Genomic DNA, 144,179 nt, shown 5'->3' with positions numbered 1-144,179 from the left:
ATCATATGTAATGAGGGCTGTCAGGAATATTTAGCTGAGAAATAGCTACTTGATATGCTAATGGTGCTCCCTTAGTGAATTCCTTTGGTTCTGCTGCCTGACATTAATGGTTTTCATAATCTAATGAATGATGTGTGTAATAGAGGTAAGGCCACAGGGAATGACATTTTGAAACTAAGGGAAGTAGTATATATTTATTTTATAAATATGTGCATTTTTTATATATACACAAATATACAGACGTACATACACTCAGAGGGAGAACACCAAATTGCTTTTCCAAGCTAGATAAAATAAACACTGGGGAGAAACTACATAGATGGAGCAAATCTTTGGTACTGACACTTTAAATTCTAAAATATCTCTATTCCCAGGACTTCATGAAATATCCAGGAATATAATAAGCAGGAAGACTTCACTTCCACTGCTCTTCCTGACTTCTTTCAGACACTGAGACCTTGTCCTGCAGCTCTTGCCAAGGACAGCAGATCCTCTCTCCCAGCAGGATCCAGGTGGGTGGGAAGAACCAAAAACCCCCAACAAACACCTGCCCATGGGAATCAGAGTCGGATCCTCAGCCTGGGGTGCTGAACTCACCGTGCTGATCAATACTCACCATGTCCTGCTGAAGTCTGTATTTGTATCTCCCCTTGTCTCTTATCTCTGGAGGAGATGGGAAATGGTTGCTAGTGCAACATCTGACGTTCCAGAGCCGAAAATTCCCATGTGGGAGTTTTGTCAGCTGTTTTTAACCACAAATTTTTGTGGCCATCTCTACCTGGCTGAAAAGACAGGGAAAGTAGGTTCTAAGATTGCTCGGAAAATCTGCTGGAAACCAATTTGCTCTTGAGCCAATTTCCTCAGGTGGTGATATTCCAAATGCCTGACAACCTCAGCTTTTAGATGCAATGGAGCTTTTGCTGTCCCTCCGTGTCACAGGTGCAGATGTTTGCAGGATTGATCCTGAGATTTGCTCAACACTCAATACCCATTTCTCTGTTTTCTTGGCTGAACTTCCTGCTGTCTTTGTCTTCAGAGCACCTGATTCTGGTCCTGATCTCACAACAGCTCTAAATTTCAATAGTCATGGTGGATTAGGCATTCCACAGTGAATTTCTACAGGGCAGTGATTAAATGATGATCTAGAGACATAAACAAGAAGTGATTTGGGTTCACAGAAGATTGCTACTCCAACTCCAGTGCTGTCCTTGCAAACATAACAGCATTAGGCACTGGGGAGAGCATGATGGGTGTATATGAATTACACTAATTCTTCATGGATCTAAAAATGTGCACCCACAGCAATTGCTTTGTGTGTGGACATGTAATATACATTAGAATCCTGAAGAAGGATGAATCACTGAGTGATAAAGTAGTGGTGTACAGGCTGCCACAAGAATTTTTCTTGTGTTTAATTTTATTTTAGAGGATACTTGTGTCATTTTTTAAAACTTTTAAAAAGAGCAGAAAAATAAAATTAATGACAAAAAGATAAAATTAATGAAATCCATAGATGACATTAACTTGTGACGGGTTGCAAATATCAGAGACCCAAACCAAATTAAAAAGAACTTAAAGTATAGACCAAAAATAACAGGCAAGCCTCAGAAGCCTTAGAGCCATTGAAAATTAAAGTATATCTAAAGGAAATTAACAGAAGAGAAATTCAGTAGGAGGGAGAGATCTAGGACAGCACAGCACTACCAGTGTTCAGGGAGATAATAGATCAGAAATTAGACATGATTTTGCAAAGTTAGGGAAGCATGCAGAGTCATTATGCCATGGAGCAAAAAAAATAAGGTTCTTTTCTGTGGCTTTTTAGATGTAGGGATATCTTCATTGGAGATAAATGTCTGGGTAAATTAAGTGAAGTTCAAAGATGAGCCATCGAGTCATTATTATAGTTGGAGGGATTTACTTAAGATGAAAATTAAAAGATGGAAACATGGTTTATTTGAGAGACAAGAAGAGATGCTAGAAACTAGTAAAGCTGAATGTGCATGAAAAAAACGGGAACAGCTCTTTTATAAAGGAATAAGAATAATTGTGATTAAGAAAAAGTTGTTGGGAAAGTCTTCAGTACATTAAGATGTATCAGCTAGGCAGTAAAGTAATCGATGGAAAGCTCATGTTAATGACAATGCAGAAAATGTCACATTAGGTTTTTCCTCACTGGATATTTTACACTGCTTTTTAGAGCCTTGCTGAGGCAGAAAAGGGCCTGGGTTGGAAAAGGTCTGGTTGGTGATTCTATCTTACCTTCTGCAGGTGCTTGTAAATGATTTTTGCTGCTTTCTTCCCACAACTCTTTTCAGGGAGCTTGTGCAGCCTGACTGCCTTGTTCAGGTTCTCTGAGGATTCCTTTACAAAGTGAGGGCACTTTCTATTTTTAGCTGTAGTGAACAGACCTGATTTTTAGGAAGGTTTTGTACAGCAAGATCCTGCTTGCTTCCAAGTGTTCTGTGAGTCCTGAGAACCAGCAAAGTGCAGTCCTCGTGGCATACAGGACTCACAACCTCCCTCCTCCCTTTGCCTTTAGAACTTTTGAGTTGAGAAAAATCACCTGCGAGGATTCCAGATCCTAAATTGTACTTGGGCTCCTATTTCCCCTTTAGGTCCAAGTTAAGAGAGTGAGGAACTTGGATAGCTTGTTCCCAGGCTTATAAATTTTCTACATAATAGGGAAGATTTCATAAAATACTGTAATATTATTTAAGTTAATTAGGTGATGTATTCCCCATTAAGTCTGTATCTCACACATAAATAATGGCAACAGTATGTTCCTGTTTAAAAAATGTAATGATCTCTGTAATCTAATATGCTGAAAATATTTAACTATACCCAGAAAGATTATTAATGATCTTACTTGATTTTTATTTGTCCTTCTACCTGACATATGGCACTATACAGATGGTTCTGCATCGTAGCATCTTTTTTTTTTTTGCTAAATTTAAATGAATGCATTAATTTATACATAATTTCTACATTATACTTTGTCCCAGTTGAATTAATACTCAGGTTTATTCCTTAATATACTGTGCAACAGAAGGAAGCTGCAACAAGTGGGATATCTATGCTTTTCTTCTTTCTGACAAAGCCAGTGTCATAGTTAATTTCTTAAGGAAGGGTCCTGACATTAATTTTCCCTGGGTGCAAAGACAGCTGCCTATCTTGCTGATTAAAATATTACTGTGGAGTTCTCATGTTCTCCTCCCAATCATTAATCCTCTTTTATGTAACTATTAGAGAAAGTGTTTGTCTCTCTCTGATTTGTGTTTGCACCAAGTCAGCACAATGAGGTAACAGTGCAGATCACTGTCCCTTGCTGCTGTGAGAAATATTTGTGTTTACTTCAAACACAAATGTGATGTAAAAAGGATGGCTGTCATTTGACTCAATGTGAAGTTGTGACAATTTTCCTTTTTCTACACTGGATGCCTCTAAGCTTTGTCTTCTAATAATTTACAATATTTGCTTGCTAATACTTCCTGGTATTTCAATTGTTAGGTACAATCTAAGCAAAATTACCCCCCCGTTCCATTATTTATTCTACAATGTTGTTAACTGTTCAAGTCCTTTTTCCCCAAACATGCATAAAGCAGACTAACTTATGGTGAAATTTAGCTGCAGTCTAAAAAGATACAGCTGGTGCATGCTGTGACATATTTTATGTCTCAAGAGAGGAAAATGTTAAGTTGTGTCTTTTGCTTTAAATTCAGATGATTGCATAAAATACACAATTAATCCCAGATGGGTTACATGGGAAAACAGCCTCCATTGTCATATATACTTTACATTTCCAGAGCCAAAATGTCACTTGTAAACAGTTTAAACAGCAAGTCCCATATGCTGAAGTCTTGAAATCATTCCCTAATGGAAGTTAAATGGAAAACCTCATTAATACCCAGTAAGGCAGAGGTGCATATGAGAGATTCCCACTGGCTGATTTACTGTGGCACCTGCCACGAGTATGGAAATAAAGGAGAGAGTTATTTTCAAGTACACGAGTAGAGAAAAGGTAAAAATTAGAGTACTCTGCTATCTAGGGAAATTCATACCATACATGTTTTGAGCTGTTGGGGGAAGACTCCCAGGCACTGGGCTGGAAATCTCATTCGTGACATCTGGATAATTTTTTTTTGTTATTTGGTTCACATAATAATAATCATAATTTGAGAAAATCCTTGATATTCTTTATTCTTTCAAGCACAGTAGGACAAAAAGAGCTGTTTCAGTGACTTTAAATATGAGAATGCATTCTAACTTGGGCCCTTCCTAAGACTACACATGGTGACCACCTGCTGTGGAGCAAACACTTTTTTCTTAAGAAGTCATTTGAAGTTATTCAGCCTCTCCTTGTGCTCACTTGAGGTTAAATGCATACATCTGAAAACTTACCCCAGTGTGATCCTCAGAGAGGCAGCCAAGTGATGCTCACCAACAGTAGGTGAACTGCCTATAAACCCATTGATCTAAATTACACCCTTGGAGTAAGGGAAGCAGTGATATTTAGTTAAAAGGAGTTTTTAACACTCTGCTGGCTTTTAAAACCACTGCTAGGTGTACTCAGAGTACTGCATTCATTTATTAAATAGGTAGAATACATTTGACTGGGCCAAAATCCTAAATTGACACAAATCAGTGTAGCTACTCAATAACTTCTACAAAGGTTTGTTACTTTGTATTGGTTATGGATTTGGCTTGACTTCAGGGAACCCATTCACCTTAATGGTTGTCCTGGATGTAACCCTCCTAAAAGCAGTAGAGGAGTGTTCTTGTTCAGTATGTTCATCTCTATCCATGTTTACTTTTCCTTCTGATGTTTATCACACTGGAAAATTTCAATAAAAGCAAGTGGCCAATGTGTATCCAGTCAGTTTTCTACATCCCAAAGTGCTAGAAAACTCCAGCAAGGATGCTGCAGTGCCAGCCCTCCCCTCCTCCCTCAGCAGCTGAAATGTAAAGCTCCACTGAGGAGGTGAAGAATATGAGCTGTACCTGATCCTAATGAGAATGAGAGCGAGTCCAGACATGAACAAATGTTGACACATTTAGTATGAAGAAAATATACTGTTACGAAAGAAGTGTCATATATGGTTTCAGAAAGCAAACAAGCAAACAAAACTAACAGGCCAGGATATGAATTTGTTATTGCATTCACAGCATTATTGTATGGCTTCCTAAACTAATTTGCTGTTACATGATGAAGAGAGAGAGGAAAAACTTCCTGTCTCCGGCATGTCACCTTTCATTAAAATTGTGTTTGTCTGAGATTTTGTTATTTGCAGTTGCTCATCTGTTAAATTAGAAGTTTTAATTCTTCACAGTTTGTCACCTTTTTAATTCTGGTCTGTTGACACATACTTCTCGGCAATGCAGAAAGGCTTGAAAATGAAATTTAAAAGAAAATTAGGTGAGAAGAGGATAACAAAGTGAAGCATTGGTTCTTTGCTCTTTCTCACTAAACATGAACTGGGTCTGAGAGTCTCAGATGGATGGATAACAGGAGAAGTTGCCACCATGACACTGCACATGCTTCTGCATTTCCGATTTAGGAAACCACACTGTCATATTTCTGGCCAGCAGAGTATGGTAGACTTTACTTAATTACGTTGAGGAATAGGTAATTCCTTTAAATCTCTATTTTTCTAAAGGAATGAAGTGATCCTGAAGCACACATGGACAGGCACAGTCAGTGCTGTTTGTCTCCTGAGGGCACAGGATAACCCTGAGTACAAGCTGAGTGGAATTGTGCCTCAGCTGCTTTTCTGCCTGCTGAGCATTCCCTGGAGCTGGTGCCAGCCAGCTGGGAGGAAAGCCCAGCTGCTTTACAGAGCCTGCTGATTCCTTACCACCCTTCAGCAGCACCAAACTTGGGCTGGACTTAATTTAATTTAATTTAGTTTAATTCAGGAGTGCTCAATAATCTCTTGCTTTCTGTGAAGGAAATAATCTCCTCTCTCTGAAAGTGCAAACACCTCCAGCTGCTGGAGTCTATGTACTCCACTACTGTGCTTGGTCCAGTGGCAGGTGAAGATTCAAAAGGATTCAGATTTCACCCTGGAGTGTCACAATATTTGAGTCATTAACATCTGGTAAGGGAGATGGAGCTTTTGCATCACCAAACCCCAAAACTGAACCTGTGGCTCCTATCCAGTGTGTAGCACTCACAAAGGGCACCATCCTCCTTACTGGGATTTGGGCATAAGCAGCTCTAAAATAAACCTCCTCAAGATTATAGCCAGCTTTCTCCAAACAGAGGAATTGATTAGCTCGTGACTGATATTTTGGTTGTTTCTGTTTTCATCTCCTGAGGGAATCAATGCAAATGTACCTGAATGATACAAACCCCTCCAATTCAAAGTACTACATATCTGCTGAAAATCACTCCAGACCAGACCCCCCCACCACCTTCTCCCTTGACATGTGCCATCTGGCTGCTTTGTAGCATCTCATATTCTTCAAACTTCAGCAGCCTTGTTGGCAAAATTTTGCAGAACACTAATTCCTGATAAGACAGAGTCATTTCTGAAAGTCAGTCTAAAGCTGCTCCCTTGCATCTTTCCATTAAGGCCAAAGAAAGAAAAATAATCCCAATCAGAACTGGGTTTCAGCTGGCTAGATGACATTGAACAGCTAGATGTTTTCTACCCACATTAAAATAAAATTATAGCAACTAGAAACCAGTAATTTTCTCTCCACAAATATATGGTTAGAAAACATGGAAAAATGTAAACCTCAAGCTGGATTTATTTTTCTAGATTAGCTGCTAATTATTTCTTTCTACTACACTTTAAAAGCTGATATGTAGTAGTTTGAAGGAGGCAATGTAGTGCTTAAAATGTGTAAATAAAATAAGAAGGACATTAATGGTTTTGATACACATAACTGGTTTGCTGTACAAATATGAGTCAGCATCTTGTAATCAAGGGAAAGTGGTAGTGGCATTTCTACATGGTGTCCTGAATCCCTTCTTTACTCCCATATTAAACTAGTAGAGTGGTAACACTCACTTTGGTGATCAGCTTCATCATCTTGATGTTTTCCTTAGTGCTTCAGTGAAATCAGTTTTGATATGTGTAGGTTCTTAAATGGGAAGAATATATAAAATATTTGAATTTTATTATGACTGTGATTATGCCACAATATGGATAAGACTAAGAAAGAAGCTTCTCCTGTGATTCTTGTATTTATTTACTTATTCAGATTAAAAATAATAAATTATGCTTATCCAGGACCTTAGGCACCGTAACACATCATTAATATTACAATAAAATCTCAGCAGTATTAAACTAATCACTCAGTTCGACACACTCCTACACAGATTCCTTCTCAGTCTTTCCTTGTGGGAAAAAAAAAACCCTACAACACTGCCCCAAAAAATTATCTAACTCAAACAAATTAGAGGTAAGTCAAAGTGTGTGAAGGAAGCAATTCTAGAAACCTGAACTTTTATAAAAATGACTTGGTACAGATTCCCCCGTTCTTTATGGTGAGGAATAGGATGTTCTGGGATCCCAGCTGTTCACTCTTTAATATTTGCTGGTGGCATGGTTTTTTTTCAGGACAGTTTGCTGAGCTGGCTGGGACAATGATGCAATTTGCCATGGCTGTGATTGTCTGATCATTTTTGAGTGTCAGCTGTACATGTTTTGTTGGAGTTCACCTGAAGTGTTCTTTTTATGTTTCAGTGAACCAAAGTGGAGGTGGTAACAACACCATGTACTACATGCATCCTACAACTCACTATGTATTTTAAACAAATATATTATTTGTATTTCATTACATAATCCAGTCAAAATGAAAGAATCAATCATTTAGGGGATGTTAAATATAAGTTATTAGTTACAGAAATGTCACTTTTTGATTTTCTGAAAAGGTAGGGAAATACAATTTCATACAGAAATAAGTCAAATCCTTGAAAGACTTGTAAATGAAAGAAGAAAATGAAAGAACATTTGAAAATACTTTAGGGACCTATATATACAGGGACTTTTCCTCTTTATTAACAAAAATGTCCAGTATGGAAGCTCAGTCTGTATTTTGTTGATTATTTTAACTAATCAGCTGTATAGGGGGAGGCACAGATAGCCTCACATCTGTTGATGCCTCATAAATATCTTCTTGAATGGCATTTATTGTTTTCAGATGAGTCCATTAATTTAGCTGAAATTCCATCAGTAGTTGCTGTATCATAGAAAATGACACCATAAGGATATGTGTACAACTAGTGTAATCCTTTTCTTAATTTGATACCTTAATGAAGACTCTGCTAAAATAAGGATAGCATTTGTGTACTACTTTGCACAACCAAACCACTCTAATTATGACAGGACTTGTTGCATATGTTGAATTTCACAGAGGAGGTTTCCTTCCACTCTTACATTCATTTTTTCAGTTAATTATCTGAATCTGAGATTACAAGAACATAACCTGTAAAAGCTACGACAGAACCATGATTAAATTTCAGTTGTGTTTCCATAAGCTTTCCATCAGACTGCAATGCTCTGTGGGAAGAATCTAGAGAGCTGTAGACATGAAGAAGACTGGACAGAATGTTAGGTGCAGACAAGGATGTTATAGAATATCAGAATATTATGGGCTGGAAGGGACCTATAAAGATCATGGGAGTTCAGCTCTTAAGTGAATGGCCCATTCTGGGATCAAACCCACAGCCTTGGCATTATGAACATATTCATTATCACCTCAAGTCCCACAAAACTTCCTGTCTTTTCTGAATATATTTTTGGACATCTTTCATGTCATAAGGGCAGAAAGGTAAGTTTTTAGTATCAGCCATATGAAACAGGAGAGGGCCAAAATCCAGAAGGAAACAAAGCTCTTCCTTTGGAGCTTGCCTGGCCTCACCCTTTCCCTTTTGACCCAGACAAGGAGGAAACAGAACAAGGGAGCCACAGGGTGGTGCTGATAGTTCATTCCTGATACTTGAAGTGTTTGATTCCTTTGGAGCCTGTCTTCCCAGCATTGGCTAAGTCAAAGCTATTTTGTTAATCATAACATCACTAATTTCCTTTCCTGCTGATAGCTGCATGGCAGTGCTGCTGCTGTCACTCCACAGTAATGAAATGTCATTGCAGGTGGTACAAAATGTGGCAAAGTTAAACAGTTGGGAACAAACAGCCTGCTCAGTTACTGCAGTTCGATGGCATGGATTAATTTGAGGGGAGATTCCTTCATATTCTCTGCAAGGTTCATCTCTGCTCTTATGCAGAGGGTGTTGCATAAACGGTCTGTGAATTCCCACTGCTTGGGCTTTCTGTGGAGTGTGACAGATGTAGCTCCATGCTTGGCCTATCCTTTCTCACTAACTTGTTCTTTCCTAGCCACTGAAACCCTCTTCAAAGCAGGGCAAAGCAACCCAGTGCGCAGCCTGGGCCAGCTGCGTGCTGAGAATGGGTGAGAGAACACTCTGCATCCCACCTCTTCCTGAGCTCATGTGAGTGAAGGGAAAACAGCAGGAACTGCAGCCTGAGTCCCAGGTACTTCCCACATTATCTCCCTGTGTGCCACACCCCATATCTGTGTTGAGTCCAACAGCTCTTTTCAATGATTGGAGGGTAATTTCACTTAACAGATGAATTCAAGGCCACCACAATATGCTCCTGGAAAACCGGAGCCCAGAAAGCAAGAAAGACAAATAAAAAGAATGGGAGAAAAAGGGAAAAAAACCCCCTGGTGTGTAATGAAACAGAAACCCAACAATTATAACTGTAATGCTAATTCTCTCATCTCAAGCTATTTCCCAAGATATTTAATTTCTAAAGCAGTCATACATATGGCAAGGAATGTTTTAGAGGAGAAATTCACTACATTCCTATGTTAGTCACCACATCCCAGAATTATCTCAGGTGAATTTAAAGTGCTTGTTCATCATGGCAGCTGTAGGAATAATATTCCAGGGGACCTCATTTCCTCAAAAGTATTTCTCAGCAGCTTTTGAGAAGAGACAAGGCACTTCTAATGGTGCTGCAGAAGCCTCCTGGGCAGTTTTACAGAGCCATTGCACTCAATCTGTGCATGGAAAAATATTGCTCTCTTGTAAAGCAAATAAAACCAGGAAAAAGCTTAGAGTGAGACAATATATCTTTTTCCCCCCAATCTTCTATGCAGATCAATACAAACAGTTCAAGTTGATTGAATGTAATTCTTTGCCCAGATCAGATCAAAACCATAAAAACTAATGCACTGAGGTAGTCACCCAGTCTTGCTTTAAACATAAAACTTTTTTCCCTTGTAATGCACTAATTAATCAGGCAATCTGGTTGGTATATAGGAACCATCATTTACATTCCCATTTGCAAAATGTGTGAGAGCTTGTTACATAAATTCATATGTGATAACTTTTTGGAAGTTTCATTTTGATGGCAGTAGAGTTTCATAGTTCATTTTCTATATACTTAGGTCAGAAATTACAGCCTCTTGAGAAATGCATTCTGCACAGCAGCTGAGTCTATGTTATTGTAGAAGCACATGTCCCACATAACTCAGTAAACACAGAACTTTGTCTTTAAAATATTGGTAAAAAGAGAAACAAAAATAGACATAGGCCCACTTGAAAAGTGTCCTTCTTTCTCAGAACAGGTCCCATTAAAATCTTAGTTAAAAGCCTCTATTAAAAGCTTTCAGGAACAAAAGTGCCTTGTGTGGCCCCCTGAAGCCTGATGAAGCACCCACCAGAGTGATTTGTAGCTCAGGGAGGCACAAGCACCACAGTGGATGTTAATTGCCATCATGGCAAAGCCTCTGTCTCCTTTTTTCCCCCATGGTTAACATTTTATGGGCAATGAACCACAGGAAATAACTGCTACTGATTATAATGAAAATGCTGAAACCTCTTAAATTATGGCATCAGGCAGGAGCAGCACTGATGTAATTACTATGTTAATGATCATGTAATATTTAAGTACTCCTGTGTGCTTTCCTAGTATTTTTTAGTACCCATCTCTAATGTCCTGTGGAGGGTTGAAGAGCTGTTGCCATTCCCCTGCTGGGTTCCCATGCAGAGACTCTGATAGCTGTGCTCAGGTCTCACAGCAGGGACCAGGGCTCCTTCTGCTGCTCTGCTCCCCCCATCACCTCTAAGAGCCCCTTCGATCCTGCTGCAGGGGTCCAAGGAGGCACCAGCACTGTGATTAGGTCAGGATTTTTATAGGAGACTGAAAGCTTTTCTCTCACCATTCCCTTCTCTGAGACCTTTTGTACCAAAGGCAGAACCAGGACACAAAAGTCGAGGAATCAAAAAGGCCACATTGGTAAAGGAAGTGTGGAACACACAACCCCAGAATTCTGAATTTTCACTATGCTACAGGCTATGTTTGACACATTTCTTACAAACCAGCATCTGGTAGATTTTGAAGTACAGCATTTGTGTATCTAGATACTTTTGGGAGGAAGAAAATAGAATGCAACTGTGGTTCTAGTCTGACAGCTGGCTCCCAAGCACACCTGCCATGGAGCTGCCTTAACACCAAATGCTCTTCCCTTGACAACCTTGAGCAGAAGGCTAATAATTATTTACTAGGAAAGCAAGTGTTATAATGATATCACTAAAAAACTTTGTTCTGGTTTTCTTTGTTTTTTTTTTTTCCTCTGCTTTTTGTTTTTTATTCAAAGAAGCCTTCTCCAGGCCAAGTGACACAGCTATAGGTTTGGAAAGCATATAAATCTATAAATTAGATCACAAATTAAGGAAATTTACTTTAAATTGATATGATAAAATCTTAGAATCCAGAATGTCTGTGCTAAAGCCACCAAGTCCTTTGGGCCACAGCGAATTTCAGAGCCTCCTGCACTGGTCACCACTTTTGCATTGGCTCTCCTGGACAGAAAAGGATCTGTATTTCTGCTCTGCTCTTATTTTACTAAAAAAATTAACCCTGAAGTTTTCATATGTGATATTTAATCCTTTATGTCTTTGTACTGTGACCATTCTACCCGGGGAAACAAAGACCAAAATGTGATGAGTGTGTAGCTGAGCATTGTGCCTATCACTTGAGAGGGGGCTTGCTCCAGAGATGGCGACCCAGCTAAAGTACCAGATGAGTGCTGTGACACATCATTGCTTTTCTCTTTAGAAGGAGCAACCCACAGCCCCACTAATGAACTTGTCAGAGCCTGATGCCCTCATTCTGGTGGAGCAATGCAAGCACAGAGCAAAATGCAGTCCTGCTAGAGTAGGGAAAAATAAACAGATGCAAAAATGGAGGATCGAGCAAAGTGAATCAAGGAGACAGTTTGTGAAAGAGACAGCAATCTCAGAGCTTCTGCAGTTTAGTCATTACTTACACAAAGCTGACAGCATGACAAGAGATCTTAAAGAACAAGCCAATAGCCTGTCCCCAGGCTGAGCAGCCCAGGGAGGTTTATGGCTAATTAACTCTAACTGAGAGCACTCCAGCCACCCTGCAGCTTTGCTGCTCTCCTTCCTTGTCTGCAACTTCCCTGTCTGCATTTGGAGCAACCAGGCTATGTACTGACCTTGGAGGCACACAGCTACACAGCCTCAGCCCTGGACAAGAGATCTCCCCAGGAGAAATAAGGAGCAGAAGGCAGAGAAAAAAAAAAGTGACAGGATTACTGTGTGAGTCAGAAGGAACAACAAAATTAACACCAAGGGGGGAGGAAGGAGAAAAGGAAGCAAGGAAAAAAGGAAAAAAAAAGGAAGCAAGGAAAGTAGACTTTTGACATATTACATTACTCACCAAACATAACTTCAGTGTTCCTTTCATACTTGTCAGGTGTACAGAGCTTGGCAGGGATTCCTGAGCACGGCTTATCTGTCATCCTTACACTGCTGGAAACACGTGATGAAGGAACAAGTATCCCTAAAAAAACAAGCAAGTGACTAAAACTCAAGTAAACCATCAAGATAATTTTGATATTTTCTTATAAGCAAGCATGAGTAGTTTGAGGACAAATATTTGAAGATGCTAAATGGCAAGAATTAGTTTTTCTGCAGCTAAATGTCTTTATTTAATTGCAGAGAACTGACTGGCAGACTTCTTTTATTATTAATAGATGCTTTCCCCATAAATGCCAATTCAGCAAAGGAATTCTTCATGTGCAAATGTGCATCACTGATTTTGATTTTCAGTTGGTAATCTCAGCCTGAGCAGAGACATATACATTCTGCACACACAGAAATTCTTTCATCTTGTTCTGTTTTACAGGAAACAGTTCAATCCTGTACATTAAGCAGATTTTGTACGAAATTGGTAAGTAGTGAAAGGAAGCCTATTGTAAGTAATAATCAGAAACCAGAATTTTGCTTTTTAACAACACTACAGGAGGTCCAGAAGCATATTTCAAATGATATTTTAATAACTGATGCTTAAATACTTTTAAAGCAGTACTGTAATTAGATGTGCCTCTTTGAAACTTTCAGTTAAATAATTGCACACTAATGTAAAGAAAAACAGCTTTTCACTAAATCATTTTGCTTTCATCAGCTGAGATTAATACACTAAATAAGCAGTTGTTATTAAACTAAACATTCAATAATGAGTCATTACAGCTATATTAAATTCTTAGGGCCAAGTGCTGCAGCTTGTACTCCTGCAAGTGGGCAAAGTTCCCATTGCCTGAATGGGAGCTTTAACTGTATGTGAATTGTAGGACTTGTCTCAAAACTAGCTTGGAAAACCAATAAGGAAAAATTAAACTGTGCTGAAGCGGAGTTTGAAAACAGACATTTCAGTTCTTACCCATTGCTCCTGCCTTAAGTCATATACTTGCATTACATCTGCATGTATTTCTTGCACCATTCATCATTATATAACAATTAAAAGGGAGATGCCTAGTTCTAACTTAATGAAATTTCAATTTAACATAACCACTCTAAAAGTCACCATAGGAACTAAGATATCTCTGGAGATCTTGCTCAGTTTTTGTTTCTTGAATATGATCTAGTTTTTGAGTCAGAATGCCATTCAGATCTAAAAAACGGATTTTAAAATCACTTTTGAATCAATAAAAATTCTGCTAAAACCAACAAAATTATGAACTCAGTTGACTTAAAAGAGAGACTTTTGTAAAATTTGTCATCTTAGAGGCCACAGGATACATTATAAAGGATGTATTTTTCTTCAAAGAAGAAAAAAGTAGCATCTTGCCTTTTTCTGTGACCTAAAAATCTTCAAAACTGATGGTGATCAGGTGAAATACCTGAATGTCTAACAGGAAGTTAAATGGTCTTATGGATAAATATTTTTGTTCAAAGTGAAAAGTTCTGTGAACATTAGCAAATATTCTTTCACATTACTAAAAACCAATGCGTTTTCAACAATGATAAACTTTTTAAATGTGAAAGAGGTGTCCAAACCAGCTGCAAACACTTCCACTGAAGTTTAACTATGGCATTTTAAAAGATCTGAGAAAGTTATAATGATAGAACAAATATATAGCACTTGGTGGGGCATTCCAGTTAGCAAAGATCTGAACCAAAGGACTTCATTAGCCTGATATATATTTTTATTTAATGATTTATGTAGCACTTTTTGCCCATGAAATTTGAGTATTAACTCTGCAAAATATTTTTACTAGAGCAGTATTGGATATAGGAGTTTTAGGTTTTGTTCTTGTCTATAATTTCTGAGCCATCAAGACATCTCCATCACTTGTTAGCAAGAATTAACTTTCCAGCTTTAAAGCACAAATATTGTACTTTCTGCTAAAGTGACAATATGCATAGATTTATTATCCTTGTGGGACATGAAGCTAATAATTTGAATTTGAAAACGGTATTCTGTTCCTTTTAAAGTTTAATACTTGTAGTTAAGAACACTTTAGTATAGCAATAGTCCTTGAAAAGTTCAAATGCTTTTGAGATTTGATCCCTGAATTATCACTATGAAAAAGGAATTACTCCTCTTTTTTTCTTCAAATAATGTTGTTTGGGAGTCCAGGCTGCACAATGCACAAATGCCTCAGTGTGGATCCCAAGTGGAGATTGTCATGCTATTTAAATGAGCTGGTTTTGAGCTTGTTAAGTAGAGTGGCATTTGAGCTCTCTCAGCCTAGAGCTCTACAAGGTGAATGACTTGCACAAGGACTCCTTGGCACTCCTTTTCAATTTACCTTCAAACTCCCTCAAGCCTTAAAAAAAATCAGTTTCACTATAACAAGAGTTTAGCCTTTAACATGCAAAGCTCACAAGCCCTTAGTCTTCAAAAGGCCAATTTAACAGGAACAAGAAGAAAATCCACAACACAAACTTGTTTTGTTAACTCTGCCGGTGAACTGCATAGTTAGTGGAAATTCTAGATTCTGCCCAAGTCTGATATTGGAAGTTTGAACCTTAGAGAAGGAAAGGTTGGAGGGTTTTTAGCATCAGTGAATATACAGATATATGAATTGAGTCTCACTCATTACCATATAGGTTTAAAGCAGATTCAATGAATGACTAATTAAAATCACTGAAATATAATTAATGGAGTACACCATTGATTCCCCAAGGGCAGTAGTGGCAAAACATGCCACTGTCTTTCTTTGGGCAGAAGAACTGGTCTGTGGGTTTAGGGGAAAAGACAGACCTAATTTCTCTATGTCCTAGTAATGGAACTGATCCATCTCATGAGATTGTGTGGTTTAAGCTGAAGAACATCACAAGGATGGTAAGGAAGGCAAGACTCTGGCTAATGGGAAGCTAATGATAAGATGTAAACACTGGGAATAATGAGGCTGCAGAGGACTTATTAGAGAAAAGGTTGACCTGGCATTAGATATCAGTCAATATTTTTGTCAATTATGTGACAGAAAATGAGAGCATGCTATTGAAATGGCTTGTGATGTGAAGCTGGACATCTTCATCAATATGGGAAGTACACATTAAGAGCATAAAGAATGCCCTTATGAGATTCTCTATTATGAGAAGCTTTTTCATCCATCCTAGAGAAAGTTTAGCAAAATGATTGTCTCATTTAGGACTGCTCAGTTTGGAGTTGCATTTGCATTGCAAAAAGGTTCCAGAATCATAAACACCTACAAGGGCTTTGGCTCTAGTATTTAGAAGCACAAGGTTATTTTAAAAGATGGTGATTATGATGTTCCCTGTGGATCTGTAAGCACATGCTACCACTGTAAGCATCAGCACACCCTGGCTGGGAGGCAGGTACACAGAGCCCTAGCTGAACCAGCAGAGCCCCTTTCAATAAGAACAGAGAGCCAGCCCTCTGCTCTCATTTTTAGGACACAGCCTAATTACCTTCAGGTCCAGCTCATTGCATTCCTGTAGGAAATCTCAGCTGGAAATCTAAAACATCTTCCATTTCTCTCATAGCTGCACCAACCTGCAAAACAATACAGGCTGTGCAATAATTAATTTATAAAAATAAGCATAAATTGTAATTATACCAGCACATGAGAAAATCATTACAGGTTGTGTGACTAACCTGATGGAGATCAACCATCCCTCTCTGTCACCTGCAGCTGTGAGTACTTGGGCTCAATGTGACCCATGCAAAGTCACAGACACAAATACCTGCACAAATATTAGGGTGGAATTGCAAGCTCACTCTCAAGAATTACTGTATTTTGGTGTGTTGTTGAAGTCTGAGCTTAAGGCCAGAGTTCATTAAAGTATTGTCACACTGCTGCAAGAAAAGAAAAGAAAAGCACAGCTATGTGGACTTTCCCGCTCAAACCCATGCTTTGAACATTTTCTGCATTGTTCCTGACAAATTTTAAGTTACAATATCATGTCTAATATGTTAAAAGGTTGGTAAGGGAACTAATAGAAGCTCGCTATTGATCAGGCATGTCCCTTATTAAAAAGTATGCAATAGTTTAAGTAGTAATGATGGTTTCCTAAGAGAATCGCCACATACATAATGCCAGTGATTTCTAGTATTTTCTGCTACTTGTGGGAGGATGGACATATATTACTGGAATTTGCTGTATAATGATGCACAAGAAAGGCAGTTTATAGTCCCAAATTAATTCTTATCTGTCTTTTTAGGATCAAGACTACCTGTGATTAAACTTCAAAGTAGATACAAGTGCATGCTACTCCCACTCTAAAGAAATATTTCAAAAATTCTTTAATGATACCTGTTGATTACTTCTCCTTTATATTCCCCTTCATATTTATTCTTTCCTCTTTATGTTTAACATAGGTTTTATTAAGTCAACTGAATTTAAGAGTAGCTTTCTTAAAGAGAAATGGATGCACCTTACTTTACTGAGAAGCTGAGTGCAGCTACACCAAATTACAGGGTAATGGCTGGTCTTACAGTGGGATAAATCTGGAGTAAACTGGCTTAGATTGGTAATGTTAATATCTTTCTGCACTGGGATAACAAAGCAGGATATTGGATCCAATAAATTGTCATAGCAAATGAAATGGGGAGGGCAATGTGCATTTGTTCAGCAGTGCACAAGTGACAGGTACTTGAACTAAATGCAGCTCACAGCTGCCACTCATTCCCAAGGAAACCTCCATCCATCCCACACTCTGTGGTCTGCATCTCTCAGAAAAGTCTTCTCTTGAACTGCTTTACCTTTCCATGTGGTCCTGTAAGCTGGCAAATGGTGAAGAAATAAAACAAAACCAGATGAGTTTAGTGAACTTTACTATTGGAGTGACTAGGCTTGCTGATAAAAAGCCTGTATCCAAAATGAAACCATTATATTAAATTAATGATCCAGCTCCCATACAGCAGCAGCAACATATTTTAGTTACAGTATTTTTGGTTGGCTGAATAAGATAGCTTATTTACTTGTAAATACTTAAATAGAAGCAAAAACATCCTAAGTGACTTACATAATGATCCTTCTTAAGAAATGATGAGATATTCACTTCTGAATCTATTTATGAAGAAAAATTAATACAACTACAACAAGAATGGGTACATTTACCAGCCAGATGACAGAGGAAGGTTCTAATAAAATAAGCAATACTCCTAATAATGTCAATTTTCTTATTCAGAAATATTCCTGAAATGAATTGTTAGATGAGTTTTTCCTATTAAGGATGCTTTTGTGGATGATGCCTAGAAAATATAAATTAACTTAACCTCCCTTTGTGACATTGTTCCAACTGATATCCTAACCTTGACCCATCCTTTCCCTCCTGTATTATATACACTTGTTTATTGTAGATTTGGCTCACCTGTACAGTATTTCCCCATGCCACATGATATCTTGTAAAGTAGCAATCATGTTTCGACAACTCTGGTAAAACTAGCATGTAGAATCATATGCTGATACATATATATATTCTCAAAAAGGATGTTAAATAAAAAGTTTAACGGAGAAATTCAGATAGTTATTTACTAGACAAAACTCTGACCCTCAAATGACAGTTCCTTCAGCATAAAGAACTAAAGAAATACATTAGAGTGCTCAATTTTTATTGTTTTGCACAGTGCTCAGCACAGTTGCAGTCTCCTCCTCCCCAAAACTTGAGAGTGAGGTGATGTGCACAAACTCCCTGATTTTCACTGAAAGCAGGATAATTCTATTTAAGCACAGTCCATAAGGAAGGAGCTCATGAACTGCCCCAGCGAGTCCAGAGTGACCTGAAAAGGCATTTTCAAATCTGGATTTCCTGGTCCACAGGGGTTACAAACCTAAATCTGGATTTGCTGTGGGGTGAAGGACCTTGCAATTGCTCCTGCAAGATGACTTGGGTGCACTGGGGTCCTGTCTTTAGATTAGGGGACACTTGGAAATTCTTTTCGTTCTTTGACAAGCACCAGGAGATGGAGCTCCAGACTGCACAGCACAATTTCTTGGTGCCAGAACAATGAAACCTGTGATTTCAGCACTGTTAAATGCTTCTTTCTTTTCAGCTCATCATTTACAGGATTTCTTGAAATCATCTCTCTACTTAGGGGAATTAAATGCTCCTTCTTTGAAGCACTGTATTAACCCCAGGGAGCAATTGCTAATGTTTTTCTTCATGGATCTACAGCCTGAAGTAAAAGAAAAAAAAAATCTGACTGGGGGGAGAAATCAGAACAGACATTGATTTAAAATAGGTTTTGGGGATTATTCTGGTAGTATGCAGTAACTTCATCATCTTCTCACTTTTGCAATTATATGGCAATGCTCAAAAAATGAAATCCCTTGGAAAATATGATCCAGTTCTTCCCTACTACCTCCCTTTAGAAATGGAAAGCACAAAATTCTTTATGTAAAAGCATAATAGTTAGAAAGGGGAGAAGAAAACACCATGAAAGCTCACCATGATGAAGCCTGTGTATTCCCTCAGTGGCATTTCAAAAACGCCACATTTTTGGGGTTCTAATAATTTTAGGTCACATTTAATCACTTTTGTGAAAAAAAAAGTCATTGTTTTGTTCAAAGCAGTGAATTTTGGAGCTGTCTGAGAGACCATCACCTGCTATGGAAGCCTAACCAGAAAACTGTTCTCACATGTAACCTGAGACTGTCATTCTATTAAATCCCCTGAAAAGTGAACCCTTCATGAAACTAAATTAGTTCAATTCTGGTTAGCTTCCCACCTCATGAGAAGCCTGATACAGCAATTAACCTTGTTTTTAAGTGATATTTAAAGTGTATACACATGCTTTGATCTCTAGTTAGATTTTTGATACCAATCAGGGAGATTGTATCCAACATCCCAGAGCTGCAGGTTTCTCTGAGCATATTGCTATTAACATTTTCCCAGTAAAACAGTTACATGTTGAGAATAAAACTTTAAAAAGCAATAAAGAGGCTTAAGAACATAATTCATGCTGACTTTTACTTTCTGCGTACCTGTCAATATCTTTTCATTAAATCACAGTAATTTAAACTGATTTTTCCCCCCTCTCTGTGCTATGTAAGATTAGAATATACAGTGAAAAAACAGATCTTGTTTTTTATGCTATAGTGCTTCAAAAGTGTGATATTAATTCTGGAAAAAATAGTCTACAAAAGAGCTTTATGCCAGTTATAAATGTTTGACATAGGAAATATGTGAAAGACCAATTATGGGCTGATCAGAAATATCTCTTGACATTTTTAGAGTGCAGTGTAAGAAGGGTTCACGTATTTAATTATGACTTTTTCAAATAGGGCTCTCCAAGTCAATGGGAGCCGCCACACTTACCGTTTTAAGGAAAGAGAATATACGATTTTTATGATGGGAGGAGGGAAAAAGAACATGTCTTCAGGCTGAAATGGTTATCAGTTTTTAGATCAATCACCCTTATGTAAGTTTTTCCATTGCTAGCAAGATATTAAGATATTTACAGCCAACATATATCAGACTGAATGGATTGTATGAAGGAAGATGGAAAAATGAGAATATACTCAACATGCAGACTATAGAGCTTTCATTAAGAGTCTAAATAAGATAGCTGTTAAATAACTTACCTCAGACTGTCTTGCCAAAGATTAGAGAATGAAGTCCTGCTGTAAGCTTAATATTTCTTTTTCATATTTTTAAAATGGGACTTACCAGTATACCATCAAAAATTCATTTTCCTAAATTACTCTTCCGTGTTCATACTCAAAATACTCAGAAATGCAAATCAAGAGCATACAAAATATTTTTTTCCTGATTTGTGAAATTCCTTGAATGAACTGGCTATTTGGGGCCCTAGAATTATGAAAAAAGTTATATTTTCTGAAGGCCACAGCACACCTGAATGTGATGATAGCAGTGTATCCTGAGTGAATGTACAAATTCTGCTTGGACCAGCTGCCCAAAGCTGCAAAGAAAAAGAGGAAAACTCACTCTAGACAGGTAATTCAGAGCCCTGCCTATGGTCTGACACCAACACAGGTACCACCTCTGTGTGCTGGTATTCTTGTTCTGCTGCTGGGTCCTTGTGCTTATGTAGAACACAGCTTCCTCTTCATTTCAAAACGTGAAATTGGGCTCAAGAAATGCCCCCAAAGTCAGAAAAATATTAGTTTGAATGTGTGCAGCTTCCCAAACCTTGGTCTGTTGTGGATAAGTGGTGAAGAAAGATAACTAGTTCCAGTTTTGGCTATTAAGAGGTGGTCAAATGAATAAAACATTGCTATATTTACACTACTTCAGATATGTTATGCAGTCGTGAAAAGAAAAAGCCTCCTCTGGTCTGTTGAATTGTAAATGCTCCCTATGTGAGACAAATTTCTGTATCAAAATACAGTTAACAATGCAAAAGGATGAGAATTCCTGTTTCAGTATGATAACAGGATCACAGAAAGTGCTCTTGTTACTTCTAGGAAAGAGGGTGGGTATATATAGAATATGCCTGGTAGCAGCTTCTATAATTAACATCGAAAAGTAGTTAGCATTGTAATTCCCTGTTTTCAATCACTTATAGCTTTATGAAACATCTCCCTTTTGTGCTGCAGTTTCCATCCTGGATTTATGCCAATGTCAGCATTCTAAAGCATGAAGGAAGAGTATCTTCTGTATTCCTGAGAAGACTGAAAACACACACTCACGGGGGTGACTGCAATCACTGTGCCCCAAAGTTCTGTTTGGATGTTGCCTTTTGCCAAGGATTGGACGCTGCCAAGGCCTTGACTTTGTCCCAGGAGTCAGTGTTAGTGGCTTGTTCCTATGGAAAAAGAATAGCATGTATTGAATAACTTTATGCTCAGGGAATTTGTAGTAATTACGTTAAGACAGACATGACTGGCACCATCACCAGCCCTTTATTAAAAATTTTGTGCCTTCTCTCAGGCAGCTCCACACAGCACTGACTCCTTCTCTCCCCTCTGCAAGTTTCCTTCTTCATGACTGGGTAACCCCGAGCTGTCCCTTACCTGGCCACCTAACCCTGTCTGTCCCTCACACAGCCTTGTGTGTCCCTTGCACAACCACACGTCCCTTCCTCCTCACAGCACAGCCAGCAGACTCCATCCCAAACCACAGCAAACCCTGACTATCTGACCCACTCTTTTATAACCCCATCCTCATTGGGCAGGCAAGGCTGTTTCCACTCCTCAGCAATCAGTACAGCTGTAATCCACTGGGAAAGATTGCCCTCTGCACTATCCTTACAAACTGTTCTCCTACAGGGATTGACACGGGATTTTTCCCCCCTACTTTCCCCACAGGAAAGTTTGTTGGCTAAGAAGATTAGAAAAATCTGTTCAAGCTCCCACCTTTCTCTTTCAGCTAGCACCAACAGCTGCCCTATGTACTGCTAGTCTTAGTTGCTCATGTTTTAGTAGCAGGATACATTGACACTTGAGAAGAAACCAGGCAAAGTTTTCATCTCTCTGCAATACTCACATACTTAAGCATTGTCCCAATTTAGAGCAGAAAGAAAGAAAAGATTTTTGGTGTGATCACAGTTTTCATAAAAACCTGCAAAGTGTAGAATTTTTGTTGTGTCTGCAGTCATAAATATGTCTGTTAAGCATGCAGTTTTAAAGGTCAAGTTGGACTCTAAATTTTTTGCAATTACAATCTTTATTCTGCAAGGGTAGTAATGCGTGTTTACTCTTAAACTGTTTGTGAAATATAGCAAAATAGAAAGAATTCCCTAGGTATACACAGTTTAATCCGTGACAAAAGGAAAAACGTTTTGCCTAGCAAGCTGGTAGAACACAGGGTGCTCTTTTTATTAACTGATGTAAACATTAAAAATAAATTATCTCACCTCTACATGTATCCACTTTCTTGTGGAAGTGCACACAAAGAATCTGTGATGTTTCCTCCTTCCATGTTCAATCACGTCTTTGCCTTTTAAACACTCAGCAGAATAAAGACCACAGTTTCATGGACAGTTAAAGGGATCTGCTAAGGTTTTCTCTTCCTCTTCACCTCCAGCATCTCTGCCACTCAGGGAGATCCAGAAAATGTTCTTGTTTAGAAAAGAAAATAAAAACTTCCATACGGGCTGCTCTCCCCAGCTTGATCTGCTGCTTTTAGGCCCTTGGCTCTCTGATCCATAACTTATTGCTCTGAGCCCAGTTTCTCTCCAATGAATTCGCTTCAATTCATATTAGAAATGGAAGAGAGAAGTGATGTAACTCCAAAACCATTATCTTCTCCCCTGTGGATTGGTACACGAAGATGAAATTGGTACAATGTACACGAAAATGTACCAACAAACCAGCAGTGTCTACAGATTCCCTGCTATGCCAGCAGCTGTACAAATAAAAGCACATATATAAACGAGTCATAATCTTGGCTAAGTAGAAGATACAACACTTTAAAAAAGCATTTTGACTAGCAGTAATTTTAGCTTGATTTTGGACAGAGACCCTATGGATGTAGTGCCCACACTACAAAGGCAAATCCATCAGTACTTTGTGTTCAGCAACAGGAAAGTAAAACTTTGCTCACTCAAGGATGCTTAATGTTTTCGGAGCTGGCTTCCATTTCCAAAAGTTTTAGCCATTTCAGAGTCAAAGAGTGGCCAGAGACATAAATATGTGGTGTTTTGGAAAAGGGGCTTTAGGAAGGCCCCCACAGGTCAGGTGCAGACTCCAATAGATGTGGGTGAGTCAATCACTCTTGCCCAGCTCTGTGTGTGGTGCTCACAGTTCCTGCATCAATGCTGAACAGACACCTTTGCACATCTGATCCTGGCAATTTCTACAGGGTTTACCTGGCATTCTTGTCTTAAATAAAGAGATAAGAAGCAGATTGTGTATTTTAGCTCCCTTATTTTCCACCCTATTTTTATTTTTATTTTTTTTTAAATATCTTTTACCTAATCTTTTAAATAATTTTCTGCTGACCAGCTCGGTTGCTTAAGTTGTGTATTAAAGGTACCTGATTCCCTGTGCATCTGCCTGTACTTGTGCATCTCCTAGACCATCCTGGCAGTTCAAACACTGGTACACTTCATCTGAGTTTGAGGCTTGCCATTGCAAGCCTGATCTCTTTTACTTTACAACAACAATAAATTCTGCAAACAGACTAAAATTTTTCCCTGATTTTGTCTCATTGATATTGAATTACGGTTTCTGATATTTTTTTTCTTCTTTGGCTTCACAGGTATCTCCTAATGGATTTTCCCAATTAGGGTTGGTACATTTAGCCCAACAGAACTGGACAGGAGTCCATTTGTGCCCATAGTACAAATTTTCACTTGGATAAACCAATTTTCAAGTGAAGGAAAATCCAGTTCCTTATCCTAATAAATGGTATAAATGGCCAAATTTTCAGAGCTAAATAGTGGATCCAAAAGACCTCTTGTTTGATAACCTATTGTCAGCCTCCAGGCAAAGAAAGGCTTCTTTAGCCACATTAGAAAACTCCTAATGTTAGAGCAACAGAGATTCATCAAGTGATTCTTCCTGTAAATTATACAGCATATCCCTAAGGATAGGAAATACAAATCTATGGAATTAAATTACAGCTTTCACATTGGTTTTAGCCAAAGGTTAAGCCAAAGGCTAAACTTGTCCTTACTGAGCAGGAGGCCACAGGCATGAGGCTCACAGCTCAAGTGTCTAATTACTGTGGTTAGATCAGGTTGAGCACTGCCCTTGGTGTGTGTTGGCTTTCTCTGCCAGCTCTGAGACAGTGCCAGTGTTAAGTTATCTCTTTTAAAATCCTTTTCTGGCTATTGATCAGCATTTGTCCCAGAACCTTTCAGGCTGCACTCAAGGGGTTACATAAATGATTGGCAAAAAAACCACAAAAAAGAACTTGGTGAGGGTGAGCATCAAGCATTCAGTGGTCGAAATTCAGATTTGAGTTTTCAATTCGGATAACAGTTCAATTTGGATAACAGTTCATTACAGTACTGAAAGCAGTGGCCATTGGAATAAGGAGCTTCTGAAATGACCAAGGGTCAAACCTATAACTCTGCTTTCACACATCTTCAACTCAATTTAAAGGTGTTAGCTAATACACACACACTTGTAAACCCTTCTGTTTCTGGAGACAAAGGTAGTGCTATTGTTTGATGTATCACTAAGTAATTGTCTGATGGTTCTGCTTAAGTAGAAAATTTGACCTTTTTCTATTTTTTTTTTTTTTTTTGCTACTATCAGTAAATTATACCCAGCTGAACTCTAAAAGCTTCAAGCTTTTATTCTTCTCTAATGAATAAGCTATTTATTTCATTAGAATGATGGTAGGCTTACAGAAGTAGAGTTTTCACATGGCAGTAAAATGGCATGTGAGTGGTTATAACAGCACTTCAAGATATCCTTCTTATATTCAGTAATTTATTATTATTATTCCTTCAATTATATGCTCAAGATAGGTTAAATATTGTCAGATTGTCATCACCTTTATATATAAGTGTATATATAAATTGGAGAGACCCTTTTAATGGTGACATTTGCTTGCAGATAGTGCTGATGGTTTGCTGGTGACATGGCCATTGTGCTGGATGAGCTTTTTTCAGGAACCAACTCATGCTTGCAACACTGTGCTCTGGTGACATATTTTAGCAACCTCAGTGGAGGGGACCAGACTTTGATGACAAAAAATTGCAGGTCTGAGGCTTCCCGAGACCTCACGGAGTTTTATCTTTCTGACTAGATCCAATTCCTTCATACTGAGTTAGAAATTTTGTACAAAGGGTAGTGATGCCACCTGTCAAACAAAATTCCTCATTCTAATAATCCTCAGAAATCAGCCTCACTTTTTAAAGAGCAGTGAGGTTTCTCTTCTGCAGCTCCATGCTCTCTGGAGGCTATTTCTTGACAGGCTGAGTATGATGGCTTCCAGTTGTTCAAAAGTATGTCTCTTGCCATCATTGTACATGGCTAATTGCATTTTATAAAAATGGTTTGCAAGTGATTTGTGAGGGAGATTTGCATTATCGCTTGCACTTCATGTTCATTTCCAAATTCATTTATCTCACATAAGTGTTTTCTAAAAGTCAAGAACTAAAAAATATAACTAAGAGTAGTTTTCAGAAGTCTATTACTGCAAGTTCTTCTAGAGGGAAATGAACAAAATAAAGTTTAAATGCTTCTTCATTGCCAGTAGTTCCCCTTGATCCAATTATAACTTCTTTACCTAACGTTACACAAGACTGATTTAAAGATAACTGTCCAGATTGATCTGAGAAGAAATGCATTAAAACATTTATGTTATTACAATATACACAAAATGCATTAAAGTAATGAGACCAGCCTGACAGAAACTCACAAAATCAAAGACTTTCACAGGGGAGGTTGAAATGCCATTTTTAACACACCCAGCAGAGAGATTACAGCTTTTGTAGAAGATGAAATTACATGCTTTTTTGAGGCTCCCTAATAAAGAATCACTCAGGCATATTGTAATGGTTTCAAAATTATATGGTATTTTAATCCTCTGCATTTGTCTTTGTATTATGTAAGTTAGATTTCTATCAACATTTCAACACCCTGTCTTAGTCAAATTATTATCTTTTCATTACTTTTTCTTTTTCATAGGAGTAGCAGTAGTTATTATCAACTGTCTCAGTTCTAGAGACCCTTCTTGCTCTCTCTTTCAGGAAATTAGGGAGATTTTTGTTTCAGCTTTGGTTTTAGATCAGCAGTAAGGTATCTTTACATACATTATCAAAAAAACTTTGAAAATCAGCTCTTAAAACCTAAAGTCAGCTGAATGGCTGTCGGTAGCAGCAGGAAATCCTCAGATTCTTCTCTCAGAAGCAGTTTCTCCAGCTCCAAGCCCCAAGGTAAGTTAAGCAATTGCAGCATGAGTGCTATTCAATACTCAGCACAAAGTCATACCTCTCCATGAACGAGAAGTTTTTACTGTCAAAGCAATGGTGAGGGATAAGATGAAGGTCTAATAAATACACTGGAGGAATTGAGAGATATGAGCATTAAATATCAAGAAAAATCTGAGCATTAACATTTTTCTCTAATGCATTTTTTATGTTCATAACCCTTCTCATTGTACTATATTCTCTGAACTAAGAACTTCTGTGTGTCAATGTGAAGGATAAGTGAAAGTATAATAAATAAAGTAGATGAGCTGAAATATATGAGTGTTAAGCATCAAGGACAAAGGAAAGCATTTTACACTGAAGCCTTTTTATATTAATTCTATTTCACTTCTTTCTTATTCCATCTATTGCTAAAGTAACCAACTGGTCAATTGTCAATTCATGCCTGAAAGTTTAGCGAAAATATAAACCAAGTACAAACTATTTTTATAAATGAAGAGATGAGCTAAAAAATCTGTTTTGAGAGGAGATAGCTTCTAGGCTTATCTGCAGTGACTTTTCTGGGGTGGGCACAGGTGGGCCTCAGCTCTGATCTGGGGTGTGTCACTTTCACATTTTCTAGGCTGTATTTTAAGAGGTGCTAACCCCTTCCCATTTGCCCTGTTATTAAATAGCGGCCTCAATAAAAGATTAAATTTTTAAGATCGTCACTGTGCAATTTCCAGAAAGCACAAATAATCAGGACAAAGGAGAGTTTGGCTGACTCCTTTGACCATCACAGCCTGTGAGAGCTGGCCTGGGCCTTTTGCCATTGTCACTGGCAGTCAAACACACCATGTGGTGGCTGGCTGGAGATGGGCAGCCTTCACTCACCAGGAAAAACTGTTGTGAGAACACAAAAAAACTGTGTTCTGGCAATGCTCAGGTGCATCCAGGAGCACTTGCTAGGAGAAACAGCCTTAAGGACTTTAGGGGCTTCTGTGTTTCCATGCTACAGAGATTTCAAGTGCACTTCTGGTGTCACAGCCCATTCTTTGGCTGAGTTCTAGATGAGAGAGGCTCCAGGTAGAGAACCCTGAGGTCAGGATTTTATGCTCCCTCTGAGAGTGGATACAGCTGTCTGGCAAAACTGCCCCTGAAAACTCGAGCTCTGACTTGTGCATATTGCAGCGTGAATGAAGAAATGCCTGTGAAAAAAACCACACTCAGCATGAATTCAGGTGTGGTTCAGAATGATTAATTTTAAAAAGCTTAATGCTCATTAACTGCAGAGAGTTTGTTGTGTCTCCCCAAACCAAGACACGTTGCTGCTAAAAATTACTAAGTTCTTGAGGACTGGTTCAGCATAGAGTAGCATGGAGTATGAAGGGCTGTAGTTTAAAACAACTGCTGACGAAGAAACTTCTGTGGGAAACTTGCCAGGCTTATAAAAGGAAAAGATACCATAGCAGAATATAAAAACAGATAAATAATAAATTGCAACTTCGTCTGGAGCTGTGGAGTGTGCTAGTATTTACGGTTTTGAAAGGTTTTATGGAGAAAATATTTTATTTTTTATGTTGTGAAATATATAGCAACATAAAAATGTAATGGTTGGCTTAACCTATAAAGAGTTTTTTAATCAGTAAGTTCCTGACAGAAGGTGGAATTTGTATCTCAGTACAGAATTTTTTTTCCTTCTTTTAATTTTCGAAGTTCAGGATGCCTTGAAGTTGCCTGACGTTATAGGATAAATTTTCAAAGCTCCATGCAGGAGAGATGCCAACATGAAAAACATCAAGCAAACCCTGAGTTATGTTTGTGCATCTCCTGTGTTGTGTTTTGATAATTTCTCCCATATATCTGCATAAAGATAGGGTTTGTGAGCACAGTGAAATTATAGATTGAGCCAGTTATTTTCCTTTTTCCACGTTATGTGGAAATTAATAAAGTAATTAAATGTTACATTTACTGTTCATTGAATTACTTGGTTGTTTGGTAATTATTAGTGTGATTACAAAGTGACATAAACAACCGTGTGGCTCAAATGTGCAATTATGTACAATATATGCTGAGCTGACACACACAGAACATATTCCCCTGATTTTGCTGGCAATTAATAAGTGCTCATGCAAAGCAGCTTGTGCTAAGAGCTGTAAATACTGCAACAGAGTCCATTTCTTTTTCAGCTTGTGCTTGTGTTTGCACTGAAGCACACTGCCAGCGAAGTCAAACAGAGGCAATTTGACTAGTTCATTGCTAAATGTCATTTAAGTGGGTGACAAAGGCAGTTCTGCTCACTAGCAGCTTATTTGTCTCACTGCTGTGTCTCTCCTGCTGGGATACCTGTATATAGTGTCATACTGCTCTAAGAAAGTGGTAATATTGAATTACTGGAAATTTTGGGGATTTATATGATTTTGGCCTTGACTTCTCTAGTAATGTTGCACAACTCTAAAAAAGAGAAATTTTCTATGTTTGCACATGGCAATATTCATGTTATTCCTTCCTTTTTACTGTAAAATAAGACTACATGTGACTGCCACTACTGCCTGCTTTCTGATTGTAAGAGAGAGACAGTGTTCTTCCATTTCCTGAAAGAATTTTTGAAAAGACAGCAGTTGTTCATCAAAAATGAGTGAAGTCACAAGGCTGAGCCACAGCTACCCCATAAACCATAGCTGTGTAGTATTTTGTAAGGGAGGTCAGCCACAACTAAACACTTTTACACCACACATCTGGTGGGTTCCACCTTTGCTAGGAACAAATAAACACCTGTACACCCTCTTTAATGTATCTGACTGTGAATATGGAGGCAACCTCAACTCTGCTCCACTTTTTTAACTGCACTTGAGCCTTGTGCTTGATTTTGCTGGCTGGGCTGCATATTAAACCTAAAGAGCTAATGTAGGGAGCAAGGGTTACAGTAGGACACGTTGTCTTCTTCTGTAGTCACTCAAATTATGCAGAAGAGAATGAGCCATCCTGATACCTCGTTATTTCCCCTCCTTTTCCTTTTCCTTCTTACATCCATTCTACACCATGCTGTAATTTTATGCTTTTCATTGCAGTCAAGTGTTTGGCAGTTCAAGGCTGTGCATAATCCATTCCTATGTCTCGACACACTAGGCTGGTGGGGAGATAAAGAAGAGCAGCATGAAACTAGGACTGTACACTTATGTTACAGACATTTTCTTCTTCTTCTAAAACCTCTGGAATCATTTGACCTTGAAGAAAAATCTTCCACCGATGCCACAGCACAGTAAGTTTGCTTCACCCCGGGCTGATGACTTCAGCTGTGTTTTCTGCATTGGCTCAGTAATGTCTATAAATCTTGCACGTTTTGCTGCTAGTGCAGGTCCAGGTGTGGCTTTTGGTGTCACTAGTTGCTGCTGTTCCTTCATTCCCTTTGGCAATTTGAGTCATTTCCTGAAGAACTTGCACAGACTGATTTATGAGGGCATTTGCCTTCTGCAGAGAAGCAAAGCAAAAGGAAGAAGGGAGGAAGATTTTGGATCTGTGTCCCAGACAGCTCTGGATGTGAAAGAGCAGATGCAGTTCCAGTCTGTGGATGGCCAGTATTGCTGTGCTCTGCTGTGCTGCACACTCAGTGACCTTCAGCCTGTGCTGTGCTGCACAAACCTGCCATCCATGGGATAAACACACCAGCTCAGTGAGCAGAGGAGCCTGTGGCAGGTCCTGCTCTGTTCCACCACTGCCTCACCTCTGTGGCCTTGCCTTTAGCCAGGAGTGCAGCAAGGAGCTGTCATGTGAGCACCCGTGCTCTTTGACAGTGGAAGGGATGAACAGAGTGGTTTTGGTGGAGGAAAGTCACCCAAGAAGTTGGATGACAAAGGGTAGAATCTCTTTCATGGACATGGTGTGCTGCACACACAGCAGAGGCCCCATGGGTGTTTAACTGCTCATAGTGCCTACAATCCTGAAGGACACAAGATTTTCTGTGCTAATCTCTCCTTGTAATGCCAGCTCTAATAAATGGCATTAAGTTGTGCTCCACAAAGCCTCTGAGGCTTTCTGACTGCAAAACACCTGCACCCTGGGGGATCAAGAGCAAGAAAATAGTGCTCAAATGAGATAACCTGCATATCTTATATAGTCTTGGATGAACTACTGATGTGCACTGTGACTTGGCACAATAAGCCCCGGGTGAAGGCATTCCCTGTGTATTATCATCAGCTACAAGTGAACAAGTACAATGGACCAAGCCAGGATTTATTGAGTGCTGATTCATTAAGAGGCAGAGGCAGGTAGGCTGCAGCAATGAAGTAGGATAAGCCATGCAGGGGACAGCACTCAAATTTAATGCCAGGAAGCAGCTTCTGTGAAGATGAAAGGACAACATTCATCCTGACATTTCTTGTGCTTTCAGATTTTTTTTAATGTAGTGGCAACCTGTGCTATTGGAGGCAGAAAATGGATGGTCTGAGTGGAAAAGCTGTAAAAGAAAGAGCTTCTGCTATGGCCCTGATCTGCCCTGCTGGGTGCACACAATGTGGCATTGTATTAAACCCTTACAAAGTGCTGCTGCCCTCCTAGGTCCGTGGCTTTTTTTGCAGGCTTATAAAATGGTATGCACAGGGATAGTTTTTGAGCAATACAATTAAGCTATGTAAAATAGTTTGCAGTCAAGCAATTAGGCCAGGGCTCTGGACCAGATTTAAAGAATCAGATTTGTCTCTGAATGCTAAGGGGAACAGAGGAGAAACTCACAGAGAAAGAAATAGCTAATACTAACCCAGTTTCTGGGTTCATTTTCTAATTGCCATGTTCTTGTTGTAAAATGCTTAGAAAAGCAGAAACAAAATTCAGTGTTTGCTCTTCTTTCACCCCTTGCCTTGTTTTATTTTGTCAGCACTGTGGTGTGACAGAGACAGGGACGAAAAACCTCTGATTTAGCTGTTTCTCAAACACAGCAACCACATCCAGTGCTTGAGAGCTTGCAGGCTGATATAAATTCTGATATATGCATCAGGAAATGGAGCCATCATATTGGTTTTGCTCACAGGCAAACTCTTTCAGCCTTTCAGTGTGAATGCTTTCCTTAGCTCTTTTCTGCAGACCCCAACAAAGCAGCCCCTTGCACTCTTAGAAGTGAGTGAGAACCAGAAGATCAACCCTGTAGACCTTTACCTGCCATCCTGGGTAAGCTTTCCTTTCAAGAGATCTCTATGCCTTTTGCCATTAGGGAGTTACCCTTTTCCTCATTTTACTGCAGTAAATTTTGTGCCTGCTTAGTGGGCTGGTAGAAAAGCAAGGCTTAACACGTATTTTAGACACAGATCTCATCTCTTTCTGGGGATCTTTTTGAAAAAAATGATGATGAACAGATATGGAAAAGTCAGAGGATACAATTGTCACTGGTGTGATGATGTCACTTTCTGCTGTTGTTTTTCTGTAGACAAACCAATAAGGTGTCACCTTTTGATGGTTCTTTGACACACCAAACACCATTTTCCATTAATTTTCCTGGGAACAAAGTGCACTCAGGGTAATGTAGGTTTGGCACTGGAGTCAACAGGAATGATTTTTTCGACCTCAGTTTGCTCTGAACAGGGTCCATGGTGTCCAGCAGTGAATTTATGGTGCCACCTAAACCCTTCAGGGTCTGCATGAGTCATCTCTGTGGTGCTGAGGCAATCTCAGTAAATAAGAAGAGACAGCTTCTTTCTCAACAGGTGAACCAAATCCCCCAAGTAAATTTTTTTTTCCTCCAAGGAAGCAAAAGGTTAATTTGAACTGCTCATGGACTTCCATGAATCAAATGAAGTAATCCCATGCCTGAGGTTTAAAAGCATCCGTAAATTAGAAGGGTGTAGTGTGCAGATCAAAAAGAGAGTTATCAAAGATTAATAAAAAGAGAGAGAGAGGCAAGAGAGGGAGAGAGACTCTGCTAGAAACCCTCTCATAACTCCAACCTGGGAAGTACAGTTCACCTACTTGGGGTCCAGTTAGTACATACAGTATTGTAGAGCTCAAGGTAACAATATAAAAGCATCAGAAGGAAGACAAAACATAATTTGAGAATGTGGAAAATAAAGTCTGCAAAAAAAAAACCCAAAATGAAGAATGAGTTGAATATATGAGAATATGAGGAGAAAAAAATGTAAGAATCTAAGAAAAAACGTCTCAGCTATTTTATCCCTTATGAAGCCTGGTTATTTTTTAATGCCAGCTCTATCTGAAAGGCAAATTATATAATGGAAAGAAATGGGAAAACAGTTTTGTTTTTTTTTCTGGAAAGTAATTCATTAGATGGAATGAAAAATGGATTTCTCAGAAAAAAAAAAGGCTGGTCATGCAAAGGGAAAAACCTTGTATCACAGAAATAGTGAAGACTCTGTGAAACCAACACATTCTGTGTTCTCTAATGGTGACAAAAATTTCCCCAGGCCAAATTAAATTGCCAGGAGTATATTCAAATATCCTGATTTTTAGCTAGTAACTAAATCCCTCTACACCCTCTATGCTTAGTATTAAACAGAGTGAATTAGCTCCTGCCACACCATGCAGGGTACTGGATGGGATTTAGGAGCCACTGTGCAAGGCAAGCAGTGAATTGTGTCCTTTTGCAGTGGAGATGTCACAACAGTCCCCAGACCAACAAGGCTTTGGTCTTGCATGTTCTTGCACATGCCTGACTTGATCCACTTGGGCAGAAGCTGTGTTGTCTTAATCAGACAGAATCTTTCACTCACAATAAAAAAAATCAAAGCAAACCTGTAATTATGCTGTTGAAACACTGCATTTCAATTACTTTGCATGCTTGCCTCTGGTTAAAATTTTATTGAAGTGCACAGTCTTCAGGAACTCATATTTTGCACAGCTATCTGTGTTGCCAAGCAGCAGTTGGAAGAGCAGAAGATGGAGCAGAAAACCTAAAGACAATGCAGACAGAATTTCAAAACACTGCTGAAAGGTGAGAGAAATCTCATACCTAATTTGTTTTTCATAGATAATTGTTTATGATTGAAAAGCGTGGGGAGAAAAAAATTAACATTTGAGTTGGAACAAGCAGATTAAATCTTCCATGTCACAATGGCTGTGAAAGTGTTGACCTACGAGGACTGCAGATCAGGGGAGTGCCCTGGCACAGCTCTCAGCTGCCACACATGACACCCTGCCAAGGTGGTGCTGAACAGGAAATCTCTGCATTTCCCATCCCCATGGACAGAAGCAGAGCAGTTTCATAGGAGAGGGAATAGATGGCATGAAGAACAAAACACACAGCAAAGACCTGCATATTTCATGAGCTCTCCTTTTCAGAGGAAGTGCCTGAATATAATGCTCATCTTCCTGAGAGTTTGGCTGTAATATGAGAGAGCCCATGATCTTGGATTGTGTTATCACACACAGCAAATGCTTTTCAAGGGTTTTATCTTGGCAAGCAGATAAAGGCCTTGACCCTGTGCAGAATGTTGTGTGTAATCCCTCATTGCTGGTACTCAGCAGCAGCAGGAGCTTGTGCTTGTTAGTACCTGCAACACTGAAAAACCCTGGCCCATTTCCCCTTTTTCTTCCAGCTTGTCTGGGCTCTACTGGTGTCTGCTCCACTGAGGTCAGAGCTTGTCTGACCATCTCCTAATTCTCTTATATCCCCTTAATTTGGCTAGAAAAGAATGGTCAGTATTTTAAAAGCTGTGCAGTAGCCTGCCTAAAACAGCTGTGTGCATGTATAGGGCAGGAGAGTCAGTAACCCGGCTTTGCATGTTTATCATGGGGAGATTAACCCCTAATGCTGACATTTTTGGGCAAGGTGCAAAAGGATGCACTCAAGTCAGCATGTCTCCAGCCTAGTGCTTTTGCTTTATTTTCAGTTTATCCTGCAATTTGTCACAGATTTAAACAATGCCATTGTCCTTGTTGTCCTTCACTGGAAGTTCTTTCAGTGACCAAGGAAAGGATGGCTTCTCCCACCTTTAAATCTCTTAGTAAGGCCCTGATCCATTGTCCAGGGAAGTATAAATTAAGTGGCCTCTTGCCTAAATGAGCATTGGACTGGATCTTGAAAGGAGACCAGTTCTCATCTTAGACTGTTTGGTCACCTTTGTTTGTTATTGAACTTGCCTGCAAACTGCTGGAAAACCTGGACTGGTTATTTCAACAGCCATAATTGTGCAGATTGAAGTCATGTTAGTAAGTCATCAGCTGACAACATCAGTGAATATGTTCAGATGATTTCCCTCTAATGTGATGCTAATTTATTGCTGAAGCATCATACTTGATTCTTTTATGTGTCAATAATTAAAAACAGTGATTTGAATAAGAGACCCAGTGGTTCAATTAGAAAACAGTACTAGGTGCTGGAAAAAAATAAAATTAAATAAATAAAATGAAGCACCATGGTTGGGTGATAACTAATTAATTAACTGTAAAAAAAATCCACTTAAACCTGTCATTCAGTTACAAAAGTTGTCCAAAATTTGGTGAATAACGAATCAAAACAATTGTTCCTCACTATTACTATCAATTCAATGAAAGTCTAAAACAACTTCTCATCATGACTATTCTGAATGCTTTGAAAACTGCTGTATTTCAGCATTCCCATTCATGGTCTTCAGCTTCTAGAAATTCATTTGAGAAAGCAACCAAAAAAACCGAAACATAAACTGCTATCAACTTTGTAATCCAAGAGAAAGACATTTCAAAGTTTTATATCTACATTAATCACCAGCTGTCAGTTAAATAGCTAAATAGGCCAGCTCTAAATACACCAAGATTTCACTGCTGATATTTTGAATCTGCATTTAAATCACCCTTCACTCCCATCCTATAAGCCAATGAATATTACTGCTATTTTCTGTGAAGTCACATTCCTAATTTCTTTTGAGCCTGCACTGAGGTTATGTCCTGCATGGTATCCGAGGTCATGCTGTTAGAGCCAGATGTCAGCACATGGAACAATTCCTGCTGTATTTGGGGTACGATATAATAGCAAGATTCCACCTCCTGGAAAATATCTATTAGTACAGCAATGGTTCTGTTTATTTGCAGCCCAGGTTTTTGATTGTTCCTAAGCTTTTATTGATTTTTTTCCCCTCCATGTTGTGCTTTGATTGCATAAATGCATGCAGGCCTCAGTATGCATCTGGAGAGGTATTTGTTATTTATACTGCATGTGATCACCAATCTAGTTACCAAACTTCAGACACCCAGCCAGGGAGCAGGAATAGTCTCCCACAAGCTAAACATCCATTTGCACAGTGTGCTCCATGCATAGATAAAGCCAAAAGGCACGGGCTGGATTATGCCTTAAAAGATCTTTGTACTCCAACAGAAGATATTTAAACCATAACCACTAGAGCTGCAAGGGGATTGCCCTCCAAAATAGACCCCTCAGGCCACCCCACTTCCCTCACACCCAGTTTTCCTAGCTGCTTGTCCACCAGCTGCTGCTCATGCAGTTTTTGCCCTGAAGAAAGGTGTAGAAGGAGAAAGGCACTGCCATTGCACGAGTTCTGTGGCCAAGGTAACACCAATGTCTGGCACAGACAGGGAGGGCTGGGGCAGTACTTTACAGGGAATGTGGATGTCATGAGAGCAGAAATGACAATGGCATGCAGCAGGACCGTGTCCTTCTAGAAAATGAGGCTTTTATGGTCACATATTTGAACAATGTGTATTTGATGCAAGGCTGCTCCTTAAAGATCTCACTTTACCTAAATGCCATCAAAATTTTGGTTCTAAGTTGCTGTTCAGCTGTCTAAGGTGGTTCTAAGGTGCTGTTTGAAAGTTACATACAAGTACCCTTGAGATTTTTACTCCACAAATCAAGGTAGTTTGCAAACCAAATTCTCATATTTGAAAGTGTTAGTGGGGCCTTTTGTACATGATGTGCTTATTTTGTTGCAGTTGTGATAACAATGAAAGAGAAATTGAACAGGTGTGGTACAGCAGAGAGAAAAGCCTTGATGTGACACCCTTAAATAGTTTCAATCAACAGGAACATTCAGCATCTTGCAGAATAATCGAATGTTTCCTAGTGCAAGTATTGATGAATACCAGCTCACAAATGTGGAGTGGCACAGCAATCTCCTCTCTGATTGTAATTGCCACCCACTGCCTTTGCAAAGTGAAGGGCATGTGCCTGTGTGTTTGCACACCTGATAAAGAAACCCAGGCTCTGGCTGTGGTCTGATTATCAACTGCACAGCTGAAGCTCTGCTTTAACTACAGAAGGTCTAAATAATTCATCATTGCACAGGCTGGAGCAGCAGTGACTGAGCACTGCTGGGGAGGACAAGACTCACCTGTCTCCAGTGATTGCCCTAATTTATATTTTCAACTGTAGGGATACTAGTAAAGATGGGCACATAATAAGTTTGTAATGTGGAATGATTATAAATTATTTTAAAAAGTAAATAAGTGAAAAACCTTACAAAGAGGATGACATTGTTTTCACAAGTGTTGTTACATCTGAAGTATCTCTCAGTCTCTAGTTAACATATATTACATGTTTTTGTGTAGATTAATTCCTATTTAATGTATTGTTTCAATGAGTAAACTAAGCACAAAGACTTGTGCTGTTCTTCTTTCTTCCTTGTGAAGAGTTAAATCCTCTTTTATCTATTATTTTATGCTGAGCTGGCATAGAGTTGAGCAGGTTCTTTCCTATCCTTAATGACTTTTCATTGTGACAGTTAAAACTTCCAGCTAGGAATTTGCTTTGAGTTGAACATCAGAATCATTAGGTTTGGAAAAGACCCCCAAGATCTTCCTGTCCAACCTTTGACCAAACACCAGCCTGTCAACTAAACCACAGCACCGAGTGTCCCACTTAGTTGTTCCTAGAACACTTCCAGGGATGGTGACTCCACCAGCTCCCTGTCCAGCCCATTCTAATCCCTGATCACCTTTACAGTGAATAAATTCTTCCTGATGTCCAGCCTAAACCTCCCCTAGCAGAGCTTGAGGCCATTCCCTCCTGTCCTGTTGCTAGTCCTGAGAGAGGAGACTGAGACCCACCTTTCAGGAAGTTGTAGAGAGTGATAAGGACAAGAAGAACAGACCCACAGTATTCTGAAATCAACTGGAAAAAACCACAACAAACAAGCAAATAACCCCACAAGCCCTACTTACGTGATGAAGAAGTCCAATCCTGAAAGTGCTTCATTGCTTTGTGTCCTCAGTATTAGAATTTATCTCTCATTTTTAGTCTTCTGCACATTCTAAGGTAGAGTAAAATACAGAATTTTTAAAAGGCTGAAATAATGGTTGTTAAAAAATAAAAAAATTTGCTTTGTAAATTCAAACTCACTACCATTCAAAAATGGCAGGAGGTTTCTCTCTGTCCCCAGCAAGGACACTAGGAAGCAACTTACAGTGGGCGAATATTTTCAAGATTATGAGGAAATGGGATATTTTACCTACACAATCATTTTGTAGCCTGATTCAAACACTGTTTGTGTAACCTGAAAAACCTGCCATGGTTGAGCATGTACTATGTGTTGGATATCTTTTATGAATTTTATTTGCTCTGGAAAAGAAAACATGAGTAAATAAATACTCATTCCATCTTAATAAACCTATCAATAAATCTATTCTGTGTAAAAGTATGCCAATGATCTTGCAAGTTCAAAGCCAATCTTCTGAAAGATAAGTCATGCAGACATGACTTATCCCAAGATATTGTGCAGCTGGAATGCTGGGTTTTACCTCAATTCCATAAATCTTGAGTTATCCTTTTGTTATCATTTGCTCTTTCCACAGAAATAATTTGTTACAAATTAAGTTCTAACAAATTGCCTTGTTATCCTCACTGTACAATCAGTTCTTCCAAACTACAGGCACAAACCTTTGGAAAGGTTCACAGAGATTGATGTGGTGCGTTGGATGTGCATCCATAAGCCAAGATTGCTACATGTGATTGTTTCATAACAATTATCACAGATATTTTAAAGACAGCTTTTCTTTCTTTTGCAAAATGTGGGCTGGAAAAAGAAGCAGCAGACTTTTAAACAGACCTTATGATTATGACTAAATTATCTTTTCAGAGATATTTACATTTCAGCCTGCACCTGTTTTTCTTAGGAGAAGCTAGTCTCGCCATGCCCTAGTTTCTTTTGTTTCCTTCCCCCAGTCTCTGGTCCCCTATTTATATTTGTATTCCTCTTTTAGGGCAGGGGATAACCTCAAGCAGAGGGGCCACACAGACTTTCTGGGACCTGTCCTGTGTTTACCCTCTGATGTCCTGTGGGCTTTCAAGTGATGGTGCTCCCTTTCAGCCCCTCGTCATCCCCTGACAGAAATATTTAGTGTGCACATTTATATTCTTTCCTCCACGATACTCCCTCACAAGACTGTCATACCCACCTCAAACAAAAATATATGCTCTCAGGAGCAGGATAATTTCCTGAGTGAGGTTTGAAAGGGTGAGTTGTTCCCATGCTGACTCTGGCCACAGGATGTCAAACTTGCTTTAGGATTTTCAGGGAGTAATTTGCATAGCACCAGGCTTCACTGTAAAGGCTTCTTTTTTCCTCTTTATATCAGCTTGCCTGCTTTAAAAGATTTTGTTGCTTTTCTTTTTTTATGGGTGCTGCTAGATATAAGTGATCTCTGTGACCCTCTGGAGCTGCCCAGGACCCTTCCGAGAGGATCCCTGCAGCACTGGCCCAGGCACTGGTGGCCTCTCGGTTCTGGAAATCAAATTTGCACTCTTAACCTGATTATTCAAAAGCAGAGGTAGATTAAAGGCTTCATACATATAGTTCTGCCCGAGCTTTATAGGGAAAAAGGTCCACTAAGTTCAGTGGGGGAGGATTAGGACAGAGCATTTGCACATTCTGAAAACAAAAGTGATGCCTGAAGGGCTGCCCAGCATATCCCATTTTGAGTGACATTGATATCCTGCTGTGCACACATGCAAAACTTGAGAGAGCATCATATTTATTTTATGCCTGGAGAGCAAGCCAGCCTGCTGGCTCCTTAAGATGCACATTAGATTTATGTCTTCCTCAAGGAATTAATGAAACCTCAGGAATTATGATGAATGATATGGAGTGATTTACAAATGTCCATCACAGTTAGTCATTTTGCTTGTTGAGGAGGTTTCCAGGTTTTATGAACGCTGCTTTTGCAGGTCCATTGCCTCTTATATATGAACAATAAATGTCCTGTTTCATGGTAGAAAAATGGCTTGATAAAAAAAAAAAAGGCAATGTCATAAGGAACATTTATAAACAGCTTCAGTGTAAAGCTGTGATCTGATAACAGCCATTCAGAAAAAACGAGGAACTGTCATGCTGGAAAGAGTCCTTCGGAGCAGAGCAGTGATCTATAATAAAAACCAGTGCTCATATTGTGGATTGGGAACTTGCTGCTTGACCCTACGTGCTATAAAGTTTGATCCTTCAGTCTCTGATCTTTCACACTTGAAGCCAGTGGGAGTTTTTTCATCCTACCACTAAGCAAATCACAGGACTTTAGTGGAACTAATCTTTGGCTCTGTATGTCAAATTAAGCACATGTGTGAAGGAGTACCAATGGAGAGCCAGAGCCCACCTGAATTAAAACATCCAACAGTGAATCGTGGAGTGGAACAGCCTTTGTGGTATTTGCTTTCACAGGGAGATAGATGGCTTTTGTCAGCTCAATATCTTTTTTCATCCCAAGGCAAGCACTGAGTGCTTGTGGTCGTGTTTGCAGTATTGTATGGGCCAGACAAATCCAGCCCTCCTCACTTTCACACAGTGAATTTTCCCCTAATTTAATGGGTCTGGGATTTTGATCCTTTGCTGAGAAATAATCCCTGAAAAAAAACTTTCCTGTTGGCTAGGTTTGTAGTGATGATTCCTGAACTATCTAATTATATTCTGATTTATCAGATTTGGACAGTAGATCATATCACCAAAAAAAAAAAAAAAGTTAAACAGTTAATCTGCTTGAAACAGTTAAACTGTAATGGAAACACCATTCTACCTCTCATGCTTCTTTCCTTCCTTCCAGCATAATATGGGATTGTGGTCTGGATAGCATACCTAAAACTTATATTGATTATCCTTATAAAGAAAAAAAACTTCCTGTGATACTTTTCTCATCCTTATAATGGAGCTTTTGGTATTATTTATTAACTCTTTGAAATATGAAGTTGCATAAAGACAAGTTTAGTAAGTAGTCTTGTGTTTTGGATTTTTCCCTCAGTCTAATGTCCTCAGGGAAATGAAACAGAGCAGTGGGATCTGGGGACTTTGGAAAAATTTACTACTCAGAATAGCCAACCTGAAAACACTGCTCCTGGGAGGGGCAGGGCACAGCATGGAGATGACTGATGCCTTCTCACTTTGGTGTCAGTTTTTACAATGTTCATGGCACTTCTGATGCTTGAGTGGCCAAATCATATACAGCCTATACATCTGCCTGATCTGGTTCTGCAAAATGTAACCTGTTCTTTGTAACCTGCTCTTTGTAAACTGAAAGTGACTGTTGTTACCTGAGGGAAATTAATAAATACCTAGCCACTGCTACTGTGTCCTAGTTCTTTTAACTCAGTGGGCCTTGAAATATGTTTCTCTGAGTTTGATGTTGCTTAATGAGAATTATTTTAATACCTAGGTCCTACTTCCTAGCATGAGGGTTTCTGAGTCCTAGGATCTACTAGAGTAAGTAGTAGTGGATATTCATAAAAGCTTACTTTGATTAAAATGTGGTATGAAATTGAGATACACTCTGAGTAGGATCAAATTGGATAAAACCCTCCAATAACTCCTTTTCTGTCAGCAGCACCATGGCTCTGAGTTCTCTGCTCTCCAAACTCTAGTTTGTGTATAGGGCACTAAGTCAATGAGGCTTAGAAAGGATTTTTTAGATGAAAATTCATCTTTAATTTCAGTTATAGTGTCTGTTGATCCCAGAACAAATATTAACTCCTCAAGAGAAGCTATAGCTTCATGAACAGGAAAGCTCTTCTAAATTACATTATATACACTCACATAGTCCTTAACAAGGTGGCATGAAAGTTAGATGTGGAGAGCAGCACAGATCTAGACTGGTGTCCAGAGCAGAGTTAGACATTTTCAGTTCTGATAGTGCTGATGACTGTGGGGTATTCCATGAGCTGGAGGTCTGAGCTGTGAGTTTCAAAGCTATGGGGAGACATCTGTGCCTTTACAACCTGAAAAGAACCTAAATGTGATCGTGATCTATTTTGGAGCTTAGGAGTCCCTGCAAGACAGGGATCTCTTTTAGGAGTCACACAGCTCAGTGCAGACAGGGTACAACTTGGTTTATAACGACAGAAGCAAACAAAATTGGATATATTCCTGATTTATAATATAAGAATATTTATTTTAGTTTAATTCACAAAGCATATTTCTCTGCATATGTTAGAATCTTGATTTTTCTTACTAACAAGTTTACCATAACATTCCTGTCAATATTACTAAATTCTGTTGGACTTGAGCTGTAACTCCCTTAAAAAAGACTTTTTTTTGGTATGCTGTGCGGGGCTGTGCCAAGTTCATCTGGGCAAGTTTGTAGTATCCGTATTTTTGGCACTTTCTTTATTTTCTTCCTGGTTTCTAGGTCTTTAAATGAAGAGATAAATCCCTTACTGCTATTGAACAAAAGTGTGAATTATTGTCAGTTGTATTTTGAAAACTATTGAACAACACGAGGGGAAGCCTGATTTCTGCCTTAAGAGAACTAGTTTTGGATATATAGCAACTGCAGGATGTACTGTAACAATGTTCACCTGTCTAACTAAAGCCTTTTTCTTTCCACAGCTTCTGTCTTGCAATTTGTGATCTCTGTGACCACAAGGTCACTGCAGCTGAAATTCTGACTTTGTTCACAGAGATAATGGCATAGGTGAATTTGTTATTCTCTCATTCACACTCTCACATACAAGCAGGAGATCCCATTACTGTTATTTCTTTCCATATTTGAGATAAATGTGTTCCATGCTGTCAAGATGCAGACTTTATTGAGAAAAGTGTAATCAAAGCTACTGTAAAATAAAAGCACGAGGCAAGCCAACCTGCTCAGTAGTAGCAGCAAATTAAAGATGTGGTTGCATTGCCTTGGGCTGCTTTTGTGAGTAGATGCCACTTGGTGAGATTTCTCAAGAAAACTATTTACCAAGCTACTTCTAACCACTGAATTAAATTATTGAATTATTTTTCAAAATGTGACGTTGTGCTGGTCTGAAATGAAGGCCTAAGCTTTGAGGTCTATAAGAAGTTTTAATCTTCATTTATCTAAGTTAGCAAAAAGTAACTAACACAGGCTTGGTGACTGTGTTGTCATCATTTCACTGATACCCAGATTCCCCTCCTGGTTTGCTTTGGTCCTGAAGTACAAATCCAGGTGTATGCCTGAAAGGAAGGTGTGCCTGGTGTCCCTGTGGGCCATGGTGCCCAGTGAGCACCCTTTGAGCATCCTGTGAGCACACCTGCTCTGGCCCTGCCTGGGGCACCTTGGGGTGACCAAGGGGGACCCAGCTGAGGCTACAATTTCCTTTCATTCATACTTAGTGGCTTAAAACAATATACTGGGAAAACCCCAGATTGAGGCTTTCTCACTTCAACTCTTTCTCAACATATTCTGTCAGATTGCAGGAAAAAAACAACCCCAAACCCCTTTAGGGTTCGGTTCTGTTTCATTGCATGCACCAAGTTGCTTAAAATAACACCTTTTTTTCCCTGGCATTTAGTAAAAGCTGGTCCCCACAGGGTGTTCTTTCTTTGGGACTCTCCCTTCTCAAGGCAACTGTTTGTGATTTTTGAGAATTAACAAGCGAATGTAAACTGTTATACTCTAACATCAAGGCTTGTTCTTTTATTTCCCAAATCCTTAATTTTTTAGTGACATGCCCCAAATTATGCAATCCTGTAAAGCTCATATCAGTGGTCTAAACTGCACTTACTCAGGGAGAAAGAAGAAAAACTAGCATGCAGGTGACCTGCAGGCTACACAAACTTTCTGTCAGGGGACAGTGAGATGAAGCTGATTTAGTCAGGAAGGATCCTTTCTGATTGCTGATAGGTGTGGTTTTGGATTCATTGTGTATAATTGGGTTAAAAAGGGCCATTCCTAGCTCCCATTTGTGCAAAATGCAGTTATTCATTATGATAAGAGGAGCAAACTTTACTTGGACCTCTGCCACAGATGACAGCAACACCATCCTCTCCCTGTTTTTCATATTCCCCAGCGTGTTTATTTGAGAAACCAAGTAAAGTTCTTTCTGAAGGGGCAGGAAGATGGGTGAGCCCTGCCCTGAAGGTTTTGTAACCTGAATATCTTACTGAAAAAACATGAAAGAAAAAAGTATAATATCCATATTTCCCCATCCTATATTTATGGTCTCTTTAAAAACAGCTTGAGCTCTAACCATGGCAGAAAAACTTGCAGGACTGTCAAATGACCTCAGGGAATTTATGTTTGTTTCCAGGACTGCAATTTAACTGTGCCTAAGTGCAGACTAAAGGGATGTCTCTGTGTCCCTGAGCTCCCCTTTGTGCTGGCATTAATAACTGAAGGATTGTGCAGGGAGCCACCTCACTGAGCCACTGCTGTAAACGATCTGGTAGTTTTTTTGTCAGGTCACTTTTTCAAGCAGACCACTTCCCTGGCTCAGCTTTCTCTGCAATCACCATGTCTGCCCTACACCTGGGCCAGGGCTTGGCAGGTTGGAGCTCCCTTCCTAGTCCATGCTCAAATGAGATTAATCTGATTGTGGGGACACAGCTAGAACTCTCATTTTACATATAGTATCCAACCCAGAGTAAATATTAACAGGGAGTTCATGGAGATGTTTTTGGCAGGAGCAGAGGGAGGAGTATTCCTTGGCTAATTTTGTAGCCCAGTGAAGGTCAAAGAAGCCCACAGACCCTAGAATGGCTATCTAATGTCACTGGGAGTCTGGTGTCAGGGCACTGTGTGATATTAAACACCCACTTTGTGGAGAAGTCCAATAATATGAGAGTGGAAAATACCCAAATGAATTCCAATGAAATCTGTAGCTGTTGCAGCTATAGGAATTCAGACATGCAATGCTGATGCACCTGAGGGCCTCAGAAACCTCATTGTGATGGTGTTCAGGGTCAAAGATGGCCAATACTTTTAAGTTCCTGCTTTTTGAAGGCCCACTAGTCATGCTTAAGGTCCTGATTTATGATTTTTGAACATTTAGGTTGGCAGCAGAGAGAAAAGACAATAACTTGATTTAAGGAAAAGGCTTGTCTTTGGCCTCTGTAATTTATATTCCTGCCTGAATACAAATGCAGACCCTGAGCTACATTCCCAATTCTCCCCCTTGGCTCAGCTGTGTCTGTAACTTTGTGTTCTCATCCCTGCACCAGGAGTTTCTCCTGCTTGGGATCTGGGCTGAACAGGATGGGATCCTCACCAGTCATCGTCCCGTGGCTGCCACCACCCTCACAGACAGATGGAGAGCTGAGTCTTAGTCACTAGTCCAAGCTTCAGGATATTTGCCTTCATTTGGGATGGATTATGATGATGAGCAGAGCAATCTATTTTTCCCCGGTATTTTTTTATCCCAAATTCTGTTACAGAATTTTTATCTTTTATCATTAAATAGACAACCATTCATCAAGCAAATCTGGTGCTTCTCAAAATACCATAAAGCTAAAGGGAAAAAAAACCCGCATAGGAAGATAGATGTAACTGTTTGTTTAGTTTATGTCCAAAGTGACTAATTGATTTTAAGTGATATTTTATAGAAATAGTTGATATCCAAAGCTAAAACCTCATGTAACAAATCTCAGCACAGATGGTATTGTGGTTGTAATCAAAGAAAAATGGCACATAGTAAATGAGTAGAGAAGATTTCAAATCCAATATAGTAAGTCTTGAAAGATAGTTGAAAAAACAACACTTTGCATGTTCAGAAATTAGAAAGTTGGCTTCTGACAGAAATAGGACAAAACCTGGCCTTAAATGTTTTAATCTGCTGAACTGAGCTAAAGATACTCAGGGTAGGTGTGGAAGTGAACCTTACATAAGTGAGGGCAGATAGTAGGCTCTTTGCTGAGTAACAAAATAAACCCTTTAGTCTGCACCTAAAAGTATCCTCTTACTCTCTGTGTTATGGAAGGGTCTTTTGAGGAATGATATTGAAATGGTGACAGTGCTGATTTTCTGGGTAAAGGGAAATACCTGCTTATAGCCTATGAAATAAACCAGTTTTATGCCTGGACACTTTCAATTCAGCAGTTCTGAATTAGTATTCCAGGAATAAAGAGCCACTCCGAGTTCAAAAGCACCAGAATACAAAACCAGACAACACAATAACAAAGCATAAATTCGTGAGTGCAAATATGCCGTGTATGCAGGAGGATGTGACAAAGAGCAGTGGCACAGAATAAGAAATGAAGACTGTAATGGCTAAATGGAAACTGGAAAACCTGCCTGGACAGAATAAAATTACTGCCAACTCCTCTGCAGAGAGGCTGGAGAGGACAGACCTACATGGAAAGTTTTGGGCTGAAAGACCTGAGAGCTGAAAGTTTCCTTGGCTCAAGGGGGACACAGCACATTTTGGGATGTGCAGTGGATATGATGAAGAGCAAAGACATCCCACCCAGCTCAGCAGGGCCTGGGCTGTGCATGATTGGCAGCTCAGGGACTGCGAGGGAAGTGTCAGATTTTGTGCCATGGTCTTCCTTTGCTGCCCTGGCCATCTGCCTTCAGCTGCTGCTGGAGATTGGCTGCTGGCTTGGACAGGTCCTGGGTCTGACCCAGTCCACATTTTCTCCTGTTCAGTGACAGGAGACGAGTGTTGTGGAAGCCCTTAACAGCAGCAATATGTTTAGTGGAAACTTTGGTGTCCTTCTGGGAGGTGGGCAAGGTTGATGCTTCACAGAACTGGGCAGATATGTGCAAACTCTTAGGCAATCAATTGAGTATATAATAAATTTAATCAATAAATTTACCTTTCTTTAATGAATAAGAGCATTTTAAGTGTTGGCTTTGGCAGGCATGTACTTTGCACACATATGTAGGAAAGGATTAGATTTCAATGGAAAGAAATTAATTCAAACTCATTGACTCTAGCCTCAATAAAAATATTCTATCATAATACATTCACATTTTATGTTGACTGCCCATTAATGCTATTTCTTTTGCCTATTCCACTGCTGCTGAGGGATATATTATTTTCTACAAGACTTTGACAGGCACAGACAAGCATTGGCAATGGGAAATTATTTACCTCTTGTTATCTGTAGGTTTTGTTAACTCTTCTAAAATAAAACCTAGGACAGTCTGAGAGTCACATTCATTCATGTTCTATATGGGTTCTGCAATGAAACAACAATTAAAATAGTATCTGTGATGATAAGGTTACTGATCACAAGAAGACAGTATTTGTTTCAGTTTCAGGATCGTTTACAACTTCCATGATAATGGAACTGACATCTAAAGTAATTATTCTCCAAATAAATAATTAAACTGAGTAAAGCAGGGCAATTTTAACTATTTATAGGAGGCGTCCCAAAAGACACTAATGACAATGATTTTTTTTTTCTTCAAGCAAATGGGTTTATAGAATTTCTGCAAGTCATTACACAGGACAAAGAATGACAGCAATGTCCTCTGCTTTCAACTAGAAACCTTGAAGTTGCAATCAGAGCTTTTTTAAGTGCAGTTCAGACAATCTAAATGTTTTATGAAAATTATTAAGGAAGTTGGCAATGTCCAAGCCTTTTCTAGTTGCTTCTGCTACTAACACAGATGGAAAATTTTCACTGCTTTTATGGAAGGCTACAGATCACCAGCAGTTAAAGGATTTCAGCCTGTGTTCTAGACTCATTTACTAGGTCTCCACTGAATATAAATGAAGCCCAGGATGACGACCCTAGTTGTAGAAATGCATAAAGGGAATGCATAAAATATGGTGAACTGATTCACTGAAGTAAAACAAAGAAAAGATCCTAAGCTGGCCAAGATATTTCTATTAGAACAGTCGTGTGGGTTTAGCTTTTGTGTGTAGAAGAGGTGCAGAGACATTTTAGGATAAGTGCAATATAAAATGCATCACTGTGTTCAAGGTTCATGTAGTAAATTACTCATTCAGAATGCTGCAAGGTGTGTTATTTGCATTCCTATCTTATTAAATCATAATTCCAGTTTCAGTCCCTGGGAAGAGGAAATTTTGTTGTAGACAGTGTAATGGTACCTTGGGCAGTGTTAAGAGGACAGATAAGAATAAAGATTCTATCAACAGGATCTCTGAATTTTACTGTCTTTTAGTACCACAGGGAACTTTCTCTGCAGCCTGCTAGTCTTTTGACTTTTCAATCTTATTTTTTTCAGGTAAATCATTACTCATTAAATATAATTAATACCAAGAAGAATGAGAACTCAATTAAACCCATGTCCTCTCGTTTAAACACAAACATTTTGCCAACAGTTTCTCTGGAATTACAACATCTCAGGTTTCAAATTAAATCTGACATCTAACCTGCCATTTGGGACACTAAATATATAACTTTCTCTGGAGAGAAACTGTCTGTTCAGTTAAAGTGCTGCTGCACCAGCAGTGACCTACGAGGAGAAGGAAAACTCAGCTCTTAGCCTTGCTGCCAAGCTGCTTTATATAGCATTGGAAAAACACAAAGTTGTTGGTCCTGTGAAACGGTTCCAATCTGCTGTTAAAAATTATAAAGGGTGGCAGTGTGGCTGGAAGATTTGCTTGTCTCACATGGAGAGCTCATGTTATCTCCTGGCCATCAGAGTGAGTGGCAGGAATGGAACCCTTGGTTGTATTCCAGATAATCCAGCTCTGTGAAAAGGCCCTGTGAAAGTTCATTAACATGTGAAATCATGAGCAGCATCTCCTGATGCACTGCCACCTTGGCTCCCAGGGTAATTTGTGGCAAGTGAAAGAGGAGGAATAAGTCTTTAAGTTACACAAACGTTTTAACTTTCCTAGCAACATTTATGTAAAGTAATAATTGCTCTTACAGGAGACAAATTCTGCCCCAACATACCCAGTAAAAATTTAAACATTGGAGCATGCTCTTGAGAAATTTGAGTTTGATTTTGCCAGTGATGGTCGAAATCAAAGAGATTTTTGCTGCCTATAAAATCACCTTCACCATGGCACTTCCCCTGGCAGGGAACTCACAGTCAGTGATCCAGATTATGTTAGGATGGCAAGGAAATGGGGATGCAAAGAAAAATGAGTGTTTCTCCTCTCAACCAGCTCAGCCCTGGTGCTGCAGAGCTATCCCAGACCCACTCACACATGCTGCATGTGGCAAGCAGGAAATTAGGATGATAATGTGTGGGCTCCCATGTGCACAGGGCCCATGTGAGACTGACCTGGCCTCTACCTGAAGTTTTGCAAGTTAATTTGAAGCTGAAAGGCTCAATTTGCTTTGAGGAACTACTGTAAAAGTCAGAAGCCATGCAAATAGGCAGAGCACTGCATTTGCTGTTTTTTCCCACCTCGTGGATGATTTATAAGCAGTTTAACTGTTAGGGGTCAGTTCTTACTCCCATCTCAATTCTTTTGCAGGTAGGGTCATTGTTTTGGTCAGGTTGTTTTCCCCTCTGACTTATTTTATCAGAACTGGACTGTTAATTGAAGCCAGGGTTTGGCTCCCTTTACTGTGAAATATAATTCTGTTATCACTGCAACCACATTCTTCCCTAGGTGATTTCCACTTTGGCTTTAATTATTTTTAATTTTTTTTTTTAATCCCATGAAATAGAAAGTATTTCCTTACTTGAGTAAGCTGGATAGCCCTTTGGTCTAAACAGAGTTCTTTCATTTTGAGATTTCTGATATGCTAAACCTCTGTGAAAGTTTGATAAAAGGTAGCTTTGAGGCTTCTAATTAATTATGTACAAAAAGTTGACAGTACTCTACTGGGAGGTGTTCTTAATAATCCATGCATGTAATATAGTAGGAACATTGTTTATAAATATAAATGAATTGGAAGATTTGTAACCTTGGAATAATAGAAGATGAGAAACCAAATCATGGCTGGCAACCTCACAATTAAATGTTCCAAGATTAAATGACCTACTTGAAAGCTACATTTTTATCTTTGTTTTCCAGTAAGTAGAGGAAAAATAATCCCTGTAATAGCTCCTTTAAGCTCTTACTGAGAGTGAAGCAGGGAAATGTTTGTTTCAATATTTCATATCTCTCACAAATGAAAAGACACAGTTTGGCCTAGCTGGAAAATACACAGTTCACATCATGCTGAAAGAGAAGGTAGAGAAGGGACAGAGAAATAATGTCAATAAATTAGCTGCAGAGCAGTGCCTAAAGGATATTGAAAGTCACAGGTAAGAAAAGGAAAAACAGTGACAAAACTGGAAAAGAAAGTCTGTCTGTGGGGAAAGTGTTAAGAATATTAACAAAGCAAAATGAATCCAAAGGTGTAGAGGAAAGCCCAATCTTCAGATTGAATTCACTTCTGTCATTAGAGCACTTGGTGGATTAAGAATCCTATGACCATTGGCCAGCATGGATTTACAAAAGCCCCACCTTCTCATCATCAGTATTGCATTTATTTTGCTCATGCTTGGCAGCAGCAGAGCAGCCCCTCCTGGAGAGGAGCAGCTCATCCATAGAGCTGGGTCAGGTCACCCAGAACCACCTCTGCAGCCCCTGCTGCAGCTCTGTTCTGCTGGCATCATCAGAGGAGCATCCACAACCTGAAAATCACACTGCTGCCTGTTCTCGTGAAACCTAAAAAGAATCACCTTGATAGTGTTGAAGGTAAAGGAATTGAGAATAAAAATCTACCTTTCAGTTGTTTCCTCTCAATATCTGACTGTTTCAATGAGAGGCACAACTCCTTCACAAGGCTGCTGCAGTAATAAAGGGCACAAAGCACCTCAAGATTGTTCCAGGCACAAAATCTGAGCAAACCCCACTTTTTTTTCTCCCTGCTGCCCTTTGCTGGGCAGAAGGGATCACTCACTGCTGCTCTGCACCAGGTTGCTCCGAGCTGGCCCAGGGGCAGCACCACCCTGCTCACACCTGCCTGCTGCAAAGACCCTTATGCAACTTTTAGTCTCTTGGAAAAGAGCTAATTTCAAAAGTCAGCCTGCTCCCTTTGGCCCTTTCTAATCTTTGTGACAGCACTTAAAGCTTGAGGGTGCTGGGATTACTTTTAAACATTAATTTCCATAGAAAACACTCCTGTTTTTCAGAGATAGAGAACAAAATACTGAACCTGCTGCCTCCCCCTTTCTTCATTGGCATGTACAACACAGATGGTATGATCTAAAAAATCCTCTAGACAGCAAAATTCCCAGGAGCCATGTTATAGTGTTTTGCTGCTGCCATTGACCAATGGGCCAACAGCTTTGGGAAAATGCTGTCCTACTTTGCAAGAACACCGAATAAAAAAACGAAAAATAATTCATAGCTAACACTTTCATGTTAATTTTCAGTATGTCAGAGGAAAATGCTCATGTAAGAAATAGATGATTTTATGTTTGATTTTGAAAGCAAAGCTGTGTTTGGGATCCATCTCATTTCCATATGAGTCACAATAAGTTGCAAAGCCCCAGAAGCACACAGTGGGCTGCAAACAGCAGATGCTGAGTTAATCTCCAACCCGTTGTGATTCCTTTTGCTGCTATGCTTGTTGCTCCCAAGAGATTTTTATCAGGGCAGGCATTACAGTTAATTCTTCAGGGATACTGAGAAATATCTAGGGACAGTGGGCCTTGAATCTCTTTATGTTTATTTAACAGCTGATTGTTATGTATTTATTTGTTGGAATTTTTTTTTTTTTTAATAACACAAATATTTGAAGAGAAGACCTTGTTTTAGATTTCTGCTTCGGAAATCCAGGAAAGAAAACATGTGGCAGATATTTCATGACTGTATTTTTAACCTTCACATAGGAAAACTGAGAGGGAAATTTGCACTTCAAACTAGAGCTGGAAACAAACCACCCACATACAGAGATGATAAAACATCAAAAGGCCTGTGAAATATGCTGGCACATGTATATGTGTTTAAAAGTGCACAAAAATGAAGAAAATCGGGAACACGAAACTAAAGTTCTTTGCCAGCAGTAATATTGATTATAATAAAGCAAAGCAAAAAATTTTTTAGTCTTTAACTCAAGCTCAGCTGAAATATGGTAAAAATGAATGTTTTCTGTATTATTCAGATTGCTGAACATAAACATATTTGCTCACAGGATTGAGAATATTGAAAGATGCAAACATTACTCAGCCTCATTAATTCTATTTAGCTTGAAAATTGTTGTCTTGTGCTCTGGGGAATATGTTGTTTTATTAAAGTGAAAGTTGTGAAAACGCATGATGGAAATGTTAATACCATATTACTCACGATCTCAAGGCTCAGCACGGTTGTGTTGAACCCAGCAGAAAATTCTTGTTGACTTTTACCAGGGTAATGTGGCTGCAGGAGCAGTTCCACACATGATTCCCTCTCATTTTGTTATGACAGCACAATGGGGAAAATGAAATTCTGCAGAGTGGGCTGTCAGAGAGGTCAGGGACAGCACACAGCTGCTGGAGCACCCTGTGCTAGATCCTCTTGGTCAGCCAGGGGAGATTCCGGGGGGGATAGGCTGGGACAGCTGGACATGTGGGAAGCTGGAGTCAGATTAGTGCCCCTGGGACAGTCCAGAGGAGATTGCTGCCACCGAAGAAACCTGCGAGAGCTTTTCTCTTCTGTCTGCTGACTGTCTCTCTCTGACATAGTGGAGGCCTTCTTTCCTGGGTTTCTCTGTGAGCTGGGGTGAAGCCCTGGGTGTCCCAGGCTGTCAGAAACAGAGCAGTCCTGCTCTGCCCTCTGCTCCTGCCGAGCAGTGCCACCAGCCCAGGGCACAGCATCCAGGGATTACTGCTTTTGCCATGTGGCCACTGCTGAAGTACATTGCCAAAACCAGAATTTTTGACCTGAGTTTCTTCTTTAAACTTTGCATTTGATAGACTTTTATTTTATTCTACAGCTGTTAAAGTGCAGGGTATTAAAATGAAGGCTGGGAGTGCTGGAAAAGTCCTGTACAGTGAGCTGTGCCCCAGCATCTGAGGTCTCATTTTGAGCTAGATCTGTTATCAGACATAAAACTGGAAATACCAGCTCTCACTTGATGGGCTTTTCTTTGGTAGAGGAACAAAGGTACTAAGCATCTGTAGCTGATAGTCATTGCTATTTTTATATCAAAGCTTCCTTATCTACTTGGCAAGTGATTCGGGGATTTTCTCTCTCTCCTAGGTGCCCCTGCAATATGTTTGTTGTAATCTCTCACAAATCCTCATTACGCTTTTGCTCCACATTAATAAGAAATGAAGAAGTCAGGTTGCATTAGTTTTCTTATCTTATCCATCTCTTTTAAGAATTCCTCCCCAAAAAGTTAAATGCCCTCCTTTCACTTGACTTTCTCATTTCCCTTTCCTACGAGCTTTTCTTCTCCATTCTGTGCTCACAATATCTCTGCTCTGTGACCTGAGTTGACCTCCCCAAAGCTTTTAACAAAATGATTAAATACAGTATTGTTAGCATTTATATGATCACTGCACACACCAGCATCATTCTTATATGTATAAATATAAGAAAAGGTTTAAGAGCTAAGCAGAAGTATGTCTGTCTCCCTCCCTCCCCATGTTTTTATGCAAGTAGGTTTGCTTTATCTGTCCCAGCAGAGGCTGTGAGCTGTGCTGGGCTCTCCTTAGCACTCCTGCCAGTCTCTGCTGGCTGTAGTCAGATCTGTTCTGCCCTCCTACAAAGAAAGGCCACCTCTGATGCTTCACTTTGGCTGTGCCATGAAAAATTATCTCAAGCACCAATGACTTCAAACTCACAAGAAACAGAGAAAGGCAGAAGCTGTGATGTTTGGATTTTAAGTTCTACAGAGTTCAGGCTATCTTGATCTGCCTACTATAATGATAAAGGTAGCAAGTAAAATAGCAACTGAGGTAGCTCTCATTCTAATGATAAGAAAACTCAAAAGCTTTTAGTTTGGCACCAGCTTCTTCTATCAGAAAAAGTTAATTTCCAGTTGACCGTTTATCAGTCTTTGAGTTCTTGATTAACAAATACTGGCTTTTGTAATGAGATGGGAAACACTGCTCAGAGCCCCGTGACTTCTTTGTGAAATGTCAATGTGTTTCCTTTTCTGTTCCAAAGGAGAAAAAAAGAATGATGGCATGTTTTTTGGTAATGTACAAGTGTATTTCCAGGTAACTCTGACACAATCTCAGAAAAAAAATATTACCAAAGAGCAAAACAGCACCTCTGTGGCCCTCCCCAATACTAAGAACCAGTCCATGCACAACTGACACAGTGGAGGTCTACCTTGACTGGGCCAATGTCCTAAAAGTTCTCTGAAACACCAGAGTTCATTGCTCTATCCCACCAAAGATACCAGGGAATTTTGGTAAAATGCTGATTAAGGGGATGGCTGCAGTAGCTGCTGTTGAGTCACATTTTACTCCTTGCCTACAGCACCACTCTGAGTCCCATTTCACAGACCCTAAAGGGGAAGTAAGGAATGATCAGTAAGTAATCCTCACCATCTAGAAAAGAGGCTGTTGTATGACAGAAAACCAACAACTTGTCCCAAAGAATATTCCATAATCCACTGACCTGTAGTGTCTGAGATGCCAAAAGATGAGAGGGCATGGCTGCAAAGTGACTTGGTCAATCAGAGGAGCTCCACCAGACCCAGAGGAAATGAAAATTCTGCTCAGAGCGTGAACTGAATATCCTTTCATCTGCTGGCATTGGAGAGAACAACCTGCAAGTGAAAAAGGCACATTGACAGCTGTAAACCTTTTGGTCAGCACCACCATTTTTCTAAAGCAATTCCTTCAAAACATACAGTTCCTGGATTCCTTTTTATGAGCTCTGTTATCAGTTATTATGTTGGTATGTTCCCTGCTCTTTGTGAGCAGCAAGCAGTGAGAATATAAACTAAAGTGCTGCTTCTGAGCCCATGCCCTTAGTGAATCAGGTTTTTAAATCCATTTTCTGCCTATTCACTTTCAGGTCTTTTTTTTTTTTTAAAGAGGAGTTTGCTACAGCTCACACTAAAAAATTCTCTGTTCCATTGCTGGTGCTTTGGCATAGCCTCCAGCCTCCTGCAGTGAATTGTGTCTGATGTAGCTTCGATCCACAATATAGTTCTTATTTCCCTTGAGTTGCTCTCCATTCTCTTTTAAACTGTGAGCCAATACTCACAATTCTTGGAAGGACTTTTACACATATGCTAAAAGTATGCTTTTAACCAGGGACTTCTGCCTGCATGTGCTGTGAGAGACAGTGGAAAAGGGGACAGGGAAGCATGGTGGGAATTTTCTCCCTCTTTTGAAGCCTTGCTTTGCAGGGATAGTTCTGCCCAGTGCTGAGGTGGTATGTTGGGTTGGATGGGGGGGGCTGTGTCCCCCTATGCAAACAGAGATGTTCCCCTTCCTTTAGCAGCTGTCCAGTAAGGAATCCAACCACTGCCATCAGATCATTTCTATACAAGGTGCAGGTAGGGGAATGGCAAAACCACATTATCTATGTAGACTGTACTTCCATCACAGTTTTGTAGCTGTTGTAAGTTGCAGAAGCATGCAATCTCATTTAAATCCTGGACACTTATCCACATGCATTGCTTCTGAAGACACCACTGCTATCTTTTATAGCATCATAAAATTACATCTTAAAATACAAAGTCAAATTTTGTTCTGAACACCTTTGCAGGTGTTAAAGTTGGTGTTTTAAATGCCATTTCATCAAGTTTTGGAAAGTCTGCCTCTCTTAACCAGCATGTTATGAGGATTATGAGCTACCTGAAGAGGTTTGTAGGGAGTGTGTGCAAAATTACATGAGAGAAATTTGAGGCAGCATTTTCTTTTTACTGCTTGGACCCACTACGCTTTGTTATTCTGTTGGCTGCCTTCAAGCCTTGCATCGAGTAACTCTCTGGAGTGAAAACTGATGTTGGGGGAAACAATAACAAGCTGGGGCACTCTTGTCACTCATAGGTGTAAGGCTGCCTTATAAGGATGAGACTCTTTCTTTCCCAGAACTTTTCTGGATGGTTCTTATAGTAATTATGTTGAGATGGACACAACTGGCACCAACCAGTCTTTTATTAAAAACCTCTCATGCCTTCTCTCCAGCAATTCCACACAGCACTGACTCCTTTCCTCTCTGCAAGTTTCCTTCTTCCTTCTGCATGACTGGGTAACCCCGAGCTGTCCCTTACCTGGCCACCTAACCCTGTCTGTCCCTCACACAGCCTTGTGTGTCCCTTGCACAACCACACGTCCCTTCCTCCTCACAGCACAGCCAGCGGACTCCATCCCAAACCACAGCAAACCCTGACTATCTGACCCACCCTTTTATAACCCCATCCTCATTGGGCAGGCAAGGCTGTTTCCACTCCTCAGCAACCATTACAGCTGTAATTCACTGGGAAAGATTGCCCTCTGCACTATCCTTACAAACTGTTCTCCTAGAGGTTCTCAGCTAGGGACATGATTGTTTAGCAGAAAAGAGCCAAACTCTACATAAGGAGACTCACACCCAGAGCTTATGTTCCCTCTGTTTGTCCAAAAGGAGGAGAATAGTCAAAACAATTGTTTTGAAAGATTTAGGATTATTAATGCTGTGCTGAGTTTGACAGGCCATTTCTTTCCCATGTAAATACAAACACTGATTATAAAATGAAAAATATGCAAGAGCTACAGATTAGGAACATAAGCTGTTAATATGTTGGGCTTCATGTCCTCCCTCTCCAACAGAGAAGGAAGGGCCATATCATGGATGTGAACAAAGAAAATGTCAAGTTAAGGGAGAAAAATGAGTGTATGAATATTTGCATATGTACAGGAGTGAAAATCTTGGGCAATTTTCTTATGACAAGTTCTTTGCTCTTGAGATGAATTTTAAATAACAGGAAGTAATTCCCTCTAGAGTTTTTCATAAATGATGATTTATATAATTTTGCCTCAAGGCAATTCCTGTGATATATAGATAAAAATATATCAATATTTGAGCAGATACATCCCCTATAGATGATTCATGTTTCTTCAGTTAAAAATGTATTCTTGATCCAAATGTTTTCTAAAAGTTGTCATGTTCCCCCATTCATCTCCCGTTACATCCTCCAGTTTTCCTACACTTGCAAAGTTATTTTTATTAAAAGAAAACGTTTCCAAATGTCTTGGAGACTTTTGTTAAGTAATTAAGAGATAGTAATAAATAAATGTGTTTTTATATCATTTCAGTGTCAGCTCATGAATGGTGTTGACGTTGCAATCCTGTAGAATTAGCTCTAAAGGAAGCAATCGGTCTGGCAGAGAATTTTGACTTCCAAGTCCCAGTCACATGCAGTGACACTGTCTTCTGGAACACAGCAAGTCCCAGCTGCAGATTTATTGAGATCTGTACCCTTTCTTTCCTTCATGGGTGTGATTTGTGATAAAGAAGAGCAATCCCATTCCTAACACATTCAGCACCTATTCCAGCTTTCCATTTCCATATATCTGTGCTATTGAAAGCAAATCTGCTGTTCCTCTTTAGTGGGATACACAGCCAGTCTTGGATGAAACAATGTTTTACAAAAATCTGGCAGGAATCTGTAAATATACTTTTAATGCCCCAAATCTAAAGAGCACAGTATTCAACTCTACAGCTAAATATGGGTAGGTTGATCAGTGGCTCCCATCTTTGGTATTTGTTTGTATTTTTGGCCATTGCTCTTGAAGTATGTTCTTGTATTTGCTTGGCTGTCTATATGCTTTGAAATTAGGTACATATATAATTCAAACTCAGGAAAACACAGGCTGACTTGGATCAAAGAATAATAAATTTCTAAGGATTTCTCAAGCTCATAGCAATTTCCTCAAATGAAAGCATAACATAAACAGAGAGTTTTAAAAATCTTGCACGTTTTGATTACGAGAGGCTGGATATTGTATAGCCTTTTTTGCTGGTGTTTCCCAGTTATTTTGGAAAATTTTTGCTCACAAAAATTGGGTTTTCCATCAGGAATGTTTTAGTTTGTATGAAAATAGATCTTGGGGAAGTTGATGAGAAGCCTACATGCTATCCCAGAAAATAATAATAATAATAAAATCTTTGGAAATATTCAAATTGTAGTCTTTCATACAAAGCTGGTTTTTTTGAACAGATTGCATTCTGTCTTTCTGTTTCCCTTGTCTTTTTATAGATCACCACATTATGCTTCTGTACAGAGTTAAAAAACATTTACTTCTCACTCTTGTGTGATAAATAAAAGCACTGGATTCCTATTTTCATTAAGTCTGCTTCCTCAGTAATTTCCAACTGTTAATTAACGAGTGCGATCAAATAATTTCTGTAACATAATTTTAAGCCATTGCTCAGTGTGATTTTGAGCTCAGAAGTCACACCAGTTCTGCAGCAACCTGCCAGACGAATGCTGAAAGGGTTGGCCATCCCTGTTGTCATCACCAGCCCCTGTCGAAGAGGACAGAGCACAGCTGGCCACACCAGCTCCTTGATAAACCAGAGAGTAAAATAAGGATCGTGCAAAAGGAGTGAAACTCTGGTAGAAATAAAGTGAAACAGCGTTAAACCCTTCTAAGCTTCTGCTTCTTTTTTTGGGTCTTGCTAATGGGAGTTTTACTTGCTGTGGGTTATTACTGTGCCAGGAAGGTAAATCAGGGTGGTTGTGGCTCCTTCCCAGCTGTGCTGCAGGAGCAGACACAGGCTGCAGACAGCTCCTCGTCAGGACCAGCAGTCTGTGCCCTGCTCCCAGATCCTGGGCTGTCCATCACATGGGGTCTGGAGGCTGTGGGTGAGTTTGCCAAGTGTTTTGGGAAGGAGTCATCGGAGGGAATGGGGCATTCAGTTTTCAAATGATGGGGTTTGTGACTCGTGAAGTTTCTCACTGTTACAGATAATCATGAGTTTTCATTTATTTTCTTTCAAAGGTAACAGAGGAAGAGCTATAAAATACACTATAAATTGAAATAAGGAGCAGGCCTCCAGATTCTTCATAGGAGAGGTATTGCTGTTGTGCATGGGGCAGAATGCACTTTCCCTTCTCTCCTTCCATGAGCCTTCAGTGATGAGCAGACATATATCTTAAAACTATTGCATTTGCTTCAGCAAGGCTGAATGTAGTGATACCAGAAATGGGTTCTGCAGGCTGTTGAAGAGATTCTTCATTGAAACTGGCAGTCACATTGGGAACCAGCTGTTGGCTGTAGGTAGATAATTTTAAAGTATTTTTGAAAAGGCTAGAGGATAATTCTAAATTTCTATAGCATGAGCCAAGATAATTCCCTGAGCAGTCTAACCAAGAAAATTGCACAGGTCCTTGACACAATACTACCAGATTTAATATAGCTTTTCTCTGTGATCCCTTGTACTGGAGAATTAAAGAAAATGGAATGAATTCTGTGTGGGTATTGTAATTGGTACGCAAGGTGTGAAGGAAAAAAAAAATATATAGAATATGTTCAGTTACAGTCTCAGGAAATAGTAAAACCTCCCTGGTTTATAGAGCCTATGAAGGTGCTCTACTGCAGCTGGCCATCGTAATGATAAAATACATTTTATGTGATCACAGGCAAGTTCTCCCTCCGTGTTGAGCAAATCCCTCTGAGCTTCTACTTTATAGATACAGTTGTATTTATCTGCATTAAAGGCTGCTCGGAGACTTTGAGGTCTTTGTGTGAAACTCGTTATTGTAGAAAGTCAAAACAGTATTATGCAATCTTAAGAATAAAACCTAACTTCCAACTCCCAGGGTGTTACTAGCTGAGAGAACTTTACCCAGGTGAGTGACACTGAGGTGGTGTGAACACAATTTTGCTGATAAAGTAAATAAGCTACCACCTTTGTGGCATAAGAAGGATTTACACAAGTAAGGCGCCAGCTTCTCCTATTCCAGTCATTTTAACACGAAAGCAGAAGCTGCTCCCCACCTTTCAGGAAAGCCAAAGTATATTATATAGTGTGCTTTGAGTAACAATTATTCACAACTTTGGCAAATAAAAATAGGGTACTCTTAATTTTGTATGAAACAGAGTAAGTACTAATCTTATTGTTAGAAATTTCTTTATTTAGGCTTTCATGTAGAAGTCTACATCTTGTATGTGACAGAGTTTTCAAAAATTAATATTAGAATGGCTGTATGTTTTGGAACAATAAATTAGGAACTATGGTCATGATAATAAAAGTAGTCTTAATTTGCATGTGCTAATTAATTTCTGCTTTATTATGTCAACATTTGGGAGTAGTAGCCTTATTAACAGGAATGAGTTTGCTTATAGTCTGAAACTAAACACTGAACAAACTCAGTGAAGGTGACCCTTTTTCCTTTCAATTATCAAGGTTAATTATAAAATTAATTAGGTCAATCTTTTACCTTTGATTAGGAGAATTTACCTTCTTTCAGCTTTGACACAGAACCTGGATATGCAGTGAAAGATTTTGCCTTTGTACAAAACTCAGTAGTTTTGTGACATCCTTTTTAAAAACTCTTCCATGTTTTTGCTACTCAGATGAGGTCAGATTATTGAACTCAAATTACAGACTGTGTATTTGTTTTATCTTGTCATTATCCTTTTCCTGGTCTAATTCAATAATGAAATCTGGTTTTATGAAATAGTTTAACAATTTAACAGGAAACAGATTAAGAATTAATTGGTTTCTGTTCTTTTCATGTACTGCCCATTATAGCTGCAGTTATAATCTAGAGCAGTGACATGAGTCATCAGTAGAATATTACCTTTATTTCTGATTTGCTTTTCCCCATAATTATCCTGATTTCTGTTCTTTGGCTGTTATAAATATAATGAGGAATAGCTGAGGACATGAATTTTGCTGGAATATTCTGCTGCTGTCTGGCACATTCTAAAAGCATTAACTGTGGTTTAATCTTGAATGGCACAAAGGCCCCAACATCATAGATGTGCTCAGGGTAAGTGCAGGCACTCTCCTCAAGAGCTTGTAGGCTAAATAAACATGGGTTAATTGGCAAATACAAAAAGGTCTGCAGAACAAATAATTATCTAATTTACTGGTGGGTAACAGAAATTTTAATTGATTTGGCCTCTGTGACAAATCTGTGCCTGAATCAATAGTTTAATCTGAGTCTGAAATTTATTGCCTTAATGAGAAGGACATCTTATTTCAGCTGTAACATGACCCTTTCCTGAATAAGCAGACTGAGAAAGCTTTAGTAGTTAACTTCTGCAACCTTCTGCCTCTTAGCAATTAACAGAGAGACTAATTCTGCAAGGTAAGGAAGCCTTTCTGGGTGGTGGTAAATATTTCTCTTCCATTGCCAAGGAGTTTGAAGTCTTGGTAATAATAATAATAATAATACAGAAATTCTGATGTATTGTCTGCTTAAACGTGAGAAATAAAAGTGCCAGGTCAGATAGGAAAGGATTAAGAATGGTTTGCATCCAGATCATAAGAGATAATTAAGCAGCTGGACTCCACTTTGTCATTGGAGGGTGTAAAGACATCCTGATGGGACAGCTTCCAAAGGAAAGTTCTGGTTGGGCTGCTTTTACACTGATGATCCCACTGGTTTTCTCTGCTTGCACACTTTCACTATTGCCACATTTCATATTTCTCCTCGTTATTATTTCAGACATAGCCTTCCCTTATGTCTCCCTGTTTCCAAAGCATTTTAGATGGCCTCTGTCAGGAGTACCCCAATAGTGCAGTGGTAACCCTGTCTCCTTTTTCCAGCAGCTCCAGCCTTCAGGGTCTGGCTGGTGCTTTTCTGCAGCCCACTCATCACCAGCCCAAAGGGGTGTGTGCCCCTTCTCAGCACTGCACACACGAGCACCTCTCAGCTGCACCTCTTACAAGTGTGGTTAGCATCCCCTACATCACAAACCAGCTCACAGAAGAAGAATGGACCCTGCTCTCCTCATGGGATTGGGAGCACCCAACACTCCAAAACCCGAGTTAATGTCTGCAAAGATCTCACACCTTGGTGAGTAGCTCCTTTTGTTTAACCTGTTGTAGCCATTCAAGGAACAGAATGGCCTTCTTCATTTTAGTGTGACTGACAGGCATCAGAATGTTCATCAGCCTCAGTGAACTCTGCTTCTGTATGCAGATCCATTTGACAGCAACCATGAACTCTTTCAGCATAACAAAAGTCACTAAAATATTTAATATCCTGCTTTTAGTTGGGGGCGGGGGGGGGGCATCCACAAAGCACCAATATTTCTGCTGGGCTATTTGCTTAATAGAAGATATATCCAACTAAATATGATTGTTTTTCTTATCTCAGGGCTATCAGAGACATGGGCCTTTAGCTATCATAATTACTCTATAAGCAGTTAGAAGAGGCGGATTATATATATTTATATAAAGAAAATTGCAACAGAAGTCTAAATAGAACTCTTAAAATTTCCTTTTCTCCTTTTATTAGCAGTTTTTCCATATAAGGAAAATCCTTTTTTTTAATTAAGAGATCATCAAAACCTCCTTTCCCACTTAAATTATCATAGCTGGCTTTTAGCTATTGAGCAATCTGTTTTTCCTCTTTCTACTAGTTTGCACCTTCGTATTATTTCCTGCTTTCATGTCATCACTCCATATTTGCACTCCTGTGCCTTCCTGTGGTTGCTCAACTGTCATATCTTCAATACAAGAAAATCCACTGGCTTTGTCCTTGTCTATTATAAACTATATATGTGATTAAAAGCAGGAATGTAATGAAATTCAAATATTTGTTACTTCATTGGAGATAAAGACCAAATAAATATCTCCATAACTACGCCCTTACATTTCATTGCTCAAACCTATGGGCTATGGGTAGTAAAAAAAGATAAAGTTTTTTTCTTTTGTGAGCAATAGTCAAAATGTCACAGTCAGTGAAGTGCTGCAAACTGGCAGGCTGTGGCTTGGAATTTTGTTGGGAAGTATCTCACATCCTGCACAGTGGTGAGAGCCTGTTTTCCCTGAGCCTGGAGCTCAGGCAATGCAGGTGCCACGTGAGGAATTCCAGCTGAGGAGGCTGCACGCTGCCTTGGTGCCACTTGTTCTGCTGAGCTGTTTCCTTTTGCTGGAGGAGATTAGGGTACACTGGCACACCATGTAATCACAGGGCTCTGTCTCTGCAGTACAACTCACAGGAAAGGAGCTTACATTTTTCTTTTAATAAGCCAAACTTGTTTAAGCATGTACAGTCCTGGCTTGTCAGCTCCCTGCTGCTGTGGCTCAGCGTTTGTGCCTTGCCTCGTCCTCTGATGAGTCCCAAAGGTCTCTTGCCTACACCCCAAGCAAATGTCTTAACTGCTTGTTAGCAGAAGGGGAACACTTCTGCTAAACTACTGTGTAGCCCTAAAAATGGAGCTAAAGGTAACCAAATAATAATATTTTCAGTCATTGTTTTATCCCTGCACTGAGTATTCAGTAAGAACTCTGAGGCTTGGAAATACTCTTGCCAAGATAGTCACTTCTTGCCATATTCAAAATGTTTTTGAATGTAGTAAACAAAACACTTCCAAAAGCGTTCTAAAAACTCAGGGAAAAATTAACATTTGCAGTTATTTATGGAATTGCAATGGGTATATTCAATTTTCCCCATCTACAGATGTAGAGAATCATGATCACAGTAAAACTGGTATGGGTCAAATATTTGTGTATTGACAAGAGAAGGGGAGCCTCCAGCATCAATTTACAGAGACCAAAACTGAGAACAGATTTGGTTTTGATTGGAATGGAGATAAACCCCGTGGCCTGGGCACCACTGCCTAACTCTACAAACACAACTGAATAAAGGTGGAGAGAGCTGTAGGATCAATAGTACAGGTACAACACTAAAATGAACACGTTAGCTATATAAGCCTCCCAATCATAGCCAACTTTTATGTTTTTCCCTGTAATTAAACCTTTGTTTTATGGTTTATTAACTCACCATGCCCACAGAGAGGTGCTTTTGAAGAGAAAGCCACCAAGAACTACAACTGTGAGACTAGAGTGCATTTTTAAAATACAAGTCAAGGTAATTTTGCAAATGGACAGTGCCTTCTCATTGAAAATGTAATTACCCTGTACATGGGGTTGATAGCTCGAGCAGAGCTAATGCCTCCATTCATTTATCCTTTCATCTTGGGATGTTGCAGCTCAGTGTGGAAGAACAGCTGAAATCAGTGCAGTGACTTTGGCAATTATCACAATATTTACTGTGCTTCACGAGAACGAGACTGATTTATATGGTCTGCAGGTAGCCTGAAGGAAGGGCCTACACAATTTCCTCTCCCCTGGTGCAAGTTCAGGACCAATGCAGCAAAGGGAGCTCTACTACCCCAGTGCCCTGTGTTTATTCTTCAGGCAGACTGAAGCTCCAGTTTGCTTCAGGGTACCCAAGAGCTGGCAGCAGGTGCTGCACTAGAACACCAGTGTCCACAAACTCAGACAAGTTTCCATTTTTGCTCTGAGAAATGATGACCCAGAAGTAGCTATGAGGATTTCCTCTGTCCAGTGAATATTCCCTGTTCCTTTGAATACGTATTTTAAAGTCACAAGATAATAGGATACTTTACAGTGTTTTCCCTAAATTATTTTGTCTTAAAACCTGAAAGAATACTTCTCCATGTGAGATACATTGCAAAACCACAGGCATCTGAATGACATTCAGTGTCCTTTCTACTATCTGCTCTTGGCTCACTGCATTTAGCTGATTTTCTTTATGACTACTAGAAGGTTCAGACATTTTATCACTTCACTCCCAGTCTAAGATCCCTTTTTCTTCAGCTCATAGTAATTGTGAGAAATGGCTTTCCATTCACTTTTATCAAAAGATGGAGCCCTGCTGGGGCAGCAGCAGATCAGCAACATGAGGATGCACCCACTGTTCCTCATGCCCTCATCCTTCAGCTCAGTGAAAGGGGAACTGCAGAAAACTCCACTAATACACAAATGCAGCTTGTACATTTGGGGGAGGAGAGCTTACCTGTGGTTTGTTGTTGCTTTGAAAAGCAAAATGAAGCAACACAGCCTCCTTTGAGGGAGCATCAGAATTCAAATGCAGAATTCTTGTCAATTAACCCCCCTTGGAGCAATACACAGCAGTTTGTTCCTTTATTGATATCCCACTAGTTTTGAGGAATCTTAGCTAAGAGGATGGCCTCATTTTTCTGTACCAACACACACAGGAAGGAAAGTTGTATTGCAAATACAGTGACACCTCATGAGTGACAAGAAGCCTGGACAACCTGAGTCTCTGTGTGAGAGAGGGAAAGAAAAAGGGACAAACCCAAAGTCACCCTGAGCCTGTAGAAAGCTGGCTTTAAGCATAACCTGGATATGATGGTCAGACAAGTCTGTGCATATGTGGACAAATTTGGGCAGAAAAATTAATGTACTTAATCTAAAGAGCAGGAGCCGTAAAGAGAACTAGATATCTTCATTAGGGAAGAAAAATATTCCTGAAAATGTTTAATGGGTGCACGGAGAGAGTGGAATTATAAAACATTTGAGAAGAATTTGTATTCTGCAGCAGAACTCAGGACAATTTGTGCAGCTTTCTTGTAATAAGACACTATAAAGAAAGAAATGGTAATTATATACACTTCCTTTATATGCAGCTGATAGATACCTTTAAATACTGCAACAGCTTGCTGATGTACCCCTAGTATTTGAATAAATACCTGAAGTAAATAGGTTGATGAAACCTCTCATAAACTGCCAGGTGGGTAAGGAGCTATTATGAAAGCACCATAATTTGCTCAGTTTTGCCTTGGTACAAGCTGTTCCTGAGCAAGTCTCTAGGATCAGGGATCACAGGCAGACACAGAGGTTCAAGGAAAACTACTCTTAGTTTCATGATGGAAATTCACATAGGCTGCACCAGAATATAAAGACCAAATACGCCAAGGTAAAATTCCTGTGAGTTGCAATTTAATTTTATTTTGGCAATTAATCTGGGACTACTGAAACTATAATCTTCCTCACTAATTTTCTTGGAGGTCATTTGGAGGCTAACCTGAAGAACTATTTGTTGCTAACACAAACATCTAAATGTGAAAGTCTTACCATGATCAGTTTTACATGATCATGTGTTTTAAAATATATTGCTATCGATTAGAGGATTAAAAGGATTAATTAGAGGATTTAAATTTCATAATTAAAAAGCAATCCCACAGTGAAACCTATAACTTTGTTTGTAATCATCTGTAGTAATTCTCAGAGCAGACAGCATGTTAGAGCCAGACTATGCTGCATTTCTTCTCCCTGTCTCCTAAAGGAACCAGCACTGAATCGAGCTCATTTTGCATTCTAGGTTTCTCAAAAATTCAATAACGATCCCAATCTGATTTGTTTTCTTCCTCTCCACTCCCCTCCCACCCCACCTCCCCCAAACATCACAACAATCTTAAAATTTGATGTCTCAAAATCTCATTATTCTTCTGAGAGAGTGACTATTTTCCCATTTCATGGTAGCTTACAAGGCTGATTGTTTTCTTGGAGCAGGCTGAGTGGGGCCAGGCATTCAGCCTTGGCAGGACAACACTCTTAGGTAACTTTGTCAGTGACAGGGTGGCTGGAGAAGCAAGAACCATGTGGCAGCGCAGCTTCTCCTGCTCCTAAGGTGCCATCTCCAAGGTCTTTTCCCATGGAACCAATCCCAGCATTCTAAATCTGAGAAAGCAGTCAAAATATTAGTCAGGTTTTCCTTCAGAGGTATGATTTTCATTCCTCATCTACCAATTAGACGTTTTTGTTTTTGCAATGCTCTTTATTGCAAGCACTTTTTCTTGGCACAAAATGGTTGTTTGTTATCTAAATGTAAGTGGGGCTATGGATGCTCTCAAAAGAACACTGACCTTTAAGCATATGTGTAACATCTGTAAGAAACAGCTGGAAAATCTATCACGTGCTTCTTCAGGTAAAAGTGCAAAGTAGTGCTCCTGCAAAGCTTTTTTCCAACCCCTTCTTTTCACATCATGCATCACACAGCAGTGCCATTCATTAACAACTGAAAAAGTAATTCTCTATTGGCCTGAATATTCTAACACAGAATATAAGGTGCCCATAGGTGAAATTGCTAGTGCAAAAAAGAAAAAGAAAATACCCAATGAACCTTGTTTTTTCCTACTACTTTTAGCTTTCAAGCACTCATCTGCTAAATAAGCTCCTTTTTAACATCCATTTTTCTCCCTGCTAAAATTACTCCACCTGACTAATCATTCCTCAAGCATTTAAACACATTAGCTAATTGGCTTGCAGGGGTTCAAGCAAGTGGCTGGTAAACCTCAGATAATGCTGGCAACATTCAGAGATTCAGATGATTATCCAAAATTTACCCAAACTCAGCCTCCCCTGGCTAAAAGCTCAGTGAGGATTGCCATTTTTTATGGTTTCAGGTTGGCCATAAAAAGCAGCAGGTCTTTTGCTCATGCTGCTGCCTTCCAGTTTTCCCTAAGACACTTTCTATATAGACAAATATTTCTTTCATACATTTCAGATTATATGAGTGAAAAATCTGCCTAAAGATTGAGAATGGCTTCAGGTCCTGGGTTTAGGGCATCATATTCTGGACTTGTTTATGCAGCTGTGTCCTGTGGCCATGGCAAGGCACCCATGGGTGTGCACTGTCACCAGTTCCTGATCCCTTGAGTGCAGCCACTGCAAGAGCATCACTCAGTGCCAGGCTTGTGGATATTTTCCTTGCAGGATACAGCTTGTGACACATGAGCCCTGCATGGGCACTAAACCAAACCAGTCTTAGGCAATGGGAAAGTTCTGAAGATCTGAACAAAAGAACAAACCCTGAGCCACTCCAGCCCCCATTTTCTCTGATACTTTCCTTTGGCTGGACTGAATATCCAGAAAATCATTCCAGATGATGTTTTGTTTCCTGAGCTGATGCTCTCTCCTTGCCTTACAAGAGTTTGCTGTCACCTCAGCCACATTCAGTAAAAGTGAGACTGGTTTCCTGGGCTCCAAAGGCATTTCTCTGCTCTCTGAGGCTCTTTGTGTGCTCCCTGCCCTCGTGTTTCACTGTGGCAAGCAGTCACCTTTTTCTCCCTCAGGACAGGCTCCCATGTGTCCAGGGCCAGGCTGGCTCCTGGAGGGATGTGCTGAGGCTCCTGGAGCAGGTGTAGCCCAGCACATCCCCTGTTGGAGCGAGGGCAGGAGAAGGCAGAGCCAGTTTGGCACAGTGTGTAACCTTGGCCCAAAGCACAGAGCCTGGGTCACACTCCCGTGCTGCACTCACACCCCCTGTCCCTGCTGCTAAAGTGGGGGTAAAAGGCACTGAAGGATTTGACTGTCCCCTTTGGAAATACGTGAGCACTCTCCCATTCCCCTCTCCCCAAACTCTGGGATGGTATTTCATCACTATCTGAGTGATCATAGAAAGTTTAACCTGCAAAATTATGCACTGTAAATGACAACCATTTTACTCTCAAGGTGAAAGACTTGGAGACAGGGAGAAAGAATGAAAAAGAGAGAGCCAGTTTCCATGACAACCCAATGAAACTTATACACCATAGGAAAATGTCATTTTCCAAAAAAGACAGAACTTCATGGACAAGAGGTACAGTACATCAGAAAAGAAATTGCAGTTTTAAATGAAAAGCTAATTTGCATTTATGGTATTGAGTTTCATTCTCTAGTTACAAGACCCAATTGTAGACAATTTAGTAGTGAAAATTATATTCAACATTTCAGGTGAATAATGTAGATTATGATCTAGTTCAGCCAGAAGTTCTTAGTGGCAGACTCAGGTTCAGAGAACACAGGTGTGGATGGATGTTGCTTTAGCTGGGCTGCAGCATCAGAGAAGTTCCTGATATTTTACACCCTCTAATACACCTTGCAAAGTCAGGATCTGTCCGTAGCTGTTGAGATTCCTGCCACAGCTTGCAATTTCAGCACCTAAAGTTATCCCTCCCAGATTCCATGTTACCTGTGATACCATCAATCACCATCCATTGTGAGCCACATCGCATAGGAGAGCATTTTATGATGAGCATTAGCGTGGTGATATAGCAAAGAGCATTGTTAATGAAGCATGGAAAAAGAATAAATTCAGCTAATGGGTATATGTGTCAAATTTCAATTAGGGATACGTTGGAAAGTGAAAGAGAGCGACGAGCATACAAATTAAACCTTTGACCTTCAGAGTAAAGGGAGAAAAACCTGGGAGAAAAGGGGGATGTTCAGAGAATGCCAAAAAGTCTGAGTGAAAACTTTGAACTACTCTTTTCTCCTTAATTACCACTATTTAAGAAGTGACTCAGAAACATTCTGTTTTGATTCACTGGTTTGTTGACAGCTATGTTACTGTTTGTGCTGTTTACTGCGTGGGGGAGAGATAAAGACTGGGAGCAATTTATGGTGATGGCAGACAAAATCTCACCTTTGTGGAGCCTGGGCAGGGGATATTAAAGCTTATCCTTCCCTGCCTGTGAAGTGCCACTGGAAAGAACCTCCTTCTCACTCATCTTAGGCTTCCAAACAGGTCCGAGTTGAGTCAAAAAATGTTTTAATGCATAATTTGATGTGCATGGCTTTTGAATGCAAATAAACAGTACTGAGGGGGTTGCAGCAGGAGCAAAGCTGAGCAGGCTGCAAGGGGTGGACACGGCTCAAGGCACCCAGGAATGTTGTAGCTCATATTTGCTGTGACAGTGAAGGGAGCAGTGGTTCAGATACACAGCAGTGAGTTCTCACAGGTGCTGCTGCAACCCTGCAGACGTGATTTAACATCAGCTGCTCTACTAAAGCAGGGTAGGATGAATTCAGCTCGAGTTTAATAAGTAAAATTGCCATTACATGTACATATGTCAGGGTTTAATTAAACTCATTTTTCTGCATGAGGAGTGAGGGTCTGTTTCACAGAGCACTGAGGCTTGTGTGGAAAACTGCTAAGACCTGAACCTGTGTCCATTGCCCTGGCAAAAGCCAACATGCTGATGCTTTTCTGACTTGTTGACTGCTAGAGAAAGCTTCCTGGGATGCTTTGTGTGTGAAGCACACCTGAGGACAGTGCTGGGACAGACACCTCTGCCTGTGCCCTGTCAATTAAAAACAGCAGGCAGGAAGTCACCTCTCATTGCCAGCCTAGCAAGGAAACAAAACCCACTTGCATTATTTCCCCACAATCAATTAATACAGTTAATACTTTGAGGTTTCAAAAACAGTTGCACATTTGCCAGGAGACCAACCCTTGATAGATCTCATAGTGCATTCTCAAGTTGTAACATGGGATTTCATTTCCCACAAAAGTCCATCATTTTGAGGATCTCCCTTTATCTTTACTTTGCACTTTTTAAATCACAAAAGCCTCTGGCTCCTTGGCAGTGCAAGTCTGTCACCTCTAGACATCCCTCCTGCCATCCCACTGCTCTGTGGGTGTGTGCAGCCAGCTGCAGATTTAAACGCAGCACAGGGCTCCAGTTTGTGTCAACTTCAGCACAGAAGGCAAGATTATTACAGTAAATATAGTATTATATAAAACCTTGAGAGCACGAGGGAAAGAGATCTCTGTGTCTTGTGGACAACCCCAGGCTCACCAGGAGAAGCCCACATGGAAAAAACCTTGATGCCCTCTAGTCAGCTCTTTCACCTGTACATTTGGTTTCCATCTACAAATGTAGAGCAGATATTTTCGAACATCACAAATGCCTCTTTGCTGAATACTTTCTGAGTTTGTAAGTGTATGTAAATGACTACTATCAAAAGAAAATATTACATAGAAAACTGTGTCTTCAAAAGCTCATGTAAAGACTAGAGAAATGTTGAATTCATCCTTCATTCAGAATTACTAGCATTTTTCTTTTTAAGTTTTCAACTACGACAGGTATCTCAGAAATATTTCATGATTATTCTTGGCATCTGATAATGGATATATGGATAGCTAATTATCCCGTTAATTCATATGACATCACTTTTGTTTCATGACTGAATGATGTATGTCCTGTAAGAAGGTAATACAGGAGTATTTCTAAGTGGAAAAATTTGCTTTGCTAAATCCTGCAGCCTGAAATTTAAATTCTCTTAATTCCCCTATGGCAGCACATATTTAAGACAGGTTTTCCATCTTTTGTATTTACTTTCAGTAGCTAAAAAGAAAATATTGTCAAAAGAGTATCTTCTCTAGTTTAATGAACATCTAAATGTTTATTTATGACTATATTGATTGGTTTTAATAGCATAAATAGGTAACATTATTGTTATTAGATAAATATTATTCTGTAGAAGTGGATTTCCAGTCTTAATGTTCTCATTTACAGGTTAGAGAAGAAGGAATCTTCTGTGAACTTCCTGCAGTATTTGTTTTCAGTTTGTGTTTAAGTGAAAATCCTTGCCAGAAAACTCATCAATAAAATATTCAGGGAAGTTTTATTTGCTATTATAGTGTATTGAACCATAGGAAAACATAATCCTATTTTTTAACTTTTAAGAGCAACCCCTCAATGAATCGGGGCTTCCTTTAAAGACATGCCCCAAATAAACTGATGTTCTCCAGGCACTGCAATGCTCAGATACTGCAAAGGAGGTGGAATATCTGTGGGCAGATACAGAAGGCTGGCACAGGGGAGTGAGGCTCTCCAGTGCCTCATTGGGACCTGACACAAAGATGGAGCAAGGAAAACAGGTGAGGGATCCAGCACACTGAGTGAACTCAGAGTTTTAACTGCCTGTGTCTGTGTTACCTGGGGGGAATTCTTTCCTGTTTTGGCAGGTTTTTTCCAAATACCTTCAAGCTTCGGATAACTCCTTTTCCTTCCCACAAGCAGCAGAGATGATCATGGGTGCTGCAGGCTTAGTCCTGTCAGGTAAATTATATAAAAAACAGCCCACAGCTACACCACTTCTTGCTCAAATCAGGGCTGGAGATCCTGACCCAAAGCTGCAGATCATTTTCTCTCTTGCTAGTGAAGATGGAGACCTGCCTTACTTGCCAGATTTCCCCCCTGATTAGAAACAATATCTAATGCAATTTAAATCTGACATTGGGGTGGTGTCACCAGACATAGGGACATTCCTCAGTACATTAGAAGGAGGAGTTGGGTGAGTCAGAGAAGAAATTAACCTGCTTTAATTTAGGGCTGGGTACCTACACTGCACCAACAGCTCAGTATGCTCAGAGAGTCAGATGGATTAAATGCAGCAATTTATTGCCAAGATGAAGGATTTAAGCACAGTGGATGTGTGTTTATGTTTTACACCTCTAACCTTGCCTCTGTTGTGCAGACTTGAAAATCGCACCAGTGAGAAGAGGATAAGTATGGCTATCTTCAGGTGGAGGGCTTAGGAAATTTAAGAGACAGAAAAAATGAAGAGTATGAAGAGTCCTTCCATCACTCAAGGAATTTTTCAGGACCTTTCTGCTTTTTGATGCAATATAGATTGCTACAATAGATTGTTAGGAGAATGTCATAAAACATAGATTAATGACTGCATTTTCATCCTTTTGATGTGCCATTTAATGAGGTATTTTCTTTCATACTCAACATCAAAAAGGCAACCGCTGGAATTCTTCACGTATACATCAAATAAGTTTTTGTCTTAACAGGTATAATCATCTAGGCCAGAGAATGCTGCTTTTATATCCACTGTTTTGCAGCTGATTTGATATAGACAGTCTAGTACTAGTGTTTACTCACTAGAGTAATTGAAAATGTATGTGCAAGTTCTGTAGCTCAAGCCCACTCTGCTTCTTAAATGAAAGGGAACAAGGTCTCCCTCTCTTTAAGTAAGATTAAATTTGCCATTTAAAGAGCTTTTAAGCACATCCAGCATACTTTTACTTTACAGAATTTGTAGCTTTCACTTTAATCAACATTCTCTTTAAAGGGTCCTACTTTTAACACTGCAGCCTTTATGATCATCTATAAAGTGAATACAATTATTCTGAAAGCTCTTGTTAGGTGGTATATTGAAAAGATGTCCAGCTTTTCATAACAAGAGATTTGCTTCTGTAGGTAACTGTGATTTTGACAAAACAATCACACCACAAGTATCTTGAGCAAGTTTGGGCTTGCAGGAAAAAAATCACCTCCTGGAAAGACTGAATTACCTCCTAGATATACTGGCTCTGCAGTTGAAATGATTTCATTTCACTCGAAAACCATGAGCATATTGGGCTTTCAGTTCAGACAAGTTGCAAAACTTTTACCCCTGATTGTGCCCTTGTGCTGCTCCAGTCACTGTCACTGTTGGGAGAACATGGAGAAACCTCCTTCCTTCCAAGTATTTGTTCCCATTGCCTTCAAGCAGGTTTTGAGCTGTTGCTGGGCTACAAGGGCAAGGTTTGATTTTTTTACACAAATGACCAGTGGGGGTTCTGGTACAAAGCCCTCTGTGGGCTCAGGCTCTCACCCATCCAGGAACTGCCTTGGACTTGTTGCCAAGTTTGCTGCCACGACAGTTTTGTTCCCTGCCATTTCTGAGGGCTTCAGTATGGTTTAACAAGTGTCCCAGTAGATAGCAGTGTTGCCTAAAAGTGCTGGGAATTTGTATGAAGAAAGCTTTCTACTATATATTCCTAAAATTTATGTTATACCTTAAGACTATTCATTCAAACACAATATGGGCAAATTGCAAAATGTCTCCCAAAACATAAGCTGTAACAAATACGAATTTCGACATTCATTCCTACACATTTCTGCATTTAATCAACCTGTTCTTCTCTATGCCACCCAGTCATTTAGTGCTTACATTCTAAAGACATTTTACAAGACCTGTGGAATTATGTTTTAAAATATAATGAGATAGAAAGCTCTGTTTTGTTTCAGGAAAAAACAAATTCAAATAATGCTCTCCAGTTCTCTTTATAATGATTGGATATGCAAAAGCTGGTTTTAAATTCTATTACTCATCTCCAGCAGCAGGCTCAGCTGAAGGAACACAGGAGAGTTCTTTGCAGTGTTTTGCAGATACATCATTTTTCTGAACTGAGGTGAAGGTTGGTTTGCATAGAGCTGTGTGCAAGTGAATAAGCACAGCCACTAGTACTGCTATGCAATTTGTTCTTTCTCTTGTTCCAGGAGACAGCACAAATGCTTTTCTTTTTTTAAAAAAACAAATATTGGGATTATATTAATACATGCCTATTTGTCTCTGACTAATTGCTCACCTCTGACCATAGCTTCAGGTCCTAAATGTAACTATTGCTTTCCCAAGGTGGTAATAGGAAGGTGGTATATGTCCAGAAAACGTCTCATGTGTATTTATGAGCAAACCATACTCATAAATAAGGTAGAGAATTGTTTACTTGTTGCTTTGGGAAATATCCCCCAATTTTCTTAGGTTTATTATCAATGACTCCTCTTGCCATGATAATGTCTATATATATGTATATCTCTTATATGTATATAACTATACAAATATATCTCTTATATGTATATATCTCTACATATATATAGATTTAATATACGAAATCCTGAAATGTTACACTGAGAAGTAAAACTATCCACAGTGTTTGAAGATATGAGCTAGAAGTCCATTCTTCCCACAGACCTTAGATTGACAGGTGGCTCTGAATGAGTTTTTAAATATATCTTTGGAGATTTAAAAATAGTTTTATACCAGAAGGCAAATATACAGTAGCTTCTTCTGTGAAGCTTATCTTTCAATTGGCAATAAATAGTGTATGGCTCAGGGATTTTTGATCTAGTTTGGCCTGCTATACCTGAATGGATTGCTTTAATATGCTATTGAGATGAGCTCCCACTCTGGAAGGTCATTAAAAGGTAATGAATCACCAGCTTTCCTTAGCCTGAGCTGAAGCCCAGCAGCTCTCAGCCTGCAGTGCCATCACCAGGGAGGGGCTGTGGTCTGAGGGCAGCCAGGGACCCTTCCCTCCATCAGCCATGCCACTTCTTTATCACACAACAGAACTGTAGCTTTTCCCGTGGCTTTCTAATGGTGGCTTCATTGAGAAGGGGGGCATTTAAACTCTCACATCTTTATCTTTCATTTTTTCTGAGATACTCTCCTTCTCACACCCTCAAAATTTAATTTACTTTTAAACAAGCACCCTATATGAATACTATGTGGGTAAAAGTTATTTAAGAGAGAGGCAGAGTTTTGTATTGCTGCTTTTTTCCTCTAAAAAATTATATTATATAATAATCATAAAGAACAACCAAATACCTTGTCTTAAGCTGTATGTAATGGCCTCTAATTGAAAACTCTGTGTACCCCGTGTCTCGCTTTCTAAGTATAAATGGATACTTAGTGAATAAGATGTCTGACTTGAACTGAAATGAAAATTAAGGTGAATCTTGGTGAGCCAGGACCCTCTATTGTATATTGATTGAAGTTTTTCATCATTTGATGAAGGTAAAATAGCTTCTATTTCAGGATAAATATTTCTCTTGAAAAAAAATAAAATCACCTATTTATTTATTTTTCAGGGCAATATGTGTCCTGAAGAAGAGAGTCTGTGGTGTCAAGAAATGCCAGCTAATAGATGGCATGGAAGACTGAAGGTGAATTACATGTGAATTTCTTTTACACAGAACTCTTCAAATGCTGGCAGTAACACAATCATTCTGATAAATAAGCCAAAGAGTAATTACTGAGCACTGGGATGGTTAGCTACCACCTGAAGGCATAATTCTACAAGACAAATGCACATGGATTTTGACAACAGATAAGATTTCTGATTTCCTACACAGCAGAAAACTCTCCCCACCTTACCACTTTACAATGACATTACTTGCTTGATTATTATCATTCATCTTTTGCATTCTAAAGAAAAGTAGTTTCAGTGGAGGTAAAATACCTGTGAAATTACCCACTCTTTCTTTTTTATAAGTAAAAGCTATTTGTCCTTATACTCTGCTCTCATACAAAATCCTTTCAGTCTGAGACATGGGCCACATCCCAGCTGAGCCATAGGGCTAACTTCCAAGTCCAAAGGAAATTTCTGTGGGTAATCTATCTTATTGCAATAGAAGAACTGAGCTGGCTGCAGACGTCTCACCAAAGCTGCAATTCACCAGCTTTCTCCTATTCTGAGTTAAGCTACTGTATCTGATTCAGGAAATAAGCTGGAGAGAAAAAAAAAAAAATCACATTTGGCTTGTTCAGACACCAACTATAAATATAGTTAATTTTATACAGGTTAAGCATGGTTGTAAGGTGCCAGGAAAGTACATGATGCATAAAACAGGCCTTCCAGAAAATAATTCTACAGTAAATTGTACTTTTGCTTATAATGAAGCTATATATAAACTACACAACGAGGCAAGTCATGCCCACATTGAACTGTTGAATAGTGTGCCAAACCTGCGATTATTACTTCATTTTTCTTGATTCCCTTATTTCCCACATAATTCTCTTGTTTTCCACTTTAAAAATGTTATTGTCTCTACAAAGCTCATGAAGGTCAAGAAAAAATATTACTATCAGTATATACTGTGAATAGACTGAATTTTTTTTATCTTGTTCTTTCAGTCTTACAGAGTAACAGAGTACAGGATCAAGTTTTCAAGATCCACAGATCTTGAAGGACAGAGCACCCATTAGAGACTTGGTGTGACAAGCAGGTAGAGTCTGCATTTTCATTTCTGCTTCCCCTCTGGTGGTGGCCACTTTTGAAAAACCTGAATATGGGGTTTATTATCCAACCAAAGGAGGTGAATGCATTGACATTCTCCATTTCCATTCTGTCTCACTGGATGAGGCCTTAAGAAAAGGAGAGGGGAAAGAGCTGGTCACTGCAGCCACTTTGCAGCTGTGCCTGCTGAACTCTGCACATCTGGCAGACACAAGCTTGGTTTTCATAATGCCATGTGCCTGTTTATGTCACAAAGATTAAAGGCACATTTTAACAGACATTTGCTTTATAAACTTGCTTATGAAAAGAAAACAATGACTTTTTTTTTCCCAGGTGATATTTTAGCATAATGGGAATCATCACAAAGAGCAATCACTTTCTGAGCAGGTGCTTAGCTTCATTACCCTGTATTAGGAAATGTAAAAACATGATATATAAAAATGAATCTGGTATCACGTAACTCCTAGTAAATGAAAAATAACTCTCCTCCTGTCAGTTAAGCCTAACCAACATTAAAATTAGCACAAATGAGGTCAGAGTCCGGCCCAGAGATTATTCAATATATTAAAGAAGAGATAGTGAAGTGTCTTACTTGTCATTTGCTTAATTTTGTGTTTCTCCAAACTACTCTTATTGGCATCAAGTACACTGAATATATTTAAATATAAATACCAAATTATAAACCGTAGTATACTTCATCTGTGTAGTAAGCCATGAGTTAGAACTTGCTTTCACTGCTAGGACTGGAATTAGCAAGGTATTTGAATAAAGGAAAAACGATTATAGGATTACTAAAGAAAACAGTAGCAAAATATGCACATCTAGAAGACCCTAAAGGAAACAGTGGACAAAAGCAACAGGTACTGAGACCCCAGTAATTGTTGTTAAAGCAATGTGCATGCTAAAAGGATATTCTCTATGTAACATCCTAAATCCAAACCCAAACTATTTTCTTGCTAAATTACCTTAAAAGACAATAACTCTTAAAATAATTTTGATGTAAAAAACCAGCCATACAGTAGTTTATACTCTTAGATTAGGTCTTAGTCTCAGTGTGTCTGTAGGAATGTTCTTGATTATTGCTTGCTTGAATTTAAATTTCTATTAAACACAAGGGCATAGCTGACACACAAAATTCACATTTATAAATAGTTTCTTATTCCCACAAACTCCAACAATCATTGGAAGAAATCTGGCCTCAAATTGCTAGCCATGCAATTAATTGTTTTTCTGTGGTGATTGGAAGCTTCAACACATTTTACTGTTTTTTAATCAGAAACTGTTTCCAAATTAAGGATTCTTGCTCAGAATTTGTGCCTGTACTTTATGCTTCCAGAGGAATTAATCTTAGTAGGAAACAATCAAGTAACTGTACATGTGATTCGAAACCCATGTAGTTTAGGAGGTGTGCAGATTTTTCACATGAAAAGATGCAGCTCAAAATTAATTTGACACATTAAAATGTTTCCTATCACTTTCCCTGTTCAGAACTGCTTGGGCAAGATGGTGTAGACAGAACATTTCTCTTTAAATGAGGTTTTGACTGCATAGATACCAGGGCAGCCTCGCACAAGGCTGTTTTTATCTTTTACTCTGGTGACAAGGTGCTAGTCCAATTGCTGTAATTAGGGATTCAACACATTCTAATATTGGAAAGCAAATAGCATTTTTAGTGCAAACCTTCACTCGGGGAAAAAAAAAAAAAAAAGAAACAAGCCACACTAAGCTATAATTCCCAGAAGTTTGAGAGAGAACATTTTAAAGCTGGCAGAGCAGAGATAAATGAAAAGGATAGAAAACACTCTGAAAGTATGTTTCAAGCCAAACATTTCAAAGTGCTACCAATAGAAAACCAATAAAGACTTCCATTACCACATTACTTCCCTGTTGTAAACCTGTGCATGTAATTTTTCTTAAAAAAATACTCAACCTGCTCTGGGGAGTCACCACCCAAGCATCTCAGTAGAAGCTGTCTGGGAGTTCAAGAATTTAGGTGACAAATAAAGGAAATCCTGCAGCTGCTGACTCACTTCACACAAAGGTAATTGCAGGTGACCTGAGCAAGGTCCTGTCTTGAGCAAAATCAGGAAAAGTCACAGAAATGCAATGAGACAGGTTCTGTTTCTCAGTGTGACAGCTGGCAGAACAAAGTTAGCTATCTCTTGGGTTTTAAGCCATTGGTGAGAGGAAGAACGTTCAGCAAAATACGTGTACCCCTGGCCAATCAGAAGTGAGAAAATGGTATCTGAAAATATGAGAGAGCAAGTCTAAAGAACAGTCTGCAAGGTGGGTGGAGAAAAGTTCTTTAATTAGGGCAGACACACTGGCTTTTGTTAAAATATGGTCAGGTCCCATTTAGTCCTCAAATGCTGTGTGGCCCTGTGCAATGTGTGGCACCTTACAAGGAGATCAGTCAGAAACACAGAAGCTACCAGTTTGGGAAATCATAAATATTACAAAAAAGCATTGCCAAGGAGAATTTATTTTTCATATGTTCTCACAACTGATAGAGTTATGTGCTCCAAGCCTGCTTTCACAGTTCAGCACCATGACGTTCAAGAATAGCAGAGGAAAAGCAGCACACTTCACACAAGATGCACCTTCACATTCCCCTAACTACCCTCACAGTAAAGCTTACACACGTTAAAATGGCACCTCGTAAGTTGAAACCACATCAGCCAAGAATTCATTCTTCTGTTTTCTTAGAGAAGTGATGGATTCAAAAGAACTAGTTCAGCTAGGATACTAATTGGGTGTTTTGGAATCTTTGAAGTGATAATCTAAAACCATCAGAAAACAACGACTTCCTCTAAAAAAAATAGGATCACGATACTAATGCTTTGGGAAATTTAAAGGGGCAAAAAAATAGCTGGATTCTGTAGATGAGAATTTTTGCATGCATTATCCAGAGACCCTTCTATCTTAGGAAAATCTCTTTACAAAACCAAAATGAAGTTAGGATTTTTCCACAGCAGTTTAGAAGTGCTTGGAGCTACTACTTCTGTTAGCACACAAAAGCTGAAAAAATAAAAGCAGGTAAAGTAAATATTTTGTGGATCAGATAGCATTGCATAGATGCCCTTGATGTTGCTTTCCAAACTCAGTTTTCTGCACATGGTTCTGAATGTTGCAAAACATAGAATCCCAGAACTGCCTGTGTTGGAAGGGGCCTTAAAGGACATTTAATTCCAACTCTCCAGCCCTGGGCAGGGATGCCACCCTCTAGGGCAGGTTACTCAGGGCCCCATCCAACCTGGCCTTGAACAAATCTCTTTGTGTATTAACAGCTTCCTCCCTCTTCAACACGTGGGGAAAGCAAGGCACAAATCTCAGTTTTATGGATCTTAGGTGTCAAAATATTGAAGTCAAGATCTCGAAAATCCCACTGAGACAGATGTCAGTTCCTGATTTCCCCAAGGTGAAGACACACTGCGCTTAAGGCATTTATTGAGACTTTTTGCCTCAGGGTAGGATTTTGTAGGAGCCCTTTAAGATGAAGGCAACTGCATAAAGGTGAATTTCCTCCCAGATTTAGAACTAGCTTGATGAAGGGAACTATTGATTACTGATGAAATGCTAATACCATGCTAAATGCAATTTATTCAAGAGGTAGCTGTATGCTGTTAATGAACAGAAACATTACTATGCCTGAAATTTACAGGATGACGTAAAAAGTAAAGCATATGCTCAAGGTGGTTTTGCCAAGTATTTGAAGACATCTTTTAGTCTAAATAGTGGATGAAAATTCAGGGCTGCCATTTTTTAACACTGAAAATTTAGGGCTGCCATTTTTTAACACTGCATTGTTCCAAATTCTTTATCTGGTTGGAACACAGGGAAGAAGAAGACTCAAAACAGGCATTTCAGTGATCAGCCTGGTGTGGGGCCATGCACAGAGCCTGGGGCAGGGCTTGGCTGAGCTCCCTGGGTTTGCACCAGAGCCCTGGGATGGGACTGGGAGCCCAAATCCTGGGATGCGAGCCCTGCAAGGGGATTAAGTCAGCCTTGAGAGGGAGAGAAGAGCAGCTGACTTGCTGACAATGTGGTCTTTAGGGGAAATTTGTAGGTTTTGTGAGAAGCACAAAACAGTCAAAGAGAGCTCAGAAAGGTCGAGGAACTTGAGGCAGCAAAGTCAACCCTTCTCTGTGGTACTAAAACTTTACATGGAAATTTTTGCAGATGACTTTTACCTCTCTGAAAATAGAAGCTGATAATGAAACTGTGGACTTGAATTTAATGATCCCAGTGTGAAAGGGCACCTATAAAATCATTTCTTCTTTTGTTGGCTGCTTCTAACCAACAGTTTAGAAAAACATAAACACTTAACAGCAACAAAAGGCGTCTTTTTTTTTTTCCCTGACCTGAGTGCAGTAATCGCTACATTTATTTTATGATTCTCTTTTTGGAAAAAAATAAAATAAAATCGATGATGAGCAGAGCAGAGGGCATTTTGAGCCAAACAAGATAAGTGACAGATGGTCACTGAATGACCACACAAAGTCATAACATCACAGATCCTGGAAAGGACTCTGGTCCAGGCAATGAGTAACATGGCATAGTTTCCTAACTTAAATAGGTACTTTTGAAGCATAACTCTAAAACCACCCTGAAGTATTTTTAAAACTCCTCAATATTGTGCCTGTGGGGGGAAGCTATTTTTTGTGTGTTGGCGGTGCTTTCAGGAGTGAATTTTGGCAAGCTCAGCTGAGTTCCCTCACTGCACAGTATATTGTAAAGTTCATTATGATTATATCAAATACTATCCATTTTGTGCAGAATTAAATTTGATCTAATTTGGAAATGAATTCAAACTCTTAATACCCATGTGCACCCTGGAATCAGATCTTTCTTGGTAATTAGTCCACGATTCCTTGATGGTTAATTTTAAACATTTTCTACAAAACTCTTATTGCATTTTACATTACTGCTCTTTGTATGAAAAATATTTAACAGAGCAACAAATGGGCCCTCTAGTCTGCCTTTTTTGTTAGAGGCCAAGAAACCACAACAACGGACCACAAAGATTCCCCAAGCTCACTCAGTGCTTTGCTCCTGAAGAAGCAGAATACCTTTCCAATCTCCAGGGCTGAAGCTCTGGAGAGTTTTGAGTGTTAAAAGTTTCTAATCTTTTATTCTGCTTCACTTATCTGGCGATACATATTCATGAGGAAGGTCATTATAGCAGCACCCAGAAGTGTGGCTCCAGTTTAGAGCAGCAGCACTCAGCAGCCAAACTCACAGAAGCTCAGCAGTCAGGAGAAAGAAATATTCTGAAACCTAATGAAACAAAAAGTTTTCACCTACATTATTGGGCTACCAGGGAGAAAAGAGCTTTCGAAATTATTTGTGTCTGTCTTCCTAGACGTTTTTAAAAGGCGTTTTGCCTTGAGAGTGCTCTGGCAGGTGCTGCATACCTGTGTGTGTTTTGCAACTGCCAGAGGAGTGCTGCACAGGGCAAGTGGGGACAGTGGGACAAAGGTCGTGGATTCAAAGAGCCTGGTCACCAAATTTCAGAGAAGAGTGGGCTGAAAAACAGTGCAAGGATCAGGTTTGTTCTTCTACAGCTGTGGTCTGTGACCTCTCCAAATGTTGGTGACAAACTTGATGATACCAAAAAGCTTTTGGTTTAAGGAAAACTAGCAGCTAAATGAGCTTTGATTAACAATTAGATACAGAGCTGAGATTTTAGAGGAAGCTCCTGGAGACTCCCTCAGGCGACCTGAGCTTGAAGGAACTCTGCATGTGCTGGGGCTACCCCAATCCTGTCCACTGGCCTCAAATGCAAGCACATACAAATGCAATATTCCAGCATTCCTCCTGTAAAAGGCATTTCTCTAATGCCCAAAAAACCCAGCTACCTTTCAGTTCCCTGCCTCACATCACTCTATTTGTACCCTCAGTGCCGTATAAAATCATTTTTCTAGTGATTTATAGTTGCAGGATAGTAAAAATGCATGCAGATTACTTAAAGACTGATATATGCTAAATAAGATGTTTCTAGCATTCATACAGGTATACTTTTTAATATTTCAATTCAGAATTTAATTCAAATTACTTTATCATTACTTATATCAACATCAACACATTTCAATGTATATAACTGTAGGTGAGTTTGGACGAGTGGGTGGCAGCATTTGTATAAGCAGTGTATTTCAATGCCACAAACTGAATATTAGTTTCTTATCAACTGTTTTGCCAAAGCATTAGTTTGACTCATTAGGTTTGAGTGCCCATGACAGAATGGGAGTTAAAGAACAGGGTGAGACAAAGGAGGGCATTCCTATCCCCCAGCACCGAGGAGGAAGGACATTTCCTCCCATTCTCACTTATTTGTGCCTCAACAGGAGGAACAGGAGGAACTGCAATACATTTTCCTGAAGGTGGCTACAGAAGGAAGTGAAAAGGGAAAAAAGAAAAGGCAGCGAGGCCCTTGTGTGCAGTCTGGGGTGACTAGGGTGTGAGTAGAGATCTCATTCCCACTGCCTCTCTAGGACCTGGCAGCTCCTGGAGGAACCCTGCCCCATGTTGGTAGCTGTCTCTCATTTTGGAATGGAGGATCAAGTCTGGGTCTTGAGTGCTTTTTCCTCTCTTTATTGCCAGCTTTTATCTTCTCTGCTTTGTGGGACTGGCTGCCTGCACTGCAGTCAGGGACCCCCACCTTTTATTTCAGTGATTTCAAGGTAAGATTTTATTGTATCCTATCACCACTGTGGTTCTGGAGACAGTTTCTGTACCTTTCCTCATTTACTTGTGTTATTGATCTGAAAGATTGTTTTTTCTCCTCTGAACATCACCTTTTCTGCTCTTGACTGTGCCAAGTGACTGTGTCTGACGTCTGCCCTTGGCCTCCAAACCCATCCCAGGCACTGACCAGCTCACTGCAAGGCTACCTGAACTGCATCTGGAGCATCCCTACCAGCCTTGTGACAACTTGATTTTAGGTGTTTTTGAGGGAAGAAGTGATTTTTTCCATAGCTCAGATAGCTTTTATCAGAATATTCTAAATATTAAACAATGATGCCATTCAACGAGTTCAAGCTGCCACCCTCTAGAGACTATTCAAAATTCAGTAACCTTGGCAACAAAATAAAAAGCAATTCTGATTTAGTTGTTTAAAATGGGGAAAATACATCCTTACATATGTGAACATATTGTTAACAGATTGGTTTAGGTTGTTCTTGTTTTCCTAATTGCACGGCTTCCTTAAACATTCCAGTATTAGAGAATACCACATTTTATTCATATAAAATTTGTCCTACATTACAGAACATCACCTGATCAGGAAAAAACCAAACACATCTCTCTGAAACAGAGTCAGAAAATGGTGCAGGAGCCTACAGACATTCTTGTCAACTGACTATAAACAGAAAATAACAGTATGCACTCAGGTGATTTTTCAAGGCAAACTGAGTAGTCACTCATTATTATTTTCATATCTTATCTTTTGAAGAGTCTCTAAACTTACTCTACCCCCTGCAGAGGTGTGCATTTCAGGGTAGGAGTCAAAACAGGAACGTTCCCCTCAAAGCTGAAGCTCCAGAAGATGAGCTGTGTGCTGAGACAAGTGGGAGAGTCTGGACAGTGCTGCTAAACTTGGAAATATCTGGGACCAGGAAAAGTTGGGTGGCTCTGTGCCCCAGCAGCCAGCACCACCAAGGTCCCTGGTGCTGCACACCTCCACAGGGCTTCACTATCGAATTTTTTTCTTTTTGCTGTTGCAAATTATACCAAAGTATTACCCTCATTCACTTACAAGGCTTGAGGCAGTAAGCTCAGGCCACCTAACAGCAAACTGCTAAAAGTGCTGTATATTTTCTTTTTTTTAAGTTTGTGAAATAATTTGTTTCCCCAAGCTAGTGATAATATGGATTTGGAGCACAGCTTTCCCAGATTTATTTAATAAAGGGTTACCATTTTTCTCCTAGCAGAAACAATCAGAGAAAAGAAAGCTATTCTCCTCCACACAATGGAAAGCAGGATTATAGAATAAACGCAAGGGAGATAAGAAAGGTGAATCAATTTAAATGACCTTTACTCAAGCTCCATTGAAACAAATGAATAAGAGGATTTATCTACCAGAAAATAAAGCGGAAATAAGAAAATAATGGCTAAACAGCAAACTAAAGGAAAAATTCTAATTATATTGAAAGAGATTTGCTGGGCTTTCTTAGTTTAAAATTAAAAACAGCTTAGAGTATGTTAAAACATGTATAGATTAAAGCTGAGCAAACATAATAAACCCACTTGGACAGCTAAGCTAGGAGTAGGATAGAATGCAGTGCTTGCAGCTGAGAAAGGGCTTTGCCTATTTGCACCATTAACTTTCTAAAATTTAGTCCTCCTACCTTATGGATCAACTGTTTTAGAGATTAATTGGCTCGCTAATACCATAAAATCCTATTTTTTATTTCTCACATAGGCCAGGAGCCTAAATAGTCCATTGCAAAGCTAGGCAAAAAAAAAGCATATAAATGGAATTTTAGTGATGCCACAAGCAATAGATGTGGGGCTCAAGGTCCAGAGTGCTGGCTAAGCCCTAACCTGGTGCACAGGGTCCTCAGCCTGACATTGTCGTGGCTGTGCCAAGCAGAGGCACCCCTGGGACAAGTGCCAAGTGTGCAAATCCTTGCTCTCCAGAGCTGGTGGGTGCCAGCCAGTACCAACATCCCAGCAACTCCTGGAGCCTCCAGCCAGCTCAACACTGCTGCTGAGCACCCTGAACAGCATCTGCCTTCCAGTGCTGGCCAGAACCTTGTGTGGGTTGTTTTTTCCCCATATCTTTTTTCAGATTTGTAAAAGAACCACCTTAAATAAGCAAACTGCATCTACAGTTCTTCCGGTGCTTTTTTTTGTTTGCTTAGCTTAAACTTTAAATCTTTGCCTCCTTTTGATATGACAATCAACCAACTAAGACCATTAATTACATGGTGATAAATTTCTTTCAGTGCACAGATACCAGAGTAATAGGTTTAAGCAAAGTCATGGAATTTGGCAGCTTTCCTTTCCTAGCAAGATTATGTCAGTGCTCCTAAATCCATCGATCCAGTGAGACAGTAATTAGTTAATTTAATGAGAATCAAAGGATTTTAGCCTGCAGAATTTACAGTACTAACAAGACAGGTTATTTTTGGAAGCTATTTCCGATAAAAACACTTCAATCAGCCAGTAAGGATATTGTCTCTTGATTAAAAAACAGAGCATCGTTTATCGCTATTACCACAGGGTTAGGCTAATACTGGAAAATATTCTGTGCTTACACTGGTTTTGGCTACTGTTAGAGAGTGCCTGTTTTGTTTTAAGAACATTATTATGGATCACCCTTGTGAACATCTTCTTAGGATGCAGGCACGTGCATGGATGGTTCTGCTGCTTCTCGTTAATGATTTTCCCCCCAGAGAGGAGATTTCTGCTGGTGCCTGATGGCTGTGGCTGCCAGGGGCAATGCAGTGGGCAGGAGGAACAAGGCTCAACTGCAAAAGGCAGATTTGCTTTGCAGCAAGAGATGCCCAAGAAATATTGGTTTCAGCTGAGGGGCTCCACACCAGCCGAAGGTGCAGGAAACCTGTGTTGAGCTTGCACGATCCTGGGGACTGCCTTTGCCACATCTCTAAAGCACCATCAATTGTTCTGAGGAGACATCCCGAGCCTGGCATTTAATTTAACTCTGCAGAGACACAGCCCTTCTGCTGTTAGCACAAACAAGCAAAGAAACCAAGACCATTTTGCAAAAGAACACACCAAACAAAACCAACCAGGAGCCGACAAAAGGAAAAATGCAGCCCACGGGCCTCTGCTCATTCACCTGTGCTATACAGGCACAGGTGTCAAAGCTTCTGAGACAGACAGACAGCTGGACATCCCCCACATCTCCCCACTGCCTCACTCCCCTCCCAGATGTTTTGCTGTGCTTTGCATTATGCCCTGGTAAGAATATATATTCTGTGGAGATGTATCTCCTGCAACTGCAAGAAGTCAAGCATAAAGTAGTCTCCAAAAAATGTGAGTTATTGGTAATGCATACCTTTTCTTTTGTAGACCATGCCTGCAGCACATGAGCTGTGAACAAAGGTGGGAATATTGCTCATCTCTGGAACTGGCTCTAATTCTGGCTTTCACCACAAACTTCATGGCTCCTTTCGTGGGTGATTTTGCTTATTCTCCAGCACATGGATTGCCAACACCTCAGATGGCTCTAAGGAACAAAGGTTAAGATGAGAAATATTCTGTGGCAAAATTTTCCTTACAACATAAATATTTAGAAGGGCACGGGATCCTGAGGTGTTTATTTAAAAGCATCTTCAATTTACAGTCAGCTCCAGAATCACTGCATAATATCCCCATCGTGGAATTAGTCAGTTTACACAAAAATATAGCATCTTTTTCTCTTGTATTTCTCTTTGCTTACACAAAATAGACATTTGAGTATAAAAATAATGTGATTAAATTGGGGAATTAGTTGGCTGAGTACTTAAACAATTCCCTTACTAGAAAAATAAGAATTATTTAACTAAAGGAGTCAATGTCTTCTCTGAGGATGCTTTAAAAGATTATTTAAATCTTATAAATATTTAAAGACCTGCATAGAAGCTAATGGATTTTTAAAGAAAAACAAAACAACAATGTGTTTATGAGCAACAGCATCTTATCTTCTACTAAGCCAATTAAATAAAAGAGTAAATCCTGTGTTGTGACTGTATTTTGAAAATTACCTTGGTTGAACTCGATTGTATCTCTGTTGAGATGCAGTCAGGATTTTGCTGAAAATAGCACAGATGTTTTCCAGCTTACACAGGTAAAGCTCCTGCTGTAGGAACATCACCTGGCCTTTAAGAACCAATGTGAGGATGCAGGCTTCCCATCCTTCCCTTTCTTTGCTGTAAATAGCAGGCCCTGGCCAGTGTCTCATTCCCATGCTCATTTTACATGCCTGACAACCAGACCTTCATGGTTTAAAAGAGTAGCCATAATATTTCTGAGGGGGTTGAAAAAGAAGCTAAATCTGATTAACTTTGTAAATAAAACTGCTCAGTGAAATCACTTGTTTCTCCCTGATGGTGCCTGTGATGAATATATGAAAGTGACTATGTTGAATATATAGAAGTTTGTTTTACACAGATCCTTGGGCATTTGAAGGTGAGCACATACCCAAGCCTGTGGAGTGGTGGTTGGTTAGATGGGACCTCACACGGTGTATCTTGGTCACTTGTGAGGAAAGCTCCCCAGTTTCTACAAAATCACAGCTCTGACAGAAGGAAAATAAATCCAAACATCTCCAGCTTCTATCATTCAAAACCACCTATTTCATTACTTCTCTCTGTTCATTTTCCACTTGGTAATTAAGCTTGATCATGAAGACAAAAACATCATTTGCACATATTGTTAAGACAAAATACTGGTCTGATTTAATTTACTCCACCACAAAGCTGGTGTAAACCATGTCTAAGTGAGAGGAGAACAAAGGCCTTGCTACCATTACCCTTGGATCTGTAGAAAGTTTAAAGTGATGTGAATAATGGGGGGGTATTTGATTTTTTTTTTCAGTGCTCTGCTTTATTCTCACTGAACACATTGACAAATGTTTAGACGAAACCTCAGCTGAAGGAGATTCTGCAGAAATACTGGCACCTTAGCAACACTGTTACTATGCACAAGGAGTACATAAAACCTTATTCCCCTAAAAGACCATGTTTGAGGAGGGAATAAAAAGTTATATTATTTTAAAATAAAGATAAGGTGCTTGCAAATGTTTCATGTGCCTCAAAGTATACTGTAAGCACAATCTGAATAGAGGCAGGATTCATAATACAATCTCGGGATGACGACTGTGGCACGGAAACAGATAAATAGTGGAACCAGAGATACAGATCTTTTCTGTGCAAGGCACAGAAACCACTATGAACTGAATTCCCACCACTATGAATGGGGAGAAACAGAGCATTTGATTTTGAGTCCAGAGAAGCAGAAGTAGAGAGGACAATAGCATCCACCAAGGGGAGCTGCTATAATAAGGGAGGGCACAGGGATGGGGAAGGCTTTTGGCAGCCGAGTTATCACCCAGGAGAGGCATGGCCTGCACACAGAGGTGCTCCACGAAAGGCAGTCCTGCAAGAAAGCAGAGTGAACAGGAGAGGAAAATGAATCTTTTCACTGGCCACAGGAAGGTTGTGCTCAGAACAATGTGCCTCCAGGAATAAATCCTCTTTCCCCTCTCTCAGCAGCTTGCTCAGGAAGCAGAGCCCACAGAGCATTAACGATTGCAGAGAGTTAATGAATATGTGCTGTAGTGATGCAGCTTATGAAGCATCCAGCAATTTTTTTAAACTATGATTTATCCTCCAAACTCTTGCTAAGGAAGAATCCTATCACTACACATCTGTAAACAAAGTATTTGAATGTGTTGCTTTTAGTGATGGCATATTTTCTCGTTATGGACCAAAGCTTTTGTGAGTTGGTGTACAGTGCATGTGAGAAGAGCTTCACTAAGATGCATGGGGTTGTATCCTTATACATTTGGTCACCAGAAACAGGGTTTTTTTTTCTCTTCCAACAGCACAAATGCACACATAAAAGCAGCCTGAGCTATTAACAACTTAACTAAGGGTCCTCCATGCTGATATCCTGGGAAGAAAGACCCAAGCTCTGCTGCCCTCCATCACTGTGAAACTGGCAGGGCTCTGGCACTGGCCAGCTGTGGTGCAAAGTGAGTCATTTGGATATTCAGAAATGGCTATTTTGCACCCATATTTCCCATGGAAGCAGAGGTCTGAGTCCCAAATAGCTGTACTGCAGAACCCCAGCACTGCTGCCATCACCACCTGACAGGGACATGTGCCCAACAGGCAGCACCAGCTCCTGCCACATCCTGGCAGAAGGAATATGAACAAGCCTTAGGAAAAAGGTGTGATTTTTTTTTTCATCTCTAAAAACCACTTTTTCCAGCAGCAGGCTTTGTAGCTTGTTTTACTTTTCCAGCTGAGCAGACTCAGTGCAGATGCAGCCTAAAGTAGTGATTTTCATTTTGTACACCCACATTCACAAGTCTCTCTCATTGTTCGTGCTTTCAACAGAGGTTACCAATTATACTGCCTGTTGTACATGGCAACTGTTTACAAAAAGAAATTACATTGTTTATATATTTTTCCAACAGTTAACAAATTATCTTAAATGTCAAGTTGCTTGATACAGAAATAAGGGAGCCTACTGTATGCTTTAAAGCCCTACAATTGTTGGTAAATTGCACTCAGCACAGAATTCTAGACATAATACGGAAGGAAAATACTTTCCCAAGGGATTCATCTGACATCATAAACTATAAAAATGCAGGCTTAACCATTTATAAATGTCAACAGAACAAAGCCACTCCATTTTTTTGAGCACAATTAGTCACGTGCAGTTAACTGTTTAACTCTTGTGCTGTACTGCTATTGATCTCTGATTGCTTTCATAAAATTAATTTGATAGCTGTTCATTTATCATTAATTGTGCTGTGAGCTTCAGAAGGGATTGAGAGCATGAAGGAGGGTGGCTTACAGACTTGACCCAGCAGTTTTGGGCATAATGAATAAAAGTGAGCCACATCATGCTTGTCCTCACCACTGTCTTCTGTGTCACTCTGGCAGCAGTTTTTATCAGCTAGGGCCATTAGGCACGGGACAAAAATCATTGTTTTCTGTTTCCATGCAGAGGTGTTGCCAGTCAGGGGCTGTGGCTGGCTAGCAGGTGCAGTTCAGGGCAGCAATGAGCCAGCAGCAGCTCCTCTGCTCAGCCTCTGCTGCCTGGTAGGAGCACCAGCACAGCAAGTCCATCTCTCTCAGCTCCACAAGGCAGGCTGGTGAATGCCAACAGCTTCAGACACCACTCACCACCCCAGGAAGTTGGTGATGGCACACTTGTTTCACTGACCAGTGCCTTTTCTCCTCAAGGCTGATTGCCCTGTTGGGAAGATGTTGTGACCCATCTGGAAACTTGCAATACTACAGGGCTGTATGTATGGTTGCCACTTCACCCTCCTAATAGTCTTCCATAAAAAAATCCAACTCTGGTGGGCAAAAGTGCTTCATTTCAGTGCCTTTATTTCCCTCCTGGAGTCCCCTTTGCTCACATACTATAGATGAGAAGAGATGGTCTCTTGTTTGCATGCCTGTCACTTTGCTTTCTGACACTGTGCTGCTGTATTTCAGCAGAGGGAGAGCATGGCCTCTTCCATTAAGTAACAACTTGCTGGTACTTGGTACTTCTGATATAAATCCTTGTTTTTTCCAGAGTTACAATGACAAATCATAAATATTTGCTCTGGCCTTAATAATGAATATAATTCTAATATTTCAGAAGAGCCTCAGTGCTCTTGCCTATATTTACTCTATTTCAATGGGGTAGCAAACAGGATAGATGATTCACCCAAAATTACCCTGGCAAACCATAACCCATCCCTGTATCACACTTTAGTGGTGTCTTTCTGTGCCTTTCCAGCAGCAGATCATCAGACACTGCAGAAGGAGCTTTACTATTAATTATGATGGTAATGTAGTATGATTTGCACTTGCTTCATACATATTGAATATTTCAGATGGATAATAAGGGGAACAGTGTAAATACCCGAAGAAAAGGCATAATAGGTTATAATACCTAGACAGGGATTCCAGAAGGAGAAAGAAAAATATAGGTGTTGAGAAATATTTTGGGGAAATCTGAACCAAACAGTCTTAACAAAACTGACTGCAGAAAAAGGAATTAGAAAAGCCCCCAAGAACCATGTCATTTCCAAGTATTTCCTTTCAACTAACTTGTGATTTAGAAGATGAGCATCTTATGCAGACTGGCATTAGAAATGAGATTAAATTGGAAGGAGGGAAAGGAGAAAGGAGGGAAAATGTTCAAAATGAGGGAAAGGTGAAAGATGCATGCATTAAAAGCAGTAAATTGTCACTCAAGACACAGTGACAGGACTGTGACAGGTAAATAGAAGGATTTTTTTTCCCAACAACAGAACCATTTCAAGAATGTTTCACTGTCTCTTCATATTTACATTAATATGTATTTGATCATTACAGACTATGAAAAATGACAGTAACAATGTTTTTCAGCTACAAGGACAATCAGTGTTTATGAAGGAAGGCTGGGCTATGACCTCCCAAATCCAACAAATAGCTGATGACAATTGAATGGTCCCAGTCAAGCCCCTGCACTCCACGTGTGCCTTTTCTACAAAGTGAAGATTGTACTTGTTATAGCATTCTTTCTCTGAGCGTTTTATATGGGACACCAGCTCATATATCAGATCACATTTCATTATCTTTTATGGTAATGCTTGGGCCATATATCATATTCTCTAATAAATCTTAGCTTTGCCAGCCCAGCAGAGTATCATAATGTTACCTTTCAAAACACTGCTTTTAGCAGTGGATGCACAGGGCTGCATCTTTCACTTGGGTTTCTTTGCAGTTAATCAAAATGAAATATGACATCTACTGTAAATGATATTCCCATTTAGTGCTTAATGATACAACTGCTTCCTCTCATCCACAAATTCTGATGGTTTGCTAAACAGATATTTTGTTTAGTGACAACCTGTATGCCAAACTGAGGGTTTGTTATCTTCAGCCTATCAGCAATGGAAGCTGATGCAGTTATCAGCTGGGAGTATGAGCTAAAATAGCTCAGGTATTACAACAAAAAATTGCACTTGCAAATACTGGATTTAACACCATGCTGACTTCCAGAAAAAGAGATTAGCTGTAAAATTTTAGTTGCCATCAAGCACTGCAATTGTTTTCCAGTCTAAGGGTGTAAAATAATGGTGCTCTGCCAATAACTTGACCAAGAAGCATTGGCATGGAAAATGTGAGAGAGAACAGAGTAACACCTTCCCATTAGCTTCTGGTGTACTTGAATAGTCATGTGGACACATTCACAACTTCATGGGATTTGGGGGCAGCAGAGCATAGAAAAACCTGTTGCTTCAGCCCCAGTCTGTGCCCTGTTCCACAGCCCCTGGGATGGTACCACTCTGCTGTCCAATGGGCAGCAGGGCTCAGAATTCAATATTTAGGCAATCAAGGATTGATCAATCAAGGCTTTTTGGCAGGCAGAACATGCAACTTAGAGTAGACCTACAGCAGGTAGGTGTAATTTTTTTACAGGTGTAATTTTTGCAAGTTAATAAACTGCATTTAGCCCTTTTCAGCTTAATTTCTGTCTAAATTAACTTTACATTTTTTATTTTTGTTTTCCTCTAAGACTCCAGAATTTTTCAAAGAAACTTTCTGAACTTTGATAGAATCAGTGGATATCTTAGTGATGTAAATTAGCACTTACCTCCACTGAGACAATAACCTGAAGGTTATTGGTTTTGTTGTCAGGCATACTCAGTTAAAAAATCCCACATTTATTTTGTGATTGGTATCCTGACTATATATCCATAAAAAAGAAAAAACCTCCATTTTCATCACTATCTTTTGGCTAGGCTGGTGTGTGGGAAGTGGGCATGACCTTCTTTCTCCATTCCACTGACTCTGGAGGTCATCCCAGGGGGTAGCTGGCTCTCTGGCCATCACTCACACCCCTCTGTGACAATGCATTAACTGTTACAGGCTGACCACGATCCCAAGCATACCAGGGACATGGCCTTGTCAAAATAAAGTTCACTTCTGGGTGACACTCCAAATATTAAGATATCTGAGGTGCTACTGGAGGAAGGCAGAAAGTTTATTTAATGTGAGCCTTTCACCTGAATTTCCAACCATTGCCATGCTGACATCAACTTAAAGGAAGCAGACAAATCATTTTTTATCTTACCTGTCACTCAGTACATTTCCACCTCAGAAAGCTGATAACTCAAGTCATGTCCTTAGAACCATGTTTTGGCTCCTGTTCCAAAGAAGAAAGAACCAATCCATTACTTTGAAAGACAGGTATTTAAAGAGAAATTAATGTTTTTTTCGACATTATATCTTCTAAGTGAAAAATTACAGCCACTTGAGAAGACCATATCTATGGTCCCTGCCCAAAGTCCCTAGCTCTGCTAAATTCTCTTTCTGCCAGGGTGATCTCTTCCTTCCTGACAGCCCAGGAAGGCAGGGAATGAGGCAGTTGTGATGAGTGCAGCCATTTCTACACATCCCATCCTAGACTGGGGACTGAAAGCTGGATCCTCTCTCCTGTCCCACCCAGCCCACCAAAATGATGCTCATTTCCTTGTGCTGTCCCTGCACCTTTGTCTCCACAGGGACCCTGGTGCTTTAGCTGCCACTTGAACTCCATCCCTCAGCCCTCTGCCACCACTCCAGCCCCATTGCTCTGTGCCAGGGCACAGGGATGATGCTTGGACCTAAATCACCATATTAACCTTGCCTTCATTTTCCACTTGCTGTTCTCCAAACTGATTTTACTTCTCTCCCTCCAGTTCAGCTGTCAAATGAAGAAAAAAAGAAATAAAAACGTCCATTACCTCAGATGTCCCACGTAACTCTAGTTCTTTGCTCCATTCTCAGACCTATCCTGGAATTGCATGAAAACCTCTGTAGTTATTAGTGGAAATTCACTTCACAGGGACAAAAATCTCCAACTCAGCAGCAGAAGTTACATTAAAAAGAGTTTGTCTGTGTAAAGCTCTTGATGAAAGGAAAATGTGACAGCCAAATTGCCTTCTCTCATCTGTGTTCCTCCTTGGCCTGGCACAGACTTGATGAGGTGAATGGAAGGGCTCCCATTGATGTCAGTGGGCTGGGGATCCAGTTCTTGATGTCTGTGCTTTGAGGGGCAAGAGAGCAAAGAGCTCCTTTGTACTGCTTCTATTAGGTGATTTTAATTGTGGCAGTGGAGTGAAACAGCACCTGGACCTAAAGGAGAGAAAAGAGAATATTAAAAAGGGGCTGAGAAGTGCTGCAAGACAGGAGGAACTGCCTGTCAGTGAAAATAATGAGGAGACTAGGAGGTGTGTTTGGTGTGTTTTTTAGACCATGTTTAAAGAGCTGCTATCTCTCCTCTGTGTAAGCTTGGTGTTGATTTTGGTTAATGTGTCCAGTGGATGCACATGGCCTTCCTCACTGAGATGGAGACATCTGCTCCTGGCCAGCAGATTCTGCTGGACACAGACACCCCTTTTCTCCTCTGAAAGACCTCTCCTGCCTGCTCTGTGTTCAGAGGCTCCCTAGGGATGCAGGGCAATTTTCCCCTTTCAGTCTCCTGCAGGAATTGCCCCCCATACATTATCTGCAGGACCAGCCTGAACATGCTGCATGCCCCTGAGGATACAGGGAGCACATGCCTAGAGGATGAGCAAGGGCTTCATGCCACAGGGACCTGCAACTGCTGCAATTTTCCCTCAGGACAGGGGATCCAGTCTGTCCTGCTGCTTGATCCTTAAAGTAACCTCTCTATTTTCCTGCTTGCAAACCAGTTCAATTTTCTGAAGATTAAATTCTCTCTACATTAATGACGAAGGAAATCAGCTTTCTTGCAAGGCGTTTCTTTAACATTTCCCTTGGCTACAAACAAATGTAAGCTTTGAGAAGCTGTCTTTTAGCAGGAATGCCTGAGACTTGGAAATGCTCTACTCTTACTGGTATTACAGGTCACTGCCCTTCTCAGCACTTAGCAGAGCTGAAACACTAAATAGCTTGTTATTTCTGTTTAGAAATATGTCTGTGCTTGCACCCGCTAGTAACCCTAGTGTAGCAAGGAGAGATTAAACATTCAAGCAATTTAGCTTAGTTCCAGTTCATTTTCAATTAACAGGAGAAAATCCTCTCAGACATAATAGGCTATTTCTGGTTGGAGGTTAGTTTGTCTGAAAGTTAAGTATTTGGGCTTGCAAGTTAAACTCACTAATGTTGTTACAAATGTAGTTTATTAAATAAAAAGCGTTCAGAAAAAAGCACAGATAACTAAAACACCAATTTCAAAGGTGTTTCCCCTATTCAGGAGGTTTTAAATTAGTAAATGCTCTTAAATAAAATCTATACCAACCGTTTCAGAGAATAAATTATAGAATTAGATACGAGGTTTTATTTCCAAACCTCTAACCTTTCTATATGTTCATTTGCTTTACTTAGAATGTAAAACCTGCTGTGGACCAATACAGCTTTTCTGATACCATCACAAGCTGGGAAGAGTTATCCAAATTCCCTTTTTCCCTAACATATTAGGCAGGATGAGGTCTTCTGAAGACATCTTCCTGACTTTATGAGCAAGACCAACATGAATCCAAGGAAATAAGGAGGTTGGCTGGCCAACACTTTCTACTGAGGTTTAATATTTTGTCATCCAAAAAAGTCAAAAATTAGTCTCTTCACAATGTTGATATTAATTTGTTAGGGAAGGCAAAGATTCCTCTTCATGTGACAAATGAAGTCCAGCAGTTTCCACAGGTAGACTATCAGAAAGAGTAAGGGTGGAGAGGAGAGCAGGTACACATCAGGATTTCTGAGTAAAATCTCATATAAATACTTGAACTGGAAAACACACATGTCTCTGTTTAGCTGGGTTTTCTATTAAGAAATCCTTTCCAAAAGAACTGAGACTGGAACTTCCTACTTCACCCATTCCCAAGCTGCTAACTTTTGTGCTTTTATGTGTTTCTTGTGTTTGTCCCTGTCTTTGAAAATTTATAAATCCATCCTTTAAATTTTTTCCCCATGGAATCATAAGGTCTTCTGTAAAAGACAAAGGCCATTGATGGGTGCATATCAGTGAGCTGCATTTAGAAAGGTGCAATGAAAGAAAGATGATAAGAAAAAAGCATGAAAAAGGCAGAAAGTCCCAGAGCATTTATAAGCTGTCTGATGCACTTTTGATTTACACATCTGGCAAGAACTCTGGTAAGAAGCAATGACAGAGTTACAGAGGTATGAGGAATCAGCAGTGCAGAGGATATTTTGCATCCGTGAGAAATGCAGGGAAAAATCCCACATTCTCATTCAAGTTATTTTGAGAGAAAGGAATAAAAAGGAATAGTTTCACAAAACAAGAAAGCATCATAGTCACCTTTCCTCCAGCAGATCTCACTGACCAAGCATTTCCTCTTGGCTGGTGGCAGAAGGAATAATTCTGTATCCAGCTCCTCACAGACACAATATGCTCCAGTTCCAGGGCGACCTGTGCTTAGGAAATCAATTGACATGAGAACCATAAACATTTAAGATCATTGGGGAGCTAATGATCCTCTTACAGCCCAAAGACACCACAATTAGAGCAATCTTTACACAAGACTGAGGACTGCAGCTCCTGCCCTGAACACACACCTGGGAAACCTCGGGTGGGGCTGAGTGCTCCTGACCAGCCAGGGTGACACAGGAGAGAAATGTAGCACAGCCACTCTTCTGGGGTGAAAGCCAGGCCTGCTTGGTGCCATATTTATGATAAATGGACACGTCTTGTTGTCTGGAAGGCATTTTAGTCCTCTTTTTTGTTCTTTATTTCTGACTCACCTGTACATTATGTTGGCATCTTTGTACTTTGTCATCCCTCATTGCAAAATGGAAAGACGAGGAGGCAGGAAAATAATCACTCTGGGACACGGCTGGCTGCATCTAGGCACAAACCCTTGTTGTGGGGACAGGTTTTTCCTACAGCAAGCTGCTTCTTTGGGGTGGGGTTTCCTATAAAAGCTGCCTTGGTACCCTGAGACCCAGCCTCTCCCATCACCTCGCCATGCCTGGCCATTTCTCAGATTCTAATCAGGAAATGCTGATAAGGTTCAGATGTGGAGTTGGTGGCCATAAGTCCCAGTCATGCTCTGCCTTCCAGAAAGCTTCAGAAACCCAAACATACTGAGATTTAAAGGGTTTCTAGTGACAGAAGTTGGATTTTTCTTTCCTTTAGCAAATCTATTTAGTCTTTCTCAGTTGTTCTGGATAGATAAATACCAGTTAGAATCAGACACTTTTAGATTCACACCTGAGTCAGAAATGTTGCTCTAGTTTTCTAATTTTATCCACTTGTCCTGCACAGCTTGTTTATCTTCTGTATTCTTCCAGCCCACTTCTGTTTGCTTCGTGATTTGTCTCTTAGCACACTGCTATTCCACCTTCCTAAAAATATAAACTCTTAATTTTCCCATGGAGGGCTCTGCCACCCACTACTGCAATTTATAAAGAGCTGTCACCACGTTCAAGTGCCAATCTTCCTCCGTGAGCAAGTGCTGCTCAATGGTGCTCTACATCCTTCTGAAACATCAGATTCTGCACTAAGTGTGACAGACCCAGGCTAGGATAAGAACATTTTGGAGTCCAAACTGGATGGATCAGGTTGGAATCTCTTTCTGGCAGAGTCTATATGTCCCATGGACTGATTTTTCTATCTGTCTGCTGTCCCATAATCCACATTCACCCTTTATACAAGAATTGATCTGTGTTTTGCATCTGCGGAAACAAAGTGCCATAAATAATTGACCACCTCCCTGCTTGCGAGTTGGCCTCTTTCTAGAAATTTGTGCAAACAAAAGACATTTATCAGGTGCTTGATATATGTGTTCCTCCTTATTCTACCTGTTCAGAGCCTGCCTCCTCCCTCCCAAGCAAAACCAAAAAAACCAACGACATACTTAGTCCAAGAGGAAATTTCTATTATTTACTTCAAAGAACATCAAATATGAATTTGGAGCCAGAATACTAAGGTGACCCATTCTTGATGAAAATATTTCACTTGAGTAATTGTTTTACAGAGTTATATTAACAGAATTACCCAAAGCTTACTCTCCCTCCCCCTCCTTCAATGCCCGGATACAGAATCACAATTTATGCTTTTTTGGAGATCACCTAGTCTTCAAAACACAGAATTAAACAGGTAGTTAATAAACTATCTCAAAGCTGAAACCACATCTTTTACTTCTTTTAATTACTGACTGAATAAAGAAAAAAATCTAGAAAGTGTTTTCTGCAAAATAGGCAATGCATTTCAGAACATTTCTCACTCTTTAAATGTACAGATTGTAGAAACTCTGGTTAAAATTAAGGTGTCATACCACTTTTGTCTGTATTTCTAATATAAGTTGAGGTTTGCATAGTAAGTTATTTTAAGCAGTGAGCAGACTTAAGTCAAAAGTGATGCAGTTTGTCTTTCCTAGTCAAAAAACCTCACAGAAAATCCAATGACAATCACCACTGCAAAATCCCAGTACTATGCTTATGAAAGGAAAGCAAATGACTTCTCAGAAAGGAAGATGGGCATCTCAGCAGAACCATTTTAATCTGAAAAGCAGCAAATGCTGTGACTGAATGATTTGACTCCAAAGCAAAATTTATGCAGTGAGGACTTCTGGGAACAGCTGGATAATGCTCAGTCCAGAGCCCAGGAAAAAACTGAGGCAGTTTATTCCCTCAGAGATTCTTTTGAAAAAAACACAAACCACCCTAAATCTGAGATAGAAATCTTAATTTTTCATTTGTAAAAGAATTTTCTACAATTTTCTGATTGGTTTTCTCACTTTAATCTTCCTACAGAATTCCCATCCTTTGACCTCTATTAGATTTTACACATGGATTTTTTTTATTTTAACTTAAAAACAGTGAAATTCATTATGAGTTTTAGGAGAAGACTTGATGTTTCCTTTTACAAAGGAAAAAATTTGAGATGGAAAATGTTTTTCTGACTCAACCAAAGCTCTTTTTTATGTGAAGAATTTGAGCCTGATGTTACTCTCATGCTGGAAAAAATGTGAAGTCTTTGAAGTCACTCCATCAAAGTCAAAACCTACACAGTAATAAAGAAAAAAATGAGCTGTTTATGTCTTCTTTTTTGTTTGCTTCTTGCCTTAATCTGAAAAAAAATAATAAAAATCACCTGATTTATGTTTGTTCTTTGTGTATATAAGGCATGACAAATACATTCAAATATGCAGACCAAACACAGTTTTGATAAAAAATTCAGGATTCTCTCTTTTCATTTTCATGGACTGAGTTTCAGCTTTTCATTTTGATTTTTTATTTTGGAATTCACATTTCCCAGTGTGGTCTTCTATATTTGGTTTATTAATATTTCTCATGTCTTGAACAGAAATGACAGATTCTGCTGCACTTTTGACACTGAGAATCAGAAACATATCTTGAGTCAAAGTAAATGAAGCTCACAAGTTTCTCTCCATTCTATATCTTATGGCATAAATGTGAGTCATAGCTTTCAAGCAATCATGAAACTGGATGCAGAGACTGTAAGAAACACATAAATAAAGGAGAAAAAGTAAACTCTGAAGAGGAATGAATTAACTAAAATGAATTAGCAGTTTTCCAAGAAATTAGATTAAATTCATTTTTACAGAAAGAACTGGCAAGTGATTTCAAGTGTATAAATACAGTGGTAAAAGTAGAATATTGGTGTTTTACTCTAGGATGTTCATTCATTGAAAAAAAAAAAAAAGCAGAGTATTTCAAGTATGAGTGTTTGGTTTTTTTTAATTGTGTAAAATTAAATTACGGTGATTATGTTGAGAAAAACAAAGAGATGAAAACAAGGCACACATTTTGGCAGGGGCTGAATGCAGCTATGCCAAATTTTTATGCACAGAAAGATCATACAAGCAAATTTTAAACTGAGAAAAAACCTCAGAGTGGGCTGTTGGGGCATGTGGTGCATCCACTGCTCACCTGTGAGAGGGCAGAGCAAAGGGAAAGGCCAGGGCTGGCAGCCCTGAGCCCTTCCCAAGGGTCACCACCAGCTCGGTGTCTCCTTCTCCTCGGGTGTGAGGCTGGGGCTGGCCTTTCCTTGCTTTGCTCTGCTGTTTCTGTGCTCCCAGCTGGGCATGCAGAAAGCACCTGCAATACTTGTCAGTGACTTCTGATGCCTCTGTGGAGGATTCCCCAAACTTCCACTGGCTCAAGCCAAATTTCCTTCCTCGTGCCATCCTGGGCACTTTCCTGCCAAGCAGGGCTGGTTTAAATTTTTTAATACAGATATACACTGAGCAAGTGGTTTCCCACTGCCTCTCAAATCTTTTGACTCTGATATTGAGAGCAGCTTTGCCATTTCTGCCATGGCAAGGGACCAGCAAGGACACAAAGGTGCCAGCAGGAAGGCAGCTGTACCCAGAGCAGCCAGGGACCACATTTCACCCACTGCACATCTGGACAGCTGGCACCAGCCAAACCCTGACTGCCTGGACTGTGCCTGGACTCAGGGCTGGTTTTGGGACACCAAGAGCAACTGTGCAGCCAGTGTGATGAAGGAATGATTGAGAGAGACTTTCCCTGATTCAAATATAGAAAAATAAAAAATATTTTTCATCAAATTCATCATATTCAACAAATCTACTCTTAGAGAAAGCATAAGGGAAAGCTATTGTGCTCACAAGAAGAGAAGCAATGGAAGTTGGAGTTGGTGATGAAATGGTTTAAAATCATGGGGGACAAGCCAGTGGGACATCAGCAAGACCATTTACAGTGGACATACCATCATTTCTGATGAATCTGTCCCTCTAAGGGCTCAGCAACAGTAGTGCTTGGCGTGCTGACCTAAATCAAATTGACTAGAGAAGTCAATTTGCTTTCATTTGGGTGGGGAGAAAGGACAGGTTTTCACATCCCAAATCTCTTTGGGGATCTGAATTATCTTTCTTCCCTTGCAGTCCAAAGAAATAAGTGTTCATTTCCTATGCCTGTGCGTGGTTAGTGGCTCCTGGGGGAAGGAAAAAGATGTTCTCCTTGTTGTCTGGCCAGCATTTTAGGAGTCCCCAGGGGCGTTTCACTCCTGTGCATCCTCAGGAGGGCAATTGGCGAGCACAAGATCAGTGAAAGACTTTGTTCAGAGAGAGGGGAACTCTGTAAATGATCCCTCATGCTCACACACAGGACCTAGAGCTGCTTTTGGCAGCAAGATGCAAGCAGCACGACTTTTGCAAGGGAGCAGTCACGAAGCAGCCGTGCTGAAGGCAAACACACCAGCCCTGCAAGAGGGGTGGTGGCACAGCAGGAACAGGAAGAAAACTGCAAATTTCAGTACTTCTACAGCGGTATTTAAAGGAAAAAGAAGAGGCAGAAATGTCAAAGAAGTGCCTTTTAATTATGATGGGGAAAAAAATTATAGCTATATATCAACATGGAAGGTGTAAGATCTATTTTGCAAAAGTGATTATTAAAAATCTGACTTAATGTACGAAAATGTTAAAAAGCCTCTCCCATTTCAAGATTTTCTAAAAATAAGCTAAGAAGAAGTTTTGTTTAAGGGCATTAAGGCTTAAGTGCAATATAATTGAAAGAAGATTTGATTCCTAAGAATATAAAGGATAACCAAAATTAGAGAAACTCTAACATTATTTTAACCCCAAACAGACATAATAATTTCAAAATATATCTTCCTACATCACCTTTCTGGCCCAGTTTTGATATCAGTGACAAAGGCTATGGAAGCTTCCATTAAATTACCTCCTCTGATCAAAACAAAGGTTTCCCACCCTTCCCATGTATTGCTCCTTCCGTGGTGGTGAACAGACAATATAAATGGACTGATCCCTTTCACTCTCCTCTGGCTGACTAAAATGCAATCAATACCTCATCATCCTTTCTCTTGCACGGCAGTGCACAGGTTATTTAGCTTCTAAACACAACTATTGAGACTGTCAGCATCAAAGGAAACGGCAGGAGCGTCCTGCACTAATGTGATTCTGGCCCTAATGCCATGGCCTGTGAAAAAAAGTTGCCTCCATCCTTCTGATATCCAAACTGCATCAAGCCTTTATCAACTCCTTTCCTTTCTGTCCTGTAATTGCTGTCTTCTGTTGTGGGAACTGAAGAGTTAAATATTTCTTTAATAATCCCTAACTGAAGACGTCCAACAGCTGCTTCAGCAGCTCAAGATCTGAAAGGATCTCCTGGTGGGATGCACTCAATGCATCACTGCCAGGGCTGGGAAGGGGAAGAGAGATTCTGGGATCATGTGCCTCCTCCACAGTGCCCAGAGGAAGTTCAGGGGAAAGGAGGGTCTGGAGCTCAGACTCCTTTTACAAAGTTTTCTGTGAACTCCTTCCACTGCAGACCGAGTGTTAAATTTTCGTGGTGTGGTGATTGGTAGCACACAGATCATTCAATGTTCTTGGAAAAAAGAGGAAGCCCCCCATTTTTGAATGGCTTACTCTTGCCTAGATCTCAGTTTCAGGATGAAGAAGGAATTTAACAGGTGCACTCCTGCTTAATTTGATTCAAGCTCTGTTAACGCTGTGAGATTTTCACTAAAGACCAGCTCTGATGTGCTCCTTCTTCACAAAGAACGTGCATTTCTCGTGTTCAGTGCTATTACACTTCCTGGCAGTCTCTGTGTTCTCCAAAACATCTGCAAAGCAGGTCAGGTGATCTTGTCCCACTGTGTGAAATATAATTGCAAGATGCACAACTCAGACGCATAAACCCATGCTCAGAGAACCTCAAAGTTTGTGTGATGGCGTTATCGTGCTCTGCAAAGCTGTTGACAACTGCCAAATACATTTCATTTATATTGAAGTCTGAGAAAAACATAATTAGCACCTCATATTAAAAAGAAAGCAGCATGCTGTTGATAGTAAGCCAGGAAGTTGATAAACACAACTTCCTCAAATTAAATTTTCCTGAAAAACATAGATGAGCACATAAATTCTAAAGAGGCTGGTGTTAGCAGCTGTGCAGCACAATCACGATGAAACTTCAAACCCTAACATTATCACTTACTCTTATAACATATATTTTCAGAAGATTTTTCAAATTATATCAAGCAAATATAGTGCTTTGGGTTGGGGGCCTCTGAGTAAGGGATAGTTTGCTAAAATTAACACCACTTAAACAAGAAGCACATAGTTGCTGACAAACTCTTGTAATTCCAGATTTGGTTGCTATCTGAGTGTACTGCTCAATTCAACATCTGCTCTGACTTTTTGGAGGTAAGTGGAAATGCAGCTTTTCAAAACTGTGATTCCCTTAACAGGCACAGCTCAATCTGAGAGAAGATGAAGGGGCTGGTTGCCACAAGTACACCAGAAGGATGACTATTTTCTTTAACTTGGTCCCAAATGCTAGTCCCAGTTATACAAACATAAGGTTAGAGTGGGTGCAAGTGCTTTCAGTGATGACAACTGCCCTGGCAGAATGTTACATTTCTCCTGAGACTGAGAGTTGAAAGGAATAAGGGAAACATTAAGAAGAGAAACTCCCATTATCATGAATTCCAACAATTCTTGTGGATATCCAGGTACACCTGATATGGTGGTGCAGCTCAGCAGCGATTGCACAGAATTGTCTGCTGGCAGTGTGTGCAGAGGGTGGAGAAGGATTTTTCATTTCATGCATCATTTGCAACTCCCTTCAATAATTCAGCAAAGTCAATACACAGCCTTGTTGCACAGTTAGGAGAAAAAGCCTGAAGCAAACAAAAGTAAGTAATCCAGAGAGTGACCAAGCATAGCTAAATCCTTTTAAGCTCTGTTCCCCCCTGCTTCCCTGCCCTTTTGCTACATACTACATGAGAGCATGCAATTATTTGCAAAAAGTTCAATGCATTCACGGAATTTCCTTGATATAAATACATAGGAACAGACTCCCCTGTGTCCCACAGTGATTTTAAGGGATTTAGTAGTGCCTTTATTTGCTCAGACCATTTAGAGTTCAGACTGCTCATTCCCTCATAGTAGAGACCAGAGAGTGGTCTCTATTTAATCCCCAAGAAAAAGAAGAAACTCTCGTTCAGACAAGTGTCTTTGCCCTGACTTCTGCTTCTCAAAAAGGAGTGAGAGATGTCAGGAAAAAATGGAATCATACAGAAAAACCAGGAAACGCTGCAGAATGACCCTACAGCCCATAGTCCCAGGTCAAACAGGTCAGGACAGACTTCCACTGAACGACCAAAAAGCCCAAATTTGATACACATCCTACTTCGCAGGTGTGAAATTCCACCCTCAAGGCTGGGCATGCCATGTAGCCATCCTAGAGCAGGCAAAGGGCTGAATCAACAAAGCCAGACCTCCTGTGAGACAAAGCACTTCTTTATCCTCTGAGGATTACTTTAATTCAGGAATGCGACATTCAGCCTGCCATAGCATCAAGTACATGGATAAAGCCTTGTGACCTTGACAGCCTGCATGACTGCTGAGAAAATTACTAATGCTTCAGACTTTAAAAGGGAGAAAATCATTCCAATGAACATGACAAGCAGCTCTAGAAACCCCACAGAACAGACAAGGGGAGGAGTGAGCGACTCTGGGGTGCACACAAGGCTGTGCTTCGATGTGCAGAGGAGAGAAAATTTTCTTACTCATCACAACACTCCATTACTAATGGCTTGCTTTCATTCTCAACATGCTTTCCAGACACTGCTGGTAAAACAAGTCCTTCACTGCTGGGACAACAGAAAGGAAAACCTTGGTCAGCCACTGCAAGCAGGAGGCAGGGCTGGTCTCAGAGTCTGCTCAAGAAAAGAGCCTTGGAGAAAAATGTATGCAGTGATCTGGGGGTTAATTTTTCTCAAGGTTTTCTTTTGAAAGAAAATTCCTGCTAAGAATTCAGATTTTCTATCAGCTCCTGCTCCGTTCTCTTGCTTCAGCAGAACACAGCAAACACATTTCATTTCCTTTCCTGCCTAGTGGGATGCTGAGGAGATGTGATCTCTGAATTGGTATATGTTTCAGCTGGCCCATATTTGCAGCAAAATTTATGACACATGCCAATGCCTCCAGTAGCTGATTGGATACAGCCAGGGAAATGGAGAAAGCCTCAACTCGCTGAGCTTCAAAAAATGAACTTCACTTAAATGATGTATTGTTGTTTTGCAGAAAAAAGGAACACCTGGCTTGTACAGTGGGGACAGAGAACAAAATGCAACATTCATAAAAATGACTGAAAAGGGACTGGAGAATAAGGTTATTTTTGCCTCCACATGAGAGAACAAGCCACAAAACAGAGTTTGCAATTATAATCTGGCATATCTGTTGCTTTTGTTTGACATGATTGCATTGGTATGTCCACTAATTCAATTTTAATCTTCATTAACACCTCCTGCATTTTTCAGAACAGACTTAGACTGTCTGGTACTTTCCATGTCACTTGGAAGGAGTATCAGGAAATCATTATTGTTTTTCTTATGACACTACATAATTACTTCTTCAGATATAAAAGTCATTTATACTGTATGAGTGAGATTTTGGTTTTGCTTTTCCTACTGTACATTTTCAGTGCAGATATACTGGCTATATCCTCAAATAAGTGAGAGCAAAACTGAATCTAGGAAGAAAAAAGATTTTTATATGTAGCTTCAGTGCAAAAGATTTGCAAATATTTTTAGGTAAGTTAGAGTTAAAAATGTCGAGTAAGGAGCACACTTTTAATTCAGCTAAAATAGGAGTTAACTTGTAACTGGGGAGGGAGAAGCAGAGAGGCATGAGAGGAGAGTGAATGAGAAGAGAGGGCCCAAGGTAAACCCTTTTCTATTGAGCTCCAATCAGAATATCAAATGCAAAGTCTGTGCGTGTGTATCTGCTGGATAGATCTGTATTTATGCATACACACACAGAAGAATATGTAAATCAAGGCATTTATTTTTAGCAACAGGATATGCTGTGCTACAACATTAACTAATTTGCCTTTTCCTAAATGCTACAGAAAAGCAAATCCTGTAGCAAATTCAGCATGAAAATATAGATGCCACACCATTCATTAAAACCAGACCAGCTCTTTGCTAGTAAGTAAATAAACAGCTGACTCTGAGTCCTGTTTACATGCACACTCCTGCACTCTGCACTGAGCAATAAAAAATTAGATTACTTCTAAAGCTGAGGAGATCCTAACACCAACATGAGTGATGCTCCTGGGAGGGCAGAGGCACCTTATGGCTGTCCATTACAAGCATGTAAATAAATGGTTCTGGCACAGAAGCTACTGCCTGGGAGCATTAATGGAGTTACTGCCTAGAAATCCTAATTGCAAATGAGCAGCTTCACCTAATGGGTCCAGCAGCACTAATACAATCAAAGTATACCCATCTTCAGTGGGAAAATGTGATGCCTGTTCTGGTCCGTGCTGTTCTTGGAGAAATAATTCAAGCCTTTGTTCTTGGGAAGCAGAATCCATTATAATGTCTATCTTATAAAGACTAATTGCTTGCCAGTAAGTGCTGGTCCTAAAAGAAAAATATTCTGAATTGATTAGTACTCAACCACCCATCCCTGCATAGAGCTGGGGAGCTCTATAGTAACTTTCATAACTTTTCAATTAGATTTTGATTTGGGAACATTTTTGCCTCCTGCCATGGAGGGAATTGTCTGGCAGAGTGCAGTGAGGAGCAGAAAGGAACTGGATCCTCCCAAGTCACTGCTGTCTGGGGGGCTCTGGCAGGCTGTGGTGCCCTACACCATGGGTTTAAAAACTGCTAACACGGGGCTTTCTAAATAAAAAGGGAATTAAACAGTGCTGCTAAATGCATGCCATTACACGTATCCCTTGGATTTTAGTTTTGAACATTTAGTACATGGGTTCCTCAACATTCTGGAGCTTGGGGAGATACTCTTACTGAGATAATTCAGTGATTGCAAGCATCAGTGCTCTCCTATTTCCCTGGCTACAGCTGAATGATCTGCTAAGAACAATTCCTGAGACCTCTCTGGGCAATCCTGCTCTTGTACATTAGTCTGTGTAAACCAGGAGACACCCAAATTCCTGGCAGTCTGAACTGTGGGGCCAGTAATTTTGGGGAATCACATGTGAGCAAAGTATTGCAATGCAGATACCATAATCAGTTTCAAAATTATTTGTCAACCACAAAATGAAATAAACTGGCTGGATACTTTTTTCACAAAAATTAATCTCATCAATTTTACCACTTGATCTCCTGTCTCTCAAAATGAGTCTGGAAAACTCAGTACACCAATGTATACATTTTTTGAGAAGTATTGTATGAGAAATAATCACCATAACATACCATCAACAAAATTATAAAAGCACCTTGAATTCATATTTCAATAGAAGAAAGGAGATAGTCATATGCAAATTACACAAAAATATAATAACAGTGATTTCTGTGTATTATAGAGAAAACAAGACAATTTCAAGAGGCAATTTGAAAATAGGATGCCAGGCACACTGCTTTCATCAAACCAAAGATGAATTGTTTAACAAAGGCCTGATAGGCAGACCAAAAATTAGCCACTGTTTCATCACAGTAATTATAGTGAAAATTGAAAAAAAAATATGTACTGATAAAAATCAGTGCAGGCAAAGAAAAATCCTGGCCTGCTGATTCCAAAACAGGAGCCTATTTCTGTCTTTTTCAAACAGCAACACGGTATAGCAGTTTTGAGACATTTCAGGATAAAAGCCTGTTTCTTTCATAAGCCATTACAAATATTTCATTAACTTTAGAAGAGATGGAAAATTAAGGACTTGCTATTTTACCTCTATTTCTATCTCTGTATTGATTATGACAGCTTTCAACATCCCTTTCAGATGTGAATAAGTTTTCCTAAACAGCCTGATTCCTTCACACAGTCTCCCTAGAGTGTGGATGTGCAAGAGGATAACAGAGCATGGGAAAACACATTCTGTGCAACCATCTCAGGGTGCACTTTCACACAGACAAATTGTCAGTGGAGCATCTTTAGGTGCAACCTCCTAACTTAAGGTAATTTTTCCTCTGATGTCCTTTATTGATGATCTCACAGGCTGTTGCAGTTCTGGCAAAGGAAACACAGAACTGCATTCTGGGCTCCAGGGAATGCTTCAGCACTTGCTGACACCCAGGAGATGCTGGGCCTGATTTGCTTTCCTCCCTGCTAACTCAGAGCTCACGTTCTTCTTCAGAAAACAATTTCTGAGAAAAATATGTGCAAACCAGCTTTTGATAAAGTCGGTCAGTACGTAAGAGATTTATAAAAAATATAAAGTAAAAAAATAAGAAAGATTCTGACTCTCCCACGCCTTTTCTCCCGAGGAGCAGTAACACCACATTGCCTCTCCCTAAACCACATCTCAGGCAGGGCCTGGCAGCACAGGACTGTCCCCAGGGAAGGACATGGGCAGGTCACAGGTGAGCAGTGTCTGAGCAGCTGCAGCAGCACCAGTGGCTGACTCCAGGACCCTGAGCTAGGGCAGGGCAGCCTCCCCTTGGCATGGCTCATGTCTCTGTGCCACTCGACAGAAAATTAATGCCACCAGGGCACAGACCAGGGTCTGACTTGACTGTAATTCCTATTTGATTTTCTCTGAAACAGCAATTTCTTTCAAGAAAAAGCAAACTCCCTATCACTGCCTTCAGCAGCTCAGCTCTCAGGGAAGTGGCATCACTGCCAGCATCTCCTTCTAACATCAAGCAGCCAGAGGGGACACACCTGAAGGACAGAAAACCTTGGGTTTTTTGTAGCCACAAAACACAGCACCCACATTACACTTAAGAAGCATCAGCTGTGTACAGGAAATAATTTTATATTATTATTTTTACATTATTATTGTGTGTTTTTTGCTGGCAAACAGCATTACCAACCCCTGAAAAAGGGCTGAAAATGAACCCTCTGTGTCTTTCGGCCTGTGGCCCAGCTCTCTGGGTGCAGCTGTTCTGCTCCAGCCAACATGAGGCATCCCAAGAAGGGAATTTGGCAAATTCAGCTTCCTCTCCTCGCACCCTGCCCTGGCTGTGAGCTGAGCCTCCCTGTCCCTCTGGCCTGACAATGGTCTTAGCCACTCACTCTTGTTTCAAGAAGAGCTTGATTTATTGGCCAGACTACAGGGTGGCTGCATAGATGTCTCTCAAAGCAAATTTGAATGGTTTGGGTTTTCTATTAGTGGGGCATTGAAGATGTGTTTTACATTTGAGGAGCGATTAAAAGCTTGTAAAAGTGGTAACTTAGGAAACAAAACCTACCCAAACAAGCTCAGATTTTGTGCAGAATGGGAAGCACATTGCTCCACTTCTGTCACTTAAGCAAAAGTAATCCTGAATAAAGACACCTTCCTTCATTCCAATTGCTAAAGCCACAAGAGGTTGCTTCAGCTTTGGGATCAGCACACCCTTGGATTTTTATGGCGGTTGTCTCCCCTGGTCCCTACTGTGCTCTGTGCAACTGAATTGTTCCTTGCATTGCTTGTGTTTTCCCAAGGAAAATAGGAAAAGTGAAACAATCAAGATAACTTGTTCTACAAGCAGTGACACAAGACTTGTTCTCTATTTGGCATTCAGCTTCACAGCATAATTAGCATTTGTACAGCACTTTAAAAATATGAGATGCAATTGAAGTGCTAAGTATTATTATTAATATTAGCAGCACCACCATTTTGCTCTACTGAATGCATTTTCCAACGGACTTGCTGCAGAACTGATATGCTGCAGACTTGAAATGCACTCAGAGCTCCCTCACCATGTCTGATTACAGCAAGCCGAGTGGCTGGCACATCTGCATGGCCGTGCAATTTTTTTTTTTTGTCTATTAAAAAAATTAAATCTCACATAGCACAATTTGTTCTGAATCTGCCAGCAAGTAGATAGATATTGCTTTGCAGGGCAGTTTTGGGATTGTTTGTGAAAAGGACTCTGAGGTGCTTGACTGCTGTAGGCTACCTGTCGTTTGTATGTATCCAAATGCCATCCAGAGGAAAAAAAACCTGCTTCTTGAGCTCTTGTAATTGTACCTTTCTCATTTAGCACAGGAACTGCTGGTAGTTAAAAGGCACAAACACTTCTAAAGAGGTGACTGATCCCTGTTGCCCTCAATTTAAAAATATAGCTGTAACTTGTAAACTCAAGAGCTCCCAGGACACATCTTTCTCAATTTCCATTTTGGTAGCTGCTGTTTTTGGCAGTGCCAAGAGGATATCTGGCCTTAACCTTCTGAATCAGTTTCATTTCAAAATCAATGACTTTTACCCCATTTCTGCTCTCATGCTTGCTAACACATGCCCAGGGTAGTGGCTGCAGTCATCATTTCTTCACCCCGCTGCTTATCCCCAGCACATTTATATTTCTGAGTGAGCCAACCTGTTCTGCTCGAGGTAATTTGCAGTAGCTGAGAGCTGAGTAGCTCTTGGCTGCCTAAGGCCAAAAAGCCTGCAAATGACTGAGAGACTAAATCATTAATTTCCTGTGGTTTGCTTGTTGTGGTGGTCACAGAAGGGGACGCACACCCGAGCATCTCTGAGCTGGGGCAAACCTGCCTGCAGAGGAGGCGAGTGCAGCTGCCAGGATTTGTGCATTTGGGAGCCTCTGCTGACAGCCCTGCTCAGGAATGCTGCCCACCTCCAAGGGCAGAGCTCACTGGTGGCAGCAGGGACTCTCTTTGGTCCCACAGTGCCCATTCCTGCCTGGGTTTCCCAGCGGGAAGCAGAATCCCTGGACTTGCAAGAGATGAAGCTCCCAAAGCCTTACCCAGCTCACATTGCAGCTGCAGGAGAATGCATGAAGAGAGAGAGCAGGGGTCTGAACAGACACGTTTTGGGACATTTAGGGCATGGCTAAATCTAAATATTTTTCTTATTATGCTGCAAGAATTTCTAGACCCACTGATACCAACTTCATTCCATATATCCTTTCCCCTCTGTTCCCACCTAACTCCAATTGTTATTGCCATGGGGGTAGGAGAGGGGATCTTCACAGTTGCAAAGAAGCAATAAATGCCATTTAACTCAATAAAAATGAACATGAGGTACCTAGGCAGAAAAACGAGTAATAAAACTGCAAACTGTGATACCACGGAAGTTGTGGGGCCCAAGATTGCACCCCAGACTGCAGAAACTGCCTGGTGTAATCAACAGGCAGTAAATACCCAGAGCACAGCCAGGTGATGGGGCAAAGAGCAGTCAGACCTTTTGGGATGAGTTAGTAATGGATATGAGTCCAGGAAACCTGACAACAATTATCTCTCTGAAAGTCTTGAGCAGCTGATGGATCACTACAGACAGATCATGTCCCTCACAGCAGCAGCAAAACAGAGCAACCTTGAACTAGGAGAGGCTGACAATTGTCATTTAAAACACGGTGTTCAATCAAAAATATTTTGTGGTTTTAGTTCTTGTGAGTGTTTCGCTCTCCTCTCCCAAATCCCCTGGCACTGAGATAACACAGCCCTTCAAGATGTATAAGAGTGAAATACAAAGAACTTTGAAATATCAAAGCTGTGTGCTGCAGCATGCAGCCAGCACTAAAGTGCTGATGAAGATTTGTTTGATAGCCTTCTGAATTCTGGGGATATTCTCAGAGCCAGAAGACATATTAGAGAGGCTGATTCACAAAGCAAAACCCGGATTCCTCATTCATTTCATGTGTGGGGTTCAAAGGAAGGACCCTGTGAAAATGTTACAAAAGTACTAATAATATAAACCTCATGAAATGAAGGAAAAAAAGAGAAAATACGCAAGAAACAAAAAGCCTCCAGAAAAACACATAATAGAACTTAAACCCTGCAAAGCTGGTCTTTGAATACAAGATTGGCATAATGCATTTTGAATCTTCAGTCATACAAAAATGTCTTTTTGCATATGAAAGGTCTTTGTAATTTTTGCTATCATCACTATAAGCCTCAGATGCATTTGCTTTGATTTAGTAAACAATAAGAAAGAAAGAAAAAATCCTAAGTGCTTTTCTATAGATGTGTAAAGATGCTTTAAAAAAAAATGTTATTGCTTCTCCCCCCCACACCAGTTGCAGAGGGAACTGCCATCCATGACTGGGTTTTGATTGCTCTTTTTTCTTTTTATTTTTCTTGAACAAATTCCCACAAGCCTCAGACTCTCAGCCTTGATGACTGAGCTTTTCTAGGGAGAAAAGGAAGAGAGTGAGGAAGGATAGACAGAAGTGAAAAGAAGCTTAATAACTCCCTAAAACAGGGGCAGTGGGGTATATTCAATGGCAGGATATGAACTAACTAAAAAATTTTAAAAGTATGTCACTTCCAGATTCAGCCAGGAGAAACTATTAATCATATTTTTAAAGGCATTGTGTTTTGAAATCAGTGGAGAAAGTGAGTTTTGTAGGCTCAGAGTTTCCAGTTTGAAAATCACTGGTATTTGTAGTTGTTCAAGAATTGTTTTCTGAGGAATTATTTATCCACCTATTTGTAGTCAGTGTTTGAAAGAGGCATGAAAATGCTGCCCAGAAGGAAGGCTGTTTGGTTTTACATTGCTTTAAAGAAAAACCCATAAAACGAAAGCCTGAACTTCAAGTGCCAGCAGAATCCCACAGCAGGTGCCAGCAGCCAAGGGCAGAGCTGCAGATCCAGGATGCTCCCATCTGCACCCTGCAGCTCCTCAGGCACCAAATCACTGAGCAAGATACACAGACAGGTTTGGAACTGAGGTGGAGAGCAGCAAATGGATCCCAAGCTCAATTTTCCCAAATGTCACAGCCATTACCCAAGGGACTTTACTTGGGGTGGGACAGAAATGTTGGACCACAGGTGTTTTATGGTCAGCCACACAAAGCAGCTGCCATGCTTCTTCAGTGTGTTGTCATTCCTTGATATGAGATCTCAAAGCCTAAGCAGAGTTCAAGAAGCTCATTTAATTTTAATGTATTTTTTCCCTCTAACCAGAACAATTTTTTCTTCAATTACCTTTAACAGAAATCTAATCTAACAAACAAGAACAGCAACAAAATATGTCATTACAAATGATTTTTACAATTTTGTTGTTGCTCTGATTTATTATGGTGTCAACTTTTTCTAATTTTGTTTGCTGATTGCACTTTTAGGAAAAAGCATCTTTGAATTTGTAACACTTGCCAGCAACATCTATGTAAATATTCAGATGTAAAGAGGCAATTTCAAAGGACATTTAAACAGGGTAAAACACCTGCTTATATACACAGAGTAATGAACTCAGGTCTGTTTACCAATGGCTTACAAAAAATAATACAATGTTCTACAAGGCTATTACAATGTACAGCTGATAGCCAGAATTTAAAGTGGGATAAATGCTTTCTGGCAAGGTCATAAAAGGAATCAATGCTGGAAATGTAGTCTTTCATCACAGAACTATGCAGATAATTGCCAGGCAACAAACAATATGCTGGCAATGACCATTTTTCCTGTCCTTAAGGGATACAGGCACATCTACCCTTGCAGATGCTGGAGTGCAGGAGCAAAGGGTGCAGGGAGGCAAACAGCTCATGGGGCTGGGATTTTTGTTTAGGTTGTGCATTTCTGCTGGGGCTTATCCAGACCTTGGATGAGGATGGATGCCCTTCAGGGATGGCAGGGCTTCAGGAGCCCTCCTCAGGAGTTCTCCTAGGTCAGCACTCCCCAAAAAGCACCTGGGCCAAGAGGGAGTGATGCCACCGTTCCCTTCACAAGCACTACCTTCATCCCAAAGCAGGTGAGAAGCAAAGTGCTCCTGCCTGCAAAGCCAGCCCTGCAGGGCCCAGGTGTGACAGCCAGGCCACCTCTGTGGGTGCCAGCAGCACCTCAGCTGTGCCCAGCCCATCCTGGAGGGGGAAAACCCCCAGGACTGGAGCAGGACTTTCCTTCCTTGGCTGCTCCTTCCAGGGCTGGGGGCTCTCCCACTCCTCCAGCACATTCCCCTCTGCTTGGTCCCACCCAGCCCCATGTGCCACCCACCAGCCACACTGAACATTTTGGGGACCATTTTAGGGGCTCCCAGTGGATGAGTTAACCAAGCTCCTATTGCCCCACTGTGACCACCAGGCTAGAAGCATCTCTCCTCCAGGCAAACAAACATTTCATTACAAGGAAGATTCTCAAGGCTCCAGATGCTGGGGACCATCTACTAGAGGTATATATACAACTTTGAAAGTTGTTTTTCTAGCCTTGATTTCTGTTACTGTGTCTCAACTGCAATACAAATAATATATTGACTTTCATTTCAGACCCTGAAGAAATAGAGAATGCAAAAAACAGGATAAATTACTTTTTCTTCAGACGTAAATTTTGGCTCCAAAATGGATATTGATAAAAAGAAGATATTTCATTGACTGGTGGTGACTGCTTTCAAATTTTACCTCACAGGAAATACTACTTTAAATATACTAGTGAGCATATAGTATGGAAAAGGAGTAAAGAAAGTCATGGAAAACTCCAGGAACCTCCTGCTTCCTCTGTGTTACACCACACAGCAAGTACCAGCCTTGGAAGACAGGCAACACTTATTGGAAAATGCTTTTTTAAAATATATCTGCTCAAGACTTGGGACATCAGGGTTTCCCAGTCCCCTCAGCTCCAGCTCACTCCAGTTAACTGGTCAACTCAAACAAAACCAAGCCAAAAAATGCCCCATATTTTCTTTAAGGTTTTAAATAATTTAATTTGCATGATGGCCAAAGCTGTGTGGATTGCCAAAATAACTGTGCAACACTTACAGTGAATGATCAGCTAAGAGCAACTTGACTATATTAAACAAAGTCTGCTAATCACTTTTTGGTGATTTTGTCAACCTCTGTTTGTATCCAATTGATGATTTCTGTTGTGAAAGATTGAGGGAAATAAAAATTGAGTAATAAAATCAGTTGGAGCTTGAATTTCTTTGCTCAAAAATTTCTTTGATTTTTGTCAGGGCTAAAAATCAAAGATGAAATCCTATTTCAGAGGGGTCTTTGTGTTTCTCCTTTTAGACTTAAATTAAAATAGTGGTTATCAAAATGTTACTTCAACAACTTGTCAGGAATTTCCTTTGTTCTTCCCTGACCCTCTAGAGTCTAACTATCCACATTTGGTAAATAACTTATATAAACAGTTTCCTGATGAATATAAGTATTTTACATTCAGACAGCTGCTTTTATTTCTACCTAGGTATATCAAGGCCTTTTCATTCAGTATTTATTCATAAAACAATCATTACTAGTCCCATGGGAGGAGACCAGCAAGGCCATCCTAGAGGCTTCCCAGCAGAGGGAAAAAAAAGAAACCAAACCATAATGTACCTCAAAGGTCTCTGCTTTGTTTATTCCCTACATGAAAATGTGGGACTAGAAGCCACGTTTTTGAACTATACCCATTTTCCTTAAATCAGATGAACACAAAGGCTTTAGAAAATACTCTTGTGGAAAACAATTCACCCTGCTCTCTCTGAAAGTTGAAACATATGACAGAAGAAGGGTGACAGAAGGCCAGGGGATACTTTTAGCTTCTCTTTCAGATTCAGAAAAAGCCTAAATTCAGCTTCTCCAGGCAAAAGCAGGAAAAGAGGATGTTTATAAATGCTTGTTGCCATGCAAAATAGGGTAAGAGTTGTGTTTCTTAGATCCCATAGCTACCTGGAAAGGTAAGGACACATTTGGTGAAGTGAAAGGGTCTTTCACGTCCCACTGCTTGGAGGTAAATCAGTTTTCCTACAAATGTCCTTAAATATGCAACATTTTTCACTTTGTAAGCAGAGACCCTGAACACGGTATTGGCATCACCCAAGGCTCACATATGCAAAAGCAATTTAGTAGCTCTCCATGTTCATTAAAGACCACCTTTAAACATGTTGTCATGGGTATGTGGATTTGTTACTCACACTGTATAGCACACTGATGATTTTGAAACCTTCATAGAGTAAAAACGAGGAAATAGGAAAGATTTTTTAGAAAGCAACAAGAAAATCTGTCAAAATCATAAGCTGTGGATTTTTCCTGCTGGCTTTTACTGCTGATCAGCGAGAGTGAATTTTCTGTTTGCCAGCCAAAAGCCAACTGTCCTGCTTAGTCCTGCAATCTAGGGGAATGCAAAGCCTGGGGATAGAGCACCATGCCCTTTCACAGCTAAAATTAACATGAAACAACACAGAACCAAGCTCCCAGTTACCTTCTGCTTAAGCCCAAATGCTCGTCAGTGGATGGAAATTTCTGAACTTGCTATTCAGCTTTCCCAAAGGGAGGTTGAGCACCTGCAGTGTTTATTTCCCTGGAGGCAGAGAGGGCCCTGGGTGCCTTTTGTCCCTTCCATGCAGGCAGGGAAAGCAGCGAGCTCTCTCCTCCGCTCTGCCGCTCTCCGAGCAGGCACCACGCAGCGAGGGCCATATGTTGGCCCTCTTCCACTAAGCTCAGTTTAATGCTCCCAGGCTTTTCTTAAAATAGGCTGAGCGGAGATGGATGGTGCAGAGGACATTTGGAAACGCCTGATGGCAAAGTGGGAGTGTTTGATCCCTTTGGGCTTCACGCCTCGTGTGCGATATCCATGTCACTCCGTGCTGCAGGCTTCTCTCAAGGACTGGGAGTTTTTTGGAGGGGAGGTGACATTTTCCTTCCCCAGGCAGTGATGTTCTTGTAAAACAAATACACATGACACACAGACTCTGAAATGTAACAGCACTGCCTGTGGTCTGGATGCTGTTGCCCAGAAGAAAACAGGGTGAGCGTGGGACCACTGAGGTATTTTGCCTTTTGGAAAGCGATCTGACCTTTAAACAAATTTTCACTTGTAACATTTTCAGCTACAGTTTGTAGCCACTGATGATGAGCTTGACTTCCCCATTTTGCTTAAAGAGAAACAGAATGTTCACATGTATCTGAATATAATGAATGACAATAATTAGGATGACCTGATACATTGTTGTTGTTCTCTGAACTAGAGGATCTAACTCTGGTGATTTTATACAATTCCTAACTTGATGAGCTGATGATTTGAGTTCTTAAATCACAATTCCACTACTCAGAGTGAGATGAACTCGGAAAAAATAGTTTCATTCTGAAATTATATCAAGAATTCGTGGGTTTGAGGGAGAAAAAGCAAAAGAAAGCACAATTTCTACAATTTCTATGACATAATGTGACCCAGCATAGCATAAATTGCATAATCATGACATGGGGTTACAAATTGGACACTGCATTTGAAGCAAGCACTCAATCAGACCTGCCCTGGAAGACCATATTAGCAAAGCAAAAACTCTGGAAAAGCTGAGATTCAAATTTACTGAGAAACCACTGCATTGTGTCTCAACCATGTATCTCTCTTTATTTAAAGCTAGACTACAGACAGGCTGTAATAGTGCTTTTTGAATGCCATCATTTGAACCTGACAGGCAACTGCCAGGTAAAATGAAAGGAGATTATCTTTTGGCAACTGCCCTCTCCATTTCCCAAAGTAAATGACCTTCAACCAGAGCAGTAGTGAAAATCACTGCAGTCTAATCTTAAATGTGAACCCTATGCTGAAAGAGCAGTGGTTCATATTATAAATAGGATGCAAAAATGCTTTGAATCATCATCAGATTAGATGAAAAACGCCATTGTGTTCAAAAAAAACAGCTATTACACAAAGAAATGTAATAGAAAAAGGCTTAACAATGTCATAGAGACAAGCTAATGGGCTTCCCCATTTCTCTCAGATTCATGAAGATATTGTTTCCCTTGTTCACTTTTTCAATGCAGATAATTTTCCATAGATTAGCTTTTGATCTACTTTAATTAAAGAAAAGAGGCATGCATTGGCTGACACATAAAAGCAATCACTGTAATTTCTGTATGCTATCTTTGCACCCCTCTCCCAACAATCACCTGAACCTTTCCTATGACCTACATCATACAACTTGAAATCATTTCCTTGACATCCTTCTTCCAGTTCTCCTGAGTGTCAATGTCACCTATTTTCACCTGCTTGCAAATTACTTTTAGGGCTTTCACCTGCCATCTGTCTTTCATTGATTGTCTCAGTGTAGTAGGAATTTTGGGTATCTCTGTTCAGAGGACTCATCCTCTCAGTCCTTCAGTCTACTGCACTTTGGGGCACTTGTGCCTTTCCTAGTTGCTGGAATTTCACTGTCAGCTGGAAAACACTTATTTTATCAAAGGACAACCCATCTGCTGTCCAAGTGAGGCAGTAGTTGATGATGTTTGTTGCAGTAACTGCACAAAGGTCCCACGCTATGTGTGGCGACCAAGCTTCTGTGGTTTTCCCACTGTTAGTAAGGTTGGTCAATCTCTGTCCCTTGCCAGGTGCCAGGGATGTGTTCTGTAAAACAGCTTGAACTAGCAGAGATGATCTCAGCTGGCCAAGCAGAAATCTTGATCCTACAGCCACCCTGAGGAGTTACTGGGGTAGCCACATGCACCATTGCTTTTACAGGAGCACTCCATTCCTTTTTCCAAGTTAAATGATGCCTGTACCTTTGGGAAGCTTGGATTTCAAAAGCAGAGCAGAAAGCAGTGCTGGGTTCTGTGCTGCATCCCAAAGCATCCTGGCAGCTGGTGTGCAGCAGGGTCTCTCCTCTCTGCCCTCCCTGCTCAGATGTGTCCCTGCTAAGCTCTGCAGCAAGGAAAGCAGTCATTCCCTGTGCCAGGGGAGCAAACACTTGTCCTTGTGTGTCCCTCTGAACACACTGACATCCCATCTCGAAGTCAGAGCACGAGCAAGTTTCTCATGTCAAGGGCAACAGTGGGTACCTGAGTGACAGCAAGGGAAGCACAGAGCAGCCTTCTGCTCCCAACTCTGCTGAGTGCAAGCACAGTAAACAACTAAAAGATGGGAAAGGGCTGGTTCCAAAGCTTTACTTCCAACAGCACATTAATGACTGAATTAAGACTGAACAGAGAACATGACAAATCATTAAAATGCTAATGACATCACTGAAAGACATAAAAGATGAAGGATGCCCATTTTGTGCGTGGCTCAGTGACAGAAACACTGGCAGAAGCAATACTAAGCAAACACTGGTGGAGTCTTCCTAATGTGATTTTAAATGCCTGATTTTTTGGTAGGAGTTTTCTGCCTCTGCTCTATGAAATATGATCTTTGTTGTTTCTATATAACATAATTGCCTTTAAGTTCTCCAGCACAGAAGACAAAACTGTGGTGAAGGCAAACACAGCCTAGCAAGGGATGTTATTAAAACCTGAACTGCACCGAGGAATTTCCAATACTGACAACATTTCTGGGGAAGAATCATTGCATAGAAAGGGCTGGTGGGAGCTGGGAAGCTCCTTACACTTCCTGGATCATCAGTCACAGATCTGTGCCAAGGCAGGTTTGAAATAGGATGTGAATTCCCAGAGTGGAAGCATCACTGTGAACATAACACAGGGTGGGAGTGCCAGTGCAGGAGTGTTCAAAGCACACCTGTGGGTGCCTGAGAGCTCACATCCAACAAATGTTCTTCCACACTACAAAAAACAATGCTCTGCTTCTATTTGCACCACAGACAGCTGAGAGCACAGCTCCTTACCTCTGCACCATCAAGCATTTTGAGTTAATGGCACAACATGTTCTACTGGGCACCTGATCTGATGCCACACTGACTGTACACTGGAGATGAAAGCTCTGTCTGTGAGATTGCTGATTTCTTTAATGCAGGTCAATGTATCATAGCCAGCCAGTACATTACTTTCTAATCAGCTAGAGACACGAGTTTTCTGGCATTCAGAGCAGCCCTTGCCCAGGGGCTGCTGAATACTTGGAGGAATGCAAGTCTGAATAGTCATAAACAAACATCACACAGCAGAAAAGGTCCCCTGCCTGGTACCTCGGGTACAGTACCAGCTGCAGCACTTTTTGATTGGAAAGTGGTGAAGCAGCAGGGCATGTTCAGGGTAGGAAAGAATTAAGAGCCAGGGAAAAACACATTCAAGATGTTTGTGTACTTATGGCTGCCCTGCTTGTGTGTGGGGTGGTGGATGATTGTGTGTCTGAGCCCCTGCTTCCCTACAGCAGCACCCACCTTCTCCAGACCTCAGCACTGACACTCCCTGCTACTTGTGCTGACACTCATTAGCTCATCTAATTAGGATTATTTCACCAATTTCTTCGACTCAGACTGAAGGGAGTCAGGAATTTTGGTGTCTCTCAGAACCCACTGGGTTAAGAACAGCAACCTGGTGTCAGGCAAAAACCCCTTTGGCTGCACATAACCACAGCACTACACGACTGCTTTGCACCAAGTCACATAAGTGCTCCATTTGCAGGACAAAGAAGGAATGCAAAAAAACCTTACTTCCATATACTGATTCCCTAAGAAAAAAATTACCTCCTAGTACTGCTTTATTTCCTTTGAAAAGAATTACACATTTTTTTTCTTCATTACTAAAAGCTAAATCTTTGTATCCTCCCTGCTTCAGATAAACTCTCCCATGCAGCAACAGATAAAGGACATTCAGAAATGAAAATATGTGACCTGTATAAATACATAATGAAACAATTAGAAAAACATTACAAAACCTAATATCCTTACTGATAGAACACAGCATTTAAAGTCTGCTTTAACAAAACTAAACATTGGGTTTCTTCAGAAGAAAAAGATTCTAAGAAGCTTAACAGCATTAAGAGAAGAGAATAAACTATTGTTAACTCAATTTACTTTGGAGAAAAAGTTAATCCTGCAAGAGCCATTTGTATTTTTCTGACTCAAAGGTGTTACTATGATTCACTTTCACTCCCAGCTCCATTCCAGTGTAATGGAGTTTAGATGTGCCTGTGAGACTGTTGATTTATCAAGCTGTAAGTTGCATGTTCTACAATTTTAAACCAGTCACTTAAAATCTTTGCAGTGGTACCTTGTTCTGGGAATGAGCCTATTTTTTTTCTCTTTTTGGAAAGGCAGAAGAAACCATATGGCAAAACTACAGATAAGCCTCCCAATAACTGTTCCAAAAAGCACAGGGACTTCTCTTGTGATCTTTTCAGTCTTTTACTAATTGTAAAAGAGTTGTCAAATCCACTTTTCCAGCGCTGTTGCTGAAAGCATTGCTAGCTTTTCCAAGGATACTTCAGCTAAGCAGAGATTTTTGGCTTGAATTTTTTTGGCTTACAAAGGCCCACCACCTACCAAATGTCAATTTTTTAGCTTTTCACTAAAAAAATCAAAATCAATGCTATGCACTTTGTCATATTGCAATCTATGAAGCATCATTACAAGATGGATATTCAAACCTGGTGTGACAAGAGGCTTCAAAGAGTGGAAAATATTTTTTTCTGTTGGCTTCACTGCTGCTCCTCACTTTCAGATCAGCTGGAATAAACATCCAGCTTTTCCACAGCATGAATTGAAATTGCAAATTAAATTGCTTCATCTTAAGCTACCCACATACACTCAGAAACGTATTGCATTTAAACGCTAATTTCTCAAGACATCCACAATAGCTTTTAAGAGACACAAAAAGATATTTTACAAATGTCATATTACTTATGAGAGATGAAAGAAATGTACTCAGTAGAATAATTTGAGGCTCAACACCAGTCCCATCCACACTGCAGGCACGGCTCGCTGGGATGCAATGCTGCTTTTCTGAACCCTGCATGGCCATCCCAAAGGTCCTCATTTGCTAAGTTAGCCCATTCCACGGGGAAAATGCACTTGGCAGAACATCTAGCTCTTATCTCGTGATTTCAATTCTTCTCTTGCTCTAATCTTACAGAAAGGGTCCTACAACTGAGATCCCTCAGCAACACTTTCACAGCAAGTGTAAGACAGAGACAGAGGAAAGGAGTGAAGCTTATTACACTCTAAGTAGCACAAATCCTGGCTTTCGAGTTATTCTTACACTTCTGCAGCAGAAGCCAGAAAAAGGGAAAAAGCTTGGAAAAAGATATTTTGTTATGGAATATTTCAAAATACAATTGAAACATATTCTACAAAAAAATTAAAAATAAAGCAACGAGAAAAATATTGACTTTGAGAAGCATAATCCTCTCACCCAAAAGAGATATTACTGTATAACGTTCGAAAAATATATAAATATGCAATTTCTTGAACACTTTGGTATTATTAAAGCCTTTCCCCCACTCCCAAAAGGGTGAAAAACTAGTGCAGTTTCAGGAAGTAACAGGTTGGGGTTTCTTCTAATTTGCACAATGACTCCGAAACTTCCCCCTGCAATTTATTTCTATCACATAAATAGGGACATTTATGTCTGCCAGTCTGTATCTGGCCAAGACTAGGATGAGGGAATCTCAACTTTGTTTCAGAAATTGTGGGTATCAATGATCAACAAAATATTTTTTATTCCTCCTTAATACTTAGCCTACAGTGAAGAACCTGAGATAATCACTGTCCAACCAAGAAGGGTTTGAAAAGCTCACGTTGTTCATGCTAATATTTCATCTGACCAATTTAATCAGTTACAAAGTTACATTTCTTCCCCCCTGACAAGACAGGGAACAAATTCCTAGTTCTCCTAGAGGCCATATAAAAATTTAATATGACTGCTTCCTGAGCACCCACCTGCCTCAGTATAGACACTAAAAATGTGAACAGGAAAAAAACCAAGCTGTAATGCTGCTCCTGTTTTGATTTAAGTGTGACACTCATAAAAAATAATAAAGAGGAAATTAGTTATAACATGGCCTCTGTCTGCAGTTTTTTGTTTCACCATCTGAACAGATGCACCACTTAAGCTTTTACATACTAAGAAGAGACCAAAAGCCTTCAAACCTATCACTGGAAAAAGGATTTTTCTTCAATTATGATTCCATATGTATCTGCTGCTAATGGCCCATGCAGCTGTATGTTAAATAAAAGGCTGTGAAACTCTTGACTAGCTCAAACTAAGATGTTTCATTCTTCGTGTCCTAATTATCTGCCTGTAAATCTTCAACTTTCAGATTTCACTGAATTCGGCTATTAAGAGTTAGGGAAGACTGAGAAGTCCCTCTGCACTCCAGTTCTATCCCAGACTCTTGCTGAATTCTTGCTTCCAGAAGGATTTCTGAATTACTGTCCACACTGAGAACTTTTCCCTTCAATGAAGGAAAATCTGAGATTAACCTTAAGTTTTACTACTTTTCTGAGACAATAATTGAGACAATCTACATAATAGTTTTGTAGGACATCAATCTACTTCAAATATTTCAACAATATTAAAACTCTTGTACCCTCCCACATTAGAGATTCTTTTGCTCTTCGGATTCTGAGAACCCCTAGACCCTTTGACCCAGAAAGTCTTAAATGAAGATAAAAACACTACTACCCGTGCTAAACAACACTTAAAAGCATTTTATGAGGTTTTAATTCTTTTCTAAAGGAAGAAAGATTAACACAGTGATTTAGTTGGTTCCTGAACACAAGAAGAACATCCAAACCCAGGAAAAAACAGAAAGAAAAGTTCACCTTCCAAACACACAAGCCTTAGGCCACTACCAAGCTGTAAACACAAAACTCACAGCAAAAGGAAGAGACCTTCAGCCAGGGAGAGCCATTCCAGCACAGAGTCTCCATCTTCCCTTCTCTGAGCCCCCACTGGCCTGTGGGACTCTCCTTTACAGCCATCATCCTTCACATGCTCATCTTTTGCACCTGGCTTCCTTCCTCCCTGCAAACCAGCAGCAGTGACTTGCTCACAGGTGCATGTATTTCTTCTTTGGGCTTTGCCTCTTTTCTAAGGAAGCATCACGTTAAGCACTTTTTCCCTTTATTTTTAATTCTTTTTTTTTTTTTTTTTTTTTTTTTTTTTTTTTTTTTTTTTAATTTTAGTGGGTGGGAAAAGCAGTAAACGATATTTTTTTAATCTAATTTTTACTGGATTTTGTGTGTTTCATATTTAACTTGTTACAATTTCTTGCAGAAGGCACTTTTCTTTCCCCTCACTCCAGAAATGCATTTCCCATTTCCCGCACAGATGAGCGCTCTTCTGCTCCAGTGTTCCTGGCACGCTTGCTGAAAACTTTGGAATGAAAAATAGATGAATATGAGAGAGCTCAAGGCGCTGTTTCTGACACACTTCAGCAGCTTTTCCCCAGAAGCCCTTGTGTGCTGGCCCCAGGCTAAGGCTGCACCCCATGCCAAGCAAAAGCCACCTCGGTTCTTTTCTCTTGGTACAACACCATCTTTACACACTGAAAATTTCATTTTGTTTTACAGGCCCCTCCCCTGCACCAGCCTCCAGAGAAGGTAAGTTTTATCAGTCCAACGTCAGCAAAGTGATAAATAAAGGCACAGGCTGTTCCAGCACAGGCAGATGCAGAGGCTTGCTTAGCAGCACAGCCAAGTGCTTCAGCAGCTGATGATTGAAAGTGGAAGCTTAATGGAGTGAATGTGAACAAAGAATTGGAATAAACGCTGCCTTTTGAAATAGAAAGCGAGCAGCTAAAAGGCTGGGGTGAGACAGGAAAGCAGATGCAGAGCAGAGAAGCAGTTCTGCAAAGCCAGCCTGGGTTCCAGATTCCAGTTGAGTCAACTTTGTCAGCCAGAGCAATGACAGCCTCTGTCTGGGTGGCCTCCTGTGTGCCAGCAGGTGATGGCGAACACGTGCTCCTCTTGCAAGAGCTGATTTACTGCAGGAAATGCTTGTTTTCTGCTCTCCTGCAGAAATCATCTTCTAATTAAGCATCTCTCTTTAGAACATACCACCTCAATTACCTGTAGACATTTACTAATCTTCAGACTCTAGCAGGAGAAGTGTAATCATCTATGAAAGCTGGTCCCAGATAAAGGAGAAGGGAAGGATTTTGTCCTTCCACAGTTAAAGCAGCTACAAAGTCTGGGAAGGGATTTTGCACTGGTGCAACTGAATTGAACCATAACATCCCACACTAACACGAATCACTTCAAGTGCTACAAATATTATGGCATTTCAAGAGAACTGATGCATGTGGCTCTGCACATCCTCCTGTAGGAGTCCTTACCTGGTGGGACTGTTCCTTGAACCCACACAGCCAGAAAGGACCACTGGGAAAGGAATGAGTTGAACAGACTGACCCCTGCAGCATCCTGATCTGGAACAAGGGCTGGGTTTGTCCTGAACATGGGATCAGAAGCAGGCATGCACAGGGGTGGGTGAACCCTCACTCTCTGCCAGAGGAGGCTGTAACTCTGCAGGAGAAATCAAAGGCCATGCTGTCCGAGGGAAAATCCATAGGAAACCAGGCTGCTGGTGAAAGGGTGGGTGAGAAATCCGACCTGCTCATCCCAGTGAGCCTCAGGGATAAACACCAGCACTGGGAGGTGATGTTGGATTTGTGCAAGAGCCTGGAGCAGAGGCTGTGGTGCAACTGGAGAAGATGAATCTCTGAACCCCCAGCAGCCACCAAGGGTGAGGCACACAGGCCCTGGCTGTGTCTGGCCATGGAACAGCTGGGACTAACAGGACATAACCAGTAAAGTCTCTCTGTCATTTGTCTCCCAGTGGTTGCCTTGTAGAGCACGTTTGATGAATGTGAATAACCACAAGCCAAGAAGTGAACAGACCTTTGTACAGCTTGAAGGCTGTCCATGAAAATAACGGGCCAAATTTTAGTAGAGATGAATGCTCAAGTAGACTTCATACTTTGCTAGCAGAAAATATTTGGCTGCTCTCTCTGGCAGTAAGGGCAGGGGCAGTGCCAGCTGCCATTCGGATAAGGCAGAGAATAATGGATTCTCACCATCAAACAACCTTCACTGAAAGCTGTCCAAAGATGCCTGGATGGACAACACTCATTAGACAAAAAAAAGAGGAATTTCTTTTCTAGAAGGGTGAGTTGGAAAGCACATCATTCCTGCACAGCTGAAAGAAAACAGATACTACTCTGGCCTGACTTGTCTTCCCTGCCTTTGAACACAGCAGCAGGGCTGCTGCCTTGTCTTGGCTGTGTTGACAAGTGGTAATTATAAATATCTGTCAGACCTTTGGTGCTAATGTTTGCAGGTAGCCACCTGATCACATTTCGGAAACAACAGAGCACGTTCTGTACTTACCATGTTTTAAAATGGATTTTAAAATTTTCTTGGGAAATCATATACAAGTCAAGAGACTGAAGTCAAGTCCAGCCCTTATTAATTATGATTATAACACCATTTGACTTGACACAAAGGAGAAATTGCATTCAAATCACTTCCAAATTGTTTGAAACACATATGAATCTAACCAAAAGTAGTGAGATACCTTTGCATATTCCAGGAGGGAATTACTGTCTACAAACCAATGCCCAGCACAGGTAACACACAGACATTCTTTTTAATGGCCAGGTTTATGCAGCTAATTCCTCACATTCAGCACCGAGTGTACAATAATCCTTTTGACAAATGAGTCAAGAGGCAGGGTGCTGCTGAGAATAATATGCCTTATTGCCTTGCACACATCTAGGACATGGAGATGAGTGAGGATTAATAGTCACAATTAGGAACGTAAGAGCAGACTGTGGATTGTAAAAATAATTAGCAGGTTCTGAATAGAATTTCCAGCCCCACAAAAATGTTTTAGTGCAGAATACATTTGAAACGGAAACAATAAAAGAGACTCAGTGATGCTCTTCCCATAATGATACTTTTGGGATTGTCAGGAGAGGATTTGAAAGCTTGCTGGCTCCTTAACACACATGGCTCAATGCTCACAGACAGCCAGACACCGTGGTCTGTTCTGGGGGTGGCAGGCAGCCACTTGGCTTCCCAGGGCAGTCTGGGTCTCATTTTCCTGTGCTCTTGCTCTAAGGGTTGTAGCACTTCACAGCCCCCCAGGGTTTATGCTCCCCGAGCCCTCTGCTCATGGAGGAAAAGGCTGCAGTATGTGAGCACCCGAGCACAGCAAGGATGGGGCAGGGATCTCCACGCAGCACCTGGGCAGGTGTGTGGGAGGAGCTGCCCTCTGCTCTGGGACCAGGGCTGCCCCTGGTTCTCAGGGAGAGAGCAGCTGGACAAATCTCCTGTGCTTTGCTGAGTGCTTCCAGCATCCCAATTTGGTCTGGCTTTGACCTTTGCAAATAAGGAAAAATGTGGACACTCATCAGAAAGTTTCAATAATCCCGAAACTGCGTTATAAATTTATATTTTTGAAATACAGTAAGTGATATATTACCTTTGTTTGACTTTTGGCATTAGAGGAACGTGGGATTTCTTCTGAAAAGAAGACAACTGAGACGCCCCCGTCTGTCAGGAGTGCCGGGTTTCAGCACAGACCCTATGGATTCAGAAGCCCTCAGTAAGGCACAGAGGCTGGTGAAAGGAGCAGCGTGGAAGCAGCCAAATTTAGGGGCCATGCTGAAGCTTCCTGCAAGAAGCAATGCTGGCTGAAGGCTGAGCTGCAGGGTACCAGAGCTGCACTGCTCAGTGCTGAGGCACCTCCAGAGCAGAGCCCTGAGCCCCTGCCCTTTGCACATCAGCCACTCTGCAGCTGCTTCCCAGGTGGGCTGTCTCTAGGATTTAAATAGCTAAAATGCCATTAAGATCATGAATCATTCTTGCTCGGCACTATTTCCCTTTCTTTTCTCTTTGAATAGGAGACTGTTGATTATAATTCCTTAACAAATGGCAGTCCATAATTTATCTTTCCAGAAAACTTTCCTCTCATGGCTATCCTTTCACACTTTCCAGAAGACAGGAATAGTGAAAATACTTTTAGAAAGAGTTAAGAAATTCCAGGGTGTCTCTCAGATGACAGACTTTAACAGTGAAATGAGGGCTCAGTGCCAGTAATTTCCCTCAGGTGTACCTTGCTTCTGGCAGGAGACAACTTCCCTCCAGCCACGGACTGGGCAGGGATGTCTTTGCAAACTTTGCAAGTCTCTAACTTGGCAATGAATAAAAAATTCTGGCAGGAGAGGAGCGTATAATGATCAAGTGTAATGAAATGGTGACAATACGTCTTGCTAATCAATAGGAACACTCTCTTTGTAAGAACGTATTCCTTATTTATAGATCAGCTAGCTTGTGCTGCAGAGGGGAGTCAACATCTTTCAGCCTGATTTAGAAGAAAGACTAACTGATGATGTTAAATTACCTGGAATACTTAATCAGAGAGATCAAAAAGGTTGGTTTGGGTTTGGTTTTTGTGTGTGTGTGTAAGTTCAGCTTTAAAAATCATATTATTCCAATATAATTCCCATTGTTGCTGTCAGTGTGGAGTGTCTAAGTGCCTAATATATCTAACACAGATGTGCCAAAGGGCTACAATTAAATCACTCTGCAGTCATCTTCTGGTACCAATCAACTTTTTCTCCTCCTAATGAACAGACACATGCTGTTTTATACAGTCTGATTGACTGGTTGATATGAAAACATAAAGTGGCAGAAGCTGGTGAAAAGTATTCATTATTCTCTGTGTTTGGAGCTGCAATAGAGTGAGTAATTGTTTCTGATTGTGGCAGCCACTCTTGTGCTGACTGATGAGTGCTACAGCACTGGCACAGAGGTTCTGCTAGACAGGATGGAAACTCATTTGTGAGACCTCCATGGAAGTTAAAGCATCCCGTGTTTTATTTTAAATGGTGAACACGGCTTTGAATTGGTAATTTTCTACTGCCTGGTCCACAGAAGTCATCTTCACACCTTTGGCAGATTTCTAAGGAGCCCCAATCCAATCTTATATTGCAATCAGAAAACTGAGACAGAGAGGGGAAAAGAAGGTTTCTCAGTACATTTAGGCAGCCAGGTCAAAGTGACCCACACACCACAGGAGTGTCTGTCACACTCACACTTGGTACATCAGGAGACTCTGCTTGTTCTTGTCAAGGTAAGAAGAATTTTTTTCCAGGGCTCAAATATGTTGCATTCAAAATGAAGGTTGGTGACAGGATCAGATGAGGAAGGAGCCTCTCATCTGATGAAACACTCCTCCTCAATATCTAGTTGCCCTGTAGAGCCAGCAAACGACCATGACCCTGTGCTACTGCTCTGAAATCTCTGTAGGTCCCTGGGCTGGGGCAAACCTGTCCTGTTTATTCATTGCTCTTAAACAACACCGTGCATTGGTAGCCAGCTGGGTTTGCCTGAGAAAAAGGTGTCAGTAGGCAGCTGAGGCAGTGCCCAACACTCAAATACCCCACACAGGGTAAAAAGCAGAAGGAGAAAACATTGCTGCTGAAGCAAGGGAGGGCTGCTGACAAAGGAAGGTGATAATTGCTCTGGAGGGAGGTTGACTAAATTATGGTCCTCGAACGCAAAAGTACATCAAGACCAAAATCACTATTTAGAAATGCCTGGCAATTGCAGTTACTTTTAATAACATAGCGAAGAGCAAATGCAGTGAGAAATGAGTGGGCTCTAATTTGGGCTGGATATGAGGGCAGTCATTTCCTGGAGAAGATGGGAACATGTGCCCACATTGATCACTCCCCTGTGAGGGCAGCACATCCCCAAAGACACTGCTTTTGGAACTAGGCAAAAGACAAAACAAAACCGACAACAAAAGCAAACCTCACCTTTTCACTCTGGAAGAAGACCAAAGCAAACCACACCTTTTCATCCTCAAAGAGGACAAGAGAAAATACTGGAATTAAATCTCAGTGTTGGCTGAGCATCTACGTTTTGGTTGCAAGTGCTCAACTTGCTTTTCCTGAATGGCAGCAAACTTTCCTTGAGCAAAACACTCAGAACAAGTGCTGGAATCAAATTAGAGACCTGTGCCTTTTGTGAAGGCATTATAAAAAGGAGATTAAAAAATTCCACTCATAATTTTCATTTGACATCCAGTGGTTCCCATAGAGGCTGTTTTGATACAATGTTGCAATGACACAATTACATTAAATTCCTCAGTAGATAATCACAGTTTTAAATTAGTTAAAAATATTGTTGTGCTCTTTGGAGGGCTTTGCAAGTTGAACTGCAATTTTTCTGCTTTGCTTTTTTTTTCATCTATTTTTGTTTGTTGGTGGGGACTGCCAAAGTTTGTGTAGATATTTAAGCCCAAGACAGCATCTTAGCTTAGCCATCTGTGAAAACAAAACCGAGTAAAAATATAGCTTTGAATAAATGAAGCACTGAGGGAATTTCATACTCGATATAAATAATTGCAGATATAGCTTGTTGCTATGCAGTTAAGAAAAACATTTCTCATCTTCCTGGTGAGGACTCATTTCTTTAAAAGGTTCTACTTTCAAACATGAAGACAAAGAAACATTAATATTTTTCCATCTTCCACTTAAAGAGTACGTGTGAGATTGATGCCTTCCTGTCTGGTTTGATAAAAAAGAACACAAAGGATCTGGAGAAAGGAAGCAAAGGCTTCCAGCAGCTGATTCTCACTGACACCAACACTTCCCATGGCCTCAGACAAAGGCCAGAAGTTTCCAATTTGGGGCCCAATCCAGTGGGGCTTAAAATTTGGGTGCCCTATGGAAGGTCCAAGCATGAGAAACAGAGGTTTCTGATTTTTGGGCAGGTAGAGGAGAGCTGGGAGTCATAAGCTTTATGAAAGGGGCACTCACTCCCCAGGTGTAGCAAGAAAAGTCGCTTTATAATTAGCACATGGAAAAAATCCTGAGGACACAGCACGGAAGGGAAAGCAAAGGCTTTTTCATTTCAGCTCTTGGGAAGTGATGCACTTTGTTGCAGGGCAATATTTGTAAGGAAGGGGTGGTTTAGGAACCTTTGTCCTTGAACAATTCATCACAACTGTGTGTTTAACCATGATCCTGAACCACAAGCCTCAGCTCCAAACCTAAGCAAAGTACAGAACTTCCTGGACATTACACAGAAATTACAAGCTTGACTGTTTTGCAGGAAGAGGTGCCTTGTGCTGGCCACCCAGAAAGCACAAAACCAGAGGCACTCTGCTGCTTTTGAAGCTTTACAGGGCAAGAGCTCACATGCCCTGGCTGCCACACAGAGCCCCTGCCTGTGCCCAAACCCCCTCATCTCCATGGAGCTGGGAGCACACAGCCCTGCTGGGGGCTACTGCAGCTACCCCAAACAGGGGAAAGGATAAATAATACAGCACAGCTCCTTCCCCACATGCTGCCTTCATTTCAAGCCTGAGAAGGAAGGCTGTGAGGATCACAGCACCTGAATAATGAGGCAGAAAACCAACAGCTATTTTGCCCCCATCCATTTCAAGTCCTGAGGGGTCTCTTCTGATCATTGCTTTAGACCTACTTGGTAACTGTGCACAGGGTTTTGCTCTCAGTGAAGCCACAGCTCCCTGTGTGAATGTTTGGAGTGCATGTATGTGAGTACATTTTTGCATACGCACAGGGGGAAGAGCAAAACCAACAGATTTTTTTTCTGCCCTCAAAAGGCTCAACATTTTTTTTCTTCCTTGTTTGTCTGTTTCCCTGAGAAAATAAAACACATTGGACTTTCTTGGCTGAAAGCTGTCATCTTCAATGAAAAGCTGATTATACCGTGGAAGTAAATAATAAAAGCATGATTCTGTCTGCTTGTCTGGGCTAAATTCTTGAAAAAAACCCCTCTGTTGGCACTCAATAATTTCATCATGAAAAGCAGTGTTTTCTTAAGAAAATTGTGACAATTTGCTGTGTTCCAAATTAACGAAGATATAATCTGTCTTCCCATTGAAGACGTTGAATTTGCATGCAAATAATTGTGGTGTGAGAACTGGTGGTGTCACACAGCTTTAATGATGGTTTGCAGTAAAAATACCAGGAGAACAAACACGGGCTCTACAGCTTCTGCAGGTTGCCAGTGCATTATTATTGGTTCTGACCTTCTAATTGCCTCTCTATTTTCTGCTCCTGGCTGCATGGTGAATAACAGGAGTGCTCTTTCAACTCCTACGTGTTCCCCGGGTGCTCCCCCTTTCTCTCCTCTCTCTCTCTCAGAAAGAAATAAACTACCAATTTAATGACTAACTAGCTTGTACTCCCGCAAGAGTTTCCCGAGCTTTTGTAAAAAACCTTGAGCTTTGAACATTTTTCAAACAGAAATCACTATTTTTGTCTCTCTTTCTCTCAACTCTCCGCACATGCCGGCGAGGAGCATTTTAGTTAGAGCCCTGTCAGCTCCGTAGTGCAGCCCCGCTGCCTCCTTCCCGCTGCTAGCGAGGAATAACGCTGGTCCTGTGCAGTGAGAGCAGAAAACAGCTGATGGAGCTGGAGAAACGCTGAAGAACAGGGCGGGGGCACGGGGCGGGTCACGCCTGGTACCCGGGGATGCCGCGGGTGGGATGCTGTGGGATGTACTGGGATGCTGTGGGATGTACTGGGATGCTGGTGGGATGCTGCACCGCTCCCGGGGTGACAATCACCGTGTCACCCCTCTCTGAAGGGAGCTCTTGGGACTTCCAAAAAATTACCGTCGTGTGAGTGAGCCTCAGAAGGAGCGGCAGCGGCGGAGGCGACCCCGGTGGCCCGGGCCGGTGCAGTGCTGGCCCGCAGCCGTGAGATGTCACTGCGGCCCCACGCAACGTGGCCACACGGAGCAGAAAGGCTGAGATGTGGCCACTTCGCTCCCACGAGTGTCTGGCTGTCGCCCTGGTCCCTTTCCCGTCGCTCCAGCTGGCCCCAGCAGCGCTGCCTGTCCCTGTCCCAGCCGGGGCCACCGGGCAGCGCTGAGCAGCGCCTGCAGAAATGCAGCTGAGGATGCATTTCTGGCTGCAGCTCCTAAACCGTGTCTGCTCCAAACCACCTTCTTCTGAAAAGAGACCACCAAGCTTCGCACATTTCTCGGAGAGGCTGGAGTGAAAGTTATTATAGAGTCGTTCCTTTTGGATTTATAGCCTGACCTGACATTTTTAGAAACGGTAATGAGGGATTTTAAGCAGTGCTCTAATGTACCTGTCATGCCCTGCTTGCTCTAGTGTAGTTTTTAGTCTCATCTGTAACTTTCTGATTCAGCAGCTAGATTTAGTTGGAAGGGTAGGATCCTCAGTACTATTTTTGACCTACCTAGAGCTAGGCTGGATGTTGTTCAGCTCTTCAGCATTCAAACTAAATGTAAACGTATGCTAGCAGGGAGAAGACTTCATTTTCTGCCGAGTTAAATAACTGCATTCCTGACGTAGCCCGTGTGCTATCCTGAATGGAAAGTTCCATCCCAAGTAACCGAGGGACAGGTGTGCTTCATCAGCACTCGGCAATTCCTCCCTCGTCGAACTTTCAGGGCAATTGCATGCATTTCACCCTAGGTGGAAAGTAAATGAGGTTTATCCCTGCAGCAAATCCTTCAGAAGACTGGCACCGTCTGCCATGACACGAGCACTGCAGAGATACAGATAAGGAAAAGCAAGCCTAGGAAGCCTCAGCAAGGCATATAAATATGCCTTGCGTTAATAGCTGTTTATTAAAACAGGTTATAAAACACATTTTCAAAGTTCAGATAGTGACCACCTTAGCCATGAATGTCCGAGGAATATACTTAGATCAAAGTTTTATGACCTCTATTTATTACAGCAGATAGCACTACCTGAAAATACCCACTTTTAAAATCTTATTACTGTCAAATTCCTTATTTAGACCAGTGACTTGACATTCTTGCATGAGTGAACATTAAAGTTTTTGCCTTTTTAACCTCCTAATCCTGGTGCATAAATCTTTTATAACCGATTCTATTCTGTGTGTCTTTCTGGTGTTATTGGATTCTTATCTTTCATTCCAGTCTAGGTTTCTGATTTAATATATTAAAAACTTCAGCTCAGCTTTGCTTTCTTTATTAAGATACAAAAGAGGTAGAAGCTTATAGAATGCTGAATGAAAAGCACAATTCCTTTTTTTTTTTTTTAAAGGAAAATTAAAAAGTTTTAGTTTAAAAAGAAGGTGGTATCACTCTCTCACGTGGCACCCCCTTACGACTGTCACACAAATGCAGAGACTTACTTCTGATTTTGAGCAAGTACATTTGCTCTCCCTTAGCTGCTTCTGCTCAGATAGTGAGGTCCAAGCCTGCAGCCCTAATTCTCCTGGGAGGTCTCAGCCAGCTCTTCCTTGTCCAGAGAGCTGCTGGAAAATCTCTCCCTGGGGACCCGCTGACAAGGGTCAGAGTATGGAAGGACATGGACCTAAAATTCTCCTTTAATATCCTGTGTCGCCGCCTTCTCCTAGAACTTACACTACAGGTGGGTGAAAAGGCAAAACCATTCCAGAAGAAAAGCAAAACATTAAACCAAGCCCAAACCCTAAATATTCATTTGAGTAGCAAAACCAGAGAAGTCTGATTTGTGTCTCAGGAGTGGTCTGTTTTAAAAGTTTTCTTATGATAAAGAAGAGCTGACAGCTGAAAGGCTTAGGAGTGATGAGAGAACTGATGGTACCACTTTGGTTATAGGATGTTTATATTTGGGAAATCTTGGCTGTACCCATGACATCAGTAGGATGTTAGACAAACAGCCTGCCAGATTAGCTTACAAAAGGCAGGTCTGATCCCTCACATGGGTACATCCAAGATGCCTAAGGGATGGATGAACTTGCAATGATAGCAGGATCACACTTCAAATTAAAAATTTATCCATACAGGATTAGTTGCTCTAGCCACTACTGGACATAGAAAGAAGGGTGATTAAAATACATCTTTTCTGAAAATATGAAAGTATAGAATGAAGAGATTTTTATCCACATTTAAATTAAATTTACCTGCTTTAAATAAAAAAATTCTTGTTCATGCCTGGAGTGCACCCGCAATCACATAAATTTGAACATCAAAAAGTTTTCTTTCCCTTTAAACAGGAAGGCTGTTTAAAATTATATATCTATATATATACAGACCCCCAATCCCCTTGTACTCTGCCTTCCTGTTGTGTGACTTGGCCACACCGTCCTCAAGGACCCTGGCAGCAGGTGGAAAGAGCAAGATTGGCAAACTCATATGAACTTCACTTTTATTTGGATGCACAAAGCATACATTAGACACAAAGAATAATAGAGTACTACTCAGTATTAGTGCCTTAGACCCAGACTTAACTACTGATTTAGCTAAAAGTGATCTGAAACCCCTGCCCAAGGAGGCTGCCAGCCCAGGGTGAGATGGCAGCCAGCTGCCTGGGGTGTCAGGATGGAAATGCTCACATGGCACTGCTGTGCTGAGTGCTGGGACACAGCCACCCCAAGGCTGTCCCATGCACCTTTCCAAGATCACTTGTAAGCATCTCTGGAAATCCATCTGACAAATCTCCACCTGAGCTTTTTAGGTTACCCTACTTATTTTCTGATTTGTGATTCATCCCCGTAAAAAACAAATCTGGATCCTGTCTCTGCACAGCTGCAGTGAACCCAGATCATTTGTATGGGCTATGGGAGACACCTGTGTCCTAGGGTGCAGGTTTTCTAAATGAAACCCAACTGTGATCTGATCCAAGAAGTGGGATTCTACCAGCTTGGTTGTGCTTCACACCCAGGGTGGTAAAATCCTGACAGATCTCAGCATCATTCCATGTGGTGCTGCTATAATTATCCCTGCTTTAGCTGCCAGTTACTGCACATGCTCTTTTACAGATAAAAGGGGACTTCCTCCCCACCCTCATCCCTCTTTTAGTTTTGTGCAAGCTCCCTGACCTGGAAACCTGACATTTTCTGGTTCACACTTATGCACATTTCAGCTCTCCCCCTTGAGTCCTCTCTGGAATCTGCACTGACAGGAAAATGGCACAGACAGTAGAGTCTGCATCCACCCAGAGGAAAAGCAAACAAGACAGCCTTGACAGGATGGTCAGCCTCAGTTATTCCCCCTTTACTATCTCAACTAATTTATCCCAGCATCCTCCTCAAACACTTGCTTTCATGCTATACAATATATATTACAGAAATGCTATACAGCTCCACTACTGCCCAGGACAGCAAACTGAAAGATTTCCCCCCTACTTTAACAGGGCAGAAATTCTGGGTATCTTGAAAAACTCACAGACTCCAGCATAAAACTTCTTGAAAGGAGAGGGGAAAAAAATAGGAAGTAGGTTTTCTGCAAACTGACAAGCCTGCCTGCATTCAGAGCATTGCAGAAACTGCCAGAGAATACTGGGTTTGTAGTAGAATAATTCTGACATACGGCAGCCAAGGTCAGTCAGCCTCGTGCACGGGGCTGGCAAGCCAAACTTACTTACATAAGTAATGGCTGTCGGCAGTCAACTTCAAATTTGGCACACACTTCTCCCCCTTCACCCCAGTGCAAAAGGAAAAAACATATTAAACTTGTTCTGCCTTAAGCTGTTTTTCCCTCACTTGTTTATTTTTTCCATCTCTTCCCGGCCGATATGCTCACAACTACTGCTACAAGCGTAAAATTCAGCTTTCAGCAAGGGCCTGATGGTTTTCCCAGCTTCTCTGCAGGCTGCTGGGATGGCACATCATTAATGGTGTAGAGATGCCAATAGGAAAGGTCATGAAAATAAGTTGGGTCATCACAACCCAATGCTCCGATTTCATCACGCATTCCTTGTGTCCATCTCATGCCAAAACCCGAGGGATATTCCACGCCCTTACCAGCAGCAGCTGCTGCGTACAGAGGGATCACCACGGGTGAGATGGATGGCTGTGCTGTCACCTGGGCTGAGTGCAGGGCAGACACAGGACACACACCTGGACACACACCAACAGGGTGCTTGCAGAAAGCCTTGCACTCCCCAGGGCAGCTGGGCAAGGGCTGGGCACCCTGGGCTCGGCTGAAGCCGGGCTCTAGCCCAGGGTGGGTCTGAGTAAGTCCCACCTGGGCCATTGGCACCATCCCCAGCAACTATTTCCAAACTACAGACTCTCCCCAGAGATGGCAAATTGCGAATGGAATAGCAGAGATAGTGAAAAAGCAGTTAACAAGAGCTTTAGGAGAGGAATAGAAGAATGTGAAAATAAGCCCCTGCCATTTCTTACATTATCTGAGAGCTGTTCAGCCATGAATTGTCTGTAATAATTAGCATGAGAATATCTCCTTGATGACATTCATACTGCATAAAAGGGTCTGCATTTCCTCCATCAAAGTGCATATTTATGAACTGAATCTCCGAAAGACGGAGCCTTTGATAGTATTATTTTAATATTTTTTTTGCATATGATTTAAAAGCTTGAACTTCAAGAAGCCCTCAGAAAAGACTATCAGGTTTCTGCTCATCACCTCTGTTCCTAGTAAATACAAACATATATATGGAAGTCACTGTTTAAATATGAAAGTGATAGACTATGCAAGATAAAATGGCATGAATAAATTTCCTTTTGTTCTTTAATGATCCTGAGAAGAGTGGCTTAAAAAACTCAGCCTTGACTACTGAAGCCATTACGTGGTGTTTGGTGCTCTCCCTTCTCATTTGTTTCTCGACCCTGGTGCCAAACTATTTGAGCCACACTAAAAGCCCTTATTTTCTGTGTACACTTATGAATGTGCATGCTACTGCCCCTTGGCTGTTCAATACATCTTATTTTACCTGATTACTACAATTCCTCATAACAATCTTGATCCAAAGCTGGACTCATTAAGAGCAGGATTACAGGGCTGTGAGCAGCTTGAGTAGCTGGAGTTTGGCACCTCTTGTCAGGTGTGAGACTTTCTACAGGCTTGTCAACAGAGCCTGCCCAAAGCTCACACACCTGGAGGTGCTCCTGCTTTGTCCTGGTGCTATTTCCAGCCCTTTGTTTCACCACCTGCAAGTTAAAAGACTTGATATTTGAAAGGCAATTGGGAGTTACTGAAGTGTTTATAAGAAAATGTTCTATTTGGTTGCTGTCCTTCCAGCAAAAATGTGCAAGTGTGTGACAGCTGAGGCTGAACGGGGACCCAGGGAGGGACTGTGTGTGTGAAGTTGTGTTCAAGAGGTGATGGGCCACCAAACCTACTGCCATGGCATCCTTCCCATCTGGTTTGCAATGTCCATTAGAAAATATTCCCCCTGTGGGCTGTATTTGCTCCCCTTTGGTTTGCAAAGCCCCAGTGCCACTGGTGAATTCATCGATGTGTGCATGGTGGCATCGGAGCTGCAGGTCTGTGAATGGAGACAGGAAGAAGGGTCAGATTCTCACAAGTTTGTAAGGGCTGCCAATGCAAAGTTTGGAAAGTTGAGGAGAAAACAAAAGGAAATATTAGTGAGGTTTGCTCTCTTCAAGAGAGAAAGAAGTTTTAGAGTGACACTTAAAGCAGTGCTGTTACTACTATATGGCACTGCCTGAAAATCTTCCACAAGGAAAAGTTTCAAAGTTGTCAGTATTAGGAAATTACAATTCCTGTAGCTAAAGTCTCTTTTTTTTTTTTTTTTTTTTTTTTTTTTTTTTTTTTTTTTTTTTTTTTTTTTTTGTTAAAAAGCCAGCTATTTTAACTTGTGTAGTATCAACACTTATATTACACAAATCCTTTGACATTTGGGATGTATCACTAAAGCTCTGTTTCTTAAATAACATATCTCTTAATAGTTAACAACAAATAATCTGTATTTAATTCTTGAATGCAGACAGCACTACATTTTAGGCACCAACCAAAAAATGACTAATGCATTTCTTACTCTTAGGGTTGATAACAGTCTGAATGAATACTGGCTAAATCTCCATGCTAAAGAAAGGAGCTAATATTTGCTAAACAAGTAACTAGTCAAGGCATCTCAATTTTTCTGATAATTAAACAGAATATTCTGAATGAAACAATCCATTAAAAAATCCCTTAATGCTTAAAAAAATTCTGGAAATATTACAACTTTACCTGGCATACTCAAAATAGTAATAATAGTAAATGCTGTTTAGATCAAGCATTGCTTGGAATAATCTAAAAATGCAGAAATTTAGCACATCTCCACTTTTTTTCTTTTATCCATTCTAAAACAAAGTAAGAAACGAATGGCTGAAATCAGTTCAAGAATGGACAATAAGAAGAAAATATCGGCCTGTGCACCACAAACACAAACCCTGTAAAATGCTTGTCCTGATCAGAAAACAACCACATTATTCAGAACGTGCACAAGTGACTGAATGTTTTCAGAAAGTGTTAATTCCTTACAACCAGAAATTCATCTGGGAACACACACATCAGTTTTGAAGGATGGCTTTTCTTGGATCTGAAACAAAGTTTCTGATCAGAAAAAAAGAGAAAGGATAATTGATGGTTCAGGTGTTTTCTGGGCACCTGGGAATCATCCCCACTCTATTAAAGTCTCCATTTTGCTTCTGAAAGGGAACTTTAATGTGACTCTCCCAGGTGAACATTTTAGCTATTGTCTAACCTGAGATGGGTGAGATCTCACAAAAAGAGCTTCCAAGAGTTTTAATTGCATCCTGACTTTGTGCAGGACATCTTTAGGACGCCTCAGAAAGCTGCTGTGACATGAGAAGATGTTTTGGAAGACTGGCACAGACCCCTCCTCCCCTCAGCAAAGTGAGCAAGAACCAGGATCAAGCTTATAGTCTCATGCTTATAAGGTTATCAGAATAAAAATTCACCCACATGAAAGGAATAAAATAAATCCTATTACCGTTAGGACTGATTTAACAATCAGATGTTTTACTGATCATTCTTATTCATAATTCAGCTTATAACTATAAAAGATGAAGGGGAATATGCCCTACTTTTCCTTTTGTGATTTGACAGCACCTCTGTTGAGTAGCTTTGCCATGAAAACCAATGGTTGCTCAGTTTTTCCTGCTGTGGTTTTGGGTCTTCCACAGCACAAAAGGAGAGAAGAAAATCTGGAGAAGGGCGAGGAGAACACAAACGAAATCCCTCAGGCAATTACAGCCCTCAGAGTGACTTGTGCCAACCCTTTTCTTGATGTTTGCCTACAAAATGATCAGTTCACAAAGTGTTTTTCAATTAAAAGCAAGTATTTGCTCTTATCAATGACTGGAGGACAGATCTATCCTTTAATGGCTGCGACTGAGTCCAAAGTCTGAGATCTCCACGGAGCAGGAGCCTTCAGACCATGCAGAAAGGAGACAATTGTCAAATCAGAGCTGTGAAGGCAGAGAATGAGGATGAAGTCTTTAATCGTTGTCACTAGCACCCATTTATTCCTGCTAAAGACACAACCTCTGGAGCCAGCTGTAAGGCCTGGCAATGCCAGTGTGATTCCACAGGCACACCTGCTGTGCACACCTGGATGGCCTCTGCCACCTCTGCCATTTGATGTCATTCCAACCACGTCTGCAGACCTTCCCACTGGCCAGCCTCTACCAGGCAGGGCATCTGCACAGAGGCAGAGGTCAGGCAGCAGGGCAGAGGCATGGGAATAACCTGCCAAAAAAAACCCTGGTCACTTATTCCCCTGTTAAAGAGAAACTGCAAAATCCATTGTCCCTCTCAAAACCCTCCTGGTTTCCTACCCTGTTGATTAATGCATCCCAGTGAGATCAGCCATTTCTCTATGGGGTTTTTGTTGGCATATCCTTAGCCATTTCCAAAGAAGTTGCTGCTTCCCATAAATGGGTCTCTGTACCCTTTTTTGTGATTCATGATGATTCCCTGCTGCTGCTTAGTGCATTTGTGTGTGGGCAGACCCTTGCTGCTCCAGAAACCTGTGCTTACCTCCCTGAGTGTGACTGTGCTCTATTTCTCAGGATTTTACAGGGATACAAAGTCACCCAGGAAAATTTCCTCACACTATTTTGTGCTGTGCTTTGGCAGCTATCAATAAACATCCTCAGCTGCACAGAGCCCAGAGCAGTAAATACCTCCTGACATGCAGGACATGCCCTCTGCTCACAGCACCTGGAGCAGTGAGGCTCAGCTTGCTGTCACCCACCCAGGATGCTCCTGCCTCTTTCCTCTATTTGCTGAACCTTTACTTTGCACTGATTTCACTCACATTTTTCTTCAATTATGGAATCATTCTACCTGACAACACTGCTCATTCAGTTTCTCCCTCTCTGTAATTTCACGTGAATGCTCTCCATACCAAGTAGGACCTATTTCAAAGGTCTTTTGCTCTGTGTTGTTTTCCATTTGTTTCTCTTGTGTATCCTGGCTAAGGAAAAATCAAACAGAGGCAGATTCTGCTACTTGCTCATGTTACAAAACAGCTTATTCAGGAAAGAGCATTCTGCATGCATAAAACCACTGAAAAATCTGGGCTTTTATCAGGAAACAGAATTTTGTTGGCATGTTTCACATATCTTGTGTGGTCTAAACCAAAAATACAGTAGTGAGTTATTAAAATGCAGTCAGTAGTGCAGATTTGTGTGTTGTTGTCTTGGATTTTTTTAAAGTAGTGTCCATTTGCCTGTTGATCCACAGCAATTGACTTACTCAGGCATTTTGACATCTCACAGCTAAAGCCAGTAATTTCATTTTCACTGAGCAGTTTCCCAGTCAGGCAGTGAGGACTGCTCCCAGAAACTCCTGCACCAAAGAGCAGCTCTCTAGCAGGAATAATTCATGGCTGCTCAGCAACCTCAGCAGTGGGATTATTTAGCACACACACTCCAAGGCACAACTTCCAGCTGAGGTACCCACCTGACACTCTGGGCTGGAGACCAGCCCAGGTAGATGCAAGGTCCCCCCCCTGTCCTGCTGAATCTAAATTGATATAACAGCCTTCTGTCATATCAATTTGGGGTCCCTTATAATAATATGGCATCACCAAGTCTGACCCCAGCCCTGAAATATTCCAGACTATCTCCAGAGAATGGATGGAAACGGGCACTCCTCCAGCCACACCACACACATTGGCACCACCTATTCCTGCCAGTCTGACCCCATCCTGGCAGGGACACGTCTGCAGGAGCTCCCTGCTCCCACGGAGGGGCTGCTCCATGCAGTGCAGTTATCCCCCTCACTTTGGGACACTGCTGCTCCTCACTGCCCTCAGCCCTGCATCATCCCCAGCGAGGGGTCAGCTCCTGGGCAGGATTTCCCAAATCTTGGTGCATTATTTAAAACCTTTGGAGGAGATGTGTTCCCAAGCTCCCACGTTGGTCTCTCCCACTGCCATCCACATAACAGATGACACCATTTAACTGCTAGAGCACACGATCCATCATTCCTTGCAGCACCACAGGTGCACTGGCTGTGCCATATGGCAACTTCTTAGACTTGAACAGCCCCTTTGCATGTGCTCACAGCAAAGGGTATTTATTAATCTGCATCTGGTGGTACATGCTGAGGTGCTTAAGACAGGTCAAGTTTTTTAAGCCTCTCCCCACCTGTCATTTTGAAAGTCATGGTTTAAGCTCAGCTGACAATCAGCTGTCAAGGGTTTATGGCCTGCATATGTCAAACTTTTATCTTTCATCTGAGCTGTGGCAATAAAATTTTAAATAATACTTTTCTCAATTAACTGTAGAAAGCTTTGACATTTTTTCTTAGTGCAGGAACATTTGCCTTAGTGACTTCCAGAACAGAGAGGAGCCAGCTCCATCCTCCCTCCTGACCTGTTTAGTGCCCTCACCATGGATCCAGGTCCCAGAGCAAAGTGGCAGCACTACAAAGGGTGGCCAAGTCCCTGCTCCCAACAAGAAGCACACACTGACTGGAACTGGAGACCACAACATCCCAGAAGCAATCTTGGTAACAATTCAGACAACTCTTTACTGCAGCTTCTCTTCTCATGCTCCCTCAGGACCTAAAAAAGAAACTTCCTGCAGGAAGGCTTGCCCTAGGAGATTGTGCTCTGATTTGGGGGTCTTGAGAGGTTCAGAGAGGCATCAAAAAAAGTGTGACTTCAAGCACAGGGCAGTGAGCTCCATCCCTGCTACATTCATTTAAACCCCCTCCCAACACATCAACCCCCCCAAAAAGTACGCCCTAACCAATATTAATAGGTCTGATTTTTGTTCCATTGGAGACCTACAACGTTCTCATTTTTAAAAACGCTATGTTTCCCCACACAACACAAAATAAAGGAGATCCACTCGGTCCTTTTGCTTTCTGCAATTAGAAATTACCCATCTCCTTCTTGGAAATGAAGACTGGGCACTGGTGATCATTTATTGTTTTAAAATAACACACATCTCTGATTTAGGCAGCAATCTTCACTGTGGTTTAGGCACTGATCATAATTCTGTGAAAGAAGCAAGCAGAGGTAAGCTCTGCTGAAAACCTGAAGAGATTTAAAACAAAAAATTACTTTTCCATTTTATGGCAGGTCTTTATTAAAGTGATATTTCCCCTCATCTCATCCTCTGAAACCTGCTGAAATTTAAACTTTATTTCCCCTTTTTTATTTAAATGGACACTTACTTCAACATCTTTAAAGCTATTTAAAGTGCAGATATTAAACATGAATAATTGCCTTCTGATTTCAGTGCATGATGAAATAAAAACTGACAATGCATGTCTTCTGGTGACATTCACACCTGCATCTGTGACAGAGACTTGTAATTTGATGAAAATTAACTTTACTCTGGGCTAGAAGGGCAAGTTTTAAACCAGCTTCAGTATCATATTCTGCATCACTTACATGAGTCATGGGCTAGCAGGAGGAAAAGGAGTGGATGAATAGATGAAACCTGAACACTTTTCAGTCCTTGATCAGCTTGAAGCATCTCACTGATTGAAAAAAAGAAAAAGTAGAAAATGGATGCCTGAGCACCTTATCACAGAATTCTTTAGAGAAGCAATTGGAAGAGAGAAGCTCCTTGATCTCCATCATTCAAAAACCCAAGTCCCTCCACTACCTCCTGAAACGATTAGCAAAAAAAAATTCCTCTCTGAGTCTCCCCCAACCTCTTTCCAGGCTAAGCACTGCTCACTAAAGACTTGCAAAGCTTGTGCCTGGGAAGAAGTGAACCTGAGTAAGTCCAGGCTGTGGTGAACAGGGCATGCAAGAGAAACAGCAACAGTGACATCGCTGTAAATGAGCCGTGAATTATTCAGGCCCTTTTGTGAACACAGTCAAGACCTGTGGGAGTTAAAGGATGGCTACCAAAGTAAAAAGTGTATTTTAATGAAATATAAATATTAGATGGAATATTACATAGATATACTCTGGAGTCTTACAAATCATTTCCAGGGAAGGAAAAGGCATATTTTTGAATCTCTTGAGGTGCCAATTCATTAATTAGTACGGATATGAAAGATATATGCTGAAATGCATCAGTCAAGCAATTATTGAGGAAGTATAATTTGAGAGCATAGTCTGGCAATGATAAGTCACTTTTATGCTCATTTATATTCACTTCATTGACATTTTATTTAGCAGGATATAAACAAGTAGAAGCCAAGAAGGAGCAAGTGGCTCCAGAAGGAGGTCACTAAGGATGTTTTGGGAACCTGGCACATTCCCCTTGGGGAGCACTGGTGTGGCATAGACCCTGCTGCAAGACCCAGGGCTCCACCACTGTTGCCCAGCCTCCAAACTTGTGTGTGTGCCCTTTTCTGTCCTCCTTCCCTGTCTGCTGCCAGTGCTGCTCAGCAAACCTCTTCCCTTGGGCAGGGCAGTGTAGAGGATGGCAGTGCTGCTGCCATGAGAACACCGTGCCTTTGCTGTAAAATGTCTTCCTCTGAGGTTTGGAAAACTGTGAATCCTCTAGCAGCCACTCCTGTTTGTAGAAATTCCATGTAATAAAGACTGTAGAAGTCAGGTCAGGCTTTATTCCCCAACATTTCTCTATATATTAGCTATGTAAAAGCAGTATGAATGAGGTTGATGTGAAGGACCTCATCCCTTTCCATGAGATTCTACAATCTTAATAAGAGAGTTCCCATCTTTGAAACTTGTCAAGGTTAGAATAGATTGTATTTACATTATGTTTGATACTCAATATAAATGTATGCCTTATAGTTACTGATGTTATTTTGTACCAGTTCCTCAGACAAGATGAAGCTCTTTTATTAGTGTTTGTTTGCTGTAAATATCCCAATTGCCATCTAAATATAATTTCTCTTATGACTAGACCAGAAGGACATTTATTAAAGTTATTCCCTTGCCA

General features: G+C 40.5%; 3 long non-coding RNA genes across 5 annotated transcripts; 1 reads left to right on the top strand and 2 right to left on the bottom strand.

Moving 5' to 3' along the window:
* Window positions 1-257: 257 nt before the first annotated feature.
* Window positions 258-16,963, bottom strand: LOC148223166 (uncharacterized). The gene is made up of 3 exons (XR_015804702.1): window positions 16,223-16,963; window positions 12,723-12,845; window positions 258-782 (listed from the first exon to the last, which is right to left on the bottom strand). It is a non-coding gene; the product is annotated as an uncharacterized LOC148223166 (long non-coding RNA).
* A 9,307-nt stretch (window positions 16,964-26,270) lies between these two features.
* Window positions 26,271-86,671, top strand: LOC148223165 (uncharacterized). Of its 3 annotated transcripts, none has more exons than XR_015804787.1 (8): window positions 26,271-26,552; window positions 29,655-29,787; window positions 31,592-31,688; window positions 33,370-33,462; window positions 74,841-74,915; window positions 75,886-75,977; window positions 82,589-82,668; window positions 86,024-86,671. It is a non-coding gene; the product is annotated as an uncharacterized LOC148223165 (long non-coding RNA). The 3 variants fall into 3 exon arrangements; XR_015804788.1 differs by having other exon boundaries at window positions 29,597-29,787; window positions 31,605-31,688; XR_015804786.1 differs by having other exon boundaries at window positions 29,597-29,787.
* Window positions 86,014-96,089, bottom strand: LOC148223164 (uncharacterized). Its single transcript, XR_015804789.1, has 4 exons — window positions 95,972-96,089; window positions 93,435-93,825; window positions 92,783-92,854; window positions 86,014-86,180 (listed from the first exon to the last, which is right to left on the bottom strand). It is a non-coding gene; the product is annotated as an uncharacterized LOC148223164 (long non-coding RNA).
* Between the last annotated feature and the right edge of the window lie 48,090 nt (window positions 96,090-144,179).

Source organism: Sturnus vulgaris, chromosome 7 (assembly GCF_052056855.1).
Source record: "Sturnus vulgaris isolate bStuVul1 chromosome 7, bStuVul1.hap1, whole genome shotgun sequence".
NCBI classification, from domain to species: Eukaryota; Metazoa; Chordata; class Aves; order Passeriformes; family Sturnidae; genus Sturnus; species Sturnus vulgaris.
Note: the sequence above shows the minus strand (reverse complement) of the source record. Positions and strands in the feature narration are given on the sequence as shown.